Source organism: Osmerus eperlanus, chromosome 13 (genome assembly GCF_963692335.1).
Source record: "Osmerus eperlanus chromosome 13, fOsmEpe2.1, whole genome shotgun sequence".
NCBI lineage: Eukaryota > Metazoa > Chordata > Actinopteri > Osmeriformes > Osmeridae > Osmerus > Osmerus eperlanus.
Window position 1 is genome coordinate 7,122,635 of NC_085030.1, and position 144,179 is coordinate 7,266,813.

Here is a 144,179-nt window from a genome sequence, read left to right on the forward strand (position 1 = left end):
CTATTTATATAACTCTGACCTTTTCCCCAATGTCTGTTTGTCTTCAAGAGAGAACGGCTACTCTGTGCCAAAGTGGCATACAGTAGCCACAAATGCCTCAACGTGGAGAGTATCTGTGACAAAATCACTGTCTGTGACAAAAGGCCTGGTTTTAAAGCAGTCACTTCTCAGACTGCTTTTTGGTATTGTTGCACACCTTTGTGTATTGCAGATTTCTATGTTGTGATGAGCCTGTGATTGCTTGCTCTCAAATGAGAAATTCAATGAGAAATTCAATACAAATATTTGACAAAGCTTCTGAAGACTTGAAAGTACCTGTATTGATTGGGTCATTATCTGATAATGCATCAAGGGGACTTGTAATGTTAACCAAAAACAATTGTTCGCATTTTTTACCTTGTCTTAAGTTTGTTTTGTTTTGACAAAAATTTGATTATTTTGTGCTTAGTTCTTCAGAACTTTGGATGGCACTGTGTGTCAGACAAAGAATGAACAAACAATGGAAAACCAATAGTAAAGCACATTTTCTCTACATTCAGACCATCCTTTTCAAACTGAAAGAGGCATGGAGAAGGCCTGGAGAATCTGTATGCAAATATTCCAAACTATAGAAACAACATGTGACATAATTAGATCATGGGATGCCCAAGATCATGTGACGGCATGTACTGTACTGTACGTCCTGATAGTTCACACCTTTATGTATCATCACATAATCGTCTATTGATAGACTTCACTCTAAGTAAGTAAGTGTTAGTATGATAAATACTGGCATTCTTCCATATACCATCCCTTTACACAAGCATATGCTTGATGAAACCAATTGACGAAGCAATACCAGAGTATACTGTGTAAATTCATGCTTTCACATTGACAACATTAAGACGACATTAGGACATTTATACTTTCATATTTCATACACTGCGCTCTACCCAATTTACTCTTTTGACCCATTTGTATCTGTAACAATGTGAAGACAGTGACACTCTTATTTCTCTGCACCATATATAGTCTTTGCAACTTTTTAAAAAGTATACTAAACTAGAAGCTCAGGCATGACCTGGCTGTTGAAAAAGTAAAACTTTCACAACTCAGCTCAGACTGGCTGGAACATTTGAGCCATTCTTGCTGGGAGGTGTGTTGCATAACAGGCAAGGTGGTGTTGTGCGGGGGGAACAGTGATAATCAGCCAGTCCTGGGGGAGATTGTCAGTCAGACCAACACCCCCAATGGTCCCTGCCAGATATAGACTTTGTTAGGGTTCAACAGCCTGGACTTGCTAGAGGTTCTGGTTTATCCAGCTTGAACAACCATCCCAGACAGTCCGCATTAGTGGGCAGAGTTGAGTCTCAGGTTCACAGGGTGAATGAAAGCATAAAATATAAGTCCTATTACACATTTTATTAAAAAAGGTGCATGTGTCTTCAAGTATTTGTATACAGGTAGAAACGTAGTGGGAATTATTTGTGTACAGTATGTGAAATGACTATAATAATGTTTTTCGAATATGTTTCTCATATATTATTCATTCAGCCTCATGATGGTGATATTTTTGTAAAGAATTGAACCATGCACAGTACTATATTTACTTTGGTGTATTAATAGTGTAGGTGTGAAGAAGAGAGGAGGAGGTAGAAACAGGAGACCTTTTCTTTGCATCAAAAAGCAGGTACACCACAGAGAATAGTGTGAGCAGCAAGACACATGAGCCGGGTTGAAGAGGGTATGTTGGAACTGTGACTCTACGGGGAACTTGCTGTTTGCACATCCACTGACACATCGCTGAGAGGAGAGGTTAAGATGCCTAACCCTAGAAATATAATGAGACACCAAACCGCAAGTACATGGTGACAGAGAAGTGCACAGGGTTCAGCAAATGGGCATCACTTAGATTTCACAACATTGTAAATATTCAAATAAGACCCAGTTGGAGACTGGGTCTTATATTGACAAAGAAATCCATAAAACTTGTGTGCATTAGAAAGGGCTTTTATTCTTCTTCAATTGACCATTAAGTCAGCTCAAATCACATCTGTTTAGCAGCAAATTCTTTATTTATTCATACTATTATCACAATGGAGCAGCAACTAAGTTTGTCAACCAAGCACCATGCATACACATACTGAAAAAAAGTACAATTCCATGCCTAAAATACTTGATTAAACAAGTAATTAATAACATCACATCTCAACAACAATAAGGGTCTTCCCAATGAACATATATTGTGCTTATACACTGTAACATCACATGTAAGCTCAAGACTACTTCAAATAACATGACTTTCTACAATGACTACTCTTCAACTGAGTGCCTAAAGTTGAGCATTTAAATGTATTTTTCAACAGGAGAACTTAAATCAAACAGCATCTTTAATATGCCCTCCCCCTCTTTGTCTGTCCAAATAACTCTACATTTCATTCTGCTGGCCCAGCACATCGAAGCACATGATGATGGCCATGTCTTTGGAGGTCCCTCCAACACTGGCAGCCAGCTTCACCTGGGACACGCCGGCCCCGGTGAACACCTCCCCCTCCCACACCCTGCTCTTGTTGAGTTGCAGTTCCACCAGCTGCTCTGCCAGGACGCTCACCCTCCGGGCCCCGGGGACCCTCACCCTGAAGTGGACCCAGGACAGGGGCTCCAGCAGGCCCTGGCGGGGCTCCAGGAGAACGCTGCCCTTCCTCCAGGCTGCATAGGTGCAGGGGAACGGAGGCAAGGAGCTCTCACAGGAGTTCCTCAGCACAAAGTCACACAGAGGGCTGAAGTCCTGGTTGGTGGAGGTTTTAGAGTAGAGGCCCAGCTTGTAGACTCCTGACTCTGGCAGGGCGACGCTGACAGTGACCTTGCCGCTATTGTGAGTGAAGAAGACGTGCCTGGAGAGGGGATGGCCTGGTCTCCTACGCTGGTCTTTGAAGAGAACAGCGTGGAGCTCCAGGTCTGGTTGACTCTGGAAGGTGATGTTGCATTTGCCCTGCTGAGTACTTACTAAAGCTCCCGTGTGACTGAACTTGGACAGGCCGGCGCCCTGCGTCCGAATGCCAGGACCACAGGACGTGCTGAGGAAAGAGGGAAAGAGCTCATTGAGGTTGACAGCACCAGCCGCGCAGTGCAGGACGAAGTTGCCCACGTTCTGGAAGCCCTCTTGGATCCGCTCGTAGTCCCGAACGAACACAGACAGCCGATAGTAACCGAGGTACGGACAGAGCACGTGACAGGTCATCTTGTCTGGTTCTATCTGGGTTGCCAGACACCTCTTGGATGTGGACGGGTCAAGGCTTTTGTGGGTCAGTTCACACAGCATCATTAGTGGTCTGGAGGTCAGGAGATCCAGCTGGAGGGTTCCCGTTTCCAGGACCACTGGTTCAGCCCCGTGGCTGCATCTGCTCACTCCTAGGCTCTCTGTCGTTCTCTGCAGGCCCCAGGACACGAAAGGGTTCTCAGGGAGCTCCTCGGATGCCTTGGGCTCAGAACACTCCAGGAGGAAGGAGCAGACCCAGGTGAATGTCCCTGATGAGCTCCCAGGACGGGCAAAGATCATGACGTCATAGGTTCCGCTGGCAGGGGGCATGAGCCGTAAGCTCATGGTATCCCTGGTCACTGTGAGGAGGCCGGATGAGCTGCTGACCTCCACAGGCTCACTGGCACTCCGCTGAGAGATCTGGTAGGTGAAGTCTACAGATTTGGGGAACTTTATGGACACAGAAGCCTCCCCATTCTCTGTCAAAACGGTCAATATACAAAGTTAATTCATATATACTGTATTGAATGCTAAAAGCCAAGGTAATATCATTCCCTGCTCAGTGGGACTCAAAGGTGTGATTACAGGTATAATAAGTGCTAACAACATTATGTTACCTTTCCAAATGGGACACTTTCATCACGTTTTAAAGTTAAAACTGTTGAAAATGTTAACAATAGCATACCACATTAAAAGTGTGAATCTAAAAGTGTGCTGGGTGAGGGCAGACCTGTGAGAAGCAGGAAGTGTTTCGGGTGCTGGAGCATCAGTTCCATCCTGTAGAACTCTGAGGTCCTGAGGACCCTCTTCTCAAACTCCTGCAGGGGGACAGGCACGTCCAGTAGCTGCCACTCTGCTTCGTCTGGGCAGTGGGAGTTGATGAAGTCCTCAGGGTCTGTCAGGAAGTAGAAGTCATCGTACCTGGACCCAAAAAAGAAAATATTTATGAAGAGACAGAAATATTCTTGAATTTAATTCAGTTCACTTGATCAATTCTGAAGGAAATGATAGTGTTCAGATAACAGTATGTTCACAATTACAGAAAGGAAGGTAGGTAGAGTTGCACACTGAACAATATCAGAATACATTAATAAGAATGTTAAAAAGACTAAATGTATCTGTATATATGAGTAAAAACTCTATTGCAGTAGGATACAGCACAGTGGGAGAGATACTGTAGTTCCTTTCTCAAAGTATGTCAAAGGGAGACATTGTGTGTCATGTTCCTGTCTAATGCAGTCCTGGGTGTGTGTCTGTCAAGTCTGTGTTCCAGGTCACATACCCCAACACTCTGGTCCACGTCTTTCAGTTCACCTCCCAACCAGACACACCTGTTACCCATCCATCATTACCTGCACAGTTTATCTACCCTGGCTTCCCATAGACTCATCGCCAGTTCAACGTTGTTAACCTGACGGTCATTGTTCTTTGCCTTGTCTAAGTCCAGTCTTTCCATTTCCAGGCCTGACCAAGGTATGTGTTCCATTCAACATTATTAATCCGACTGTCTCTGCTTACTACAGACATCATCGACCACCTCGTACCAATACCGAGGCTCCCTCCTCACTCCTTCCTGTCTGGCATCCATGGACCTCACCTTCATCCTTACCCTCTGTGTCTGCAATAAACCTGGTTCATATCGCATCAGTGTCTGAGTCTTGCATTTGGGTTCACCTGTCATTCCCCAGGTAGGCAGGATCATAACATTGTTGGTCCATTAACACCAGTATAGCTTCCATAGATCAGTTTTGTACGTTTACCTCAGCAATCTTTACACATCTGTTTCAGGATACAAATACTTATATTTTGTGCACCTTAATACTATAAAGGTTATATGTCAAGTATGCCATGTATCACTGGACAGTGACAATTTCTTTATTTCACCAGACCCTTGTACTGACCTCTTGATGAAGACTTTGTTGTCCATGTCAACCCTTCCTGCACCCCAGCATGCGTCCAGGAGGTACCAGTGCCCCCCCAGCAGCACAGCGTTCCACATGTGGCTCGACTTGCTGTTCTGGTAACTAAGGCCTTGCCGGTAACCAATGCCTTTTCCATGGCCCGATACCTCTTTACACTGGATTCCTGCTTCCCTGCAGCATAAACAAAGGGAATGTTTGAAGGAACTGGCTGGAGAGAAGCAGGTGAGTCAAGACTTTTTCTCAAATAATTTGGTTTTGGCATAATCTTACTGGCACATCTGTAGGAAGACACTGGAGTATCCACAGCACACACCCCTGCCCATCTCAACGACCCTCTCTGGTTCGCACAGCTTGTCCGTCAGGCCCAGGTAACCACTCACGTCATACTCTGTCAAATGATCCACAAATCCCACAAAAACATGATCAGGAACAAAGATCAATGACTAATTTTTCAGGGTTTTACAAAGGTACAGTACCTAGTTCATTATGTATTCAATAACCTTGGAAAGACCCCATTGTTAATATTGAGACGGGGGGAAAAAAACAAAGCCACTATGTAATTGTGAATGTAGATTGAACTATAATTGCCTAATCCTACTTTGTGACCACTGGGAGTTCTTCCTCATTTAGAGAGATAACAAGGGAGAGCTTATCATATGACAGACCAAACTGGACCACTGAAGCCGCAGTAGGTTTTCCATTTCAATTTCCAACCGACCCCAGTCCCCAGAGTTGGGATTAATGAATGTCTGTCTTAATGAACGCCTGTCCCAGTATGCTTGCACTGCAAGATCTGATCCTCTGGCAGCTGATCCTCTTGGCAAAGCTATCATGAATATACACAGGGAAAGTCCTTTAAGAAGATTGTTAAGACAGCTGGGATGGAAGGGTTTCAGATGTGTTCCCAGTACGTGAATGGAATCGATGCCTTGACTTAAAGGGCTTCAGAGAAAAGCCTGCTAATGCATAGCTTTTTATTGCCACAATGTTGTCATGAGGAAGCTGTGTGTGTGTGTGTGTGTGTGTGTGTGTTATTATTCGTGGTTCATGTACTGACCGATGTTTTGGCATAACCAGATCCAGATGGTTCTCACTTTCTCCAGCTCGCTCGGTGCTCCTTCTGTGATGGCCCGGGTGATCATCCGAATGGAGAAAATGCCTTGACTACGCAGCTGCAATGATAAAAATAAATATATATATTATATATATATATTCCCTTTGTGCTGCAGACACCCACACACCTCCATACATCATTCTCAGAAACCATCTGCTCACCGTTTTTCCAGTACTGATAGTGCATGTGTCCATCTCGCCGAAGACCTCAGAACTCGAGAAGAGTTCTTTTCGAAGTTTCCTCTTAGAGACTCGTGCATTCTGCCATGTGCTTGCCTGGGTGGCGCTGGAATTCTCTCTGAGCTTTGGTTGCAGATGGGAGCTTGTGGCCTTCACTGGGCCTCCTCCATGCTCCCGCCTCAACGTACTCTTCTTCACTTCCATGCAGGAGCGTACGGAGCTCTCAGCTGACAGCTGCCGCTTGGCTAGGGGTCTGTGAGCTTCTAGTTCAATGGCCGCCCACTTCTGAAACACAGAGCTTTTGGTCTGGATCACTCTGGCGTCGGTGGTTGTGGAGATTGCGTGGCTTTTAACATTGTTGTTGTTCTTTTCAGTCAGCACCTCGAGTTTCCATTCCTGCTGGACCACTGAAGGCCTGTCGTTGTTTGACAGAGTTGATGTGCTGTTAGGTAGGATCTTTATAGGTTTGGAGGCCATCTTCACGCTGTTTTCTGATTGGATATTCTGAATGGAGGTGTCTGGCATGGCCACCAGGAAGGAATCTTCGTTGACTTTGACTTTTGTGTTATTGCTGTTGTTTCTATTGCACTGGAGAACATGGTTGACGGTAGAGGAACTGCATTGAGCAGGTGGGGGTTAGGCTGGATCTCTGTGGGTGAGAGACCTTGACTGATGCAATCTGAAGAACATCTCCCATTTCACTGTCTTGCTGTTTATGACAAGAAAACTGTGGAAAAGCAGGTGCAAACTTGTTAAGACTCCTTACTTAAAAGGTGAGAAGAAGCTGAAGAAGAGGTGAAAATGACACATGAACAAATATTGGTACTTGAATGAAGTTTCAATTAAGATGTGAGAGGTGGAATATTATCACCTCAGAAATTGGGAGAATATGCATGGCGCTAAAGAGTTTTCCCTCCATATGCACAGACTTGTAGACATTATGCCAGAGATGACTAAATGGATGACATGTTAAACATAAAAGTAGATGATTGATGTACATAACGGAGGCATAATGAAACAAATGTATAGCTGGTTCAGCTTATATTTCTGAATCCATCTACTGCACCTTCTGCTGCAAGGCACTATTGAAAAGGGTGAGCATGCGACTGGCAGCTTAGTGATTTATAATCACCCATGAACCTATGATGTGCTGTTATAATGTGCGAGGGTAGTTGCAATGATAGGTAATTACATTTAGTCATTTACATTTACATTTAGTCATTTAGCAGACGCTCTTATCCAGAGCGTCTGTTTAGTCCTCTCTGCCGAAAAAAAATGACTAAATGTAAATGTAATTAACTCAACTTTAGTTTTTGATTTTGTTAATCATTCCTACCTGATGTGGATGCTTGGTCAGCAATGATCAGTCTGGCTGTGTGTCTGGATGTCCGTCTGGCTGTGTCCTAGTACACCCAATGACTTGTCTCCATCTCTCTCAGGGAGGTTCTTACCTCTTGGAGCTCCTGCTTGTTTTATAGCCTCTTACCCCAGTGCTGGGACGTGTAGGGTTCACAGGATGAGGGGATGACAGACCTAAAAATACTACAAAGCAGCTGATAGAGACCAATGGCACAACTTTCCACGAGGGCTCTGAGAAGGGGTGGAGTATTGGTGAGGTGAGGCAGGGGTGAAGAAGGCAAATGTTGGGAACCCTGGTGTGTGTGTGTACAATATCTGTTTGTGTACAGTAGATCTGTATGTACGTGTAGGGGGCCAGATTTTATGGTTAGTGTAGTTGGATTAAGCATTAGACTTGCATAAGTGGCAATATTCAATTTTAGTTAGACTTCACGTTTGCAGGAAGCGATAACCACAATAGGCCTGCTACATTTCAATGTTTCAAAGGTAACAATGACACAATCACCTCGCCCCTCCCCGAACACACCGACATGACCAGCATGCAAGTTCAGAAACAACTGTGACTGGTTGAATTGACCCCACCCCCCCCTCCCACTGGTCTTTCTACCTGAAGGCCATGCCTGACTGAACATCTGATGTAACCCACAGCCTCTCAGACACATCTACCCACATGCGCTGCTCCCTCCACTCCATAACTTACAACTAGGGCTGTTTGAAAACTCTCATCATCATCAAGTTCCGATCAGGTTCAGCCTGAGATGAAGACTGAGAAGGCAGACAGAGAGCAGAATAAAGTCAAGGTGAATGGCTTTGCTGAAGGTAAGAGTTCTGACATGCATGATGTTTAGTCCTCTCTGCCAATATATATCTGTAAATGTTTGCTGTGAGTTGCATTTATGATGAGATTTCATAAGAGGCTGGTATGGAGTAGTCGCAATAACCTTCATCTTATCATTGGGTTAGCGTTCCCCTGAAGCAGGATAGTGTGCGTCAGGGGGCACAATAAGTTCAATACCCTGCACCTTTAAACCTTACCTCCAAGCTCTTTTAAAATATTGAATCAATTCAATATTAAAGCAAACAAATTAAAGTTTCATACATTTCTCTGCAACAGAAAAATAAGTACATACAAACATACATGACGATGGGTGAAATGATTGGTAGTCTCCTCTTTCCCAGTGCTCTGTGCTATAACCAAATGTTTTACTGTTTGGTTGGTACCACTTAGTTGAATTTTTCTGGTCTTTTACTTATGATGGGGGTAAGGTCATAGCGTTCTGCTTTATGTCTTAATATTCAATGGTTGACTGGAGGGCAGGAAGTAAGTTCAGACAGTGCTTTATTCTGCTTTCAGTTAACCATTCATAATCAAATCAAATCAAATTTATTTGTATAGCCCTTTTTACACGCAAGCATGTCACAGAGGGCTTCACATATGCCCATAGAACTGCCCCTCAACCAACCTAAACCCTCAAGGAAGACAAGGAAAAACTCCCCCAAAAAAATGGAAGAAACCTTGGGAGGAGCAATTCAGAGAGGGATCCCCTCCTCCAGAGACGGTTGGTGGGAGAGAGGAGCAGAACACAGGCTAAACATAGTCATACAGTGTCGATGGGTTTTTAAAACACCAAAATCCATTATTCAACTTTATAGATGTAGGACAGGACCGGGAGACTCGCGACCAGGTCCAGCGTTGGCTGACCGACGACCAGGCAGGTGCTGACAACTCAAACCCCCCACACCACAAGGGATGTGTGTGGGGGGAGACAGAGAGAGGAGAGCAGGGATTAGAGAATGCCAGGAGCAGCTAACAGTTACAGTCATAATAGAATGAGATCCCCACCGGTCAAGTGTGGACTGGTGCAGCAATTTAACAGAGCAAAAAAGGGGAATTTGATGCAACCCCACACACCAAGACAGCGACAGCCCCCCTCATTTGGAACATGAAATATGTTGCAGGGGAAGAGAACTCTAAAATAAGTTATACTTAAAGAATAAGGATGGAAACAACCCGTCCCCCGTTGCCTCCAACTAGTAACATACTTACCTTTAACAGTCGTAGAATTGACTAAACAATAACGTTTTTAACCTAATTTTAAACGTCGAAACAGTATCAGACTCCCTAATTGAGACGGGTAGTTTATTCCAGAGAAGAAGCGCTCTATATGAGAACGCCCTACCTCCAGCTGTTTTTTTCTTAATTTTGGGAACCACCAGATAGCCGGCATCTTGAGATCTAAGTGTCCTTGCGGGGCAATAGGGTGCAAGGAGACCGGAGAGGTACAGTGGTGCCAATCCATGCAGAGATTTGTAGGTTAGTAGTAGAACTTTGAAGTCAGCTCTGGCTTGGATAGGGAGCCAGTGTAGAGAGACAAGAGTAGATGTTATGTGATCAAACTTTCTTGTTCTGGTCAATAGTCTAGCAGCAGCATTTTGCACCCGCTGTAAATTTTTTAGGTGGGTAATTGGGAGGCCAGAGAACAACACATTGCAATAGTCCAATCGGGACGTAACAAATGCATGTATTAGTTTTTCGGCATCATCCTTTGAGAGAAATTTTCGTATTTTGGCAATATTACGTAGATGGAAAAATGCAGTTCTAGTAATTTGCTTAATATGGTACTCAAACGAAAGGTCTGGGTCCATTGTGACTCCTACATTTTTTACTAGCTGGCTTTGAGAGACTTTGACGCCGTCTAGGTCTAAGGTCAGATTGGAAAAATTATTTCGATATTTTTTAGGACCGAAAATTTGAACCTCGGTTTTATCCGAATTTAGAAGAAGGAAATTTGCAGTCATCCAAGCTCTCAACCTAGAAACACATTTTTCCATAGCATGTGGAAATTCTCCAGACTTTATAGACATATATAGCTGAGTATCATCTGCATAACAGTGAAAATTTACCCCCGAGCTTCTAATTAGGTTTCCTAAAGGCAGCATATAGAGAGAAAATAACAGAGGGCCTAGAACTGAACCCTGTGGTACTCCGTATTTTACAGTGGAGCTCCTGGATGAGCAGCCATCATAGTGGACATATTGTGATCTATCGGTTAGATACGATCTAAACCACTGAAGTGATGTACCAGAAATCCCAACATAGTTCTCCATACGTTCCAAGAGAATCTCATGATCCACCGTGTCAAAAGCTGCACTTAGGTAAGAACCAGGACAGAGAAAGAACCCGCGTCAGAGGCTAACAGTAGATCATTGACTACCTTGGCTAATGCAGTTTCAGTGCTGTGGTGGAGACGAAATCCAGACTGGAGAGGTTCATAAAGCTGATTTGAGGAGAGGTGCTCAGTGAGCTGTTGTGCCACAGCCTTCTCTAAAATTTTGGAGATAAATGGCAAATTTGAAATTGGCCTGTAGTTGCTAAGACAACCTGGATCCAGGTTTGGTTTTTTAAGAAGGGGCTTAATAATAGCTTGTTTGAAATCGTTGGGGACTTGGCCAATTACAATAGATTCATTAATAATACTAAGCATGGGTGGTCCAATAATAGGGAGAAGTTCCCTACAGAGTTTGGCAGGGAGAGGATCGAGAAGGCAGCTAGTGGGTTTCGAGGAGTCTATCAGCTCGATGAACGCTTCCATAGAAATAGGGTTAAAGTGAGTGAGAGCCTCAACATGCAGCATGCTTGGTATAGGGGAAAGTTCAGTGTTGATGGCCACTCCTCCAGGACTAGTCTGTAGTTTGTCCCTTATTGCATAAATTTTTTGGTCTAAGAAATCATTGGGAGAGAAATCTGAACTAACAGAGTGTACTTTTCTTAGTGAGATTTGCAACAGTGTCAAATAGGAACTTAGTGTTGTGTTTGTTCTTACTAATCAACCTAGAGAAATAATCTGATCTGGACCTAATGAGGACTTGCTTGTACTCCATTAGGCTGTCCTTCCAGGCCAGGCGGAAAACCTCCAATTTAGTGGTACGCCACTTATGTTCTAGTTTTCTAGTGAACCTCTTAAGAGTGCGGGTTTCCTCTGAATACCATGGAGCCAGTTTCTTGTCCTTTCTTTTCCTTGGTTTGAGAGGGGCAAAAGAGTCTAGGGATAGCTGAAGAACCAAATTCAGATCCCTCGTTTTAGTATTTAATGATTTATTTGGGACGTCAAGGACTTCTAGTACAGCGGGTAGAATATTAGCCAGTTCCAGAGCTGTGTTTGGGGTTATGCAGCGGCTAGTAGAAATATTCTTAGTGCCTCCAAGTCTCTGGCAGAGGTCCATTTTGAAGGTGATCAGACAATGGTCTGATAATATAGGATTGTGGGGGTGGACAATGACGTCACTAATCTTGATTCCCCGCGTGAGAACTAAATCTAATGTATGCGAGTGAAGATTGGTAGGTTTGGAAACCACCTGAGTGAGACCTGTGGAATTCATTAGAGCAGTAAGCAGTAAAGGCCTTACTTAAAGGATCTTTTTGGTCATCCACATGAATGTTAAAATCACCCATAATCAAGACGTTATCAGTATATGTCACAAGATCAGCACTAAAATCTGCAAATTCCTCCAGGAAGAGGGAATACGGGCCGGGGGGCCGGTATAGAGTAACTATACAAAATGAGGGAGGGGGGCCAGGAGTAGTAGCATTATTCCTTTTTAAAATAGTTGGTGGTTTCATGCAAATTATTTCAAATGATTTAAAGGTATTTACAGATTTAAGGCTGAGGTTGAAGCTAGCTTTATATATCATAACAACACCACCACCTTTCTTTGATACACGAGGGATGTGTGAGTACGCAAAATCCGGAGGCGATGCTTCATTCAGGGGGGAAGGAGGGGGATTCATAGCTACCAAGTCACGTATTTCTGCCTTCACAATTGTAAATTGAAAGAATGGTTCATGATGACATACTACATGATTGATTTGCAAAGAAGTGCTTTTCGCCTTTACATGTTTTACTTTATATCAGAATGGGATTTATTCGCCAAGAAAGTTTGCACAGACAAGGAATTTGCTTTGGCAGGAAGGTGCAAACATTAAACATATAGGAATCAAAAATTTAAATATGAGGACTAACTATACTAAGGTTACATAACTAGCAAACTAAGGGTACATAACTAGCAAAGGAATTTGATTAAAATAAACTATACAATAAAATATAAAATAAAATAAAAATAAAATATAAATAATATTATATAAAAATATAATAAAAAAATATATTATATGTTTTAAAAGATGCTTTGCAGACTATTCGAATGAGTTATTTTTTTTGTATTCATGTAATGCCTTTGTGTTTGATAAACATTCCTAGGATAAAAAATTGATATGACTATAGTATTAAAGGGAAAGGTACTGCATGGCTGAGTGTAAGGCCAAACAAACACAAAGCCTCAGTTCAAGGACAACCATTCTCTTCTCACATGGGTCCACTGCCAGTTGTTGACAAGCTGGTGTGGTAATAATCTATGTAAATTGCATTGTTTTCACGGTTTTGTCAAACACAATTTCATTTTCTTGGATTAAAGCGAACCTAGCAACAACTCTGGGCCATGTTACTAACGTTGGGTTAAATGAGGGTACCGTGTGCAGCCATGCAAGATATGAGCAGACAAGCTGTTTTAATTGGAGTCATGAATGGACCATTTGCCTGTTAAGCTTAAGGCAGATCAGTTTCACTGTATGGCCATTCTCTGTAAGCCCATCAGAGGGAGCTGTTTGAGAATAAATTCAGCCTCTTCTCCAGTTCATTTGACTAAACAGTAATCATGCAGCTCAATGTTACCCAGCCAGCCTAGGGTTGAATATCACTGTGTGTGTTGATGACACGTACTGGAAGGAGAAGTGTGCCACGCCTATATGGTCCTGTGTAGATACTTCATCATTGGTTCAACATCCTTTTGAAAAAGTCTGTTTTCTTCATGAGTGCATTACAAATGGGAATGCAAGGAGAGGAACAAGTTTTAAAGCTATGATTAACTTCCCTTTGCTTTTCAATTTGAGGATTTCTTTACAAACAACTCCTGTGACAGAAAGTTTAAGTTAATAAATTGCAAAGATCATTATTTATTGCTTAACTCCACTGGTGGTTTTAATATAAACTGTGGCCTTCTGCAGGTGCACTTGCCAGAGTACCTCTCAGCTTTTCCTTCTGGCTTTAGCCAGGAGCAAACTAGTCATGGGATGGACTAGAGGATACCCATGTGTAGCCCAGCTAGCACAAACAGCTTTACTGTCAAGGGATCTGTTTTGATTTTGTTCACATATACCGGAGAGCAGGCTGCTTTGTAAAGCCTGAAATAAAAATTTACTGAGAGCCCTTAAGGTTTTTTGTAGAACAGCCTTTGATGTCAATAAATAAAAGGCAATATAGTTTTACGAGGCTTGTAACCCCCACGTAAATAACAAGCAGGTACGCCAGGAGTAATTACACCAGGCTGAGGGGAATGCAGTGGAATGCATAAGTCTACATGGAGAGAACCTCCAGGTTTATAAAAAAAGAGGGACTTTCTGTGAATACAAGTTTCACAAACACATCAGTCAGCTAAGAATAAACTTTAGCAACACTTTCTCACAAAAGTTCAATAATTTGGTGCCAGTATCTGTCGTTTTCCGTCAAATTAAAATGATTGGTGGGATGTTAATGGTGCACTCAAGCGTGGATGAGGGATAGGTATTCCTAAACAAAACATAAAATGGCTCCATTCAAATGTCAGGATAAATAGTAAAAGGAACATAAGTGACTTCAATCAAACAGGCCATGGCATTCACTTTCCATAAAAAAATGTTTAATTAGATTTTTAAAAAGGGGATGCACATGATCTTTTAAGTGTTGAAAGGATACCGCATAATGCTCCAGTAGTAATCACAATTGTCCATGTTTGTACACCAAATAAAGTTTAGAGTTCAGAGCCTTTGGTATCCAAGACCTTTTAATCAGTTTAATGATCATGAACCAAATACCTGATGATGCACATACAGTTCATGAAACAATTGATTCACTTGTGTCCATTAAGATACACAAACAAAGTGTCACGGGACCCATACTGTTTCTAGTGCTATACAGTAGAATAGGAGAACACACCCAGCAGAGGCAGGCCCAGTCTGGCCTATCCCCTTCCTCTTTTCTCTGTACCTCCTCCCCCTTCCCCATGTGCCAGGAAGCTTCTGGGAGGTGATCCTACCTCACGGGGTAGACTGACTGGGAACTCCAGTGTAGACTGGGGGTAACAGTGAGTACACAGTAGGTCACCCCTGGAGAACTTGACCTTAATGATGGGTTGAAAAACAACACCTGAAAAGCCTTGAGATCATGGAAGCCAAGAGGGTCCTCCATTTTGTGCCATCCGGTAAGTTCCCCCCGGCAAGAGGGGTTTTCTCTCACATGCAACCTGACACACCTTGTGCCAAACATGCACATGCTGCAGCCATTTGTATGCTTTCTCTCTCGCTAGCTGTGGAAGATTAGGTTTAGGGTTACCCTAACCCCAGCATGGCCATCAAGTTATACAACAAGTTATGTAAATGTTTTTGACTAACTTGTTTTTCTTGTTTGATTTGTTTAAGAGTGCCTGTCATTTTTGTGTGAGCTGTTGGTACGGGTACAGCCCTGGCCAGGTTGTACAATCTGGGACATGGTATGATTTGATATTTCCCATTCTGTAGCTAGGTATTAAAACCATTCATTCTGAACAGATTGCTTTATTGCCAGGCAAGCTGAAAAGTTGGAAAGCAAAGGGTACAGGTCAATATTTGCAGTTCAGCAGTAAACGGAACGCTTGCCGGCCTGGTAAGATAGCGAGGCGGTAGCCTGTTATCCTTGTGGAGTGTTCTTTTTGTTTGCTTCTGTCACTCTGGCTGTCCATAGGAGAACATGAGATTGCACAGAAGCAAACCAAACAGCTAAAACTCCTTGGAGTTGTTATTTATTTGGTGCCAACTTGTTTTTTAACTACTTTTCTCTATACAGAGGTTAATGTAGTGTTGAATTTATGGATTTAAAATGTCACAGTTCATCACAACAGGGTTTAGTCACCTCACCAACTGCAAGTCTCAATCTGTTCCTTTCTGATCCATCAAAGTGTTCAAGCCCCAGCTCCCTGTCTCTACCAGCCAGATGGTTGTGTGGGCAGTATGTGTGTGGGGCAGACCGTACATACGGTGTGCAGGGACACCATGCTAAGAAAAAGTAATAGAGGTAGGGTACAGGCAGGCCCTGTTCTGATGCTCTTTGTATTGTGGGAGTCTGTTGGTTGTTCTGCTTGTTTCTGGGCCATGAACTGTTTGAGGGTTTAATGCTTGTAATGGGTTAACCTGCCCTTGCTGAATTTTCTCAGCAAGGGATTAAGTAGATTACCACATTTTTCATCTGGATAATCTTAAAAATGTTAAGGTTTTTCCCTCTAACCTCGGCCATTACATTCAATTGAGTATGAATGTGTATGATAATACAATTACCATGACATTGGTAGTTTAATTTACAACTGTCATACAAGGAGTGTGATACCACTAATTGGGGAATTTTATTTGTCACTGTCCACATCTCAATATCCCTGAATTAAAATAACATGTTCAGGCTTACAAAGTGTATTTCATCCACTTATAACTGAACATTAGCAGGGTTCTGTCTCCGCAAGACTGTCTTCAAGGGGATTATCTATCAATGCCGTGCAGGATCACAGGGTCAGAAATAGTTGGTGTATACTGCTAGTTAAGTGAAAAAAGACTACAGTCAGTACCACATCATTTCATTATACTCTGGGGTTAAGGGTGATGCATGATGCACATTTTGTATGTGTGAGTGAAGCTTCGCATTTCAATTGGCCCAGAGCAGTGGTCCAGAAATTGGTCAAAAGGTTATGTTCAATACGATGTGGTTGTGTTAATATGCTGCTTTTCTGAGTAATGGTGATGAATAGCTGATTATTACAGCAAATTATGTTTATTTTATGTTAGCCAAGGCTATGGCCTTGCAGAAATGAGGATAGTTTGGTAGAGAAAACAGACAAGAATTTAACTGTTGACGCCGTCAAGGAAATTCTCCCACAGATTTGATGATCAGGCATTGCATATCCCAAGCATACTATTTATTTTCTTCATTAGTGGAGTCTATTCAACTGCATTCACGACGCAAACCACAATAATTCACCACTACGCTGCCTTCAGAATCCTGAATTCCTGAATCAGAAATAAACAAGTTACTTAACATAAAAAGCCTGGCAAGGACTTAAAAAAATACTTTATACACCAACAGAGTTCAGTTATCGCATAAACACATTATTGTGAGGCACAACTTAAATAGATAAACAATCCAAAGTTCCAAAGTTCACAATAGTGACCTGCCAGACAGTGACTATTTCAAGGCGTTCATTGAGACTGAGTTGCCATGTCTCTTGAGGACAGCTTGGGCCTTTACTTGGAGCTGCATCCTTGTCATCACCACCACACAGCCTCATCAGCAAAAGGAAGTCAGGTAGCCCTTTAACAGGAAAGCCACAGGCACATGTTGAGGAGAGGGCTCCCTGGGAAGGGAGATGCATTGAGGTCACATACCAAAGTAATACGAATAAGTGAGGCATAGAATAGAGAGAAGCACTGCAACGAACAGCATAAAAGTTGCCTCAGCGTTGCTGACGTCCAGTGCATCTGATGCCATTTGTATGCTTTCTCTCTCGCTAGCAGTGGAAGATTAGGTTTAGGGTTACCCTAACCCCAGCATGGCCATCAAGTTATACAACAAGTTATGTAAATGTTTTTGACTAACTTGTTTTTCTTGTTTGATTTGTTTAAGAGTGCCTGTCATTTTTGTGTGAGCTGTTGGTACGGGTACAGCCCTGGCCAGGTTGTACAATCTGGGACATGGTATGATTTGATATTTCCCATTCTGTAGCTAGGTATTAAAACCATTCATTCTGAACAGATTGCTTTATTGCCAGGCAATAAAGCAATTTAGTTTTGAGATCAGACACTTTCAGTTGTCCAATGACAGACAATCGCTATGCAAAAAAAGAAAATCCTAAAGTTTGCAGGTCTGTCTTTCCCTCTCTTCACTCGTCTCAAAGAGCTGGTTGCCAGCTGTGAGACTCCCCATCACCGAGGTGAAAGGCTATATATTGGAGGCATGGGAATGTTCTCTTTAATCTGTTCTGAGATATAGCCCTGTTATAATCTGGGCCGTGAAGACTCGCTCTCTGCCAGGGAAGGAGAGATCCCCTGCTATGTTTCTGTCTCAGATACCTGACTACACAACCAAACACCAAGATTGATTACTGTAGTTTCCATTTCACTGAAAACTCAATCCATGCGTGTCTTTGAGCTTCAATTTTCCAATTAGTTTCAATGGGACATCCTAACAGTCATTGCAGATCTCCTCAAGGATGCCGTCTCCCTCACATGCCTTGTGGTTCCTCAACCTACTAAACTCAGCATCTGATTTAGCCCTGACACCAACACAATATTGAAGGCAGTTGGACTGCAATCACCATTCAGATGTTAGATGTTAATTTGATTTCCGCTTCACCTCAGGCTTAGAGTGGTTCTAGCCCCCTCTGTCCTATGAGCACTCTTTGAAATGATTCCCCACGCAGTTATTCATGTTTCCAAAACTGACTCTGGACCCACTCTTCTGTTTCCACAGAGGCCCCTGCCACCGGGAGGTCGAAGAATGGATATGTTTTCCAAGAGATGGGTGGGTATCCATGATCCATTTTCAATATTGCCTTTTATTCCCTCTGTTCAACATTGCTTCCTGTCATGACTGCCTCATAACAGCATGCTAAGACCCTAAACGTTCTTTTCTAAGGACATGTTAAGTAGATCAACATTTATTTACAAAGATAATGAATCCTGCTTTTACATACTATCTGTATATGATTTTGTTAAAAACCAGACTGGATATTCCGAGATGTACAGTTTAATACTGAGAAGCTAATAATTCTGTCCACTGAGGTTACTTAAGCTAATGCTTAATTTCATGTGACATTGAACCCGACCCTTTAACATGGTAATGGAGAGTAAATAATGAGGTTGTGATGGATTAGTCGATGGAGGGATGAGCGTATAGTCATATATCATGTTCGCAGCTGTAAATCAAGAAAGCTAATTACTGAATTGGACAACAATGTTGTTTATAGATGCATTCTCGATTTTCTTTCTCTTTTCCTTTTCCCCTCATAAAACATGCTATCAAGCGGCCATATTTCTCTTCTATACGATAAAATAATTTACGAGGAGCTGCTATTGTTATATTGCAGCGTGTCTGGTTTGAGTGGGATACTTTATTAAGGCCTCAGTGTTGTGTAGTCCTCAACAGATGGCGAGGTGCTTGTAGGGTGGGGCGATAAACTTGCACCGTAAATATTGTTGAACCTGGTCCAGTGTGTTAAGTTTGAGGCCAACATTTTATTTAATTCCTATAGAGTAACTGAGACCTTGTGGAAACATTATGACCCCTGACCCCTGCCTATGTCCACAGAACTGTCACCTGAGGAGCAGGAAGACTGCGCTGAGGAGAAAGACTCCCCAACTCATAAGGACCACAACGTTGACAGTCAGAATCAGACTGGACTCTCAGGTTAGTGTGTGTTTGTCTGCCTGTATGTCTGTGTGTTCCATTCAGTCAGTACAAACTCTAAATACATAACTCTTATAGTTTATGCAAGAACAGTCAATATAATTTCTCACATTTTGACTCATGCTAGTAAGTCTAATCAGATAGTTCTTGCCAAGTCACTTTCAAAGCCCAGAGTCAGAGATTGGTAGTTCAAGGACATGTACAGTCTCTTGTGTGTACTTCCATCATCCACACTGGCCTTCAGAACAACCTATTAATAGTGATCCCAAAGAGAAGTGGGCTGCAGGGATTTGGACGGAGATGAAAAGCTGAGCTCAGGAGAGTGAAGTGTATGAGTGAAGCTTCCATTCTGATCTCAAAACAATACTGACTCAAAACATTTCATCTGTAGATCCTGACAGCTCTGGGTTTGGGCTCCTGAACACAACAAGAAAAGTGAGCAACTCTCTTTTTGCTACTTTCCTTTCCTTCCTCATAAATCGCAGAAAAATTAAATGGACTTTACTTTTGCTACTTTGTCTGAAGTTCAGTCAAAGTTCATCCTATTATGTTTAAGAAAGTTATACTTTCAACTCAGTGAATAACAGGTGCACAGTAATAGTTTTATTCTCCCCACTGACTACAGCATCTCCTTTTCCCTCAGTATGTGAAGCCCATGAACTTCCAGGAGGAAGTACGTGCGCATAGAGACCTGGACGACTTCCTGGCCCAGGCCAGCATCCTATTGGACGAGAAGGCAGCCACACTGGACGAGGTTCTGAGGCGCATGCTGAGCCGTGTAACGGAGGAGGAGCACGTAAGCTGTGACATGGATGAGGTCATGAGATCTCTGTTCGCAGACGCCGGGGGGAACAAGGTCAATGGTGAGCAGTGAGGAGCTGCATGCTTTCTGCATAGATATTGATAGGATCTGTATGGATGTAAAGATTGGATCTGCATGTGGATAGAATCAGCATAGATATAGACAGGACCTGTATATAGATAGAATCTGTATAGATGTAGATAGGGTCTGTATATTTGGAGGGTTTGTGTATATATGTAAATATTCTCCTTATTCCATCTACCCTCCCCTACAGTCCACCTGTTGACAGAGACCATACAGGGAGTAAGCGCTACTGCTACGGGTGTCCGATACCAGCAGTCATGGCTCTGTATCCTGTAAGTAACTGGCTCAATGTGTCAATAGAGGGTCGCTTATAACTTATACAATAATGTAATTTCCTTGATTCTTAATACCCAAATAGTTTGACCCTGTCTGTCCATCTGTCTGTCCATCTGACTGTCTGTCTGCCTGCCCCACTACCTTCTTGGCTGGCTGTCTGCTTGCCTGAGAATCTTCTTGTCTGCCTGTCTGTCCAGCTCCAACGTGCGCAGCCTCCAGAGGCGTCAGGTGTGCATCGCCCGTCTAGAACGCCCGCAGAACTGGGGGGTGAACTGCCGTGAAGCTCGCTACGTCATCCTCATCCTCGCTCCACCCAGAACGGTGACCCCTAACGTCCTCCTCTGACCAACCAGATGTGTAACCATGGGTTACCAGTCCCAAAACCATTCAAACCAGAGTTAAACTTCTCAAAGATCTCACAGAAATACACCTAAACATCCATCAAACACTTTAAAATTACCTAATCATCTTACCTTTTTTGTTGTTGCAGAAAAGCACTAAAACAGCCATTGAGCTGGGCAGGACGTTCGCCACCATGTTCTCAGACATCTCCTTCAGACAGAAGCTTCTGCAAACCAAGACCCAGGAGGAGTTCAAACAGGAACTGGTGTACCAGAGGCAGCAACTTTCCATCGCCTGTGAGAAACCAGCCACCGAGGATGCAGACATGGGCAGCAACAAACCTCTTCAGGTATCAATATCAACAAGCAATGCTGGCTGACATGGCTAAATACTCATGTATATTAAAATTATTTGTTAATTGATTTAGAAATTGTGCTTTTGTTACAGTAAACTGAATCACAGGCTGTATTTTTGGGGGACTAAGTTTCTCTGAAGGTGTTTCTCCACATGTAAAGCCCACCCTCTTAGTTCCTGTTCCATCCAGGCATATAAAGAGAAGCTCCACTGAGAAACGTGACTTCAGCCAGATTCTATTACCCACTACAAGACAATGAGGAGCAGCTGGACTTCACATTTAAAATGTCGGCCAAGACTGTTGTAGTTGCCTGGCAGCCTAACAGCATGCGGGCTCTTAAGATGATACAAGTATTTCATTACAGGGAAACATCTCAGCTTAGTGAGTGGAAACACCAAAACAACACTAAAACACTTGCCCAGAAGAGGAAGGACAATGCTATTGGAAAAATCATATTACGTTGTAGTTACACAACAGAAACACGCCTTCATCTTGAACATTGTACAACCAGGCAGCCGTCCTGAACATAGGGATTTTTCTGAGAGTATTTGCTCATGTGTTGGGGCTCCCGGTTGAATCCACTGTGGTTCTTCAAAGCCTTTCTCCATCTGACCAGCATACATACCTGTCATTTAGACTAACGCCTGCCTGTAACTCTCCAGTGTCTAGACTTCTTTAAAGCTGGCAGGGGAATCTATGAGGATCTCCGTCGAAGACTCCCCCTCTACCCCTCAGACTTCACAGACGGTACGTTAAACCATTCTCAAATGATGTTTTCAAAAATAAATGTGCCCATTGGTGCAATACATACCTTTTCAATGTTCAGCTGCTACCTCAGTGATGTTAAAATATATGTCTGAGTAATATAAAGTGATAATCTGTTTGTTTCATACAGGTATTGTTGGGAAAGACTGCTCCCTGTTGAAGTACACCACCACCGCCATCTTTCTGTACGTTGCCATTCTACTTCCTGCCATAGCCTTTGGTTCTCTGAATGATGAGAGCACAAGGGGAGAGATAGGTACCAAACAATTCTATGAACATTTCTAGCGGGTCATTTTCCATCCGGTGGCAAGTAAAACTAACCAATTGCGTTTTCGGGACAGATGTCCAGAAGACCATCGTTGGCCAGAGCATTGGAGGAGTCATCTACTCTCTGTTTGCTGGCGCTCCTCTAGTCATCCCCCTGACCACTGCACCCCTGGCCATCTTCATTAGCGGTATGCAAAACAGGATAAGACATTTTAAAGAAAGGTTTCCACATTTCTGAGAATGTGTAATGTGTAATGTGCATGGGTTTATGAGGATGATGTGGTTTTTGCTAATGTGGTTTTTGTGTGTGTGTGTGGTGTGCTGCAGTGGTCAGAGGAATCTGCGATGAATATGATCTGGACTTCCCAGCGTTCTACGCCTGCATCGGCCTGTGGAACAGCCTCTTCCTCATCCTGGGTGGTCTCTTCAACGTCAGCCTGCTGATGAAGCTATTCAAACGGTCAGTGAAACACCATCCACTCACACTGAAACACACACTATTTCCAAAGATCACATACTGTGGTATTTACAATATGAGACATATATACCACATACTGTGGTACATGCAACATAAGCATGTCAACATGAACAAGTCCAGTTTTGGTGTGCCAGTATTGATATCCAGTAATGTTGGATATTCAATGTAATAATATAATATTATGCTTTTTAGGGATTCTATACTAGAAAATTTTAATATTTGTAAAGTCTTTGTCTTGTCTGTGCTCAATGTAACCCAACTATATGTTTAAAACTCTGTTTTCGTCTGTTTTCCACTCTCAGTGTGTATGTTTTAGTAATCATTGTATTCACCTCACCTTGAGTTTCCCTGTTTTGTCTTTGTCTGAGGCGGACAATGTGCTGATAAAGCAGGAATGATCACAACACGCTCACTGTGCTTCTCTTCCTGGTAGTTCCACAGAGGAAGTCATTGCGCTGTTCATATCCATAGCTTTCGTCGGGGATGCCGTGAAAGGAACCGTCAAAAGTGAGTTGAGCGGTGGATGTGGATTACATTTACACTACATTGTATTCCGAGCTTTGCTTCTTCCAGTGTACCATCTGAGCTTAATGCAGGGGAATGTTTAAACAAGCTGCCTGTCAAATGTCTTGGTAAGCTAGCGAATATCCATCATAGAGTCTTTACAGGTGTGCAACGGCTGCCATCAAACAGGCTCTCCTTGGGGCACTGAGGGACCTGACACCCTTATAATGTCCACACGCTGTCCCCATGTTCCTCAGCTCTGTTTACATCTGGAGGGTATTCCTTAAGTATGTCAAGGCTATGCGGGAAGGAGAGTGCGTCCTTCAACCTTGGTCTAATTACAAACGTATTTTTATCTAACTAACTCCACATTTGTTTGTTTTCCTTTTCCTTTCCATTTGTTTCCACATCCCTTCCTCCTCACTTCCAGTCTTTAAGCACTTCTACCACGATCCTACTCTGGCCACAGTCAACGGCACAGCAGTGCTTCAGCAGATCCAGGAGCTGCTCGAGAAGGCTGCTCACGCTGGTAATGGAACAGGGCCCTTGCTTGGTAATGGAACGGGGCCCCTGGTAGAGCATGTGTCTGTGTTCCTGCCCAAGACCCTGGTGCTGTGTACCAGAGAGAGGCCTGTTCTCTGTCTCCTGCTCATGCTGGGGACCCTGTGGCTGGGGTACACCCTCTACCTCATTAAAAGGAGGTAGGTTGCCCAACATTGTCTGCCACAATGTCCTGTATTCATTTAGCAGATACTTCAATATCTATCCAAAGACAATGTGGTTCGGAGCTCTACTGTAATTGTTTGGATATAGTATGAGCTTTGGTTGACATTTCTCTGGTGGTTTCCTGCACACAGCCCCTATCTGAATGGCAAAGTGAGAGAGGTGGTGTCGGACTGCGCCCTGCCCATCTCTGTGCTAGTTTGCTCCTTCATCGGCTCCTACCTGTTCCTCGACATAGAACGTAAGAACATATTTGTCAAAGCCTTAGACATGACTTAGATGGTGTGGAATAATCACGACTAAAATGAAGGCGTGCCGGTGGATACTGACGACCTCTACTACAGTTCCTGTGTTCAACGTCCACAACGGCCCCGTGTTCAACTTCGCCCCCTTCGACAAGCTGACAGGCTGGAACACGCTCAGCGCTGCAGGCCTGGGCTTCCTCCTGGCCCTGCTCATCTTCATCGACCAGAACATCGTCATCTCTCTCACCCACGTACCTGAACACAAGTAAGGCCCTCGCACACTCTCAGGCCCACTCACATTTCGGGGCGGAATTACTCATAGATATGCCAGTGGAATTTTAATGCTGAGTAGAAGTGTGGGAGCAATGTTTGAGGTTTCACCCAGTTTTCCCCAAGTTGAGATTATAACTTGTTGTAGTTCTGAGCGTGCTAGAGGCACAGCAAGGGATTATAACTGGTGTCTTTGTCTGTTTGTGTGCACAATTTTGTATGGGTGTGTATATTTGTGTACATGTTGGTTTGAATGTGTGTATGAATGTGTGCGCGTGCTCATGTGTGTGTGTGTGTGTCCTTGCCTCCAGGTTGCTGAAGGGAACAACGTTACACTGGGACCTGATGTTGACAGGCTTCATCAACATCCTCATGTCCTGCCTGGGGTTGCCATGGATGCATGCCGCCTTCCCACACTCCTCTCTCCACGCCCGACAGCTCGCCAAGGTAGAGCAGCATGTAGAGAACGGACACCTCTACGAATCGTGAGTAAACCACCAACAACCTTATTTCTTCACACACATAAATGCAGTTATTTGCTTCAGTCCATCTAAAAAGAAAAGTGACTGTCTCTGTGTCTGGGGCTGTAGCATTGTGAGCGTGAAGGAGACTCGCCTCACTTCTCTGATCGCCAACATCCTGATTGGCCTGTCAGTGTTCATGCTGCCCATTCCCCTGCAGTGGATCCCCAAACCAGTCCTCTACGGTCTGTTCCTCTACATCGCTGCCACCTCCTTAGACGGCAACCAGATGTGTGACCGTATGGCCCTGCTCCTAAAGGAACAGGTGAGACAATATGACAGCTAAAGACTACTCTAAGTATTTACGTACAGGAAAGCTACCTTGCTACCGGAAAGGTAACTGTAAAGTTGTTTTCAACTGAGTATATTGTAGAATACTTTTGCTTATGGTACCTCTCTCTCTTTCTCTCGCTATTTCCTCTTCTCATCCCCTCTTTCTCTCTCTCCCCCATCTCTGTCTGTGTCTCTTTCTCCATCTATCTCTTCATCGCTCCCTCTCTCCCTCAGACGTCCTACCCCCCTACCCACTACATCCGCCGGGTGCCCCAGAGGAAGGTGCACTACTTCACCGGGTTGCAGATGATTCAGCTGATTGTCCTGTGTGCCTTCGGGATGTACCCGCTGCCCTACATGAAGATGGTCTTCCCATTGCTCATGATCCTGCTCATCCCCATCAGGTAGGTCCTCCTCGCCACCAGGGGGCGGAGGAGGCACACACGGACACACAGACGGGATGGGCTCTTCTTTTTGGGATGTTCTGCTTGGTGTTGGTCGAAATAAATACATAGTGGAAACGTTGTCAGCACAAGGTCCAGCGCAATGCTGTATTGATCCTCTTTTGTTGAAACAGAACATTGTTTGTCCTCCACAGAAACAACCTGCTGCCAAAGATAATCGAGGCAAAGTATCTTGACATCATGGATGCTCAGCACATGTAGAGAAGGACAAACCTGCAAGGACAGATACACGAGGGCATTAACAACCAAATCTGTTTATTCTCTGATGACGTGTTAAAATGCACTAGAACTACATTAGTACAAGAGGGGGTCAGGGTGGGCGCTGAGATTTGTTGGAAGTGAGAATCTCGGGATGGACCACGTTATTATTCCTTATGTCTGCTCTGTTGATTTGATTCTGTACATTCACAATATATATGCAGGTGCTTGTATTTAACATTTAACATATTCACATATTATTTTGTTCCCTGTCATATTTAATACACACACAGATAGTGACTGTTCTTTTCCTTCCTACATCTGTGTCAAATATAAATATAATTTTTACACTTGACTTTTTAGCTAGAGACAGCAACTCCAAATTATGGAATTGTTTGGTTTATAATTTGTTTTATTACTTTGGTCAAATGTATTCGCCATGCATTAGGTCTGGTTTAGCATTTTTTTAATGTGTCTGTTCTGCACTCATTAGTCATGTAAACTGTCCTGGCTGTTCCATGTATTAAAACAGCAACAGAAACATTGCTTGAATAATCAATGTTCTTTTGTTAATGTCTAAGACTGTAAGATAAATACTAAACCCAAAGTAAACCTGAGTGTTAACTGCATTACAGAAACATGATGTGAGTTTTGACCATGGATAAAACCCTTTGATATGGAAGGGCCTCTTGGCTAACTTGTCCAATGTGAAGCTGTTTTGAGAAAAGTTCTCCACTGTTATTCCTCCAGTAGAGGGCAGCATAATCATTTACAAACACACTTTTAGATTCACCATAGCTGGGGAACCCATTCTTTCTCCACAAACCAATGCATGGGACGTTCTAGAAAAATAAGCCACCTTTATTCTCTTTCAAAGCCATGTATTTTGTGTTAACAATAAAAATGAAAACAGACACCCTCGACAGCCAGAAGCAGAACCAATGGATTCAAATGACATTTCATCAAATATGTCTGTTACTTAGGCCATCAGAATATCACAGCTAGCTCCATCTTTGGGTTACTTTTATTGCAGCAAACAATTCCAACCTGCGCTTGGTAAACTAATTGCGAGCAGGTGTGCCACAAACAAAGCTAGAATTCCATTTCCACTGCAACTTGCAGCCCCCATCTGTGTGTGTGATGCCTCAGTGCACCGCAATCACACCAGCGCCAGCACAACTCCCTGTGCTGGGATTACTGCAGTATGTTTAAAGTTATTTAATATTGAATAATGTTTGTTCAGTAGGTTGTTGCAACCTATTCAATCTGTAGCTCTCTGTGTAGGGCACTGGGAATCAGTGGATGTCTCTAAAAATGCCTCGCAAATTGTGGACAATGAATGGATGTCAACAAACTCACATACAGTAAATTCTTAGAGAATGACAGGAACCAACGACACACAGAATAAGAGCAGCAGTAGAAGTTGATGACACATAAAATAAATGATCTAGTATGGTATTTCAGATGTACAAAATGATCCATAAAAGACCAAAGAAATTATAAACAAGAGTAGTCCCCAGTAATGGACTAGATTAGGGAGGCACCATGTGAAAGCCTTGTGAAAAAAACATCCAAAAACTGATTTTAGAACATCTTTCTAGAAGTCCCTTCCTTCCTATCTCATAATGTGCCTGCTACTCACCCTGGAACATCATTCCTGTGATTGCCAGACAGTGTGTTCTCGGTAGTAATGAACCTCCAATAGAACAGATTATAATTGCCTTTCTGGGTCTGTATCTGCAAAGTTTGGCATGTTCTACTCCATTGAACACAGATAATGATGAGTCAATGTAGCACAGAATACTTACAGAACAGCTGAACCCTCATCTAGATGAGACCCTTATGATTGAGTTTCATTTACATGGGACCTGAAATCATAATGTGTCTGCCACAGCAAGCAACAACTTTGCCTTGTTATTTCACAACCTATACATACTGTATATATATATATATAAATATATTAACTTTGCATGTAGTACTTTACAAACAAGGGACCAAAAACAAGAATACTAAAAACAAGAGGTAAGAGAGGGGTTGGATATTTAAAGTGTTCCATTGACCCTGATAACCTCCTTATGTAAAAAAGAGTGATAGCAGACTTGGCCAATGAACGACTCAGAAAAGTGGAGCGTCCCGCCCTCGTAGCAGAGAAGCAGCCAATCCCAGGGCTCCTTCGGGATGGCGGCCGTCTTCAGGAACTCCGCCAGAGGGCTGAAGTCTCCCACGGGGCTCTGCATAGGCAGGCTCAGATCAGCGCTTCATGAGTTGGAGTTCTCTTGTCAGCAAAACAGAATCCCTGGCCTCTCTGCCCCTCCCTCCGTGTGTCCCGTATGTCCCCGCCCCGTCCTCCCCCACCCCCCGTCCTCCCCCGTCCTCTGAGGGTCCGCCCCGTCCCCCCCCACCCCCCGTCCTCTGAGGGTCCGCCCCGTCCCCCCCCACCCCCCGTCCTCTGAGGGTCCGCTCCATCCTCCGTCCTCCGTGTTCCTGAGACGTCCCCAGCAGCTCTATGTGCTCTTGATGCCCTGGAAGCCACAGAAGCTCCAGCGTTTCTCCAGGCTGGCCCCCACCCCCGTCAGCTCCTGTCTGAAGGTGCAGGGCAGCCGAGACAGCAGAGCCTCCACCTCTGGAGGGTGGATCTGCAACACACAGCAACAACAGGAAAGCTTTATGTGCATGTGTTTCTGTGCATGCATGCGTGTGCGTGAACCAGACAGGATTTGGCAAGAAAATAGAGGTCTCAATTGTCTGGAAAAAGTCCTCCTGGTTATGAGGGGGCCAGAGAGAGGGGTCTCATTCTGTCTCATCTATGGGCCTCAGTTTGTGAGGCAGTGAGATGGTACCGGATTATCTGAGGGAGCTGCCCTGGAAGCCTGCAGAAGGAAACTGGCAGAGGCCACTCAAGGGGCAGAAGAGATGGGTGTTTTAGCAAAGCTTCGCAATAAATGAAACCTATCTGGCAAGGCTGAAAAATCCAGCTCAAACACGTCTCAGAGTGCCAGGGGAAATCAGATTGACACCCTCCCTCAACTGTGGCGGTGGACTGTGAGAGATTCTGCAGTCATTAATATGGCAGGGAAACTGATGGAGCTGGGTGGCTGAGCTAGCTACAGATAGGTCCACGAGCAGGCCTGCTATGTGTCTGAATAAACAGTGATTCAATCTGCACCAAGGGACCATGCCGGTGCCAGCAGGCCCAGCTTGAGCAGGGAGCTCCACAGTGGGACTCTGGCATGCATCAGAGCCATATGTCAGCCCTGTGGGGGGCTACCTCCTAGCTTAATGTCTGGCCTGACAGGGTGTGGAATGTCAGTCTGTGCGTGTGTGTATTTATCCATGTGTGTGTGTGTGTGTGTGGTTGCGTGTGTGTGCCAGGTCTACCTTGGTGTCCAGACGCTGTAAGTAGGAGCAGATGTACTCGATGCTGGCTCCAAACGGGTGGACATGGAGGAACGTCGAGATGATCCCTGGAGAGAAAAAGAGAGAGAGAGAGGAACAATGGGTGAGAGAGATGGTGGGAGATGGAGAAAGACAGACAGAGAGACAGAGAGTTATAACCCTAAACGGTCTATGAGCGTGTCATGCAGCTCTTGAGAACGGGTCTCTCTGAATGTCAGTCCCCCTTCTCCACCTGGAAAGACAAACCCCGACAGGAGATCCAGGAGACCACCGCTCTGGAGGACTCCTCAGACTGATATGGAAACGGGTCTGAACGCTTCGAGTGTCGTCCCCCCAAAAGAAATCACCGTTGTGTGGATGACTCTTGTGTTTGAAGGCTCCAGATGAAGAGGGGTGTTTAATGACTGCTTTGATGCTGTTCTCTACATTCCATCTCTCTCTTCAGAGCACCATGGGCTTTCATCCAGCCCAACAATCCCATCTGCTAGCAGCTCATTGATATGATGGCCCAGCCGTTATAATCCTCCACCTCTGGACAACAACCACTCTCTGAGCCTCAGGAGGTGCCCATAACACACACACACACACACACACACACACACACGTATACAAACATATACACACTGCTAAATGAGACCTTAGAGGGTGAAATAAGCCAGGTGAGACTTCAGAAGAAGAACTCTTGAGCCTTTGATCTGACACATGATTGTGTGTCTGTGTGTGTGTGTGTGTGTGTGTGTGTGCGTGAATTGTGTGTCTTTGTGTGTGCGTGTGTAAGTTTGTGTACGTGTCTGTGTTTATGTATAATTGAGATCAAAAGGAAGAATCCTCCCATTGTATTTCCTTCAAAACACATTGTTATATCTTTTTGATTTTGTAACCTTACCTATTTTAGAAAGAGCCTAGAGATAAGTCATCTGTTTTCCCTGTTTTCTGTTCAATTCCAACCTTATCTGTATATGTTTTGCAGCATAGGGGACCAAAGGGAGACACAAAATTGACCCTTAGTTTCCTGGGTAAATTAGTTCCTTCTGGAAACAAAGTCCTTTTTTTTTTTTTACTTCTGTTGTGCTCACTTGAGCATAGCTTCAGACACCACATCACACCGAGTGGTTCTGACAGAACGAATTCCCAGAATCCTCTGGGCCAGACTCTTCTTCACTGAGCCACCAGACGTGGGCGGTCACAGGCTCAGCGGCCCATTGGTTACCTAACTATCTGTGGGCCAATCTCACGCTTACTCTGCTGAGAGAGACAGAAGACCCATCCAGTCCATTCTTTGCGATGGAGAGGCAGCAGACGTGAACAAAAACTGGCTAACAAACACACACATATGCTAGTCTGAATGCTGCCATTTGGCATCGCTTTTCATCAGAAAGTGTTCAACATTTGTGGATCCACAAGTTTTTTTTCTAAACTTTGTCTTTTCCTCTGTTTTATGTAATTTCTTTTTTTCTGCGGAGGTGTGTCCAAAAATTGAAAACAGGTCTACAAAAATAATATATATTATTGTACACTGAATCCAGGGCCTTCATTTTGGGGGTAGGTATAGCTCAGTGGTCGAGTGTTTGACTGCTTTGGATAAAAACATCTGCTAAATCAGCCGTTCTCAATCCTGCTCCTCAAGGACCTCCTGCCCTGCATGGTCTAGATGTTTCCCTGCTCCTCAGGGACCTCCTGCCCTGCATGTTCTACATGTTTCCCTGCTCCCATACACCTGATTCAAAGGAATGGGTTGTCATCAAGCTCAGCAGATGCCTGATAACGGCATATTCATTCATTTGGTGTATTGGAAGAGGGAAACATCTCAAACATGCAGGGCAGGGGGTCCTTTGCGGACCAGGGTTGAGAAAGGCTTCACTAAATGAACGCAATATTAATCTTGCTCTCTTCTGTACACAATGTCTTATACTAATCTGTGAGTGGAGTGGTGTGGATGTACCAACTAGCAGGGCCTCTCTCTCAGACTGGACAGGACTGGACAGGCTCTTCTCTGGTGCACCCTCCTTCTCCTGACTGCAGGACACCACCGACGGCACTGGGGAATCCTGCACACACACACACATCGCAGGTACATACATACATACATACATACATACATACATACATACATACATACATAACAAACACATGCAAACCCATCCACACACAAACAAAATATCACTTCAATGTCAAGCAACATGCACATAAATACATTATTACTGCTGACTTTGAGTTGAAGCTGTTTGATCCGAAACAAAGAACACGATCAGGGACATGAATGACTGGAATAACCGTTTGAATAATCACTTGAATATGAACTTTCACATCAGAGGTACAGATGACAAAGACAAGGGTGCACTGAAAATGCAAGAGAAAGAGAGAGAGAGAAGCAAGAGATAAAAAGAGAGATAATTCATAAATGGTAGTCCAGGGCTAGAATTCAAACAGAGGAGAGAAGAGAGAGAAGGAGGAGCGAGGGTGTTGGTAATGCTAATGATCAAGCTGTTGTTTACTGTAGACCGACAGAGAGGATGGAGGTGGGGTGGTCGACAGGGATGTGTGTGTTTCTGCTCACTCTCTCTCTGAGCGTGTGGGCGCTGCCCTGGTAAACCCCTCTCGCCTGTAGTGTTTCTCCCAAGATAACACTCCCAACTCATTACTGTGTCTGTGTGTGTCTGTGTGCGCGTGTGTGTATGTGTGTGTGTGTTGGGGGGGGGGTCCTTGATTTCTTAACCTCTTTGTGTCAGGGTGATTTATCCTGCGACAAATAAAGTCCCCTGTTCTGGGTTGGCCTGTAATGATCTGTCATGTCACTGGAAGAGGTTAGAGGAGAGGAGGAGGGGGTGAGAGGAGGAGGGGGTGAGAGGAGGAGGGGGTGAGAGGAGGAGGGGGTGAGAAAGGGGGACTGTGGAGAACAGGAAGGGAGGGTACAGAGACAATGGAAAGAGAGAGATGAGTGAAGAGAATGAGAGCGGGAAAGTGACGGAATCGGGTAAAGAGGAGAGTGAGCAATGCCAGAGAGCCACTCCGAACAGAAGGATGGGGAGTCCACAGACCATTTCCACTTACACTGGTTTGATTAGCACTCTCCTCGCTCCCTCTGTCATCTCTCGGTGACGTCTCCAGCTACAGTCAATTAGAAACATGAGAGGAGCCGTCAATAAGAAACATGTCACACCCTAATGCATCCAGACACACACACACAAACATACACACACCACTCTCCTGAGGGCAGTGGAGTTTCTTAGAAAAAAAAGGAGTTAAAAAAGACAAAAAGGTGACGGACACTTTAAAGGATGTTTTCGATGACAAGGCCCCTTAAGAAAGCCATCTCTCTCTCTTTCTCTCTCTCCCTTTCTCTCTTTCTTTGTACAAGACAAAAATAATTGGCTGTCAAAACAAGATGTCTACTTCCATCAAATATTCTTACCATTTTGACAGTGATTGTGCAACAAAACCTCTCCAGTGTAATGAATGATATGTATTTGTTAGCAAGTAAACCCCACACAGCAGACAGCTTGACACTGGATGTAGAGAGTCAGGGCCATGGACTGGCGTTGTGTCGACAGGCTGCTAGAGTGGTTGTAGAGGCAGAGGTGCAGGGGAGTATGGAGTGTGATGAATGTTGTTCTGCCTTAATGAGCTGAGCTGAGATAATGCCTAGTGAAGTTGTGGTGACATCCAGGACAATGGGGGGAGGGGAGGGGGTCAACATCCAACAGAACACATGCACACACACACACATGCACACAAACAAATTTACAGAGAAAAAGCAATCTAACAATCGATTTGACTTTGTTCTATCAATAAGACTGTCGACAGTGATTCTTCTACATGCCGATGTATGGCTTTAATTACCATATTTCCCATGAATCACTGATGAGGCGACACATTTCACAGCCAAGTGACATTCTAATCAACGGCATCACCCTTAAACCTGATATTGACAACTATGTCACTCTCTCTGAGGTGAATTAATAATCCAGTCAGCAGGTCTGGATGCACCGTCACCAAACTCTATCAACGCCGCTCCCCGCCCACGACCAGCCAAGCAGGTGTACCGCGGCACAGACCGGAAAACGAGCAAATGTGGAGCATGCTTCATTTGACTGCTTCATGTCAGTATTATCTTGATCCAATTAATTTGTTGACTGAACCAGAAGCTACTGTTCCTGTTAACCCTTTCTTGATTCATTATCAGACTTAGCCCAAGTAACCACAAGTAACACCAAACTCCTCTGCAACTTGCTGGTAAAATAAAATATTATTCCTGGGCTGTGTATGGCTCATTAAAATAACCGTATATTTAGCCTACTGCCTGTGAGAGTCAAAATGCTGGTCTAAAATGTGTGTTTACAGTTAACTTTGCTTCAGTGAGTCCTGTTAGTGCTGCTTTCTATAGCCAGTGGGTAAAGTAGAGCTCAAGGCTGGTGTAGAGAGTGTGAGAGGCTAACTGCATGGATGTAGCCTGGGGTGTAGCCTCCTAGCTAGCCTCTGAGCAGCTCCACTAGTCTTTATTAGAGTCCAGATCAGCAGCAGGGGGCATGGCTCACAGGGAGAATGGACCTCTAGACCTCAGTACCAGCTGAGGAGAAGAGGGAGGGAGGGGTGAGAGAGGGAGGGTGAGAGAGGGAGGGTGAGAGGTAGGACAAAACAGTGAGAGGGAGGGAAGGAGAGAGGGAGGGTGAGAGGTAAGAAGAGACAGTGAGGGTGAGAGAGGGATAGGCAGAGAGAGGGATAGGCAGAGAGAGGGATGGATGGAGAGTAAGAGGATGGGAGAGGGAGGGTGCGTGAGAGAGGGAGAGACAGAGAGAGAGGGAGATGGGAGTGGAGGGGGGGTAGTATAGTGGCAGGGTAGGGATACATTCTGACTGGTAAAGACTGGTACAGCATGATGAGCATTTAAATGACCCACTCTAATATTGCATCTCAACTCACCTTTTTCTTTCTGTGACATTTTTATTGACCTGTTATCTCTACCACAGAATGTGGGAGTGGGAGTGGAATCAGGAACAAATTATTTTAAATGATTTTCTAAAGAAACTGGATAGTATAATACAAGTCTGGCCCAGTCTGGGCTGCAGTTTCTGATAAATTATGTCCACAATGTTCTTGAAACTCATTTTAAACTAATTTCATTCTAATTACAGCACAAATCAGATAGGGTGATTCCAATTCAAACCCGGAGAGTCTCGCCAGTGATTTCCAGGACACACACAAGTTCTCTCTAGACTGGGAGCCTTCATCCTCACCTTCCTCAGTCTCAAATAGACTGTGTTAGTGTATGTATGTCTGTGTAAGAATGTGTGTATGTGAGTGAGTGTGTGTGTGTGTGTGTGCTACTGACCTGCAGAGTGTGTGTCGTCTGCAGGTTCTGCACTGCTTCCTTCAGACTCTGGACCTGAGTGTCCAGCAGCTGTTTGTCCTCCAGGCTCTTCTCCAGCTCCGCCTCCCTCTGCTTCAGCTCCTCCCTCATGTTCAGCAGTTGCTGCAGACAGACGCCAGACCAGCAGGTCAGCCACGAACGGCAGCTTCTGATGCTAACCCTGATGCTGCTGCCATAGAGGACCACTAGCCTCATGTGCTAACATCATCTCAGCTATGCTGTTGCTACAGACACTAAGTAGGGAAAGCCTTGTACACACACAGAATTCACAGAACACTTTTCTCTGTCTGTGACAGTTTTGTTGTGATCCACACGTGAGAGGGTGTGTGTGCTACCTTCTGCATGCCCTGCAGAGCCTGCTGTAGGAAGCTGAGCTGTTGGGAGTGTGTGCTGTCCTCTTCGCTCCTCATTGGCTGGTTCTTGCCCTGTTCCTGTTTCAGCAGCTCCACCTCGTTCCTGTAGGCGTCCAGCTGGCAGCGCAGAGAGTCGTTCTCCTCCTTCAGAGCCTCCACCTGGGACACTGCTCCTGAGAGAGGGGGGAGGGAGGGAGAGGAGAGAGGAGGCAGAAGAGGGAGGGAGGGAAGAGGAATGAGGAGAGAGGTAGAGAGGGAGGGAGAGAGAGAGGCAGGAAAAAAGAGGTGGAGGAGGGAGGAGAGGGACAAGGGAGAGAAAGAAGTGGTAGAAGAGAGAGATAGAAAGACAGAGAGACAACGAGAGAGAATATTAAATTGATCCCAACCATGGTGTCAATAGAGTAACGACAGCCGGACAAAAAGTGTGCTAATGATCAGAGGATGTACCATATCTTTCTGAGAGGTTTTTGGACCCGGACCTGTCCTCTTGAACACAGAGGAGAGCGTGAGTGTGTGATAGGAGACCTGCTCAGCACATCTCCTCTGGAACAATCTTTGTTCTTCAAAGCCGTCTGAGGGAACGTGTGTGTGTGATGTTGATGAAAGTGTGTTTGAGTGACTGAGCTGGGGAGATAAGGCTGTGTGTGTACTTTTGTATTTGTGTCTGTTTGAGCGTGTGTGATTGTGTGTGTGCACATGTTCATTCCGTGATAATTAGTATTTGAGCTGAGGGAAAGGGTCCCGAAAGAGTGTGAATATGTGTGTGTAGGTCAATTTCAATTTCACTTTATTTTATTTTATCAAGAGGGACAGTGTACATTAATGAACATTAACATTTAAATGCACCCAATTATAGCCAAAAGGTTAGTTTCCATTGGCAGTCCCCCTGCCAGAGTGAAATAGGCTATACAACCTTAAAAAAAGGCATCAAGTTAAAATATAACAAACATAAAATCCCAATACACAAACCCCACTTGGTCCTTAACCATGGGTGGAAAGGAAAGAACAATGTGTACAAACAAGTGATAAATATAATTCTTCTGTATGCCGGAGTGTGCATGCCTGTTTGTGTTCTCTGTGTGTGTGTGTGTGTGTGTGCGAGGACCGCCCGATTGATTCCTGCAGAGTATTGTGACTCAGTGTGCAGGGCCACTGTTGAGGATCATCTGAGCCTTAATGAACACTGTTTAATCCCCAAAAGTCTGACCTTTAACTTGGAAGACCATTTGTCTCAACACGTTGTTATACTGGTGTGTGTGCATGTAAGGGTTTGTGTGAGCCGGTGTTTTAGTGTGTGTGTCAATGTGAGCCTGTATGTGTGTGTCTTTGTGTCAGTGTCTGGTAGTGAAAGGCTTCAGGTGAAGTGAGTATTGATCAGGAAGTCTCATCAAGTCGCTGGCCAGGCAAGCAGACCTATTCCCCCTCTACAACATGACAGGCTGAGTATCGACCCACTAAAACACACACACACACACGCTCATGCACATTTGCTCACGCACACACCTGTTTGCACACACTTGCTTCAGCGTGCAGACACACACATACACACACACACACATGCACGCTTGCACACACACACACACACACACACACACACACACACACACACACACACACACACACAACACACACAGTCAACCAAAAAAACAAAACGCACAAAAACAAACACACACAGACATTCTCAGAGAACACCCTGTACTGTTTCACTGAGCAGGGGGGCACTTAGCCGTTAGCATTGATTAGCTTTTAAAGACAGAAACAGAGTGGTTGAAGACTGCAGTGGCAGTACAGGTGTTGCTCTTCAAACAATGACAAGTCTAATTGTTGCTAAATACACTGACATTGATTTGATACAATACCTAACGGCTTCTAAACAGTGATTGAAGAAGATGTGAGCACCACCCCTGAGGTTAACGTGTACCCTAGCAGGTGTAACATCGCCATGTTAGCAGAAATAGGAGTCAAATTAACAGCTGTCACCTCAACCTACCCTCGGCTCTTTTTCAGGTTGACATCAAATATTATGACAGGCCCTTGACAGTGATGCTTAGCCTTGTTTTCTAATAACCAAGGTCACACATGAGAGGAGGGAGAAACCACAAACCTGGCAGGAATAGAATTATATTTGCATATATATCTACATACTAATTAGGGAGGCCGTCTACAAATTGGAGACTGGAGAACGATTAAAAAAACATTGAAAATATAAAATAAACCAACTGATTAGATGGAGGAGAGGTGATGTTGCCAGCAGCATCTCTACCCGGGCTCTCTGCTGTAGAGAGAAGCAGTAAGACCCCTGAATGCCCAGGTGAATATTATGGGCTGTTTGAATATTATGGGCTGTTTGAATATTATGGGCTGTTTGAATATTATGGGCTGTTTGAAGGTGTTTAGCATCAGTATTTCTGTTGGTTCAGCAGACCTGAACAGGCACCTCTGAGCAAGCAAGGTCCTAATGGCCCTTCAGTGGTCCCCAGAACAGCCCTGAGGAAGCTGGAGGAGCAGCTGGCACACACACACACACACACACACACACACATACATACATACATAATGTATATGATGTGCATCTGTACTGCTTTTATCTACACATAAGGCATAATCAGCTGATGGGGGAGTGCATGTTCTGGCTGTGTGTGTGTGTGTACCTGAGTGGTCCGAGTCCTTGCTGTCGGGGGCGTGTGTGTCCTCCATGTCATCGTCAGACATCTCCATCTCCTCCTCTCGTCTGATCCCCATGAGCTCCTCGTTGTGCATGTTTCTGACCTCCTGGAACACACAGCACAGACGGCTCATTATCGCCCTAGGAACCCTGGGTAATGTACGCCTCTGGGAGATCCCCTCAGAAGACAGGCCACTGGTCAGTTAAACATTCTAAAATCCCTATAAGGTCACAACCATCCCTCCACTCCCTTCCAACTCTCCTTCATCCTTCATACTCCATAGAGTATGAAGCCAGAGTATACGTATGTATACGTAACACGAGCAGTGGACAGGGTGTGTTGTTTTGTTTTTGCCCAATAAAATCGGGGATAGTGTACCCAGTTGGAGGCCTCAGTGTGTGTTTCTAAACGAGGCGGCCAGATGGGCAGGGCCTCTCCATGGCTAATGGGCCAACAGGCTGCCAAGGATGACCAACCATGTTGTACCATCACACACTGGCATGCTCACACACAAACTGTTAAACAGAGAGATCCACGATGAAGCTGTGCTTGGCCAATGAACACATACACACAGACACACATACACACACACACACACACACTCAGAACGCCAGGGGAGACAATGACCCCACGGCAGCAAACACCAGTCTTGGAGTAAACATCACCATCTGGCTGGTGTCTTCATCACCAGGAGTTGCTGGCTAACCAGAGGTCAAACAAGTAGTCTGAACACACATGACACCCATCTGGCCTCTCTCACACACACACACACACACACACACACACACACACACACACACACACACACTAAAATTCACACACACAGGCACACACACTCCTCCTACACATGCATGTGCATGCAAATACACACACACAAACATGCATGTGCACACACATTTAAGCACACGTTCGCACACACTGCTCATTGTGAGAATGTAAATATCCAGTGGATGATGCTGGAGGGAGAAAGACAGCTGTAGTTAGATCCTGTCTCAAGTGTTTCACTCTCATCTCCAGCCCCAAGACACACGCTGCTCTCAAACCCCACTTCATGTTGAACAGAAACAACTGACGTCTTCCTGTCAGCTGACTTCCTCTCTACAGGCTGTAGCTGCTAGCCTACCGGTGCCATGGCGACCAGGCTTCAGTCATGGGCTATAAGTCAACAACTCAACTAAGCTGGAGGTGTGTGTGGAGACTTTTCCCTTCAGCTGTGTGGGACTCCCCAGCCTATCAGAGTCCAGCAGGCTGCAGGAGTCTGAGAGAGCTGAGGTAAAGACTCTGGATCAGCAGCTCTGGTTCACTCTGACTCGACCTGTCTGCCCTGCTGTCACCCTGCTGTCTGCCAGCACCCTGACTCTGCACATACACATGTACACATGCACATACACAGGCACAGGCACACACACATGCACAAAATACGCACACACAGCCCCACACACACAGAGACTAACCAAAGAGAGAATGCTCATCCATACTCGCTAGCTACAGTTAGGCAACGCTAAAGTAAAACATTGATAGAAGTGAGCATGAATGGATTACAACAGGATGTTGAAGCCTGGATGAAACAGATTACTAAGGGAGGTTTCTATTCCCTTGAGGAAATAACTTTTAGCTTTTATATGGAGGTAATATTCCTTTTTCAATCTATTTCCCCCACCAGCATGTGTGCGTCTGTCCAGGAGGCCTGTTTTCTTCCCTGCTGAGTCACAGTGGACTGGAGCCAGACTCCCTGGGGGGGGGGGGGGGGAATAGAGCCTGACTGACAACACACACAGAGAGGTAGAGGAGAGAGACTGCACTTCAGGGGTGGACGGATGGATGGATTGGTGGATGGAGGGGTGGATGAAGGGGTGGGTAGAGGAGTACATAATGTAGATTTAGAAGGATGGATAACATGACTAGATAAGTGAGCAGACAGATGGGGGATACGTGGAAAAAGGAGAGATGAATGGATGGAAGGAGTGATGGATGAATACATGAACGGATGGTTAACAGATGTGAGTGGTGAGATACAGAATGTTCCTGTGAAACTCTGGCAGACTTACGTGGCTGCTGTAAACATGAGAACACACAGACAAACACACACAGACATGAACACGGACAGACAGACACACACCAGCCAACAGCTAGTAATACAAGCAGAATAAAACCCAGCATGTCCTTGAGGGTCCTCATTAACACCTCCCTGAAGAGAGAATGAGGAGGAATGAAAGACGGACAGACAGAGGAGAGAAAGAAATCTATACTCTGCTCTGGTGTGTAGATCCTTTATACAGACTGAAACAGCAGGACAGCTCGGTCACATGATTGCACACACGTCACACAACAGAACATGTAGGAGACCAGAGGAACATGCGTCACCATCTCAGCACATCCTCAGACGCAGGATCTCCATGTGTACTGACACCTTACTTCCTGCTCTCAGTGCTTGCATGTCCGTGACAGTGTTATGACGATGCAGGGATGATCACAGCCTTCGGAGCCTGCTCATATACACCACACACTAGACCGTTCAGTTCTCCTCCCAGAGTGGCTTAGAATGCCAGAGCTCTCTATTCCTGGTGTCATTATGACGTTTGATAGTTCGATAGGGGACTGCCAGTTAGAAACACATATGAATATTCACAAAGATTGAGACTTCATTAAGATGCGGGATTAGAACTGGTTGAACTCCCTGCTGTGAGGAGCACAGGATGGGGAGAATGTGTAGGGTTAGGGTTTATAATGTACTGTGTCGTGTCACAGATCACCCATTACACAAACGCACACACACGCACACACACATATGTGCACACTCACATTAACTTAGCATCAGAGTCATTTGGATAACAGAAGTGAATCTCTTTGTTACAGTATTTTGTAAGCAGCATCTCTCCCTATGAGAAATTTACATTCACATTTACATTCAGTCATTTAGCAGACGCTCTTATCCAGAGCGACTTACAGTAAGTACAGGGACATTCCCCCGAGGCAAGTAGGGTGAAGTGCCTTGCCCAAGGACACAACGTCAGTTGGCATGGCCGGGAATCAAACTGGCAACCTTCAGATTACTAGCCCGATTCCCTAACCGCTCAGCCACCTGACATCACAGAAATGACAAATGTCCTCTTGTGATCCATGGCAAATGATTCTGTGTGGTTTAGCCTGATTAGCAGACTTTAGATTGCTCATTACACAGCTCATCTAGTGTTGACAAAATTACTCCCTCACACACATCAAACTTACCAATTTGGCCCTAAAATGATGGTGCCATCACACTTGAATGCCCTCTATTAAAGAGAAGTGTTTATGATAATGAATGTGACATTTGCTTTACAGATGATAACTCTTGTCAGGTTTACATGAAATTATAAAACATCCAAGCCGGGAGATGACCGACCTAATTTCACCAGCCAAAACACAACATTGAGATCAGTCATTAGCGAATGTATTAGTCCACACAGCCTGAGAGTGATGTACAGTTGGGTGTGTTTGTGTAAGGTGGTAAAAGGATGGTTCTGCAGTTACCTGTTCTGTTCCTGGCAGCCTTATGAGACTGAACACTCACCCAGCGGGTCTCCAGAGGAGAGAGAGGGGCGAGAGGCCGGGACCTGGGCCTGAGAGGAGCTCCCTCTCTGGGGTGAACTGAAAAGGGGAGCCTGGGTGTAGCCTAGCCTAGCTTTGTGCCTAACACTGAGGCTGTCTCTGTGCCTGACCTCACTAGCCTAGAGAGACAAGCTTACTTGTACCTTTGGTCATTGTTTTGTCTAAGTGATCTATGTACCTAAATTGAGACAATGACGATGAGCGAGGGTTTCCCACGTGAACAATGGTAGAAGAGTAGAAAAAGAGAAAGCACCAACCTCAGCTTGTTTGCGCCACACATCCAGGTTCTTGCGTTGAGCTTTGGAGAAATGGTCCCATGCCTTTTGTTTGGAAGCAGCGTGGAATACAGACACAATCTGCTCAACTGTGGAGGGACGCAGGGGCCAGTGACCGTCCAGAGAGAGAGAGAAAGTGGAATCAGGAAGTGAGTCAAATAACTGTGTGCCTGATTTTGATTCTCATGTTCTAATCATTGTCGGTGAAAGGCATGTTTGTCTATTAGCTCAAACACATGGACCCAAACATCCACACCACACACACACACACACACACAATCACAACCAAAACCACACACACACCCACCCAACAGTAAGAGGGGTCCGGGGGTGGCCTAGTCCCCCTCATTTACATGTCCGGCCCCCCCTGATTGCCTACAATGTTTGTTTGTTTTTAAAGGAAAATATATCAAAAATAAAACTCTGGCTATGTCCCTGACACACACAAACAGTAACAGTATATGTCTTCATAATTAAGTGTGTCACCTTGTCACCTCCACTGACTCTCAGATGGATGGAGTGTCATCATCAAAGACCACCTCTTGAGGCAGAGATCTGAGCAGCAGTCTGTCTCTATCTGAGCCCGGCACCTCTCATTACTGAGCTCCCAACTCAACACAGCGCCTATATCTTCTGTGGTCTTACTGTCTTTATGCTGCTTTGGCTGTCAGACATCTCTAATGACTCATTAACAGAAGCTTCAAGAACCAGAGAGATGTGATATGAGACAGGAGAGCGTCAGACGGAAGGGCTCCTGGAGGACTGATTAGGAGATGAGAGAGAGATGGTGGGTGGTCATGTCTTCGGGGGAAACAGGGACCAGACATAGAGTGAGGAGCTCTGCATGAAAGACAGACAACTGTTGGGCAACACTTGTTTATCACTCTCACTCTCTTGCTGGATCAGAATCAAGAATTTGGGGCATTTGATGAGTTCATTTGTTGACTTAGAATAGCTTATAGCTTTTTTACTCACCTTTATTTCTATGCCAAATCCTCAACTATATGGTCAGATAATGCTTCTAAGATTGTATATTACTTTAATGTTGTAATGTTACTGTAAAGTCTAGCTACATGAAGACCCATAGGGCAGCTTGAACCTTGATCAACTGAACCCTAACACTGAAGCAGAAGACAGTATGTTCTTACTGTAGTTCACAGAAAACTCTCCTGCTCAGTTTTAGGACCACATCTACCCCACAGTTGCCAGCACAGGACTGACAATAGCAGTAGTGGACAGTGGTGCAGAGTGTGTGAGACTGTGAGAGGGTTCTGTTGATTCTCCCTACTCAGCGGTCTATTTTTTTCTATGAGAGGATGTGTCTCCGTGGGGGTCTCTCTCTGGATGCCCCCGGTAGGGAGTAATAACAGCACCAGAGTTGTGGACTTGGCAGAGGGACTGAAGGTGGGTCTCTGGGAGGTTGGAGGGAGAGGACTGTGTCCAGATCAATAGTGGTTTTCAGAACTCTGTAATTTGATGGAGGGGAATCGATGAGGAAAGGCAGAGGAGAAAGGAGCGAGTGCAAGGTTGTGGCCGAGCGTTTACATGTGTGAGAGAAAACTATTAGATAAAAACTTCCAACCAGCTACCACAATCTGTATATAGAGCAGTATGCATGCAGAGTCTAGATATCTGGATGCTAGCAGAATCCATAGAGCTGGATGCTAGCGGAGTCTAGATAGCTGGATGCTAGCAGAGTCTATAGAGCTGGATGCTAGCAGAGACTGTTTATAAAGCTAAATGCTAGCAGTCTGTCTCCAGCTAGCATTGTTATCAGTGTGGCCTCAGGGTCTATATTCTCCCATCCTTTCAAAATGAGGTCATTAACTGAGAGTCATGACGGTTCATCTCCACGATGAGATATGCAGTCAGGCCCACCCGACATGATGTACACAGATCTACACCCACCTGTGGAATGATGTCATGTCCTGTAAAGATCATTTTGAAATATGAGCGAGGTGTCTCATTGGCTAATAAATCCTTCCAGGTTCTACCGGAGGAGATTTCTGCTGCCAGACATTCATCAATAGGGCTGATTCGAATAACCTGTTTCAGAGCAGGAACAATATTAGGGGTCTTATTCCAGGTGACAACCAGAGAATGCCAGCAGCAGGGCTTGGTGAGACTGCATGAGGAGACAGAGGGAGAGAGAGCATGGGGAGGCCTGCATGAGGAGACAGAGGGAGAGAGAGCATGGGGAGGCCTGCATGCAGCTGTGAGGAGCCGTGGAGAATATGGATGGATCTTTTGTTCACTGATGACATGTGCAAAGCTTCCTTTTGGGACACCTATTTCTGTGTCGACATTTGTATGGGAGGAACCGCAGAGACAGACATAAACTCATGAATATAAACATGTTTGTATGGAATATTGTGAGAGGAGAGGGAGAGAAGAAAGAAGAAATGTGAGATGTAGGAGACCTGAGGTGGGACACACCTCCCTGCCAATATTAGGTGCATCTATATGTCAATACCAGCCTACTTCTGAGTATTCAAATAAAAGTATGGGTTTTCTAAACCCGACCAGAAACACACAAACACGCTATGCAGTTGCTATAGTAATGCTAAGCCAGGTCAGTTATAGATTTTACCTTTGCACATTTTCAACCAATGTATTCCATTCTTCTCTCGTTCCTTCACCACCAGTCACGTGGGTAGGACCACTTACTACGATCCACTTTGTCTCAATGGATGTGTGTCACCTTCAGGTCAGCTCCATTCAAACTGGAAGTGTTACTGGAGACACTTTACACAGCACCTCCTAATGGTACATTTTGGACTGACCAGCTATCAATCTCCTACATAATCATTTGAATGAAGTAGCAGATTTGTGTTGGACCAAAAACCTACAGACCGTTAGCTAGGATTACAGGCTTTGGGCAGCGGTGCAGTATAAGCAGGGGCTACTGGACCAAATCACTTACCTTCTCTCCAGCCACAAGCCTTGTACAGAACCACTGAAATGAAGGTGTGAACCAATGCATGTGACTATGTGACTCACACCCTATGTGAGAGGGTGTGAGTGTGAAGGGTGAAGAGCATGGGACTTCATGTGACATATGTCAGCGCAGCTAGATGCTGAGATGTTGTTGCGGGACGCATCTGAGCAGAGCACCTCTCAGTGTATCAGTGGAACTAAGTATCTTTGATCCAGTTGCCTGACAACACAGGATTCATCTGTGGCAGCTCGACTTTGACAGACAGAGATGTAAGTATACGTAGGCATGCTTTCACCAGGTGTCAACATTTCTGCCAGTACAAGTGTCACCCTGAATGCACGAATGGATGTGACTGGCTAGACAGAGTCTGAGGAAGTGATGTCTAGAAGGCTTTCACAGCACTGTGTTTGTCCATGTATGTGTTTGAGTATGGTGCGTGAGAGTGTGTGTGTGTGTGAGTGTGTGTGTGAGTGTGTGTGTGTGTGAGTCTGTGCTGAGGGCTAACAGCTCGGGGAGGCACTCACATTGAGCCAGGATGCCGGCCAGGGCGGTCTTGAACTTGTCCTTGGCCTCCTCCATCTCCTTCTCGTGGGCAGCCTTCTCAGTCATCAGCCGGCGGATGTGGCTGTTGGACAGCTGGATCATGGAGTAGAAGTTGTTGGCGTTCCTCCGGTTCACCTCGCCTCGCTCCACCCAGGTGAGCAGCACGCGCACCGCCTCCGCAAACTTGCTGTCGTCTAGGAGGAGAAGGAAGAGGAAGGGGAGCAATACATAAATAAAATGTGTCCAGGGATACGTTGCAGTCAGTTAAAATAACAATAAAACATATTTTTTATGTATACAATTATTCAAAGGGCCATCGCAAGTCTTGTCTTGCTTGGCACAGCCCACAAGCCTTTATTAACACTGTAGATCAGAGGCTGCTTAGCATTATTCATGCTCTGGTTGGGGAATTCTAAGATGATGTCAGGAGACAAAAGCAGTATTGATTTCCATTGCAAAGAATCCAGTGAAAAATCAAGAGGTCCCCATATCGAGTACCTAAAGGAACACACAAACAAACATACCCTTTTATGCCTAAACAGGAAACACAAATACCCACCCACTCACCCCCCCCCCCCACACACACACACACACACACGCACACCCCAACACTTCCAGTATAAAGAAACCACAGTGTGCTCATTTGCATGAATGATCCATCACAGCCGAGAGATTGAATCAAGGTGTCATCACTGGAACTCCCCGGGGTTCTGTTCAGTCTTTCTAGAAGGATCCAGCTCCCCAGGCTCTCCCCAGCCCCCAGAGGAGCCCAGCCCCAACAGGTCCATTATTAACAGAGTACCTCCAGCTATATTAATGCTGCTCAGTCACTGACAAAGGCCTCGCTCCACACAGTTTCATATCTGTTCCAAATGAGCGTTGAGATGTGAACTAATAACCTCCACATGCATCTAGATAAATGTTACTGCAAGAGTGTCTGTGAGCCCCTATCAACCATCACCCACAGAGATGTGAAAATGAACAGTCATAAATAAACACTCTCCCGCTGTCTGGGCATTGGAGTAACCAACAGTCAGTGCAGACCCAAACAAGTGTCTGTCTCTGTCCGTCTCTGTCCGTGTCTGTCCGTGTCTGTCCGTGTCTGTCCGTGTCTGTCCGTCTCTGTCCGTGTCTGTCTCTCTGTCTCTCTCTCTCTCTCTCTCTCTCTCTCTCTCTCTCTCTCTCTCTCTCTCTCTCTCTCTCACACAGACAGAAGCAGCAGTCCATCCCAGGCAGACAGGTAGCAGATGGAGCTCTTCACTTGACAGCTACTTTAAATCCACAGAGGCACATTCACACTTACATTCTGAGTCATCAGATGTCTATAGACAACATCACCCTCCTCTGTGGCAGGAGAATACCTCACGCAAAACACAGGAGAGGAGAAGAGCTGTGTGTGTGAGTGTGCGTGTGCGTGCGTGTGTGATCACCCACCTTTGATCTTGTCCCCCAGCTGGCTGCACTCGTGCTCAGAGTAGTGAACGATGGGGGGAGGGGAGGGGGGTCGGAGGAGGTCCTCCTCCATCCTCCTTCGGTGTCTCTCCTCTCGGGCCAGCATGCGCTGGTGACACTCCCACTCATACAGGTCGTCTCTGGCCTGGGCAAAGTCCACATGGAGCCGGCCTGTGTCCTTCTTGTCGGTACTGGAGCCCAGACGGATACGGTAGCCTGGGGGGAGGAGAGGAAATGACATGGAGAAGGCAGGGGAGGAGGAGAGCAGGGGAAAGTGGGGGCGAGGAGAGGAGGGGATAAAAAAGGAGGGGAGAAGGATTAGGTGAACAGTAGTCAGGGAACAGAGACCCTCAGAAGAAAACAGAGCCAGAAGAGTCATCTAGTTATGGAACAACAGGCTGCTAAGAGGAAGTTAAGGATCACATTTAGGCCAGCGTTCTCTCTCTCCAGACGTACATCTCTCTCCAACTCTCTCTAAATCTCTCTCTCTCTCCAGACGTACATCTCTCTCCCCCCCTCCATCTTCTCTATGACATAAGTGTCAGACACCTGCATCATTTAGGCTAAACTAATCTGTCTATCTAGCTGTCTCTCCATCCATAAGTCTCTCCCTCTCTCTTTCTCTGTCTGTCTAAAGTAGCCTTGGGGCTTCAGAGTAGACACTTTGTCTCTCTGCATGCTGGTACACAGAGGACACTGAGGAAGCTGCCTGCTGCTCCAGTGACACAGCTGTCAAACCCTGCTAATGCTCTAAACACTGAACAGGAATGTACACTGGACTTGTTTGACACTAATACTGGATTGGCTTACATGATCACCGATTGAGTTTGTGTCTCTTCTGCCTTTTTCTCTCCCTCTCTCCATCTCTCCCTCAATCACCCCCACGACCCCCACCTCAAGCCTCTTGCCCTCTCTTTATTTCAACATTTCCTTCTTTCCCTCTATCTCTCATATATCTGTCATTCATCCTCTCTCTCTGCATCTCTCCGGAATAAGAGTGAGTCATGCATGTCTGCTCTGAAAAGGGAAAGAAATGAATGTGGGCTGGCAGTTTACTTCCATCTGCTCTGTGCTTTAGGCTCACAGTCTGGTTAAATATTTCATGGCTTGAATTGTGCTCTGCTCTGTGCTGTGTTTGTGACTGTGTGACAGTGGGGTTGTGTGGCTGCTAGACTGATGGGTGTGGGAAATGAATAACATTATTTATGGCCAAGCCGCACAGCTCTGGCTTCAGGACAAGATATATGGAGCAGAGTTCCAGGCTCACCAGAGGGAAGAACTGGACCAAGTCGCAGGGGACCAAAAACACACAGTCGCACGCACATTCAAGTGTGCACCCACACAGTAAATAATTCAGAGGGTATTATTGGAAGGGCCCGAGCTTTAAATGTATTTGGTGAGACAGGGATATATGTCCTCCAGTTTGCATACAGAGAGACGTTTAAGATGGCTGGGTCGACTGGCTGGGAAATCGAGATAAGATGCTGGTGTCACATGACTGGTCAAGAAGCTCTCTCCTCTTGGTGATTCATGCTCTCCCTTGTAAGGATCTCTAACTGGAGAGGACATTGTCCTCATTGTCTTCTAAAGAGAAGGTCTCAACCTGGAGAAGAAAATACCTTCTCTCTTCCAGAGTCTCTCTGAACATCAGAGACCGTAGCGCTGAACTACAAGTTCCAGTTCCAAAGTGTTGGGGAGGACAGTTGTCCAGACCGGAACTCACCAGACAGGAAGAGAGCCTTGTCCACCGTGAACTCCTCGGCGAATCGGATGTGGCAGAAGTTCTTCTTGCTCTTGCGGATGGCGATGATTTCACCACACTGGCCGAACACCTCCACGATGAGCTGCTCGGTGGAGTTCTCTGGCAGGCCGCCCACGAACACCGTCTTACAGCCAGGAGGGCGCTCCCTGGTGGCAGGAGGGGGAAGGTCTGGGCAGCATGAGGAGGGAAAGGAGCCACAAACGGATGTATTAACTTGTTGAATATATATGGACAGTAATTAGTTTTCAATAAAAATATATCTTTTTTTTGTAAATGTAAAGAATAACTATATATTCTAAACCAAACAATTCCTCTTGAATTGTAAGCAACATGTTGTGACAATGATCCACTCAGTCAGTGTAAAATAGGCTCAAACCACTGGAGTTTAAATAAAGAGAAAACCAAGGTAGCTAACGTGGATGGGATGAGGAGTGGATTTTGGATTGGACTGAAAGCTCACAATGCATCATATTTAATAATGTGATCTAAGAATTGATGACAAAGAACATATTCAGGAGCTTCATTCTGAATTCAGAAAATCAATTAAAGCACATTGACCATGACCTGAAGTAATGAGCAGCAATTTACAGCAGGAGTAATGATAACATGCGGCATTATGCTTGAACAGCTTCCATTCAATACTTTTTTCATGAAAATAGTTTCTTATTGGGCAGAAAACTAGCTCATTTAATGGGGATGGTTCTACGCTTGACAGATCCAACTAATCTAACACAGATGAGTATGGGCTGAACTAATCTGTGAAAGAGCAGGCCTCTAGTCTCTGATAAATGAGATTAGCTGAGTCTACATGGATAGAATAAGGTAATCGATAAACCACTGAGTGTGTTGTATGTCTGAAAATAGAGTCTATGAAATAGAGTCTGTCTCTATTTCTTTTTTTCTCTCTCTCTCTGTCTATTTCTTTCTCTCTTTTTGTGTCTCTCTGTCTCTCTCTGTCTCTCTGTCTGTCACACACAAATATACACACACAACCCTGTGCTTGAACGTGCTGTGCTCACTTCCATACATCCTGAAGACATCGGCAAGATGTCATATAGATCAGATAAGAATGACAATTGAAACCCAAACGTCACATCAAGGGCACTCCGTGGCCTGTAGATACTGCACAATTCATGTGCACACACACTCACACATTCACACACTTGACATTCCTCTTCCCCCCCCCCCCCCCCTGGGGCATTGGAGATCCGAAGGGCATCTCTCTCTCTCTCCCTCCCTCCCCAGGGTAATTATGGCCAGGCTGTCTCCCACATGGCCAGGCCTTCAACAGGCTGAGGGATGGAGGACGTGCCGCAGGGGGGAGAGCAGACTGATGGCCCCCTTGACCATCACAGAGGGCCGCTCGGCTTCTGGAGCAGCAGATAAATCTGGACCACGAAGAGGACCGGTGACACAGCATGGGGAGGGGTCAGAGGGAAGGATCTAAATAGCTCTTAGTGGGAGAGAGATGGAGAGAAATAGAGTGAGGGAGGGGGAGGGAGAAAGAGGGGAAAAGGGAGAGAGAGCGAGATGGGGAGAGAGAACGAGAGGAGAGAGAAAGATGAGAAAAACTGAGAGAGAGAGAGAGAGAGAGAGAGAGAGAGAGAGAGAGAGAGAGAGAGAGAGAGAGAGAGAGAGAGAGAGAGAGAGAGAAAGAGAGAGAGGGGGGGGGGGGGGGCGCTACAGGCTACTGTTCAGATAAAGGTCAACGGGGGGGGGCTACTGTTGTTTCTGGCGGTGAGTGTAGCTAGGATTGCTGCTCAATGTGATAGGTAACATATGCAGCCTAATGCCCTCCAACTCACACACACACACACACACTTGAGATGATGAGAGCACCTGAGACAACAGGCCACTGACTCATTGTTGTCCTCTAGCCTAACCCAGACACACACAGCATGCTTGGGCCCCGAGGGAGAGGGGAGTCAGAGGTGAGAATATTATTCAATTACCTATGCCCTTCTCTCACACACAATCTCTCATACTCTCTCTCCTTCTCTCTTTCTACCTGTCTCCCTCTCTCTGCCTGTTTCTTCCTCTCTTCACTCTCTCTCTCTCTCTCTCTCTCTCTCTCTCTCTGTCTCTCTGTTTCTCTGTCTCTCTCACACTCATATTCCCCTGCTAACATATTCAGTGCAATGAATTTTCCCCCTGAACAAAAACACCCATCTTGAGTACACACACACACACACACACACACACACACACACACACACACACACACACACACACACACACACACACACACACACACACACACACACACACACACACACACACGGTGGTTACACACCAAGCATGAGCAAACAGCCAACTTAAAATAATGTGTGTGTGTTTTGGTAGGCAGAAGGGGAACTTCACAGTGGGTTTTATGTTAGGTGAAGGAGTCTGTTTCGAAAGCCTGCAGAGACAAAAAACTTTAGTTTTTGCTTTAAGTTCAGTCTGATCTCTCGAACAATCTGACAACCGAGTCGGCTTTGAATGAAATCCCCAGGCAGAAAGTTTCCTCTGAAATAAAGCATTAAAGAAGAGGTCTCAGCATGTCCCCATCACTGAATACCATTTACAGCAGCTGACAAGCAAGTGTTTTACTCACACACAATGGAAAACAATGTACATTCTTATGCTCTCTATATTCCCTCAATGGCTCTGCATTTTTGCAGTTCTTCCTGGATGACTTAGTGAAGTAAACGATTTCCAGCTTGCCTAGAAGTGGAGGAAGCAAATGATTTAGTAAAGGGATGATGTGTAAAGGTGCTGGTCATGTGTAAGGTGTCAGGTTCAAGGGGGGGTGGCGGCGAGAGGAGTCGTATGGCCCTCAACCATGAACTAAACTGACAGGAGCTCGAGGGCAGAGAGGGTCAGGTAATCAGCAGCGTCCGAACCCTGTGAGAAAAGGCAAGTATGGAGGGGGCGGGGGGGGGGGGGGTGTGGTTGATGGGGCCATGCAGCCTGGCATTTTGTAGACGCTGCAGCGTCTTCTGAGAGGTCACTCTGCCAATTACAGGCAGAGCATTACCTCCCACACCTCACCTTACTCCCCTCTCCCTCTCCCTCTCCCTCTCCCTCTCTCCCTCTCTCCCCCTCTCTCTCTCTCTCTCTCTCTCTCTCTCTCTCTCTCTCTCTCTCTCTCTCTCTCTCTCTCTCTCTCTCTCTCTCTCTCTCTCTCTCTCTCTCTCTCTCTTTCCCCCTCTCCCTTTCTCACTCTCTCCTTCTCTCGATCCCACTTTATCCCACTCTCTCGTCGCCCCTGTCATTCCCTTTCTTCCCTACCCCCTCACTCTCCCTCCAGTCTACCCGCTCCTTCCCTCCATGCATGTGATGTGAATCACATGCATCCTTCTTCATGCATCCTTGGATAGAGATGTTCTGGAACACGTTAGAGGGATAGTGTAGCAAAGGGACATTTCAAGGTTATTAGACTTACTGGGGTTGGGGGGGAACAGGGTGCAGGTCTTGCAGTGGATGATCTCCTTGATAACGGGCACGTCTTGGGAGAGGGGCGGGGGCACCATGCCCAGGCCGGGCATCATGGGGTTCATGGGGGCGATGCCCGTCATCATGCCAAGGCTCGGGTCAAAATCTGACGGGCAAACAGGAACACACGGATGAGAATGCTGCAAGACACAACATCATGGCCACAAGTACACACTGGAGGAAACTCCTCCTGAGGCAAACCTTCTGCTAGACATCAGAGACAACACACTGGCTTCTTCAACCATGTTTCATTGTCTATTTCCTCCCTCACCACAATGTGATGTTTCTGTCAACAGCAGAGCCAAAAAACTGCCTGTAAATACCCGAGCACATGCTCTCATGAATAAAGGAACAAACAAACTTCTTGCATATTAAAAGGGGCAACAGAGGCGTCAGTTGGCCTGCCTCTCCTCTCTCCAGCTGCCTGGACGACCTCTGATCCGGAATATGTTGTTCTTAGTCGCAAAGACCGAGTTGGATCTCGCTAGAGGACAGAAAACAGACACGCTTTTGTTCTCTGGTACTGATTTAGACTGCACTCTCCCCCCTCTCTCTTTCTCTTTCTCTCTCTCTCTGTCTATTTATAGTTTATACATATACAGAATCAAGACTTTTTGAAATGGAAATGATATTGGCTTCTCCTGTGAGCCTCTTCTGCACCTGCCAACATGAAAGTATGTGTACATTGCAAGTGTGTGTGTGTGTGTGTGTGTGTGTTTGTGCAACTTTACTCTCTGTGGTCTGCAAAATGCCTATCTAACCAAAAGAAAGGAAATGCACTTTTCTTTACTACGAGACAATGAGGATAAAAGAAACTTAATTTTTAATTGACCTTTAAAAACCACTAACGTTAACATGAAACACAACGTTCACTTCGAGAAAATAGCTTGAAAAATCATAATTCATAAGACAGCATGAAACTGCCAAAATAGAGTAGCAGGGGGAATATTACTAGGGAAGAAAGAAGGCCAGGGCCCAGGAGACAGATGTGGAGGGAGCCACACCACACAGAGTAGAAGAATGAGTGAGCAGAAAAGAAGTGCCCTGCATCTCTCTGTCTCACGTTGATGACCTGATCATTAGTGTCTGATTGAGAGGAGCAGGTGATAAGAGACCCTTGTTGCCTAGGTGACGACTCATCCTCCCCAGGTAAGGCAGAGGAGAGATAAAGGGATGGCAGGAGAGGGAGAGATAAGGAGGGAGGGAGGTGGGGAGGGAGGGAGGGAGGGAGGGAGGGAGGGAGGGAGGGAGGAAGGAAGGAAGGAAGGAAGGAAGGAAGGAAGGAAGGAAGGAAGAAAGAAAGAAAGAAAGAAAGGAAGAAAGGAAGGAAGAAAGGAAGGAAGGAAGGAAAGAAGGAAGAAAGGAAGGAAGGAAGGAAAAAAGGAAGGAAAGAAGGAAAAAAGGAAGGAAGGGAGAGTGGACAGATGATAGAAACCAGGCCTCCAGGCCACACAGAGAAAGCTGGTTATATCAGACCAAGGTTGTTTCACTGCTGCTTCTCTTTTTACCACCAGTGTGTCTGTGCCCCTGTGTGTGTGTGTGTGTGTGTATGTATGTGTGTGTGTGAGTGGTTGTGTGTGTGTATGTATGTGTGTGTTGTACAGTATTCAGAGCCTGAGAGACCAGACATATGCAGCAGAGCTGTGTATGCTGTGTGTTTACTTTTTCTACTCTATAACAGGGTTTTCTCAACACAGGAAACCATTGAGCCTCAGACCCAGATCTGTTTCATCTGATTTCATCACCTAAACATACACACACACACAGACTTTCAACACACTGGTCACCTCACATACACACAGTCTCCAAGCCAATGCAAAACATCTCCAGATATTCAGAGAACCAACAATAAGATCTGCCACCTGCAAACACTTACTCTTTTGTGTAACCAAATTCATGCAATTTTATCTGCATCACTACACCGCCCATAAACCAACACACACACACTCACACACTCTCTGTCTCTTTCTCTTTGTCACTGTTTCCTGGAGGTATGTGGAAGGTAATTACATTTCAAGATGCCCATCAATCAAAAGTGCAGGGAGGAATGACAAATCTGGCATTTGAGTGTAGAAACCTGCTGGCTATCGCTGTCACATTGGCCCTCCCCCTTCTCCTCCTCTCTCTGATTTCCAGGGTAAACGTCCCCACCAGCAGTGGTGGTGGCAGGGCGACACAGGATGTGCTGCAAGGCACGCTGGGTAATATCGTCTAATGAGGCGAGCAGGGCCACATCCCCTGGACCAAGCTGGGAGGCTTGCCCATCTGTCTGAAGAAATAACTTATCTGACAGCAAATCTCCATCTAAATATAAACATCAGCATTTATCTCCCTTTTCATGTTTCTGTCAGACATGGGTCATTTGCTGGTCACCAGGGTGACTATAGTCGATGGTATCCGCCTGGCTCTGGACCAGAATTCTCCTACTCTGCGTCTGTAGCCTTAACATTCTCAACCACTACACACCTACACATATATCTTCTCCATTCTGTTGGTCTCTCTCCTTTTATCACATCTTTATTACTATAGACATTTCCACCACTCATCACCTCCCTCTCTAAGGCACACACACACAGGACCTGGAAAACACATCTCCTCAGCAATAAGACAGATCCATGAATGCAAAAATGCATAAAGGGCAACTAAACTTGTGGTGTTTTGGCTAAAACCTTTGTGTTTGTGTGTATGTGTGCAGTGTGTGTACAGTGTTGTGTGTACATGTGTGTGCAGTTGTGTGTTTGTGCAGTTTTGTGTGTGTGTGTGTGTGCAGTTTTGTGTGTGTGTTACGCCCCAACTTTAGTGGGCGTATGGGGCGAACAAACATTCCACCACTGACCCAAAACAACTACTAAAAACAGTTTTAAAAGTACCAAATCCATGGGACTTATTAATACAACATCATTTAATAACTACAAGACAACAAACTCCCAGGCTAAGAGGCAGCAAGACCAGCAGTCCCCAAGCTAGAAGCCTCTCTCCTGCAGCAGGAAACTGGAGTCTTTATCTGCTGCTTGATCATCTGGCCATGTGCATCTCATCTGGCAATCCTGGGGAACACAACCTGGGCGGAGCTACAGAAAAGGGAAGGGAAGTGACAAACAAAGAACACAACACATGTGGCCGTAACAGTGTGTGTGTGTGTGTGTGTGTGTGTGTGTGTGTGTGTGTGTGTGTGTGTGAGAGCTGAAGGAGAGGAGCCCACAGGGAAGCCGACAAAGCAGCAGGAGCGTTGTGAGGCACCAGTCCCTAGAGACAGTTTATGTATTCACAGAGGTGTGTGAGTGTGTGTGTCCCGGGGTAAATGACTCCTGAGAGGGGGGTGGTGTTTGTGTGTGTGACAAAGCTAAATGCCTTCCTAAGGGTGTTTATGTGTGTGTGTGGCTTGCCAATGAATTTGCTCCCTCCACAAATGCATCTTCCTTAGCCTCATAAGCAGCCAATTGTTCTGGAGGACTTCATCCAATGACAGCACTAAACACAATCCAAACCAACCAATCAATGACATGATGACTGTGAGGAGAACCATCTATCTGCATTAGTAAAGGACATTAATCATGACTCTCCAAGGCCCACTATCACACTCTCTGCAGCCCTACAGTCACTGTGGTATTGAAACTCCACAGCGTCTCCCTGTAGCTCCACAGGCACCATGGGGTTGCAGCTTGTTGTCTGACTCTGTCTGACTGTATGTGTCTCCTGCAGGCTGGCTCTGGTGAGGACGAGGCAGTCACTCTGCAGCAGCCAGAGCTACACAGCAGAGTCAGGCTAGCACACTCTGGAAGCACAGCCAGCTTCCTGGGTCAAGTGTCTGGGATCATAAATCTTTGTTTCTTGGGAGGTTTCCACACGGAGACAGGGACAGAGGAGGAGGCACTAGAAGATTCCACTTGGTCCTAATCACAGCCTGGATGTGTTAGTCTGGATTGAGGTTTCTAACAGGCTTGCCAGGCGCTACTGTGACGTGACGCTATGTCTCTCTGGGGGCCAGAGGGAGCAGGTCTGGACTCTGGTCCCCTGCAGAGAGACTCCACTAGGGAGAGCTCTGCCCGGAGGCCAGCTTCTTCAGTCCAGATCTCTCAGAGCTGCACAAAGCATGAGCTCTGGAGAACAAACTTACAGGGTATCAATACTGAACCACAGCCTCTATTCAATAACAATGTGTGGTCTGAGTCACAGTGTAAGTACTGTTTCTGTAACAAACTTCACAAACATAGCAGGGCAGTATATCACTGATAAATATACAACCTTTATTCAATAGTACTGCCTAACACCTGTCTGTGTATGTAAGTGATACAGTAATCACTTAAGGCATGCTGAAATAAGATGGCTTGGGAAGGAATCAAGGCCCCTGCCTAAACACACACACACACACACACACACACAGACACACACAATGCTTCTCTGGTTTCACACTGCAGTTCCAGATAGCTCAACTCTGACGTAAGGTCACACGATCCAGCTCCAAAAAAATAACAAACACACTGTGGAGTTCTACTCTTGTATTCGTTGGCAGGGGAATTTGTACTGCTGCAGGCAATACTCAAAGACAACCCCTTAAACCACCACAGACACACACACGTAGGTACACACACAAACACACACAGATACATAGATACAGTAAACACCCACATACATCGACACATACAGTAGATACTGTACACACACACACACAGACACACACACACACACACACACACACACACACACACACACACACACAGGTACACACACAGACACACTGGGAGGTTGTGAGGGGCAGAGAAGGAGCGTTCTAACTTTGGTCAGAGGAAAAGCAAACAAAGGATGAGACCATGAAGGACGTTCCCTCGTAACGGAGAATCAATAGAACATCCGGGTGGATTAGTTCAAAGGTAAAAAGCAGACCTGCCCAAGAACAAAGCCTCCAGTCTAGCATCTAGCAAATAACAGCGTTCAGATGCCTGTACTAACTACCACTGTTCTGCATTGTGCTTGAATCCAGACCCAGCATATGTGTGTACGAGTGTGAGTGAAGAGGAACACAGAGACTCAGGCAAACATCTATCAGTCCTAATCTGGTTGAGCATCCGGAGGGGCTGAGAGCTGACTCAGCAGAGAAGATGGTAATGAAGCGGCAGGATCCAGATCATCTGTGCCTGATGGAGAGAGAGACGGGGGGGGGGGGCTGAGGGAGAGAGAGACGGAGGGGGGGACTGGGCCTAAGGGAGAGAGAGACGGGGGGGGGGGCCTGAGGGAGGAGAGAGACGGGGGGGGGCCTGAGGGAAAGAGAGACGGGGGGGGGGCTGAGGAGGAGAGAGACGGGGGGGGGACTGGGCCTGAGGGAGAGAGAGACAGAGGGGGGGACTGGGCCTGAGGGAGAGAGAGACAGGGGGGGGGGACTGGGCCTGAGGGAGAGAGAGACGGAGGGGGGGACTGGGCCTGAGGGAGAGAGAGACAGGGGGGGGGGACTGGGCCTGAGGGAGAGAGAGACGGGGGGGGACTGGGCCTGAGGGAGAGAGAGACAGGGGGGGCCTGAGGGAGAGAGAGACGGGGGGGACTGGGCCTGAGGGAGAGAGAGACGGCTGGTGGAGGAGTAGGAGGAGTCCATCAGCTGTTCCCTCCAGGTGACGGAGGGGGAGAGCCCAGCTGTCTGTCTCACTCCACGCTCTCACAATGGCGGATGGTGGGGCGGGTTTCCATTCATGTATAGAGCTCAACTGTTCGGGGTCCGTGTGGAATTGTAACACCAATCAGAGGCCCGATGTTTCAAAACTCATGCAAAGAAGCTGTAAAAGTGATGAACTTGCACGGAGGTCTGTAAAAGTATGCCGCAGCGAGAATGTGGTGTTACTCACTCTCTCGTCCTCCTGTGCCCCTCCCTTCTCTCCCCCCCTCTCTACACCACCCTCTGGGATACAGTCCATCCCAACAACCTCCATGATAGGTGTCTCCATAGTGATCAACACACAGGATTCCAGGGCGCCTCCCATCACGCAAGTCTCTCCGTCTCTCCCTCAGGCTTCCTCTCTCCCATCAGAAGACAAAACTCTCCATCACGCCACGTCCACAGCAATCACTAGCTTGGCAGAGCCATCGTGTGAGCAGTTAGCTTGTAGAGAGCAGAGTGGGCTAAGCCTGCCAGCAGTAATTGGTGCAAATGAAATTGAATAGGAAAATCACAGTAGGTGGGACTATCGTTCTCCAAAGCTACTTTGGCTGAAATATGGACTGTGAGTGGAGCTCTCAGCATATTTCCGTAGCTTTGTTGAAACGAAGGAGCAGGATAAACAAAGATGGAGGAGGTGATTTAATAAAAGGCTTCAGGAGAGCTGTTGCCAAGAGACAGAGCCTGAGACCAGACCTGGTCAGGGTGAACCTCACACTACCCAGACATGTGATCGTGCTGAAACCATCACAAACAGCAGCTGAACGCGGCTCTCAGTGGAGCCTCATTGGGCTTCAATCATCTTCACCTTCTCTGGTCCAAACCGTGAAACCAACGCTGGTGGAGTCTCCTCAGTCTGGAGGGAGCTGGCGTTCCCCTCTCACTGTTTCCTCCCTTCCGCCGAGGACGGACCAACGACATGCATCCCTAAGTGACAGACGACACAGGGAAGGCGTACTCTCAATCCCACATGGCTGTCCTCCCCACGAGCTGCGTGTCACACTGGAGACTTGTCCCTAATCCTCCAACTCACTAAACACACTGACTGCGTCCAAATGACATTATTTCGAGGCCTGACGCGACTGTCTGGGCTCAACAGCCATCTAGAGGAACTAAGATTCTGCTGTAATCAACACACCCATAATCCATGGTGTCAATGAGCCAAACAAGTGGCCGAGGTGGTAAGGATCCATCTCTGTCACACTGTGACTGCGAACCGCAAGTCCTCCGCCTGTGAACAAAGTCCTCGACTCCTTTGCATTCATATCTCAGTGACTCAGCTCTGTCGGCTCACTGTGATAGCAGGACAGAGCGTGTCTGACGCCGGCCAACATGAGGCGTAGCTTCCGGAAAGGCTCCAGCGCTCGACTGAGAAGTTGGAGACGGCCAGGTCAGCGCAGGCACTGCACTACTCTCGTCGATACGGATCAATACGCTTCTCTGTGTTCCATCATTACTAACCTGAAAGTACAGTTCAGTGGTGGAGCATTTGACTGCAGATCTAGAGGTCTCAGGTTCAAATCCCTCTCAGCGCGTTGCTTTGGATAGAAGCGTCTGCTAAATGAAGGCATTCATCTCGAAAAGTTACAGTGTTGAGGTGTGGAGAAACAGTAATAAAGATGTGTACCTGGCATGAGGGGCTGTCCGGCCAGGCCCATGGGAGCCATGCCCAGGTTGTTCATGGCTGTGGCCCAGGCGTTGGGGTCTGTCATGGGCATCGTCATGGCACCGGAGTCCATGGCCATGTTACGAACTCCTTCTGTAAGAGAGAGAGAGAGAGATAGGGGGAAGAGAGAGAGAGAGTGAAGGAGGGAGAGAGAGAAGGAGAGAGATTGGGACAATTTATACGTTGTATACATACAGAAAAACAGAGTGAACTATACCAGTCAGTGTCCTTCTACTCCCTTGGTTTTAAAAATCTCCAGAGTTTAGGTGCTAGCTCTTTTATTTGATACATTTACATTTAGTCATTTAGCAGACGCTCTTATCCAGAGCGACTTACAGTAAGGACAGGGACACTTCCCCCGAGGCAAGTAGGGTGAAGTGCCTTGCCCAAGGACACTACGTCCACAGCCGGGAATCGAACCGGTAACCTTCAGATTACTAGCCCGACTCCCTAACCGCTTAGCCACCTGACTCCCTCTGACACACACTGGGTGCTAATATCAAGCAGTGCTGAAGACAACACTTCACACCTCAAAGGTCTGGGTCACCACCCACACTGGGGAGCTAGTGTGTGTTTGTGTGTGTGTATGTTTTGTGTGTGCAAATGTCCCTGACGGGAGCTTATGAAACGTGTTAACCAGGTCTGGACTGGGACTGAAAAACGGCCCGGGACTTTGAAACGCAGACCGGCCCACGACCGTGTTGTATTATTAAATATTTAAAAAAAAAAACATTATGCCACGCCGTTTGACTGGCCGTTCTGGAAATCTCCCAACTCTCCCGACGGCCAGTCCGACCCTGGTGTTAACCAATTACAGCCACATTAGCTGTTCCACTGGGTGTAGGGAGGCTTTAACAGTTATATGACCAGGGAAGAGAAGGGAGGAACTGCTTTACTGCAGTTTTACTGCAGTTTATTGTGGTTTTACAGCAATTGCCATGGTGGCAGCCTGGGGGGGTACATTAGGCTGAGAGGCTTGTTTAGATACTAACGCACGTTAACAGTTTCACTGAGAAAGCAACAGGAGCTGTTAGTAACGCCAGAGTGGTGTCAGGGACAGGGTTTACTGCCAGACAAACAGCCTTCATATGAACAGTCTGACTGACCAGTCGCAACAAACAGGACTGAGAAGCCAGCATGACGACTAAACAACATGAGGCCATTTAGAGCTTGAGACACACTCATTATCCACCCTCAATCTGCATGGTTGAGCTTTTCATTCTAAACAGCCAAACTTGGGAGCTGGCTGGAGGCCTCACAGAGAGATTTTTGCTGGGTCAAGGTTTTCTCTGCTTGCTTCAAGACCTGTATGATGATCTGGGCTCCTGGAGGGGAAAAACCTCCTGATGATGCATGCATTCCCTCCCTCTCATCCTCCTTTACTTTCTCCCTCCTTCTCTCGTCTCCTTTTTCTCCTCCTTCTTCCTCTATTTCACCTCCTTTCCCCCCTCCCTCCTCCTCTTCCTCTAAACCTTCTCTCTCAAATGCTGCTTCTGCCTCCCTCCTTCTCTCTCTCCAAACCCCGCCCATTGTTCTCTCCCTCCTCCCTTTCTCCTTCTCTCCCTCCCTCAGTGCAGGTCTCAGGGTTTCAGAGTGCACAGTGTGAACTTGAGGGCAGATCTCTGGCAATGCTCCTCTCAGCACCCGTCCATCCCATCAATAGAGCAGAGGCTGTGTTTGAATAGCAAACAGAGGAAAAAGTCGGTACATACTCTTACAACTACAGATAAAACAAAAGCCTCAGAGTGGTGCTGGGGACCCCAGTCCCAGGCCTCCCTGGTCTCTGCTGGGGACCCCAGTCCCAGGCCTCCCTGGTCTCTGCTGGGGACCCCAGTCCCAGGCCTCCCTGGTCTCTGCTGGGGACCCCAGTCCCAGGCCTCCCTGGTCTCTGCTGGGGACCCCAGTCCCAGGCCTCCCTGGTCTCTGTGCATCTGGTCTCTGATTGACCAGGAGCTGCAGGACAGTAAACTGAGTAGGCTGATGGGAAATTAAAGCTTTTTAACTTCTGTTGGCTGCAGGCCTCCCAGCAAGCTAAGAGGAGCTCAGCTCATTTAATGTATTAGGAGCAACAGCCAACAGGACAATTAGAGACCATTAAAAGAGAGAGATTGCATGTATACATTTCAAAGTGAAAAACAACTTTGACACTAAATTACCCAGATTTCCATGTGGACACAATATTGGAGATGGTTGACAGCTGTTCTAGAGTACATTCCACAGAGTAATCCATCTGTGTTTATGAAAAAACACAAAGCAAGCAAAATAAAATGTATGCACAGTGGAACAGCCTTCTTGTGTATGCAAGTGTGTGTGCGTGTGTGTGTGATTGGCTTTTGGCTTGTAGTTGTGTGTCAGCAGAGATTCTCCCCACCTAAAGACAACATCAGCACAACCACATCAACACGACTAGATCAGCACAACGTGCCAATCTAAGGATCATCCCAAGTAGAATATAAAATCGATCAGCATTTCAAAAATAAACACACACTCTTTCTAAAATGGATTAACTGTTTGTATACTTATGCAACGCAGCTTTTTGTAACACATACATACACACACACACACACACACACACACACACACACACACACGTGTGAACACATTCACAAACACACGCAAACACACATTTAATTACGTAAGTGCCCTTCACTTCACTCCTTTCATCTCTTAATTATAATAAAAATCGCAGAGCTCTTATCATTAGTGGTGGCGTCTGCAGAGCCCAGAGTGTGCTAGCTAACACACAGAGAGGGAGGTGTGTGACAGAGGAGCTGGAAGAAGGAGCCTGAAGACCCAGAAGATCCTCTGTACCAGGGAACCTCCATCCTTCAACACAGCACACACAGCAGATCCTCTGCACCAGGGAACCTCCATCCTTCAACACAGCACACACAGCAGATCCTCTGTACCAGGGAACCTCCATCCTTCAACACAGCACACACAGCAGATCCTCTGTACCAGGGAACCTCCATCCTTCAACACAGCAGATCCTCTGCACCAGGGAACCTCCATCCTTCAACACAGCACACACAGCAGATCCTCTGTACCAGGGAACCTCCATCCTTCAACACAGCACACACAGCAGATCCTCTGTACCAGGGAACCTCCATCCTTCAACACAGCAGATCCTCTGCACCAGGGAACCTCCATCCTTCAACACAGCACACACAGCAGATCCTCTGTACCAGGGAACCTCCATCCTTCAACACAGCACACACAGCAGATCCTCTGTACCAGGGAACCTCCATCCTTCAACACAGCACACACAGCAGATCCTCTGCACCAGGGAACCTCCATCCTTCAACACAGCACACACAGCAGATCCTCTGTACCAGGGAACCTCCATTCTTCAACACAGCACACACAGCAGATCCTCTGCACCAGGGAACCTCCATCCTTCAACACAGCACACACAGCAGATCCTCTGTACCAGGGAACCTCCATCCTTCAACACAGCACACACAGCAGATCCTCTGCACCAGGGAACCTCCATCCTTCAACACAGCACACACAGCAGATCCTCTGTACCAGGGAACCTCCATCCTTCAACACAGCAGATCCTCTGCACCAGGGAACCTCCATCCTTCAACACAGCACACACAGCAGATCCTCTGTACCAGGGAACCTCCATCCTTCAACACAGCACACACAGCAGTTACTATACACTCTCAAACTGGTACCGAATGGCCCGACCTTCGACATCAGCTCCATATCCAATAACATAAGGCATCACATCTTGTATTCCTGTTTGGATTCTGTACACACACATTTAGTTTAAGGTGAATATTCCTCCCAAGACTGTTAGGTTTACAAAATGATGGCCAAGCCACACTCTTTATAAGAGATAATGCATATCACTATAACACTGTTTCAGCCAGCTTTACACAAAACACTGTTTTGTGCTTTAAAGTATGTAAAAATGTTGCGCTCTGAATCATTCCTTTTGGCTTAATGTTCTGCCTCGTTCATATTGCACAAACAGAACCTCAAAGCCTGATATTGCAAATGTGTATTTCATCAACCTTCGTCATCCTTTCAAATTCATCTCTGCTTTTCCTCTAAAGAAAGAGATTCAATGGAGATGACTCGTTTTGTGCTGGGCTGAGTGGTCTGGCACAGTCTTGAGGAACACCATGTAACTGTACACGTACCCAGGTCTTAAGGATTATTCAAGACAACCTTGAAGAAGATGAGAGAAACAGCCATGTTGAAATATCTGGATGTGTCTTCCCTGTGTAGTAGGCTTTGAGCAAACAGCATTACATCTCTTATCCTTGTCCATTTAGACAATGCAGAAGCACTTGTGCAGCGTGTCAGTGGGAAGCAGAAGCTTTACTTCTGCTTATCAGAGAGGAATGTGAAGGACAGAGACACAGATTACACTGACAGATAGCAGAGAGATAGATGGAGAGATAGGGACAAAGAGAGACAGAGACAGAGACAGAAACGGATGCAAAGAGAGACAGAGAGATTGAGAGAGAGATAGAGACAGAGGGGGACCCCATATAGACTTTATTATATATATATATATATATATATATATATATATATATTTGTACTGAATGGGAACTACTTTCTGAATGAGGAAGCACTTCATCATCTAATCCAGGGGTTCTCAAACTTTTTGGAGCCAGGGACCCCTTACAGGAGAGAACATTTTCCAAGGACCCCCCCAAATCGTTACACCCATTCAGCATACCCTTTGTGCTCTTAACTGGACACAATATGTTTATTTTAATGGTGCAGATAGTCACCCATCTGTAGATTATAATACCTTGTTTTCACCTTTTTAATGATACAGCACAATTTAAAAATATATATTTTGCGGACCCCCTGGCTATGGTCCGGGGATCCCTAAGGGTCCGGGGACCACACTTTGAGAACCACTTGGCTAATCCCCATCTACCCTTGAGGGTCGACAACCCGCAAACGTGTCTTCAATAAATGCTATCACCATCGACAAAACAATCCATCACAGACAAATCATCGACAGTTAGAAACAGGATGGTTACTTGATGAGAGATTAGATTCTAGGGCACATTGATTGGTTCATTGATTATAATGATGCAGCATGGTCACTGGGCCCAAAGAAGAATTGCTTCACAAAGAACAATGTCTTAGACAATAGAACTGGGTTGTAAGATGAAAGGTGGATAGAGTTTTGCTATTATATGATGTTTGTTGTCTTATTGATCTGTGCCATGTTCACACCTCTCGGTAGTGTGTTTGTGTACAATCCTGCTAGTGAGAGTGAATCTCAAACAGATGTGCACCATCTATCTGCAGGTGGAATATTGATTTAGGATCTGAGGACACAGTCTGCATCAGATAGAGAGCGGTTATGAATACAAGAGTTGTGGGATGTGATAAAGATATTGGCTCTGATCAACAACTTAAAGAAATGACTATGCTTGATGTTTCAACATCTGCAGATACAAAAGGATAAGCTTCATAGGATCTCTTCAGAAGGATGCTGATCTGATCAAAGAGGGGTTTTATTATGAGCTCAACTCCACGTCACAGAGCCTTGGCCAGGACCCAACATGCCTGAATCCAGCAACAACAGCAGCAGCAGTCTGTTAGGACCTGTCAAGACCTCTCCCCATCCCCCCACCCCTCCTCTATAAGGAGTCACACCATCCCTACTGGATGCTGACACACAGTAATAGGATCTGCTCAGAGCACTGCTTCCTACCAGATCTAAGGGGGTTTCTGATTAACACCAGGCACAGGTCACAGAGCTCTGGCCAGGACCCAACCTGGGACCAATCACTTTTAGAGTTGTAGATCTGACAGTTATGACAACTAGTAGGAGTACTCTTGAGTTCTCTCCCGCCAACCCTCTACACCAGATAGTACATGAGAGTAATCTCAAAACTAAGACAAGTGATGGACATCCTACTTATCAGCCCTGACAAACATGTCTTACCTCAAGATGAGGGGATTTTGCAAAAGCAGTGATGAACATAAGGTAATTACTACAGAGAACAGTGGAAAGACCTCCCCCTGAAAAGTAATTGAAAAAGTTCCTGTTGAGTTTTCATCATCAAAGTGAATTATTCCAATGGAAAGTTAGTTGGGAGCTGAGCTCACATGTGGCTAATAAAAAAGACAAATTCAGTGGTTGCTTTCTTTCATGTGATCTAATCTATGAAGACTGTGACCCTCATAGCTGGAGCAGAAGTGACATGGAGAACGGCAAAGAGTTATGAATGAAAATAAATAAATAATAAATAAATATATTATTAATTAAATCAGGCAGTTTGTAAATTCTAATATTATACGGTATGTTCTAGTGATTCCATTGGTTCCTTGATTATAGAGCATGCCACAACAGTGCTTGATGGACTCATCAGTCATGTGACGGATGCAGTCAATCTAGAGGCTATTCAGATCCCCTACAGAACTGTCTTCCAGTCACAAGACAAGATCAGTCAAAACAAGCTTCTAACCACAGTCAAAATAAGGCTGCCAGTCAGAATACCCCAACAGAGACTCCAGCTTTACCTCAGAGAACAAACAGTGCTACTGAATCTTCCCCCTCTCAGCCAGAGGTGGTGTTTCTGAAGAGACAGAGCAAGGCCGATGTGTTCATTAATGAAGTTACCTTCATTCATTATACAGAGACAGATATGAGCAGTGTGGGAGATCAACTTCCAGCAGGCTCCTGAAGGTGACTGTTATTAGCACTGTTCTCATTACCTCCACATCTCTATAGATCTACATGTATATCAATAAAACCATCAGGCATTAACATCCATAAAAATGTCACTTCAGAGCAACTCAGGGCCCTCTGAAGGGAGGACGGGGTCATCTGGGATGTTCTGGCAGACCACACATCAAATCACACATGCCTGCATTAGGTAGCCAATCAACACCCTCCTCTTCATCCAGACCTGTGACCTTAACAGGATTTAGCTAGGGGACATACTTTTTGCTCAAAAAAGTATGGAGGTGAGTTCAGGTGGTCCTATTGGCAGAAACCAGGCACTGGAGATGGTAGCATCCTTGTAACGCAGCTTTCTCCCTCGTTGATTATATAAAGAGACATCTTCAAAGACAGACACAAGCTGATTGATGAGAAAGTGGCCAGTGATTTTACATCCTACATAATTCATGCAATTATCTCACACTTTGCCTTTATGTCTGTAATTCAAAGGGACTGAATCTGTGCAAAGGACACACAAAGATTTATGAGTGATCTTATCGGACAAATGTCATGATTGAATTATTCGTATCCATACTTTACTTGAGAATTGTGTTTACTACTGTATAATTTAACAATGTGAATGTACAGTGTATACAGGCTACATGCAAGAACTTATATTTGATCTAACAAACTGGTAGACTGGAGACTGACAAGGGCAAAAACCCGGACCATGTAATCTATCTATCCCAGGATTTAAACAAATCAATTAGAGTGTTACAAAAACAGTTCTACCTGAAACCTAACAAGTACAAATGGAACCTTTTTTTAGAATGTTCCTCTAATGTTACTAATGGTTCTATTTAAAGTGCTGGAATGATAACATGCTCTTGTCAAAATGATTGCAACAGAATCCACACTGACGGATGATCGTGTGAATAGTTCATTAATGTACAAATGAGAGGGTTGGGGGCTGAGCTGGAATTTCCTCCCAGATACTGAAGATGTTTGTTCTGCAGCCTCTGGTTCATTCTGCTCTCTCTCCTCCTCATTCCTTTCCATTAATCAAAACAGCTTCATTAACAGACATTAATTACAACACACTGACGAGGCCTTTGAAGAGGGAAGGCACGGCCATAAAATTTAGTCCTTGCAGAAATAAATGTAATTAAATAAATGATGTTGACTGGAAAGTCAGATTTGCATAATGTCGGCCTGACATCTCAATGAAGCGTATCTTTCAGCACTCCTTTTCATCTACTGCTGTTCAATATTGCAACATATTGCTTTTTCATCCCATTTCAATCCAGTATCATGGAGAGGAAATCTATATACTCTATATACAGTATCTAGAATTTAATCAATAAAGGTCTGGACTTTTTTTTTATCTTGAAGGGCTCTGTGGTTTCCTATTCCTAACATATATAATCTACCAAAAAATGGAAGCTGTACCTCAGTGTCAGACAAACAGGTTTCATTTGCTTGCTCACCACATGAAGGATTACCATAGCAAATTGAAGCAGATATCAGAACATTTCCCCATGCTATTGCTGAAAATCCCATTGAGAGCTTGCAATTAGCTTGTGAGAAGGATTTTAATGAAAAACTCCATCTTTTCAGGAGGCAGTCTTTCTTTAAGGTTATTTGAGCAAAAAGTATTCATCAAAACCATTCACCAATCAACTCAAACAAAAGCCTTACAGAGAGAGATAAAGATAGAGAGAAAGAGGGAGAAAAACAGAGGGGAGAGAAAGAGTCTTTCAAGGTGAAGCAGGAAGAATTGACTGTAAAACATACTTTTACAATATTCAAGTTTTTTCACTTTTAAGGTAACAGAAATTGGATGGTGAGAATGTTGGTTTAAATACTATCGCTATAACTGATGAATATAGTGACAGCAATAGTTTATCTGTGTACAGACACAAACAGATGAGAAAATACTTGATCTTTATAACAACATCAATATCTCTATAACTCCTGAAAGTGGCCAGGCCTGCAGCCCCGATTAAACATAGTTATTTACACTGCCAGTTTCCTTCTCCTTTGTCTCTCTCAGAGACAGGCTTACAGAAGGGATCCCCAAACTCAGAGCAGAACCCCTTTCTGAGGAGATACAAAGTCAATTCCAGCCCCAGGGATGCTACACTACAAAGAGGGTTATAAGACAATACCACAGAAGAGAACTCAGAAAAATCAGATTATCTATTTGGCTCACTTATCTGTTCACTCTGGTTTTCGGTGCAGAAAAGACTTCAGGGAGAACATTGCAAGTCCTTTGAATTGAGCTGGATTTTTGTACAACGACACACACAGACAGACAAGTCACCATGTCCAGGCCTGTGACACTAGCTCTGTTTAACATACAAACACTTAACAGGCAAAACCCTTGTTTACTGGAAGAAAAACACAAATAGACTTTTGGCACCTGGAGTAAAATTTGACACTCAACAAGAGTTCCTTAAATCAGTTTTTCTCTTTTGAAGTTGTATCTGTCACAACAAGATAGAGCTAAAGATGAGATCTAGTTTTGTTCTAGTTAGAATGACAGAACCAGGATATCAACCTCCTAATTACTTGTTATCTTATGTATGGGAGATAGCAGAGGGACATCTTTGATGGTGGCTGGTAATTCAATAAGAGTAACTAAACGGCCATGTAACAAAACAGATTATGCTGGGAAAAATTTAGAAGGGACTTTTGTGACCGAACATTTGCCTCAGCGTGGTGAGCAGAAGTGAAAGTCTTGTGCTCCAGAAAGGTGGCTCTGTAAGTGCCTGTCTCAGATGTCACAACAGGGCTTGGACTCCTGTGTTGTCATCAGTACATCTCACTGGCTAGAAGATAATAAGAGAGTGGAATTCCACATCAATGCCAAATCAAAACAGTTTGATCTTGTTTGATCAAAGCTCACCAACATATTTTGAAGCTATGGCCTCTACAGTTAGTATCACATGACTGCAGAAGAAAAAGCATGCATTTGACTTGAGAATATTGACTTCCTCACATGTAAAACAATATGTAAAAAAAGTAAAACATCTTCTGTGTTGGTTTGGAAGTGGATGAATTGTAAAGTCCCAACTTAACAGAGTGACATGACTCTCATGACTCTGAATGTAGACTGAGTGAGATTTGATCCATTCACCACAGATCAAGTGTCTGTCTCTCTGCCCTCATCCAACACCCTGGAGTTGGGAGAAGACGGACAAAAAACAGGCCTGAGAAATGTGATCCTGTTGGAGATATTGATCCACAGCAACTCCAGAGTCCACTTGAGACCCCGTCAGAGGCATGAAGAATCTAGACACGTGTGGAGGGGGGTGGGGTGTGTGTGTGTGTGTGTGTGTGGAGAGGGGGGGGGGTATGGGTGTTCATGTCTTTGTTTCCTGCTTCACGTGTGGAGAACGTACAAAACACAACTAGACACACAAACATTAGGTGGGCTCTGTGGAACGCTGGTGTGTGCAGGTTATAGAGATGAAGGTGCATTGTCTCATAGCTAATGGCTGTTCTCTGCTCCATTAGCCAATAACAGACAGACACACAGCTATCTGGAAACTAATGAACACAGTCAGTCACCTCATGCATGGAGATGCATACAATCTGATCTCATTGTACAGAGGACTTTCAAAAGAGAATACTGCAGATGAATGAAAGAAACTGACCTGAGAGTGGAGAGGTGCTATCACTTGTGAAACAGACTAAAATACATTATTTATATACAGTTTTAAAAAGACACAGGATTCTAAAGCCTTTTGTCAGTAAATTCCATTTAAAACACAGGTACTTACATTGTTCAGCTAATGACAACATCTCCCAAGACTACGTGCAGGGAACCCTGCCAAGACAAAGTGGGAAACCTAATAAACTTGAGTACTCAAATTTGTATTGAACAATTTACTCTTGTTGAACCCATTAGCTGAACAGAGCTTTACTAGCCAAACAATTGTGCAACTCAACAGACCAAAACCCAATTGTGCCAGTCTATCAGTAAGATGGTAAATAAAACAGAACTATTCCCATGTAATGCCTTTTGCTATTTTACCGTCTTGAACTAATTGCATGCATTCAACACAACGTGTTCACATGAGTGTCAGTGTAATTCTGGACTATGTCCTGGAAAAACGTGTCATCCTTTCATTGTCCCCTGACATCCGTGAGCAGGTTACCATCATCGCACTAAGTTGCTGGGCACGATGACAGCATCTTATCACTAGCAAACAATTACAGCACATGGGCGTTATCACGAGCAGCTAATTACAACCCAGGAAGAATCCAGGAAGCTGCCAAAAGCTCAGTGACCTCAAACTATTCTTATCTGCCCCCCCCCCCCCCCCTCACCCCAACACCCCCACCTAACTCTTCGCCAACCCCCCACCACCAGATAGCTCTCTATTGTCACAGTAACGGCCAGTGATGGAATGCATTCACAGGACAGAAGGTACAGGTTACTTTTAAAAGGGCAAATGTCCCATAAACCTTCACTCTGACTATCCGCATGATCAATTTCAGCTACACTCTTGAAGCTTGGCAGTTGTTCACCAGAACACAGCAATATTTATTCCCCCTACTGTAGACTTGCTGAAAAGGCAGCAGCTACTCAGTTTCTATGTGTGTGAGTGTGAGTGTGTGTGTGTGTGTGTGTGTGTGTGTGTGTGTGTGTGTGTGTGTGTGTGTGAGAGAGAGAGTCTGTGTATGTGTATATGTGCTTTTTGATTACGCCAGCTAAACACACAGCATAAAAACTAAATCACCAGAGGGTGGAAGAGATAAGCGTCACGTCATACCTCACGTTAGCTTCTTGATAGCACAGTCTTCCCAGATTGATTATGTGGGCGGAGATACAGAGATGACCTTCTCCTCAGCTTGCTCCCCTTGACATAGACGACATGAATGATGTATATCTTCCCCTGACAGCATCTGTCTATCAATCTCCATGTCTACAGGAGCCAATGTCAGGGCCAAAAGTCAACCAGCTACTGTATATGCTAGGGTGATTGCATCAAAGGTAAATAGCACACTTAGAACTTGAGATCGGCATCCATAAAAAATGCAGGGCAAAAAAAAAAAAATGCTTTAAGTTAATAAGATGTATTAGTACCTTACATTGACTTTCAAATGCCTTGCAAACATACATAAGCAGACACACAGATGTATTCACATTTTTCCTTTTCAATAATCCATTAGTCCAAGCACAAAATCTCTCCTTCACAGACCAACATCAAAGGGATCATTCAAAGTCAACTTGCTACAGCAAAGTCATCTAATAAGGGTCCTTGGCCATTGAACGCGACATTTAGGACCAAGGTTGTTCAGTGACAGCGAGTGACAACGTGACAGCCTGCCCGCTTTTAGTAGCACTTGGAGTGTGTAGTGACCGTGTCACTGTGCTGTGTGACATGGTCAGGAGACATAGTCAGGTGACATGGCTGACAGTCAAGTGACTGTTGGTGGAGATGTGCTCAGGCGTGTCATTGCCCCATCGCCAGTCATCAGAGCTGACGGGGAGACAAGGCAGACCCATCTGACATCTACTATAAGTCAAGCAGGTCAAATTCTTACTAGCCCTCACATAGCCCAACATCTACTGCTGTCTGTCAATTTAAAGTGACAGACTTTCCAGTAACCTCCACTCAACTGTCACCCATAATGGTCTACTGCTCTGGGCTCCATTGCGTTGGGCTCTACTCATCCAGAGAGACACAGCTATGAGTGACGGCCAGACACTATCTATTGTATCTCAGTTGTCATAATGATAGCGCACAGCGTAGATGTAATGGTTAGCCTGTCCTTTCATGGTCCATGGTTGACTGGTCTTCTCGGGTGAAGAGGTAGGGGGACAGCAGATGAAGGTTTGGGTGATCAGAGACAAAGCTCGGTGGAATAGACTTTTTCAGACAGAAGGTGTGCTTATTGAGCCTAAATGACCTATGGATACTCCCCTCTAACCATTTAATGCAAAGATTTTTTATCTGAACCACTACATGTTTGTGTTTGAACATCTCCGCAACACAAACGTACACAGCATAAGGGAAGAGCAAGGTTAGAAGTGCGTAATGTGAGTATGTCAACAAACTTGACAATGTCACTATGGTGTTGATAGATACTTGTCATGATAGTATACCCTTAGGCCTTCAGATATGTAGAAACCCAGATATGTAGAGACGGCTTGTTCTCACTCCAGAACTGTAAGAAATCTGAGTGTGAAACTACAGCTAGATGAAAAGTAGTCTGGCCGTTACAACTTTACAAGCTCGTTCACTTCATCTAATTACTGTACAATACCTAGAAGATGTTTTGATTTAAAATGCTGGCACACGTTCGTCCCACTTTATTTGGGGTAAATATAGGTTGCTGTGAAACTGCTGAGATTGTGCTTCTTTTATCTGAAATATTTTGCTCATAATCTGTGCGCTAATGCTAAATGTGGCTATTACAAGTGAATATAAACATCAATGTTTACATCTGTATTATTGTCTTTGATGTTGCAGAGTTTCATTTTTGTCACAGACAATTGGATGTGGCCGTCTCCAATGAATCTACAATGAGTTTTGACGTCTAAGTAGGACATCCAAATTTAATATCCATGCCAACATGGCCGCCCCTTGTCAAGAGAATGCTTGTTTGAGACACAGTGTACAGAATAGCAAACAGGTACAGGAGCTCTTATGAAATATGAAACGCTGTCAACTGAACTCAGTCACCCACGCAGAGGGGATGATATACTGCAAGAGAGAGAGAGAGAGGGGAAGAAGGAGAGAGGGGGCGGGAGGAGTAAGAAAGCAAAAAAGAGAAAAAAGAGAAGGAGAGCAAAAGAATAAGGAGTGGAGAAACTGAGAGAAGAGAAGGGAGAGCAACAACCCAAAACTCAAGGACTGTAATTCCTTGTTTGAAAAGAGGTTTTCCAGGCAGATGATTACATTCCCAAACCGAGATTGATATCTGTCCTTCCTATGTGTCAAGGAGACATGGCGAGAGCAAGAGTGAGGGAGACAGATGGAGAGGGAAGGAAAGGGGAGGATTCTTTGCATTTAAACCATTAGCCTCCCAAAACACCTTGTAAAAGATGTCCCTCTGTAGAGGAAACGTTCAGTTTATCTGAGTGGGTGTCCAAAGGAGGCTGCACATTCAATGTATTTTACAGACCAGAGGACAGTCGGTTCGATATGAATTCATGCTTTATAGGAGTACCAGCCATGAAAGAAGGGTGATGTAGAGGATAACACACCGTTCTGACTCAGGGACATTCAGCTGCATTAAGCATCTGCATCAGAGAGGCTTTACCAGAAGAGATGAAAGCAGAGGGGTCAAGGCAGCCGTCTCCATGGACCCAGACAGACGTACACACCCCCTTACTGAAGACACACACAGACACACATATCCCCTTACTGAAGACACACACAGACACACATATCCCCTTACTGAAGACACACACAGACACACATATCCCCTTACTGAAGACACACACAGACACACATATCCCCTTACTGAAGACACACACAGACACACATATCCCCTTACTGAAGACACACACAGAAAACAAACATACCCTTTCACTGCGCTACAGACCGTTTTACAGCAGGCAGACAGACAGACCACTTTACTACAGGCAGACACAATGCCTAAAAGCAGGAGCAGACACAAGCTGAAGTCATGGGTCTCCACTCTGCAGGCTTCACTGGACACACAGCAACCTGCTAAAACTACAGCAGACCAGTAAAGAGGGAGGGAGGGGGCAGAGGGAGAGGAAGGAGAGGAAGGAGGGATGCTCTGGAGGTAAGGTGTGAACTGGGTCTTTCTCACATTGATCAAGGTCGGTTAGACCGGTTAACCGGACCAGACACCAGGTTGTAGTGTAAAGATGATAGAATATTGTAGCAGGTACTGTTGAAGTGGATGTTGGTGGAATACAAGAACCCCATTAATGAGAACTGTGGAGTTGCAGTAAGTGTTTCATACTGGCACTCAAACACATACTACTCAGCCCACTCACCTTTCTCCACTGGAAAACTTCAAAGTCTTTTTTAACTCCCTCTGAAATCAATTATAAAACACAATTAGAAAAACGGGCTGAACGAGAGGACTGATGAGTGTTTAAAAATCTTGACTCTTTCTCAGGAAACCTATTTCTCTCGGTTTCTCCCTCCTCTCTCTATCTCTCTCTCTTTCTCTCACACACACTCTGTCGTTCTCTCCCACAGTGGATCAATACCCTTCTCATACCGTCTTTAATTGAAAAGCTGGGGGCCCGGGGTGATTTAGTTGACTCTATCCCTGTTACGTTATGAATAAAATCTGCCTCATAAGACCATGAGATCTGGTCATCCATCACTGTCTAGCCATTTAATTGAGCCACCAACTCTTCCCATCCTCTTTTCCTCCTATCTTCCCGTCTGTATTCATCAATCAGCACCCCACAGCCATCCTAGTGAATTGCAACTTGCCCTCTGTTCCCCTCTGGCAGTGATAAGGACACCCCATCTCTCTATAAACCAGGACGTTGGTAAAGAAGGGGTAACTAGTGTGTCTCTTCTCCTTCCTTGCCCTCTTCACATGCATGCCTCAATCGCTATGAAAGAAGGGAGAAGAGAAGGATGGCAGGATGATGATGAAGGTGATGGAGGAGGATGGGGGAGAGCAGCACCTTGTTAAAGCACCACTGTGACTACTGCTGTGAGGCAGCTGCTGCGGGTCAGTAGAGACAGTTGGAGGTGGAGAGAGGGAGGGAGGGAGGGAGGGTAGGTAGGTAGGTAAGAGAGAGAGAGAGAGAGAGAGAGAGAGAGAGAGAGAGAGAGAGAGAGAGAGAGAGAGAGAGAGAGAGAGAGAGAGAAATGTGTTGATAGAAAAGGAAAGGAGAGGAGCAATGGGGTGACTCTTTCATTTGTGTGCTGATGTGTGGCGCCGGCTAAAAAGATGGATTCCTGCAGTCTCTCAGTGAGATAGATAAAAAGCGTGCGCGAGAGAGAGAGAGAGAGAGAGAGAGTGAAGAGAGGAAGAAACAGGCAGAGAGAGGGAGAGAGAGAGAGAGAGAGAGAGAGAGAGAGAGAGAGAGAGAGAGAGAGAGAAAAATGGATGGAGGGAGAGAGGGAGAGAGAACAGAGGGAGAGAGAAACAGACACAGAGAGAGACAGATAGAGATCTGAAGGCGATTGGATGAGTCCAGTATAAAAAGTATTTTCTATCTCCTCAGTCAGACCTCTGCTATTCCAGCAACCTTCTCATACATATACAACATTAAAGGAAATACCAACAGTAAAAAAACTCTTAATATGCTAATAGAGACTTTTTTGACATAACCCCTGAGGCCTCCCTGTCTGTTTAAAGGCTGAGATAAGCTAGTGGCACAGTGCTGAATTACATCACTTGTATATGGTCCTTTACACTTGCTTTGTAAAGTCAGATCCAATTAGAGAAATGGTGGAGGTGACCGTGTGACCGTCGCTGGCCCTTAGAAAACGATTTTGCTTTGATTCAAACGCGGCCAGAAAGAGCCTGGGGTCACTCCTGCTGCTCTGAGACGAAAGCTACCGTTTGGTTCGCTTGGGCAGCGAGCTGTCAATGGGAGATGCATGATTCAACAGGCCGGCCTATCAGAAAGAGTGTTACTCTTCTGGTGTTTGGAGCCTGTCTGTAACAGAGGCGTAAATCCTCCAGTTGCTGCTCCCTTAATGAATAACACTGGGATAAAATGACTAAGCAGCCTTTGCATTTGAAATTGAACTGTGATTCCTGAAAGCTCAGGAATGCTTTCAGGTTACTGGCAAAGGCTTTGACCAGGACAAAGCGTCAGATTCTATTTCACCCAACCTAGGGGTGGGGGCTGGGGAGGAGGGATGTTGAATTACTGTTGCAGTTGAGGAGATCTGAGGAAACTGAGGGATGTGGTTAAAACGTTCTAAACATCTCCTTCAACTCTGACATACTCTACCATTCCCATGATTTTTGCCCCTGAAGCTCTCGGCTAGTTTCCATCTCAAACCTCCTCATTCCTTTCTGCTGAGCCTAGGCAGTGGACTGGTCCATGTCCAATGTTTGATGTGGAGGACATTTCTCATCAACATAAACCATGCTGAAGGTAACAGTAGAAATCAGGTCTCTCCACTTCATGCTGCAGACCAGGTCAAACCAGCTGAGGACGGATGGTTTAACGGAACGTTTCACACAGAAACACCTCTGCTCCCTTTACCTCCTCCCCAGTCTCATCCCCCCTCCATCTCTCAGCTCGAAATCTGTTCGTCCTCCAGGCTGCCAAATGACCAGATAACTACCATATGGCTGATCCGGGCTGGATTGAGAGAGATGGTAATGTTACAGTAAAAAACTGTAATGACATAAAGCGCCTCAAACAAGATCAAATTAGAATGGAATTAGAGCTTCTTTTGGTGGTTCACAATTTTTCTGTGCCACCTACAGATAATAGTCTCCTGTTCTTTTCTCCTAAAATCACACCATCGTACTTTGAATGTTAAGCTGGGAACAACAGTTTATAATGTTTCTATATCTACGGAAGAGAAACATTTGCAGGGTCTGCAGGCATGTAAACTGTAACAGCTTTGGCAATTGCGCTGTACAAACAATATTGTCAAGAAGTCAGGAAACAATGTTCAAGTTAAAAATTATTTCTGAAGTTTTCGAAGACAGAAACTGTTGATAAATACAAAAGAATTTGAAGCTGACCATTACACGGCAGAAATACAGAAGTGATTCAGCGTCTCCAGTCCTGCAGGGCGGCCATGTTCCCCAGGCTGATAGATGGAGGGAGAAACTCATCACAGCGCTAATTGTTTATCTCCCCTCCAGTGTTGTGTCTGGGTGGTTGAAACACCACAGCCATCTTTTCTGATCATGTAGAAAACAAACAGGGTTGTAAGAGCCCAGACAACCTCATTCTTTCTCTTCAGACCAACCCCTACAACTAGGGATGCACTGATAACAAAAGTCTTCTTTTCTTGAACTGCTGGCCGATTCATCGGTGCATCCCTACCTACAACTCCTGCAGCTTTAGAAGTAGCAGAGAGATGATACAAGGAAAAGCACTAGTGAAGGTAGCATTAGTTAGCATAAGTGTTAGCATGAGCAGGCGGAGGACTGGAGCCATTTGTTCAGTGAGAGTGAAGTCCGTGTCCTCTGGCCCTCTGAGCTTCTCAGATCCCATATTCATGTATTCAGGATGGAGAGAGCTGAGACACTGCAGCAGCCCAGGGCTCTGCAGTCCCGAGAGGAAGGATGGAGAGAACAGAGAGGATGGAGAGAACAGAGTAAACAAGACATGGAGGAAGAGAGAGGAGGGTGGTGAACCCTAGCTTCATCTCTGCATTGATGAATCCATCACCACTGAAAGGCTGGGGTGTGACAGCTCCATGCAAACTAGTGTCAAAGTTAAACTAGCGTCAAAGTTAAACTAGCGTCAAAGTTAAACTAGCGTGTGCTCATGACCAGAGTGGAACCACACAGTCCCTTTCACTGCATGAGTTCATATCTTAGTTACAGACATTGTTTCCGTGTAGTACAGAGTGGATCCAAACACAGAATCTAAGATCTGTAGTACTGTAAAGGTTAAATAAAGTGCCAGCTTTCTAGAACACAGCACACAAACACAGACCATCCATGTGTATATCCATCTATAATGTAAACAGAGTAGAAGTGAGACAAATTAAATATGTTCTGGTTAAACAAAATATGGACCTGGAATTACTGGCATGCTGCATGTATTAATAAATGAATCCATGCAGCATATGGATCTTCATCCATATGCATACAAATCACGTCAGTACAGACACACACATTCACATTCTCTGCATGTGCTCCATCACAGCAGCCATGAGAGAGAGAGAGAGAGAGAGAGAGAGAGAGAGAGAGAGAGAGAGAGAGAGAGAGAGAGAGAGAGAGAGAGAGAGAGAGAGAGAGAGAGAGAGAGAGAGAGAGAGAGAGAGAGAGAGAGAGATTCAGGTCTGACTGAAGCCTTGGACTCCCTGGGGAATACAGCAGGAAAGGGCTCTTCACAGCCTGTTATGCAGATTCAATCACCCAGCTCTGTCATCATGTCATACACATAACACACACACAGACACACACACACACACACAGAAGTACTCAGGACAGCACTGCAAACTCTCAATGTCACTGCATCAGCAAATCTAGCTATACAACACTATAACACACTGCAGCTCCATGAAGATAATGAGCAAATATTAAAATCGATGCATGTACAGGCAGCTGAAAGACTGATACTGCACTGAAGACTCATATCAATACATCCCAGTTGAGGGACAGACAAAGACACTGTGTGTGTGCGTGTGTGTGTGTTTGTGTGTGTGTAAGTGAATGTGTGTGTGCGTGCGTGCATTGGAACTTTGTCAAATCAGTCAGTGTCTGTGGTAACCCTGTCTGTCACCTCCTGCCTCCTCTGTCAAAGAGACAATCACATGCAGCCGTAGATCTGAGCCACTGAGAGATGAGCTTACAGCCTGGCTTTACAGAGAGCCGCGAGGACATTCTCCACACAGCCACAGTTCTCTGGGCAACACAGACACAGCCATATATCTCTGTGGATTTCAGACACAGCTTAGCTCTGACAGGTTGAGTAGCCCATTACTTTGCTTACTTTTAAACTGCGCTCCCCATGCCAACACCTGAGAAGAGTCCAGGACCCCCAAATCATGGAGACGTACAGTAAAGTACAGTACAGTAGGCTATCACATATGAAAGTCAAACCTTCTCCTGTGATCTATAAAGGGCATGGGTCACACATGCACTCTCCATGAGGGCATGTAGTCCCCAAAACGTAATCTTCGTCTTCAGCAGCACCACTGGTATCGGGGGAGATTATGTCTTTGAGGTCCACATATCTGCAGTGTTCTAACTAGCCCTCACCACACGCCAACCCTCCAGCCCTAACACACACCACACGCCAACCCTCCAGCCCTAACACACCCGACACGCCAACCCTCCAGCCCTAACACACACCACACGCCAACCCTCCAGCCCTAACACACACCACACGCCAACCCTCCAGCCCTAACACACACCACACGCCAACCCTCCAGCCCTAACACACACCACACGCCAACCCTCCAGCCCTAACACACCACACGCCAACCCTCCAGCCCTAACACACACGCCAACCCTCCAGCCCTAACACACACCACACGCCAACCCTCCAGCCCTAACACACACGCCAACCCTTCAGAGCTAACACACACCAACCCCCCGCCCCAATACACACCAACTGGGGACAACACCAACTCTCCAGTGCTAACACACAGGCAGGCAGCTGACAAATTAAGACAGCGGGAGAATGTGGGGCTCCACAATGAGGTTCATGGAGCAGGAGAAACCCCTTCTGGAGGAGAGAGTTTCCGCTCACAGTCTGATCCAGGATCAGACATCTAGGCTTAACCCCCCCACACTCGCACTGTTTGTCTGAAATGAACCAGAGTCAGAAATTAATCCGTGAACAAATATACACAACAACAAACACACATACGCAGCTAGACACCGACAGCACACTGTCTTTTCAATCTGGCAGCAGACGTGGCATGAATGTGCACATGAACGGTGGTGTAGAACCTCTACACTGTGCTGTCAGGGCAACGCCTACAGCCATCATATGTAAATAAACATAACTTGACCAACATGACTTCCCTGTCGACCTCTGCCAGTCCTCCACACAGGGGAGAGACATCACACAGGAGTTGTAAGCCTTTGCATTCTGCTACTCCCACCCACACGCAGGGTACGCACACATGTGCACATACAAACACACACATGTGCACATACACACACACATATGTGCACATACACACACTCAAATCCACTTGGAGAGAGCTTTCCTGTTCAGTCTTTCCAGAGATAACATCTACATTCCTCGTCATGGGAATCATTAGCATTGTACTCAGCATTCCTCCCCTATTGCTCACTAAAGCTTATTGCACACAAGATTAAATTGGAGAGAGAGCATAACAATTACGTCTGCCATGGCTAGAACTGTGTACCGATGTCTCTTCATACAATATAATTGTCTTTGGAACAGACGTGACAGTAAAGTGGTTTATTTCATTCAGAGTTTGAAAACTAGGCTCTGGAATGGAGTCCCAAAGTAAACAGTGGTTTTCAAATGAGAAATGTTTGCTTCAATCCAACACAGCTGCATGGAGTGGTCCCTGATACAGTTATTCATCCAAAGCTTTTCATCTATGTGTGTGAGTGTGTGTGAGTGTATGTGTGTGTGTATATGTTTCCGTTGTGCCATATAGTTGGATTGTGTGGGTTAGAAGTAGGAGAAGCCATACAGCATGGACCCTGAGGCTCTGCTTACTATTGGATATTTCACAGCCAGACGTCCTACAGAAACACTCAGATAGAGGATGGGGAGGAAGAGAAGACTTGACAAGGAACAGATATAAACAACCCTTAAGAATGTTTGCTAATGAAAGGATGGCATCGTGTTGAAAAATGTAGTGACTCCATTTTACCAAGCCCAAGGCAGAGGCATAATAAAACATTGAATTTACTCCCTGCATTTCCACTTAGGCCTGTCTAAATGGGTCACAGCCCATCAATGTACAGCTCAGTACTGGAGGGCTCTGTCATACAAAGTGTTGAGTGGGCAGGAATTCTATTAAACTTAACTCACTGTTATTTGTTAGCTGTTTAATAGTTGGCCTCATGTCAACCAATAAAACGTCAACTGAAGTTAAATATTTGCTTAATTATAAGAGTGCGAGGGGGTGAGTTTTATAGTTGATTTTAATAGTTATTCTTATTAGTTTGAAGTGTGAAAGTTAATCACCCTGTACTTCATAAACAGTTGCAGTGTCTCTTAGGTAGATAAAAACAGACACTCATTAGAGCTGGACTCTACGGCAGCAAGACACTGTGTTTGGGGATTTAGACGAAGGGTAGTTTAAAGTTTGAATGGAGTAAACATCCTGTCAGCAGTAATGTGTGGGTGTTGGAATCTTACAGCCTAAATAATTATGCCCAACACATGCACACAAAAGTACACATACACACGCATACATACAGTAAAGGAATTTGTGTCTCCTTGTGTGGGGCTTGTTCTCAGTCTCACTAACAGAGCGCCAAGCCCTAATGAGATGAATCTATCCATTAGGGTTGTTTAACGAGGGTAAATCCACGTGGCTGCTAATTAGTCCTGGCTCTGTCTGGCCTCCTCAGAGGGCGGGAAGACTTCACCAGAGACACCAGAGAACATTAAAGGAGCTAAACGTGCTCTGCTCCAGACGCAGCAGATTGTCATCATGTAGCCGTTGTTCCATCATGAGGCTGCTTCCTTCTGCAGCAGGGCAGCTGGAGGGCTGAGGGGAAGCGTGTCTGTCTCTCTGCTGCCCTCATCATGATCCTCCCCTCTGGTGAGGGGGGAACACACCACGGAGGCCCTCCGACGCACCACAATCCTCCCTGGAACCTCCTCTGGTGACCCAGAGCTGCACCCACACGTAACACTTTGTGACAAACTAACAGAAACCGAAACCCCACACATTGAACCACCTGCAGTGTCAACACGTGCGTACATTCCTGCACCCACCGACAGTCAAGGTAGCTTTTCTATGAAGTTTGTCTATACACCGAGTCAGAGTCACTGCTGCAGTCCGTGAAAAGATTGTGGAAACCAGTCCTCTCCCTCTCTTCTGCTAAGATGACTCATCCGGCACAGGAGAAATATGATAGGCTCCCGTAGAACTAGTCCTTACATGACCACAGACTCCATCATGAAAGGCATTGGAAATTAACTAAAAGACAAGCTTTCGCACTTAGGACAAAAACAACATTGAAACCTTTGAACGGTAGTTCAAACTCCTAGGTTGAACTACCGTTTTTTACTAAACAAAATGAAGGGCAATGAACTGCAGTGTATCGCCATTCTATAAAGCTTATGTCATGCACCCTATTCTCTATCTACTTGACATGTTGTTTTGAACCTTAATTTACATTCCCACTCATTAACTTAACATTTGATTGGTAATGATGCATAATTAGATTACATTTTCAGAACCGTAATTAAAATCAGCTAAATAAGGCTCACTGTAAAGAGGCCTATGCTTAATATGATCAACAAAGTTTCAGGTTATAAAGAGTAATCCATTAAGACAACCAAGTCATTTAGATTAATTGAAGTCACCGAGACAGCAGAGAACAGAGAGCAACACCTCTCTGCCTTGAGGGCCTCTTCACTCAGCTCCTCTTAATGCAATTCATTAGAGGCTCTTTCTTTAATTAGGCAAACTGTCACTGATTAAAACTGGACACACACAGACACACAATTCCATACACAAAGACATACAGAGTACAGAGATGCACACAAACAGACACAAAAAAGACACACACACACACCTGTCGAGCATGTCACACGTGAATCCCACAGGTCTTCGCCTAAAGGCAAGTAAGAGTTTTGATTGGCTAGCGATGCTGGCACGGTAACAACTGCACCCAGGTGTGAGAACTGCAATCCCAGCAGAACACAATCCCGAGGTTCACTCTCACCCTGCCGGATGTCGGAAGCTAATGAAAACACAAAAAAACACCTTCTTCCATACCACCCTAGCGGGCTTCAAATATAAAGGATTAGAGTCAACCACCACTCAGTCTGTGTTTTCACTGATAAGCAGCAGTGTAAGGACTTCAGAATTCCTGGCAGTACTTGAGAGTAGAGAGCGTTTCTGCGTACCTGGAGGCAGGCTGGGCCTCTTCCTCTTCTTGCTGTTCTCCGCTCCGTTCTCCAGAGGACAGTCGGACACCAGCGGGCCGTTGGAGCTGCTGAACTGCAGGGGCTCGTTGTTGATCGAGGGGTCGAAGGGCAGCGTGTTCAGCCCTGAGAGACACAACACAACAAACGTGCTGTTAGACACAGTGGAGCTCTTCTGTCAGCTGCAGCGTTTACATACGTCACTCCTGAGACTTCATATCTAACACTTGCTGTTGGGCGGTTGAAGGTCTGCCCAGTATAACCAGAAGAAGAAAATACATTTCATACAGAACTTCAACCAAATCATGTGGTACACTTCTATCCCTGTATGTTCCTGTCGAATATGAACAAAAATGGGATACTGTACACAAAAGACCGAAAAAGATCCCCCCCACACACACACATACACACATATACACACACACTTAATAAGATTCTGTCACCAAAATAGACAGAAGGTTCAGGTGCAGAAGTGGGCCAATCTGTCAAACAGCCTCAGGCTTAATAGTTTCTAAAAACATCTTATATCCCTCTTCCAGTCTTTGAGAGCATAAAGCTCTACAGAGATTAACTCCATTGAATTATGGAAACAATAATAAGGTGGATAGTGCCCCAAATCCCAGGAAAGAATAAACACATTAAATTGTGTTCTGAGTCTAATCTATTTGAGATTTTCTGGTCCAAAAATAAGAAAAGGACATTTATTATTCAAAACGAGGTCTGCAACTTTTCTCATCAAAAATGAATCTCATGTCTAGGTTTACACTTGTTTGTGTGAGTCTTTATGTGTTTTTTGTAGTTGTAGTGCAGTAAAGCGAAAGGGAACAAGAGAGAGAGAGAACTGCATATCAGTATTCTATTGTTGCAGCCACATTTCCATCACAATAGGAAGCATCTTGTCCTCAGTCATCAGGGCTTTCCACATGAAGAGAGGCGACGGGTAAACAACGTGGTCATGAACACCACAAACTGTCGCAGGAAAAGGGCAGAATCGTCTTTACTCAAACCCAGGGAACTCAACAGGGAAAGGGGGCCTGTAAATATAGATTTAAACAGTGTTTTGGGTTTGAGTCTCATAAAAAGAGAGTGCGGTCTGTAATGATGTTAAGTGTGATATTGCTGAGCTCTGTCTTGAAAACATCATAAACACACCTGGAGAGTGCTCACACACCTCCCCTGCTCCTGCTCGCTCCTGTCATCACCATCAGCATCCATCTGACAGGATACCAGTGTTTCCCCTACCATTATATTAGGGCGGCACCCCGCCCCCCCAACGGCACCCCCCGCCCCCCCTGGAAGGTCAAGTTAATAATAATTTTAATAACTTTTTTTTTAGTTTTTTATATATATTTTTTTAATATATATATATATCGCCCGATCACAAAATAAGTAATTTAAGGTTACCTTTCCTATAAAACAGGTCTATAGCTTGCTCTTTTATTAAACAAACTAAATGGCCTTATGTTATTTATCTTATTTACACGACGGCGTGTCATTTACATTTAGTCGTTTAGCAGACGCTCTTATCCAGAGTGACTTACAGTAGGTACAGGGACATTCCACCCGAGGCAAGTAGGGTGAAGTGCCTTGCCCAAGGACACAACGTCATTTGGCACGACCGGGAATCGAACTGGCAACCTTCAGATTACTAGCCCGATTCCCTAACCGCTCAGCCACCTGACTCCCATTTCTGTCTCTACATGGTCGCCGCCCCCCGCCCCACCCAAAGCTGTAAACCTAGGGGAAACACTGGATATTCCTTACTTTTCTCTCTCTTTCTCCCTTCATCTCATTTACACCTACAAACCCAGTCCGTCTCTTCACCTTTATCTGCCTCCTTCTTTCTCTCTCTACATGGTATATATACAGTATTTATATATTTAGATTAGATGATGTGCCTATGTGCTATTGGCGAGAATGTGTGTGTGTGCGTATGTGTGTGGTCCAGAGCCAGTGTGTCTTTGCTGCGTCACTGCCTCTGCCTCTCTCATCTCCCTGTGGTCCTCATGTGTCTGCAGCCTGATGGATGGTCTGTTTGAGCTTTCACATCTGGACCCAGCCACAGCTCACAGCCACCAGGAGGAGAGGGGGGAAACATCCCTCCCATGACCAACGGAGAGAGTGAGGAAGACAAGGGCGGAGGGCAACCGAAACAGCAGAAGGGGGGAGGAGAGCCGACCAAATGGGAAGAGAGCAGAAGGAAAGGAAAGGAAGGGGAGAAGGAGGAGAAAGAGAACCAGGAGAGGAGAGCAGAACCAATGGAGGGAATGACAGCACAGTAAAGAGAGTTAAAAGAGACCCAAAACATCAAATAGAAGTGTGACGGACATGTACGGAACAAAGCATCTATGAAACAGCCACTCCAAGGACGGAGCCTGTTGCACATTAGAGCAGTACGATCAGAGAACAGTAACAACAACACATGCACAGTAAAACCAGACCAGAGGTACACTGGTTCAAACACTTTAGAGAGAGGAGAGGCGTGTGGAGAAAAGCGCAGTCACCAACTGAACTATGAAGTCATTAAAAAGCAATCAGCTCCCTGGAAAACCAATGTATATACTTTATGCCTAAGTGCTGATGCTAGTGAAAGCAATAACGCTATCAGCTAACACCTTAACAATGACATCCAAACTACTGCTGAGGCTATAGGTAGGACAGTAATGCTGCAGTAATGCTGAGTGAGCATTTGAGTTTGGATTGTAAGCATTGGATCACGGCACACAGTAATATCAGAAGACTGTGAGAAAGATACATGGAACCTCAATGCTCTAAGTCCTTGAGGACATAAAGAACAGGACAAAGAGAAAGGGAGAGAAGGAGAGAAGGAGAGGGGGGGGAATAAATTCAATAGTCGATGGAGAGAGTAAAGGCATTCCGAGAACAGGGTGTGTGATCACAGTGATCTCATGAAACCACAGAACAGAATAATAACAGCTCCAACTTCACTCAATAACATTGATTCAGCCCTGTGTGTGTGTGTGTGGGAGGGGGGGAGGAGGGAGTGCAGGTGTGTGTGTAGGTGTGTGTGGGCAAGTGTGTGTATTGTTTTGAAGTATTCAGTGTTCAGATGCAGTGTCGGCTAGCCTGTCACAGCACCCCGAATGGTCCTTGTGCAAGACTGGGAGAACATACAGCTGTTAGAGAGACCGTGTCTGGCAGGAGGGTTAGAGCAAGGGTACACATCACAGTCAAGACCACAATGAACCCTTCACACAGGGTCTGGATCATGGTGGAGGAACTTCTCTCTTTTTCCTCCTCTCACTTATCTGTCTATCTCTGTCTCTAACTTTTGCTCTCCATCAGTTTTTTCTCTCTGTCCCTATCCCTTTCCTCTTCCTCTACAATTCCTAACAAGAGGTACTGTTTCTTCCCGCTTCCTAACTTACTATATCTGACTGAATATTTCTATCCGATCTTTATAAATAATGCAGGAAATGAGTGCCTGCATGTGAGTGCAAGTGAGTTTGTCAGTGTCTGTGAGTTTCGAGGTGGTATGACCGTGAGTCAACCATTAATCTTGCCAGAACAGGAAGAACAAGTGAAGGCGTCAATTAGAGTGTTCATGTGTCTGCGAGGGGAGGATGACACACAACCAGAACACATCACTGACCTCATGAATTGGATTTGCTTGTCTTTGACTTTTCCGCTCCATTACAAAGTAAAAACTGTCTGTCATCTCCATGGACTTGTCTTATTACCCAGCAGAGTGTCGACACAGCACTTCCACCTAGTGTGTGACTGGAGAAGATTCCTCCCTCAGATTCTGGAGGTCAGGTAGACAGCTGTCTCTAGACGCTGTCATTTATCCTGCCTACACAGCCCAATAGCACATCCATCATCTCCTGAATATTAAGCAAAGATGCAAAAAAATCTAATTTCCAATCAGTCCAGCTACCGAACAAAACAACTCGCAAAGCCAGACATTAAAGATTTCCTTTTTCCTAAAAAAAGTCCTCACTAGTATGTGTGTAGTAGAAGGAAAACCTTCCAAAGCCGTAAATAATCAGAGGAGGCCAGAGAGCAGACTGATCTGTAGTCTTATTAGGGGATGTAGAGCAGAGGCTCTTCACACACAGCATCACACTGGCTTTGGAGTGCTGTCCCCAGTCTAAACAACTCTGAATAATATCTGATTACCTGGCCTTGCTGAGACCCCAGTGTCATAGGTACTGCTCTGGTGCTTACTGATGCTGTGAAAAGGCTGGTTAATGTGTACTGTTATGATCCATTGGAGGACAGAAGGTGATCTCTTCTTTCTGCTGATTTTATTAGATTATTTGAAGTTGTTTGTCTGTGGAATTGCTCCACAGGGAGTCATGCCTTTGTGGTTATCAGCAGAATGAAGTTATGCAACCCTCTGACCTCTCTGATTGTGTGGTGTGACAATGCATCACCTGAATCGCCTGATTCCTGCCTTGACAACAACAGCTTCCTGCCAGAGATGGAAACTGTCAATAAGGGTCACATTCTCTACCCAGAAGTCATTAGTGACATGGCCCAGGGGTCATTCTAAACCTCAGAGACTCAAAGTACATTTGCTGAGAAATAAACAGCACAAGGTTGTCTGTGATTGGTCAAGGTCAGGAGACCTGACTCTGGTCGTGGCCTTTGTGTTGACAGTTGGCTCGTCAGGTGGCCTGGTCCTAAATTATCCTCCGCAGCTATGTTCTAGCTATGTTCCCTATAACACCAGCACTGCCAGCAGCTATGCTAATGCTTGGAGGGTGCTGATGAAACCCAGTCACAAGGCCTACAAGACTGAGCAGGAGATGAGAGCCAACAGAGATCAGGCAGACAATGGAGGGGGAAAGCTCTATTCATAGTCTGTCCAGCAGCCTGGGGAGATGTAGCACATTAGTGGGGCCATGGACATTAGAACACCATGCTGACTATGTGGAGTGATGGATGCTCTGGGCAGATGGGTAAACAAGGTGACTGACTGACTGCTCCAGCTTAGCACGGCAGCACAAGCATGCTAGTCTGCTGGAGAACTCTCGTAAGGACATTACCTGAGCTTTTCACTTGGTGTATTTATAGAAGGAGAGAGCAACATTGCATTCCTCTTCCTTACACAGCACTAATGGTCGAGCGCAGTGTAACAGCTATCTTCCACTGTTCACGTCAAAGTAGAAGTTAAGGCATATTTAAAGGCTTATTTCTGTTTTCTCAACTCTTGGCATTAAAAGCACAGCGACTCGGAGCACACAAACACAGTAGTCTTCACATCAACAAATCTTCAATCCATCAAAGATTTGTCCTAAAAAATACTCTGGTTATGAATCAGGATATTTGGCTCTAGATGCACAAACACACACGGTGTTTGGCCAATCCCAGCACAGCAGGTTCTTTATCGAGTGTGAGGACCAAAGTGGACCTGAAAGAGAACATGCATCAATAGCTCCTCAGTTTTCCTCTACAACACCTGCCAGTGTTGAGGATATGAAAGGCCCCATGTCCAGTCTGGGAACCAACATACCATTAAAAAGAGGAAGAGTGTTGCTAGAGGCAAAGACACGACTGACCAACCAGAAACTTACTTAACATGACCTGACTGTGGTCTGACTGATTTTATAAAGTTTCAGAGGAAAAGTTCCCTGCTCTCCACAGACTTACATGGAGTGGAGTCAGTTGGCTGAGCGGTGAGGAAATTGGGCTAGTAATCCGAAGGTTGCCAGTTCGATTCCCGGTCATGCCAACTGACGTTGTGTCCTTGGGCAAGGCACTTCACCCTACTTGCCTCGGGGGAATGTCCCTGTACTTACTGTAAGTCGCTCTGGATAAGAGCGTCTGCTAAATGACTAAATGTAAATGTAATGTAAATGTTACATGATTGATGCATATAAAATCCTACAATGAAATCAGTTAGACGTTAGGAGTTGGAGAAGAGACATTTAGGCTTCAATTTTGGCCTCAAGGTGATTTCTCTGGTTCTTCATTCCAGCTCACTACTGAACACAGACAGACACAGAATCACTGAGTGGAACAATGGGTTCAAAACTTATTTGGGCTGGTTTTTCTTTAGTCTTCAAGGCCTTCCTCCGTCTCCTCTTCTAACTCTCCCTGTCCTTCTCTTTCGCCCTCTCCCCCACCATCACAGGCCCTCCTACACATTTCAGACATCTAAAACGGCCCTCATCCTGCAGAATGCCGTGGTGACAAATATCAATGGAGGGAGTTAAGATGGCAGCCCAGTGATGAAAGGAAGGGATTGGCTAAACCCTCTGAATAACAGTACTAAGAGCTGTTAAAAGACTGTGACTGTGGCCAGCTGAGAGAGGAAAGGCCATGCAGAGTATTGGTGTACGGGGTCTCACTGTAACCAGTGGTGACAGGTATCCGTTGGTGACGGCGCTGGCTGCTGCAGTTGCTCAGTTTGACTGTTTCCATGGAATCCACTGAGGAGCAGGACAGAGTGAAGGTCTCTGTTGGACAAGCTGTCATCCATGCATTCTACAGCCCAGCAGGATGTGGGAAAGACACTCACACTCTCACACACACACTCACACACACACACACAAACACACACACACACACACACATGCTCTATGCACATGTGCACACATACACTCACATATGCGTTCACACACACAAGTGCCTATGAGCTTACATACGCACACACATACACGCACAAACACACACACAATCCATCTCTCATGTCCCTCCTCTGGATCTCTCCCAGACACATGCACACCTGCATGGCAGCAGACACCCCCCCATCTCCTAAGACAGCCATGTTGATGTATCAAGCTGACACCTTTTGTGTGAAAATAGGCTTAGAGCAAACACAAAAAACAACTGCAAAAACAATTGGGGAAGATGTCCGAGTTATATTCAGAGTTGCAGGGAAAATGTTAAAGATCATCACACCGTTATGTTCCAAAGTCAAGCCAAAAAACAATGAAAAATTGAGGGAATTCTAAATATCTTAGAATGATTTGATAGTTTTCCTTCTTACTGAAATGAAGTACAATATCACTAAGAGAAAAACTGATCGCTGACAGCTTCATTCTGAGCCACAAGTGGTTTCCAGTGAATTCCCCAAAAAGCCATTAATAAAGGTTAATAATATGAAGAGAGTGGTATAAAAAAAACTCACATTTTCACTGCTGGGATTTGTTAAAAGTTAATCAATTCCCTGCTGAAGATGTGACATTTGCGAATAGTGCTAATTTCTCCAATCTCCTTGTGTATTTCCAGTTTCACTTGGCTTGGCACTAAATATAGCTATATTTTGCTCTTCCATAATGAGGCAAACATCTCTCTTTTTCTCTCTCCCTCCCTTTCCCTCTCTCGTTCTCCTTCCCCCTTTTCTCTCCTTCTCTCTCTGCAACATGTGTTCTGGTTGGTGTCCGGGGTTATCTGACAACAGACTCGGCCACAATAATGTCATCAGTATCCATTATATCAGTGACAAGGGTAGAAATCCTCATCAGCCACTTCTGTCATTCCTACATGCCTCTGGGGATCCAGTGAAGGTTAATTTATTTAAATCTCTCATCCACTCATTTCAATTCCATTAAACAAACTAATGAATCTTTGGTCTGCAGTCTAATCAGCTGTCTACTGTCAAAAGCTGTCATCTCTTTAGGAACACCGTGGCTGTGTGTGGGAACATTCACGCTGATGGATAACAATGATTGTGCATGTGTGCGTGTGTGTCTTTGTGTGTGTCTGTCAACAAACAGAGAGCTCTGCATGTGTAACTCATGACCAACCTTTCAAATTACACTGTGTAGAGGACGATAAAGTCTGGAGGAAGAAAACATCTCGACTGCTGATTCTCCCCCTGGACCTCTAAACCACGGCCTGTCACCTCTCCCCTGAACACTAAACCCTGTCCAGATAGAATGTGGAAGCAGCTATCTCATCATGATATCAGTACATGTAGTCATTAAGTCCTGATGCAAGGAGACCTTGAGGACATGTTCTGCATCATTATACAGCATGGAATGTCAGGGTTATGCCAGCGACAGATGTTCCTATGGATATGACTGTGACAAGGCTACCACGTCCGGTTAATTGTCGGTGAAGCCATTTGGAGGCTGTTTCAGATGGTTTCCAGCTGATGTCAAAGTGCCTCTTTGGTTCCGGTGGTCAGGCTGATGGGAGAGGCTCCAGAAGAGGACAGAGGAGTCAGAACCTTCACAGCCAAGCTGGTTGTGATGGGTCTCAGCCACGACATGCACGACATGGGTGATGCACAGGTTCCATGTCCCACCGACGGCTCATTCTCTACTCAGGCCTGAAGCACTTCTCCGGCCCCACAGGTCTGCTCCGGTTCTGCTGGCTTCGGTTCAACCATCTAAAACAGCTCTGGACTCAGCTAATTTGAGAGGGGAAGGAGGGAAGGTGAGCAGAGAAGTGTGTGTCTTCAGGGGCTGACACACTCCCAGAGCCAGACGCTGCTGTAATTTACGATGAGCAGTCTGGAATAACAGCTGGGGGAATTGAGGCATGCAGCGCTCACCCTGTGACAGACAGCATGCAGCGCTCACCCTGTGACAGACAGCATGCAGCGCTCACCCTGTGACAGACAGCATGCAGCGCTCACCCTGTGACAGACAGCATGCAGCGCTGACCCTGTGACAGACAGCATGCGGCGCTCACCCTTTGACAAACAGCATGGAAGGGAAAGGTGGGTGCTGGGATTGTCAGGCGCAGTGTTGAGTCAGGAAATGCCTCCTGATTTAGACAGAGCTGCTGGACACTGCCTCAGACACACAGTGGACCTTTTAGGACGACAGACATACAACACCAACTCACACCATCTGCCATTCAAACACTCCATCTCTCTCTATCCCCCCTGCCGTCTTCCAGTCTCTCTATCTCTCTCTCTCCTGCTGTCTCCGCTGGTCAAGAACGTCCACTTTGGAGGAGGTCCAGAGGTAAACACTGCTGTCAGACTAATGCTCCTCTATTATTTGCATTGCTCCCATTCACTGTTAACACATTTTAGGGTTGACTGTAATGGAGAGAGCAAGAGGTCAGACAGAAACAGAAGCCATGTGAGCTTTCATGACAAGCTGTCATAAGATGCCAGTGTCATGGTGACAGAGGCTCAACATTGTCAACAAGTGCCCTGGCAGGAATTTCTGGCAATAAAAAAGTATTCTGACACAATAGCATCGCAATTATCACTGGAAACATGACTGAAAAGCAGCCTGGTATTTTATGATGCCAGATGTATTTCTATCAATAGTGACTGCTAGGACATTTTCAATACAGTTTTCATCCAATCACTTCATAAGTTACTGCTATTAATTGATATCAAATAAGGTCATTTAGCATAAATTAGACAATTGTCTTTCTAACAACCAAGTGAGCATGTTTATTTTACAGAGAAAAGACTTCTGGTCTGTTTGCACCGTTACGACTTGAAAAATTGATTGAAGCTTTGATTATGATCAACCTATATTTTGTGCTCTACTCTGATTGGTAGTCCATTGCTGGTTAAAAGTGATTCGTATTTATTCGAATGATGGTAATCTCCCCTCAATTGTCACCTGAGAATGGGATGGGATGCAGAGATAAAAGGATGTTATTTGGTCCCCAAGTATGTGCAGGTACATTATCGGAATATTGTCCGTAGAGAAGAGTTTCCCAATAATGAAAGGGACGGTAAAACATACCTCTGAACAAATCAGTGAGACTGAAGGTGATGGCTACACAGAGATGAGATGGGCAGGATCCGACAACAATAAACACAATCACATCAAATTGTAGTGGTTTTCATTGCAATGCCAACCCCTTCAACAGAAAAAAGCGCCATAAAACTTACAAAGCAACAATCTTTCATTGTACAAAATACAGCATACTGATTGTTTTTGTATTAATTACATAAATCTCCCCCTTTTCCCTTGTGAACTAATTAATGCCTCTTCTCAGTGAACCTGTTGGAGAGGTTGCCTGTTTACCATCATATCAGTCTCTGTGACATCCATTTCTCTCCAATCCTTCAATTGAAGAACTGTCTCTTGGTTCACTCTCCATGGTGAGGATGAGTCTGTGATTGAATCGGTCTCCAAATGAATCAGCTCTACAGAGCGATTGCGTAAGGGAAAGCCTTCTGGTTTATCTCCAAAAGCCTTCTTTCAAAAAGAGAAGCTTTCTGCTTTGAAGCTATTTCAGGATACAGTTACTGTATAAGCCATGGGAGACGAGTAGCCAGTTGCCTGCTTGTCATTCTCCATGAGTGCGAGTTCTCCAGTCTGGGAGTCAGGTCCTCACTGTGGGGGATGATGCTGACCCCTGTCTCATCTCATGCTGGAGATACTGTCCATCTGATTAGGCAAGACGCCATGTAACAGTCCCTGGTCCATAGCTCTGTCTGTGCATGGCGACTTGGCCATGTCTGTTCCTGCTCATTCTCTACACACAACGTAATCATCCGTCCCACCAGCTGCCAGAAGATCACATGAGACTACTCTACATGAGACAGTGCTAATGTATAAATCTTCGTGACAGCAAAGCTCAATGTCTATTGCCTTTGTTTTTGCAGTGGAGAGAACAAGGATTCATGTTTAGGGCAAAAATTATTCTGTTGAGTGCAGGAGGATTTCTTCTGAAAGGGCAGGGGAGGAATTTAAGTGTGTTCACTTCCGTGCCTGCCAAATGGATATCCAACGAATAAATTTAAAAAGCATACAAAGTAGGGCAAGAAAACTCAGTTTCTAAAAAAACAGTATCTACTCTCCACTTCAGGGGAGCTGGGAGATGGGAGTGATGGCAGTGAGGTCACTGTGGGTCAGATTTAAATGCACGCTCAGTGCACACAGCAGTAAATTGATCTGATTTCAGGAAAGTCTTGTGTTAGGATTAATACGTAGTGACACCAAGCTCATTCTGAGTCAATCTGATAGTCATCATCAAGTACAACTCTCATTCACTCCAAAATCTTTGACTGAAAAAAGACAAGAGACACTTGTTATATAATAAGTGAACTGAATTAGGCTTTGTCATCCTCTAGATTTCTATGCTCCCACCTAAGGCAATACGGCTTGAACAGCTCTTTCTGACAAAAGGTTGAAAGGCTGAAAAAATTTGAGAGCATGTTTGTTCTGATAGCTGATATAATCTTTTAAATCCTCCGTGGTCTAAATTAGGTGTATAAAGCACTCCTTGTAGCACTCCAGTGAAAACCTGTCACAAACACACAGCTCTCTGGGCTTGAGCAGTCCCAGTCCTCCTGCAGAGACTGGAGCTCTCTCTGCTCCCTCAGTCCACCTCTTCCTTCTCTGGTTCTGACCCAGTAGAGGACTGGTGTGCCACAAACTCAGCATGGAAGGATTGTGAGGTCTAATAACCATCTGTGGGGCTCCAGTGGAGTCAGTTATGCATTCCTAGCTGTTGGACTTTCCCATGTTCCTGCTTGGGCATCTGGGTAAGTTAAAATTAAAACATTTAACACAATGGAAACATTACATTTTCCCACCAACTTCAGTCCTCTGCTTAATGAGTTATGGCGATGGGAACTATTGAACCAAGACGGGAAACGACCTTTCCAGACAGGAAATGGCCACTTCACAGAGGCCATAACAGTAAAGGACAAGGACAATTATCTTGTTCATAGATCACAATTTAGAAGCTCTGGGAGAGGCAACCAGGCCTGCAGACTCTATTCTGCCACATAATAGAGATCCCTGCAAAACACATCCACTGCTCTCCTGACATCATAAAGTTTATAATTGGACAGCCCACCATTAAAAATGATGAAATGTATGGAGCTGATGAGAATGATATGATGCTTCTCTATAGTGCACATCCCGAAGAAACTGTTATGAAACTTGAGAAGACAGAAGATGTTCCTTCCACGGTCGCTGATTTGGATATACAGTACAGATACAGATACAATTGCAATCAATGATTTCACATGAATACAAAGTAAGACTCAGGCTCAAGAACAGGCTGCTGACATTGTACAAAACGTTTTTTGTGGGGGCTTGTAGAGTAGAGTAGCACTTTCTTGATGCTCAGGAACACAAGCTTGTTATTGTACCAAGGAGTGGCTTCTCTAAGGTTCAGTTATGTTATAGTCCCTCACAAGTATTCCCTCTGTACCCAAGAACAGCTGGCCTGGGTTATTTCTGTGCGCTGGACCAAAGGGGACCACTAATCCTGTTTGAATAATAGGCCAGCCACCCACAGTCCCTGTGCCCACCAAAGGATACCATCAAAGCTCAAATAGAGAGTCCACTGTCACTATCACAATTCAGTTTGGGTGACATCCACAGCAAATTCCCTTTTGGGCTCACTCCACAAAAATGGTTGCTTGGATGGAATGTCAGTTTAGTTTTTCTAGTCATATCGAATATTAAATACTAGATAATGTCTTTCCTTCTGTAAGCTTGAACATATTACTTTTTATTCACTTGAAACAAGAATGCCCAAGGAACCAAATCAGTGGGTGGTTTGAGGATGAATAATGACTGCACTGGTATTCTCTAAGGCTTTTCAGCTTGGCCAAAAAGCTGTCTGAGATTTCCTTACTAATTTATCGCAAATTCTCAGCAAATTCTCACTTATGAGGAATTCTACAGGGAGGTGGAGACACTCTAAAATGTAATTGAAGATGTCCTCCAGTTCATTCCCTGCCGCACGGTGTTAAAAGCACACCATAGGAGTTTAGGAGATTGTCGGTGCAAATGAATGCAGAGGCTGATTCATGTAAGAACCCTCGACTAGAGGCCTCTCTGCTTCTTTATGACTATTATAAAGCTTCCCATCTACCTTAGTGCTGGGCGCCGGCGAAGAAAGTGGGAGATTTAAAGCCAGCCGCTACCCCCAACAACTTGACAAGGCAAGGAGGAAACAGAAGGAGCAGTCTGTCCATCTGGGACTGAATTACCAAATTGGGGTGTCACCGCTTTAGGAGAGTATCCCCCTCTCACTCTGGCACACTGTCACACTACCAGAGAAGTCCCCAGCTTCATACAGACCCATCATGGGTCACAGAAGAACACTCTCAGTTATGGATATTGATATATGAAATGTATTCTGTATGAGGACTACTCAAGTTTATGAACTTTACATTCTGAACTTTACAACACTAACTGAAGAAGGTGGCGTAAACAAACCATAGGGGGTCAGAATCGAATGGACAAACAAACACATAGATTATAGCGCATTGTGTTCACAGTCTAGGCAATATATCCCAAATGTATAGCCAATACCAAGAAAGTGGACCAGAGAAGGGAGAAAAGGGGGAGAAGGGGTATATAACATGTTTTACTAGGGCCTATATAAATGCATTTAATGCACATAAGAGTGTGCCAACAGCAGTGGAAGAGTCAATTTGAAACCAACCCAGTCTACTGTAGTAAAGGAAAAATCTTTATACTATCACTGGGACAGAGTAGTTCAATCATTCAGGCAATGAAACTACAACACATACAAGTAATACATGATTTTATGTCTGTGAATGATAAGAATGAATAGATACATGTACTGCATTTGGGATGAGGAGATTGTAACATAACATCATCAAGGGAAGCCAAGTGATGTGACATGATTGCTGTAAAGATTACTAATTTTGAGGGTGAACCTAATGGACAATGAGGCCTTCGGCCCTTCAGCCTGTCATGAGAAAAGAAAGGAACAGAAGCAGTTGGCATCTAGCGCCGGCTCTTGTTTTTAGAAGGGGTGCTGAGGCAAAAGCTAAGATAATTAATAGTGACAAAAACACTTCTAAACTAGAGAGGGTACAATTTCTGGGGAAATTGTAGGGTGTGCTTGCTTGCGTCGGTTGCACAGGGGTCCGTTTTTGAATGACATTTTTACAACTGATATTTCTGTATATTTTATATAAAAATGCATACTTATTATTTATAAAGATGACATAGATTTAAAAGCATTTTTTTTTTGCTGCTCATTTACAACTGAAAATACGAGTGAAGTGTAGAATGAAATAGATGTCTTCTCATTTCCCCTGCAAGAGGCAGCCTCATCGTTGAAACAAAACGAATAAATTGGGCAGACCGGTGTAAAAATTGACCTAATCTCTATGATTTAAACGTCATTTTAAGTTTTTCCCTTCTCATGATATTTTCAGGCATTTAGCCTACTCATTGCATTCATTCATTAATAAAGAACCCCCTTTGAAGATTATTCTACGACGTTACCCGGCAGTAGAAGATGGAATCGCGATTCAAACAGTACCATCTGCTAACTGAAAATATGCCCCCCAAAACGTAAATAAGCTTCACATTTATTTAGTGGAAAATCGCTCATTCATAAAAAGCTCACTGGTAGCGATCATTGTCAGTAACAACGCAAAATGCGATATAGCCCTGTGTGGAGAAGCTGCCCCGGTAAATTGTACTACTACGGTAGAGTACTAGACTACTGCTGTGTTCGTCTTGGTAGCGGCATAGGCTACAGCGTTGCAGTGAGCAACACTGGTTTGAAACCACAGGTAATGATAATTTCACCCACAAATCGTTTACTTGTAATGTAATGTCATAATAAATCCTATAACGAAAATGTATTTGTGAGGAATGTTTATTTTAAAGATTGAAAACAGATGCATCATAGACCACTGTAGTATGTGTTGCCCGGGCAACAGAGGCTAATGTCATGATGCTAATGCTTCAGTGAAATAGTAGACTACCGTTTCAAAAGTAGATGTGGGCCTACTTCCTTAATAATATCAGCTAATATTGTACATTACATTTCATAATTGTGTTTCACATCACAAAGTAAAATGAGTAAATAGTTATCACCCTGGCCTCTTTGCTTGTGGCGTTCCTGCAGCTGCCTTGCAGTAAAGCTATAGTTAGCCTAGCTATCCCCCAAGTTAACAGATGTGAAACGAATGTTCTGCTACAGGTAGTCACGCGTGTTTTTGTGACGTTAGTGACGTAGTGACGTTAGTAACGTCAGTGACTGTGGCTAGCAAATTAGCCACCGTTAGCTTCACTTTTCACCACAAAAACGCAATTTCTACTTAAACCATGCAACGGAACGTAAATAAAAATACAACCAACGCAATCGCTACCAAGACAAACCTTTTGACACCGCCGTTGTGTATGTAGTCCAAATATTGACTGATCCTTAGGGGGGCGAAAATAAACAATAAATAAATAAATATATATGTGAGAGAACAAAGGTTGTGCTCTCGCCGAAGGCTTGAGCACACCCAATAATATATATGTGAGAGAACAAAGGTTGTGCTCTCGCCGAAGGCTTGAGCACACCCAATAATAATATATATGTGAGAGAACAAAGGTTGTGCTCTCGCCGAAGGCTTGAGCACACCCAATAAGGAGATGGCACGGACGCCTGTCAGGTCTGTGCCCTCTGTTTTTTCTCCCAGCCTGCTAACATCTTGATGAGTCACATCAAGCCAACACCAGAAGCACCAGAGAAACATGTTCCCTGACGAGAAGCAGTCCACCAATGTGATTGGCAAATGCAAGAGGCAAATGTCTGGGCCAATTAAAGAGAGAGCTGCCCAGAGCTGGTGCTCTGGCTAAGCTGCCAACATGGAGGTGGGGAACTCTCTCTGACTACCATCCAATCAAATGACTTTCTCTGCTTGTTAAACCTCTCGACTCTTATGTCAATGCCAGTTATAGAGCTGAAGACCATTCCATGACTCGGACCACTGAAATAGTGTCAGATCTATACACCTCTGATTCTTGATCTTCTGCTGCACTATTTGTACATCGCTTTGGATAAAAGTGTCTGTTAAATGAAAATGTATTGTAATGTAAAACCATCTGCCCCGGTAAAACAGGGACTAACCTGCCGTAGCACCTTAGTCAGACCCAGAAGTCTCTGCAGCCAATCACTGTGTGAGGGCTAATTTACCATCCAATCACATTACTTTCTCTGCTTGTTAAACCTCTCCAGTGCGAGTGAGAGTCAGAGAGACAGAAGACATAGGAGGACTAACTATGGGGAGTTTAGCCAGGGCCAAGATAGAGAATTGTTCAATTGACTTTGCACCTTCAAGCATCTCCTTCAAGTCCAGATTAGACAAGTATTGTGTTACGCATGCACTGACACTTGGTCTACCCAAATGCAGTGGAAATACCACATTCTAATGAATGAATGATCTCACTCAACCATTCAATAGCTCCTCTGCATCCCGCTGTCCTACTGTATGACCGGCAGAAGAACAAGCTCTCCTCCAAACCTGTTAGAGGTGCGGTACCTCCATACCTCTCTGTCTCTGCTCTGTTGTGGGCTAATGAGGGTCTGGCTGAGATCCTACCAGTGACAGCTCTGCTCTTCAAAGGCCTTTGTCAGGTTTGCTCCAGGGGGTATTTGAACAGCCAGCTCCCATTGGAACGAGTGCTGCCCTGAGAAGCCCTCACAACTCCACACTGGCCTGTTTACCTGCAGGCTACATGTCTATACGCTCACATCAATGCAGCTCCACATTCAGCCACGTCGTCTGCCCTCCACACTCCCTCAAAGGAGAGTACTGGAGACAGAACAGAACAGTTGAAGGGATGGGCAGAGGAATTAGTTGCTTTGTTATTCTGCAGAGGAATTTATAGTTCTACTAGGAATTCTACTTCATTTGTACAGTAATGGATGTGTAAAAAACTGTAGATGACAAACAATATCTATCAATAACAGTAATTTATGTATTTTGGAAGTGCAAACCATTTGAATGTCCCAGTTTTCAGCAACACACCAACCCTCCAAATTCTTGCATCTAACAAACAAAAGATGACAACCAAGCTGGATAATTATGCAGTTGCTCATCATTATCGCTCCAACACTTTAAGCTGTTCATCTCCAGACTGGACCAGAGCCTCATATTTCACTGAGAGGATGTCTGAACCAATGTCACGACCCCAAATCTTGGATCGCCATGACAGCACAACGACCTGGCCCAGATCCTAATAGGGAGAACAGCATGAGGAGGAAAGTTGGGTAAACAAGCTGAATCCGCTCTATTAACACAGCAACCAAGGGTTCCCCTGCCACTCTGACTTTAATTATCTGGTCCTACAGTAAGATTAGATCAGAGAAACACAAACAACAGGGGGAGGGAGAGAGAAAATAGCACACAGCCAGACTGGGTCTCCACTGTTAAAGTACCACAGCAGAAGACACTAAATAGAGGAGAACCACAGTCTTATGGATCATGCACAGGACAGCGCTGCAGTGTCTTTAACAGTATCTCTGTCTGTTTGTCTGGATCTTTCTCTCACCCTTTCTCTCGCTCTCTCCACCATCTGTCCCTCTGTCTCCATCACACTACCAGTTAGACAGGCAGGAGGCTGTGAGCCATCACAAGGCCAGAGATCTGGGCAGAGGGAGGACATGGAGGAGGAGGAGTGGGATGGGGAGGGGGGAGAGTGTCTGCGTAGGGAGGAGGGCTGGGGGGCGTCTGTGAGCACAGACACGGAGTGCGGCACCAGCTGTAGCCCCCCCCTCCTCCTCCTCTTCCTCCTCCAACTCCTCCGCCCCCCCCCTTCCCGCTGAGGGCTGCAGAGGAGGAGAGGCAGATCTTCAGGGGTCCAACGCTACCCGACTATTAAACTTTAATCCCTGAAAGCAGGCTAAAGCAAACATTTGATCACAGCGGAGGTGATTGATGTGGACCTGTCATACCCTCAGTGGAATGTGTCCACACAGATCCACAAAGAAAAAACAAACATGCAACGTCATCTACCAGCTGGCGGATGGCACTTGATTATGGCACAGAATGCAAGGGGTATGGTATGTAAATGCCAGCTAATTAAATTGTAAAAATCTGTATGAATACTGATGCAACCTGTTTAAATTTATATTGCAAGGTGAGATGAGTGTGTGTATGTGTATGTTATGACTACTGTAATGTCTCTTCTGAGGTAAGTAAGAAAGTAAGAAAAACTAAACATAGAACCCGGGTTTTTCTTACAAAAGCAAACAGCAGTGTGTTCTCAGGAGAAGGACTTTAGGTACCGCAGGATTAAGTCCTGGGCACCATGGTGCACCACTTGTACACTGGAAGATGCTGTGTTGGAAGCCCAGGGTCTCTGTAATGAAATCTCCAATCCATGCAGAGAACAGCATCATACTGAAGTCAAGGATTTATGAAAACCTATTGAAATTCTGCTACATTTGATCAATCCCGTCAGGGGAAATCCAAAACATTCAATAGTTTTGTCTTGTGATCTTTGCATCATATAGTTGTTATACATGAGCTGAACCCATGTACAGCTTTAATGCATTTCTGTTGAACTAGTATAGTTGTTTTGCACAGTACACAGTGTATATCCTACTGGAGGGTAGGAGAGTGGAGATTGTTTAGTTTCCCTCAGCACTGAGTATGTTCCTATCAGCATATGTTGTCACACCCCAATGGTGACACCACAAATCCCCTAAACCGGTGGGCAGCATCACAGTTTGAAACAAGTGTCCATCAGTCTAGCGATGTTCCCTCTGTCATCCCTCCATCATCCTAGGTCTTCCCTCCATCAGCCGGGGCACTCCTCCATCATCCCTTCTGGACTGATCCATCAGCCCAGTAACAGCCACAGGCTCCAGTGGCCTTCAGAGAGGAGATTTATCACTCAGCTGTTGGACAAATCTGGCCCAGCATAGACAGTAGGCCACACAGTACAAAGGGGTTACACATGCTCATAGCAAAATAAAATACATCACTTTGTTTTATAGGACTGGATCCATACATCTTTGGAAAGTCACAAGTTTATCTTCAGTCCAAGGACACAGCAAGGATAATATTGAATAATGTGTACAGTATGTGCGGCCTCAACCCCTATCTAATAAACTTATACCTTAACTTTGGTGACACAAACCTTTTCAATCATGATTTAAATATCTGGTCTCTAAATATGAACTCATCTCAAGTTCATTAGAAAGTCGTGGCTATTTCAGGGACGGTAACTCTATATTTCAGATGATCATTGCTGTTTCTCTTGGCATCTAGAATATGAGTACCCTCTTCACTGATCTGAAAACCTTGTTACTTGTTTTCCCACAAAACCTTAATAAAACCTGCATGTGACATAGGCCACACACATACACTTCAAATCCCTAGCTGAGCTTCAATAATCACCCCACAGACATCTAAATCAACAACAGCATTTTAGAGAGACGTCCTGAAGACAACAATATCAGTAAGCTTCAGATAGCAGACTACCGTCTCTTTACAGATGTCTATGAAATGTTTCCTTAGGCTGAAGGAATGGGGATGAACCTATTGGTAATCGGTTCTGCTGGGCTGGGCTGGGCTGAGCTGAACACCAACATAGTGCCCTTGGAGCCTGGCCCAGTTCTGTCTCTCGGAGGCTCTGGGCCAGCGAGCTAGCTAATACGCTAAAGCTAGCACTGCAGGAGAAACAGAACATATTTCAACCAGCATATGGGAGCTCACTGGTGCCCAGAATAAGCTGGCGGCTGATGGTGCCCTCTGTACCTGCAGAAAACAATTAATCCTAATTTCTTTGCCTCGTTGACTACTGTTTGGAACCGTGTCAGCAATGTGGAGAAGGGAACGGGAGGTTAGAGGGAGGTCTGAAAAACTGAAAGGCACAGCAATGTTCTTTGACATCTTACTCTTACCACACACCCGCTTGTCCAGTGACCTTTGAATGACCCTGGGGGATTCATATTTCTCCTGGCTGAGTAAAAGAATGTTACATAGAAGAAAAGACAACAACAATGAGGGAAGAAATGTGGAAATCTCCCAATGTTCTGGCCTGCACACTGACTCTTCTTCTAATCGTCAAGAGGGCTGAGAGGAAAACAACAGCAGGTGTTTTATTCTCTCAGTGAAGCCTCACAGAAAGATTCACATTAACTTTCAGACATCAACAAACATCCACAAATAAATCTGTCAAAAGAACCCTGGTAAGCATTGCACCTGACATTAATATCATGCCACATCCTTGCAATATGACTAAACTGAAGTGCAGACCTTTCACCAGGAGTGTCTCCTCAGCTGAACTACTCCTGTTGAGGTGTGAACACACACACACACACCTCTCTACCCACCCCCCAACCCATTGGCCCCCTGTTGCCTCAAAATACCCATGACAACCTCCCCAGCGGGGCCTGAGATATGGCCCATAAAGTTGAGCGCCACCATAAACCTGGAGCTGATTTGTGAATCCAATTACGCTTCTTCTGTAATGGCAGTGTTCAGAGCCATGATGTTAAGTCAGCTGTTGTCAGCACATGTCCCACAGGCTTTGACCTCCACAGAGAGAACGACTCAAGCGCCGGTGAGGAAAGGACAGCACTTTAGAAGCATGCTGAGGCTTTCACCACAGTGTGTCTACCCTCCTTCCAACCTGGAATGATTCATTGAAGGAGGCACCTGAACAGCACGGCCCCTCAGCTAATCTTCAATCAAGTGTGGAATCTAGTTTAGCTGGACCGCATCGGGTATTCATCCGCTGACAGACCGAGCCAAATGGATAATGACCGTGACAAACGGCAGACAGCCAAACTCTGAAGGGAGGTTAAGTGAACGCAGGGTGCGGGTTGAGATAGGAGGGTATGGATTGAGAATTGAGAAAACCAGGCAAAGCTAAGATGAGCCCAGATCAAATCTCAGATCCCACACAGGGAGCTTGGAGGGCTGAACTTTGACAGGAGCCATAGGATTCCATGACTTCTGCTGGTTTTTGGCCACTCAAGTTTTCATGTTCATGTTTTTTCAAAAGGCTGTTGCACCAATTAAAAAGTCCTATTGTCTAACAAAAACATGTCCACAATAGAAAGGACAGACAGAATTATGATCGATGTACCTTGTTCTTAAGCATTAGTACAACTGATGATGCATGCAGTGAAGCCATGCTCAGATCATTATTTCCTTATTATCATATTGCTCCAACTAACTCCAGATTAAATGTTCACTTTATTTCTGGGACTAAAGCCTTGGGCTGGCACAGAAGACCACACAGAAGCTCTTGTATGAGAGTGCTTAGTACAAGCATTCTAGACTTGGTGGGAAGGGGGTCTAATTCTAGCCAAGCTCAACCCGTAAACAAGGAGGTACAGGCCTTCCTTTCAGTCCTTATGCTTTCAGTCTAAACTGTGCCCTTCACACTATACCAGCTCCAAAGGACAAGTTGTATTTTCATCTTTAAGGGTTCATGAAAGAGCCTTCACAGTGGGGAGTGTGATTGAATGTTTTTATGGGGAAACATCTTGAAAACCCCAAATAAGGTTTTCCATGAAACTCATTTGAAGCCAACGGAAAATTACTGGGTTACTAGAGTTGTAAAAAGTTCTACAAAATCTAAAATGTTTCGAGGCAAAAGCAGCCCATAATTTCTAACAAGATTTCTGAAAAGGGAAATGCACTTTCAGAGGCAGAAACCCATCCTTAATTCAATGCCAGAGAGCCCTTCAACTTAGCATGCTTCTGCATTTGTATTAATAATGTATTACAGAATATGGTGTCCATCTTGTCCACTGGAATTCCATTTTCATTAAAAAAGAATCCTTGAGTGTTTTTTTTCTCCTTTTTTTCAAACGGACATCATGGCCCTTATGGGCTCTCCATCTCTATTACTGTACTAAGAGTGATGGCTACTTTGCAGACAGGCAATCTCAGTGGACGCCCAAGATCCCCAGGCCTAACCAATTAACCACAACTCTTGGTAGTTCCTCATTCTCATCATGGGGAACCATTCAACGTGACAACATGATGAAGAGTAAAACAGAAAGGTGGGCAATGGGTTAACTTTATAACTACTGACAGCACCATTAACAACAAATTCACTGCAAAACTATCTTCACAGGGATATACTGTTTGGTCATTGGCCATATGGCTGTTAGAAATGTATGTGATGAGATTATTACGTGATATTCTTTTAGATATAAAGGTAAAATGTGAATTTAATCACCCAATGACAAAAATCCATTATCAGTGCAATGCCAGCGGATATATTTTGGTGCATCCTTAGAGGCAGCGGTGGACACAGACACACTCAGAGATGTAGTGTCCTGCACCACTCTGGTAATCCATCATGGCCTGTGCTGTGCTACATCCAATTGTTTATCCTGGCAGTGTTGGGAAGAGGGAAAATGCCTGAGCAACAAAGAAAACTGTTTACTACTTCACTCTTGGTCAGTTATTCTCCCTAAGTCCATCTACAGCACAGGGATGAACACAATGAAGGACAAACTAGGGTCGGTTGCTAGAGTCAACCAGTAGCGTAGCCATAAGGGGTCCTGGTTTACATGTTTGCCCCCACCCTCACACCCATACACACACAGAGAGAGATTTTTAGTGGTCCCCCTCATTTAAAGATGGGAGCCCTAAAAATAAAATTCTGGCTACGCCCCTGGTGTAAACTCATACTCTAGAGTGACCAGGGTCTGATCCTTCTTCTGACTGAGCCTGGCACAACTTCACCCAGGGGGTCAAATGACCAGACTGAGGAAAACAGTGTGACTGATATGGAGGACAGAAGGCCTGGCTCTGACTGAGAATGGAGGTGCAGAGAGGTTCCATCACACGCAGCAGTCACAGCTCCCTGGTGAGGAGTCTAATCCAGCTTCCTTCATGCTCTCCACTTCTCATACAGATTGTCAGTAGGGTTTTACACTTCAGCTCTACACCCTCAATCCTGTCCAATTCACTGTTATTACAATCAGAGCTGGGAAAGAGGCTGTCTACTCCACCAACCCTCCTGCAGCTCCTGTATTTGCTGCAGACCTGAGCCCCAATCGCAAGGCTTCCTGGAAAGCTTCCGGATCTTCAAAGTTGCTCTGACAAAGAACTCCAGTCAATCAGCTTGGGTCCTACCAGGCCCACAGTTGATCCCGAGACGCCTCCACACTGCCATGCTTCCCCCTCTGATTTAGACTGGACGGTTGGCTGCTGCTGCTGCTCTCAGGGCTCTGTCACACAGTCCTACACATTCTTCAACAGCACCAATACAAGTCAGAGAAAACCCAGTCATCTCCTGAACCAGCCAGCTGGAATAGACTGGACCATCCAGCTCGCCTATCAGGCCAGCGCAGATGGGGTTTTCTACAAGGCACATTGTGAAGAAAAGATGTGAAACAACAACTATAGCACAAGCCGTGGAGATTAGGGGGGACTGGTGAGATTGTTATTAGAGCTAAATAAAACATTGGCTCAACAGATGTGAAACGGTTTGGCTGAGCCAATTTCATCACAATGCTATACGCTCTGACACTTCTCAGATAGAGTAGGAAATAACTTGACAATGTGTCTGGTAAAAATGAATCATTTAAACAGTCATACTTTTTTTAATAATTAAGGGTTCTGGGATTGTTCTGTGATCAGCTGCTGATTTGTAAAGATGGGTTCTTGAAGGCCTGTCAAATGCTCAGAGAAGCTTGTGTTTTGTGTTCAGAGGAGCATGAAAGTCAAAAGGGTTGCGTTATTAACGGATCCATGTGCATTTTCTTCCCAGTTAGAGGCTTCTCAAGCCAAGATGTTTATTAAGAAAAAAATGATTTGAAAGCACCTCCTGAGACAGGATGCAATGCCTCTATTTATTTTTATTGTTTCTATATTTACATCTCATTCCCACTTGGAGCCCAGACAGGCGGTGAGGATAAATATGTAACGTCTTTCATCGCGTTGTTAAAATGGCCTCTTCTGACAAGAAACACAATGGTGCAAAAACATAGTCCTCAGACTACTTCCCCAGCAGGACACAAAGCAGCGCATCTCTCATTATCAGGGACAGAGCAGAGTTTGGAGCAGTATCAATTATCAGTTACCCCACCACTGGATGCCACCACTCTAAATTAGATACAAAGAGCTGGAAAATGTGGATTTGCAGGTCCATCCACCATGAGGGAAAACATTTTTTTTTTTTTACAGAAAATCAGGACAGACACCCCCTTATTTCATGAGTTACAACATCAAACACATTTGCTCTCTAGTGAATGAGGGTGAATTCAAATTAGTATTTAGATAAGCTTTGGGGAAGAAGTGAAGGGAGGGAGAGTAAAATTGGCTTTCAATGTTATGCTTTTCCATCTTGAAAGAAGAGAAAATATGGAAATTAAGTTGGGGAAACGAAGCTGTTAAAGAATTCAAGGCACATCTGTACCTTATAGCTCCCTGAGAGAATAATCATTGCAACTCATTTAATCAAATAACAGATTTATTTTGTACATCAGATAGCCATCTAGTAATAAAACCCTTGGCCTTTTCATCACCTAGTTCCTTATTTTTGTACTGGTTCAATCAGGAGACTCCATAAGTATTTAGAATTATTTCATTAATTGTACAGACACATAATCTTGGCAGTATGGTTCTGCTCATCACAGCTCTCTGCCTGAAAAATCCAACTTGAGACTGTCTCGATTTCAGAGAGTTCAGATATTCATTGTGGAACACCACAAATTATGAGCATTTGTAATACACTTTACACAGCGGCAAAGTCAGAGGAGCATGAGATAATGATAGTTCCTGGTCTTAAATAGCCTGAAAAAAGATTAACGAAAGGATTGAGTTCTACAATGGTTTCTGTGAAGACTGGAGGCCAAGTGTACTGCACTAACAGAGACGTACAGTACATCACAAGAGACTCACATTATGGTAGTACAGTAATGCAGTTCAAGGTGAACTCCTTGAGGGGCAGTAACATTAATCCTATTACTCTCTCGGCCCCATGGCAGCCAAACTGGCACACATTTAGGCTGCAATATGGCATGAAAGTGGCTTGTAGCCATAGCAACTTATCCTGTGTTGTGACTTCTAGAACCCTGAAAGAGCACATCTTCTCTGTGGCCCCCAAGGCCTTCCTGAATGATTCCTAACCAGGTTACACTAACTTTGTATGTCACCTCCTTAGAATTGGTGTACACTGATGAATGTGTTCACCAACAGTCTGCTGTCAGAGGTATCCACAGACTTTTCTGCCTTTCTAACACACATTTCACATTTCATTATGCAGCCTCTGTTTTCCCCAGACCCTTTTACCCACAGCCCACAAGAGACCCACTTACTGTTGAATTGTTAGCAAAACTGTTCTCCAGGTTTCTTTATTAAAAAGGACGATTTTCTCAAGTGTTCAAATCTCCCCCTAAATTCTACAATACTCAGTATTTCCTGTATAATTACCATGCAGCACCATTATCTTGGGGCCATAGTGAACTTCAATCACCAAGATCTCCATCTCTTTCTCTCCTGACATAGCACTCTCTCTCTCTCTCTCTCTGCTTCTTATTCTTAAGTTCATAATATGCAGTCTTTCTCCTTCTCCCTCCATTAACTGGCAGTTTAACTATGACTTCCCCATTGATCACCCCAGGAATGTACAGGCCAGAGTGGCTGAATGGCTTTCAGAGTGCATGATGGACCTTCCCTCTTTCATGGTTCGCCTGGGTGAGCACTCAACCCTTATTCACTCAGAGTGATGCAAAGACTTTTATGCCCCTGGCTTGTTTGTTAAATGTGAAATAATTTTACAAGCCACAAGCCCGAGAGAATAGTTGGATGTCAAAGACAAAACAGCAATATAATTATCATATACAAACAGCACCTATGCATGTACAAAAAAACAAAAAGCTACACAATTTTGATTAGACATGTCATGATGTTTGCTATGTTTAATATCCCACAATGATCCATTTCACCTCTTGTTTGGGGAATGTTATTTCAGGTGTCATTGCATAAACTATGCATAAAAAATTATTCCCCAGTTTCTTATCCCACTTACCCTTCAACATGATGTTCTGAATAGTTATTTATGCAACAAAACGGCTCCATCTATGGACTGTTTTCAGTGCATAAACTTGAATGAGGCCTACCCACTCATCTCTGATTGTGGGTCATGGGAACTATGCAATTACAAGCACTTATCCACCAATAGAAAGCCTATAAGAGATTCGAAGTAAAATACCCATGACCATAAATATCAGAGGCTAAAAAGTAGGGAGCAGAGTTCAGGAGTAAATCAGAGTAAGCAGGTTAATTTGAGGGCTCAGTGTGCTGTTCCCCTAATTAGAAAAAATATCAGTTTAACAAGAGCTATTTTTTACATCACCGGTTAATTCTAGTACAGACAGACACGAATCTGCAAGATGTTAGAGAGCAACTCCTTCGCAAGGCAAACAATATTCAAGGACGACAAGGTCATCAAACAAGTCGTAAATCCCATATCTAACGAAAATAAATCACGTGACAGGTCAAGTTAAATTACATTTTAAACTTTTGAAAAAGGCTGAATTAAGGGTACAATTTATTATCATAATCAGTTGCTTAGCCTACATGTAGTATACGTCAACGTGACATCTTTCTCCACTATATCCGGAAGAGTAATACGCTATTATGAGTAAAAAAAAAAACGATTAACATTTTATGGAATTGTATTGTACCAACAAATGAAATAAAAATGCGTTTAATTAGGTGGTGTTCAAAGAAAGTTCCAGAAGTGATAAAATCAGTTCATAGGCAGCTTCAAACTTAGGACACGTTTAGTACGTTACATCAATAGCCTACATGTTAAAGTGTTGGTCGAAATGTTCATTGAATACTTATCTTGATCGATTCCATTGTGCAGGTAATCACAATGGTATCTCACCATGTTTCTCAATGTGCGGTTTAGCTTACCATTGTGAACTCGTTTAACTATCGCTTCCTTTTGTAGATAAAAATGTGTTAAAATTATTCTTGCAATTATACCTTTAATAATTTGCTTAAGTGTGACATCTTTTTTTCTAATGTGCTGTCATCGTCGTAGAGAATGTGTCCACATAGTGGACATCGAAGTATACGAGCAAAGGATCACAACACCACGGTCGATTTAGCCTGCATAAAGACCAGACAGGCTGACGATACAATGCTTTTAGTGGGAATTATGTGTTTAGTGTAAGGTTGTGACACATACCTGTGTACTGCAACAGAAACATGTTCCAAGGACGGAGACTGGCAGAAATGTTGCAGTTTTAACGCTGTTGAACGAGCAATGTGAATAGATCCTTTGAGAAGTATAGCCTATGTTCTTCAGTAAGACGGCAAACTGGGCTGCAGTGTTCCAGGTGAATGAAGGAAAGTCCTTTCTTACCACAGAAATATTGCTTAAAGTAACCACCCCATGCCCGAATACATACGCTCACTGAGCAAATTATGGTGTGCCCTGCAGATGCCTCGTGCAGACGAGCAGTGTTTGAGCGTCTGCAAAGGGCGCGCCTGTGATTTGTTCAGGGATGTGCCCGTCCTCGCCACTGAAGCTGTCAAAGTGCCAGTGTGTCGGGTTCTTCAAAGAGTTGGCGAGGAGAATACAGCATACTGGAGATATTCGACCATTAAATGTATTTGTTTAGGCTATTTTACCTCTGTTTTGTTATCAGATTGCGTTTCAACAGCCTATACCTACAGCCTCCCTTTAAGAAAAATGGTCTCAATGTGATTATTGAAATAATTAAGTTAACATGTTTCCTTAATTCAACATTGGTATAAAAGTATGCCCCTTGTTTGTATATATTTACATCCATTATTTCCATAATTATCCATAATGAATTTATCTACGTTTGTGGGGGCTTGCGTGTGAGATAGAACCCTGCTTGTTTTCCTGCTGGGAAACTTACAGTAGGATGCCAAGGTGACATTATAATGTTACTGTAAATATAGTTTACAAATAAAACAAAATAAAAAAGGTGCCACTACCATCATGCCATGTGGGGTGGAATCATTCCTACCAACACACATCATTACCGTCACACTGACCGAAAATCTTGCATGAATGCATGCCAAATTATGAAGAAAAACAACTTTCTTCAACGCAACTGCGCTAGTTCAGTGTCAAACCTCCACATAACCTCCTCAGGGACCACACTGACGATTTGACATTCCCACTATGTTTTGAGCTCTGAGTGTGTGTGAGGGGGCTGAGGTATGTGTCATGGCTGTAGACAGCTGTGCTGTTTATCCCTGCTCTCGTTAACACTCTTCAGCCTAGTGCAGTTAGTATCTGAAAGAAATTTAGACTTCAACCTTCTTCATGTCCCTCATGTCAGGTATACAGAAAACCTCAGAACGTGAAAGGTTGTATGTCAAAGAGTCTACAATGAAAATAGAATTCTGGGTGAAAAATATAAGACAGAATCTGGCCCCAATTTTATTTTGCCCAACTTTGCCCCTTTGCAAACCAATCTCAAAACTGCCTCCAACATACTGATACAATGGGGCATTCACCTTGCTGTAAAATTATCTAAGAGTTTAAGCAATAGAAAATTGAATGACTTGGTGGGACTATAGAATAATCTCTCTTTTGCACTTTGAGTGAGTGTTGATTTTTAAAATGAATTTACCAGGCAGCATCTGTGTCTCTTCAGCAAATGTTTTAAAATTGCCTTTCAAGCACCCAGACACTGTTAATATGAAAAAGGTCAAAGTCAAACTGTCAAGATGCCTGTCAGACTGACGCTGACGTGCAAACCTGTGGAACATAAAGTGTCTCCCATGATTGCAGAAATGTTCTCAGCATTGATTTTTAAACAACTTCAACGCAGTTAGAGAATTAGATGAGGCATCTGTAGTTGGTGGAGCTGTAATGTTAACTCAGTGTACAGACACATCTCCTGGATTTATAAATCTCATGCTTAGTTGTTTGCTGTTAATAAAAACATAAATGTATGTAAACATTAATACAAAATACTCAAGGTGTAAGGCATGTGATTAATTTTCCAGTTTAAGTTTCCACAATAATGAAGAATATAGCTGGTTATCAAGTGGAGGACATCCTGTTAAGCTATGTTAAGCAGTCCTATGACCTCTAGTGACATGAAATTACCCAGGACCTCATGGAGACTTAAATGGAGTGGCTCAGTCAGGAGGTTTAAAACAGAAAGGGTTTTATGACAGGTCATACTGAGCAGGTGAGCTCCAAACACATCCTTGCCATGTGGCAGCCTTCGTTTTCAATGTTTGTCATAAATGTGTTCATTGACAGCTGCTCTGTCCATGTTTGCCCATGCAGGGTTGTAAAGAAAGTAAATGCTGCAGCGCCTGAATTCAATTATGTCACTGAAAGGGAAATGAATAAAAGGGAGTCTGTGGTCTTATTTAATTTACATCACCCTTGGGAAAGATGTTTGCCTTTCCCTTCCTTTCAAACAATGGCCTGTCTACTGTTTGCAGGGTCGGCAAGTGCATTTATATCAGACCCTAATTTGACTCTATTCCTTAACAAATGAAAGAAGCCTTCATGGGTTTTTATAGTAAGCACTGTAAATTAACATCCCTTTTTAGCCAAACAAACTGTGTGGCTTGGAAGTGGATAGTAATAAGTCACATTTTATACTTTCATTACTTTAATAATGGGAACAGAAAAATAATCTGTGCTGTTGCAGGAAAGTTCACCCAGGTGCCAACTCTTCAATTTCTAAGTTATGGTTGTGTGAACATTATGTTAATACGAACACATGGTGGCTCTGGAGTTTAGTGTATTCCAGTTCAACATCTTAGAGACAAAATATAACTGTTTGGCAGAGTTGACAGTTTCCGACTCAAATCAAACACATATTAAGAGAGTCCTCATCCTATATCCAACCAACACTAACCCGAACCAAATATGGTCTTCAATCATGCCACAGTTGTCGTCTTCAGATATTACCGGTTTTATTGTGCTTTTTAACATGCCACACTGCATATGTCTGGATTAAGAGCTAAGCTTTTCTCTTGTTTGTCAAATCCTTCTGTGCCTAGTTTGTGGACTCACAGATTATTCATACAATCGCAGAGCCTTCATTGGGGAATCCAGAGCTGTCTTACTAAGATGAATACTCTAAATCTAAGACTGTGCCAGGACCCATCAGGGCAAAAACTCGTCCACTGATTTCCATGGACCCTGTTGCACAGACTGAGTTCTACCCAAATAATGTGCACAGTAGGAGAGAGGGGATGGTAAAAAAAAAAATTCAGAACGATACTGTGATGTTCAAGAAACTTCTGCTAAAATCATGTTTCCCATTGGCACGAGGAGAGCCTGAGCCTAGGCAATGACAACATGCCATAAATTGAATTCAATCCAAACACAGGCTAGCCAATCTCAAGAGGGAGCAACCCTCTCCCCCTTCCATCATGAATATTGATGGGAGCCAGTTTCATATGGAGAGCGAAATACCTCTCAACCCCTCTCTACAGCTGAAGCCCTGTAAACAGCAGGGGCACCCCATCATCAGTCACAGCCTGCAGGTCACTGGGCTCAAATTCACCATCCACATACACCATTATCCAAAAGATGAAGGACAGGGATGCCTAGTTGCCGCCACACAGCTGATGCCATTTGAAATAACTTAAGTACTCCATTAAAACACAAGTGGCCCATCAGGGCAAGTGGCCACTCTAATGCATTTTGGCAGCTGAAATGTGCAGCGAGTTTGCAATGATATCCAGAAACCATGTGTCCAGACGAGCATCTACTCTACAGTAAGATTCCTGGCAGTCGAGTTTCACAGACTTATATATTTTTTCTGAATTGACTTGAGAAAAACAATGTGTCCATGACCAGTACCACACCACTGAAGGGCTCTCGGGTTCTTTCAGAGCTCTGCTCACACCTGAGCCTGCTCATTTCACTGTTGTTCAGAAAAGCGCACTCCAGTTTCATTACCATCATCTCTCTCATTTCAGAGCATTCCAATGCCAGTCACAACTTGAAAAGAAACTATTGAGACTGTGCCCTGCCCTCCACACCCACACGCTCCCCAATTAAGAGGTTGTGGTTCGTCAGCTGAGAGCCTCACACCTTCACTTTCCCTCCGATAATTATGAGTCTGGCATCCGAGGCCACAGAGAGGACATGGACCTCAGTCGGGATCCAATTAGTCAGGGGAGATGTGTGACGTCTTCATAATGTCAGAAACAGACTCAAGTTGACAGTGGAGGATTGGCACGAAAATAATAGTCAAAGACAAGAAGTCTGCTTTTTGTGGAAGACACCAGAACACATTCATTATCACTTGGCCAACCTGTAAAGCACAATGGGTGAGAAAGGGGTAATACTCTAGGAAAGAACACTCATCCTCTAAATCTCAGGAAGGAAGGAGCCTCTTTCATTTTCTCGCTCCTGAGCTCCCCCTCTGTTTCCAATACCACTCCATTTTCAATTCCTCCTGTAATCCTTTCCAGGCTTTTTCCTGTCTCTCCTCCTGCACACAATTGTCTGGAAACCTCTACAGTAAAAGTGCAAGATTGTTCTATTGTTTGTCAGCGGTTTCCACATTCATAAAATGTTGGAAATTATATTTCCATTCAGCTTTGTAAAGCCGAAGTGTAAATAAGGATGTAGACCTTTGGCATACACACAGCTACTTTTGCTAAGCCAATTATCCTTTGTTGACGGTTGACACGAAGACAAAATAACATATTTAGCATATTTGCATATCTGCCATTTACAAGGGAAATAAGCCATATCTCTCCTGTGAGGTTTGAGTCACAGTGGAGGGGTATGCGTGTCACTGCTCTGTCTGAATCAGGCCTGTGAGCCTGGATGAGCTGAACGCTGCTCGGATCAGGAGCCCTGACGGACAGAAACAAACACAGAGAGAACAGCAGGTTCCGACGCCTGCGTGAAATCAAACGAAACGAAACCTAACCTAACCCTATGGAAAACAGCGGTGATCAAATGAAAGCAGTGAAGATGAAAGCCTGCGAGATCGTGCTGCATCTGTGTGTGAAGGAGACGGTGGAGGGCAGCTCCAGGGGGTTGGGCAGAGAAGAGGAGGCTCTTCTGGATGGAAGGAAACACCCCTTCTAGGGGACAGCGACAGTCTTATCAGGTGTGAAGCAGAATGTTGCCAGTAAATCCTCTTTGTGCTGTGAAATCTGGACACTCCACCTGTCGTGAGAGGACCCCTGAGGGGTTGCGGTGGTCACACATACACACACACGCATGCACGCACACACGTACGCACACACACCTGTGGTTCAGACCTGTAGTCTGTTACCATTGAGGAATTTTGGTACCACTTTACTGGATCTCTGCTCCTGCTACCTCTTAGTAAGTCTCCTGTATGATGACGTCAGAAAAAAACAATAACTTGTTGAGATTTTGTCCATTATATTTCAAATGATGAGTGTTAAGAGACCTTCCATTCTAATTCTGGGAACCCAGCTCATCAGCTCTATGGCCCATTCAACGCCAAGAGGACTGGGTTATAAGGGCCACAATAATGGTGTTTTGTGTTGAATGAAGAAAGCAGATGACTGAAACTGAATGTAATTCATCTGTTGCTCTGAGACGCACAGCCCTCCTGCATTGTGAAGCAACAGCTCATCTGAGCCAGGGAGAGATGGGAGGCTCAGGAGGGTACTATTGACTGTGTCATCTCAAACCTAGGGAATCACATGATGAAACACAAAGCTACAAGAGGCTGTGCACCGGGAACAGGCTACTGTAGTGTATTACATTAGACAGAAAGGCCTTGAGGGGCTTGTGATGACCAGAGTAATAGGCTTTTGCACTGAGGCCGCTGAAAAGGTCAGATCAGCTCATTTTTGTCTTCATGTCAACCCCAGAAATCCAAAAGGTATCTTGGAAACTAACTGCCTTCTTAATCAACATAACACAGCACTTGGCCTGACAGCAGGAATATCATCAGAGTCTTACAGTCTTTGTTTTAGACAAAAAATGCCCCCTGGTATTCAAGATGTTTTAGTTTAGACCAGTGATATCAGACCCAACTCCAGACTTTAGAATGTAATAATCAAATACCTTGATATAGTGCTTTTCAGTTCACACAGTATTAAAAAAATGGCACTTCACTAACGAACAAGTCATTAAATAACCCCATCCCCCTCTTAGTTCCTACTGGACATCCTAGCCTCCAAACAGGAGTGTACAGCAGAGAGGTTTGTGAGGTCTTTCTCAGTAAACCTACATGTCACAGGTAAAAATGACTTTCCAGCATGTCTAGTACACCAATCTGCATTATCTCATGAAGTGACATTAAAGAGCTTGAATAAAAGGTTGTTATTCACAGGGCTGTCGCCTTGTATTCACTGGAAGAAGGGGCACTGGAGAATTGTATTTGATGAACGTAATAGGATGCTTACGAGAGATGGACAGAAGATTGGACTGGAAGACCATCAATTTCTTCAAATGATAGAGGACACAGACATTATTGTGAACTGTCTCTCAGCAAGATGACACTTTTCAGAAGTTAGTTTCCAGGTAACCTGGGAGAAATCAATGAAAACATTGTCATCTCATATCAACAAAGATGTGTTGAAATCAAACAGTTTGGTCTGATATTTGGTACAACTCAGGGCCTCAACTATTATTTAATTTCACACATCAATGACCTTCCAAGGTCCGCCAACTCAAGACAAAACAACAACTGCAAACGTTTTTATAGGACCTCCTGGCCACTAAACTGAGCATTATTTTCAATTATTTGACTTTAATAAATGTTGAGGTCATGGATGAATTACAGCACTGCCCTTCACACTGTACACTAAGTGGGCCCCAACACCAAGCATTTTAACAGGACTCATAGCCTGTGTTGGCTGGCTGTAAATATAGTTTGCAGGGAACAGATGACAAAAAAATAATAATATATATATATATATATAAAAAAGAGTAGGATGGAGTGGTTTACTAAAGAGGCAGATGCAAAACTTGAAGCTTGAACAGGTAGCCATGCTAGAGTTGAGTGCTGGTTGCCAGATATCTCAGCGATGAATCAGCAAACTCTTAAGATGAAGGGTGAGAGGGGGGCAAAAGCTGTGGTATACAACCCAATTCTTCAATTTACTCTTCAGGCTAAGCCAAGATGGGAAAACCAATGACTACAGCAGTCTGTGTTACATTTGGCATAACACTCCAGAGGAAAACAAGGTTACAGCAAAACACACTCTGCCCACCATCACACCTGCTCACATTCTGATGCTGGTACATACTAGGGTGGAATTCTCCTAAAGTAGTCGTGATCCTACATTAGAAACATCTTTAGAAAATGTATGTTCTTTACATTGATCTGGCATATTGTGGAAAGTAATTCAGCAAAAATGCTGAATGAAACATCCCACACAACAACATCAACTTGCATTTGTTGATGTGCAAAACACACCCACCAATTTTATTACACATTCATTCTTACTGACATTTTCTATATTTTCCCTCCTGTATGTCTCTCCAACGATTAAAAGCCTGCTAACACTGCCTCTTCTGAAGTAGCAAGTAACTAATGATTACAAATGACAAGCTCCAGAAAAGCTACACCAGGTTTCTGTATCATATTTCACTGGGTATGTAGCCAGCAACAAGGATACACGTGAGCCCCATATAGGTGAGCATAGCACTATACAACTACTGTACAGTCTTGATAACAGCGTAAATGTCATAAAAATTTATAAAATATGCACGCATCCGAAGTCTTCGGAGAACAAAGGGTTTGAAAATCACAGCTTGATATGATTGTCCTGAAGATGTGAAAAGACTAGAAATAAGTGTGGGATTGAAAGTGCTGAAAAAACGCTGAAATACAAAATACGTACACATGTATTCATCACCACAACAACAGTCCAATCAGACTCAAGGTTTTACATTCTCATTCCGAAGCCTTTCATTTGTTTACATATACTTTCACGTAAAAGTTTAGTCCATCAGTCATCTAGATGAATGGTGACTGAAAGCACAGAGGCCAGAACCCGGTCTCTGTCAGAGACCAGAGGACCTCCTCGGTGAACAGTCTTATCAGAGAGAGTCAACAGGCCCACATTGTGATGGAGGAGACAGATTACACCCCAGCTCATCTCACTCCATCCATCTGTCCCTGTCGGCACCACAGGGAAACTGCAGTACGAGCCGCCAGAGAGAAACACCGGCGTAGGTCCAGCGCCAGTGTGTTACCAAGCACCGAATTAATCATACAAACTTTAACAGAGCTGATCTGTACTTCACAAGCAGCTCTCCTCCCCTTCCTGTGCTGTGTCTCTGCCTCAGCCCGCCAGGTTATCTGTGCGATGAAGTACCTCATCTCCTACACAGGGGCAACAATATGAAGCAAGATTTTCCCCACTATTGAGTACAGAGGAAGTTAGGATAAAGGAGGGAGGAACATGTGGGAACGTTCAGTTGAGTGCTGTGTTTCCTCTATGGAGATCCACTCCCAAGCTGGTCATTAGACAAAGTAGGCCCTGTATTGTATTCTGCTGTAGATTATACTGTGTGTTGATTATATTTATACAGTCTATTGAGACAGAGATAAGAGCCATTGTTAATTGCATCCCTGAAAAAGAGCAGTCGGAGAAGGTATTTTGTCAAATTGCTTAATATTCCACTCCATTCCTGAGATGTGATTTTACTGGGCAGCGGGTTTGTGGCACAGATTTGTTAATCTAATGAGTCCCTCCAGACACATTTAAGACATTTCAGTCTCTCTCAGGCTTCCACAAAGGCAGCAGATACAACAGTACTGACTGCCAATGACAGACGTGTTTGAAATCTGGCACCATGTTGCAAGCGAGCTAGATTCCTAGACATAATAAATGTCTCCCATCAAAATAGAATACAAATAGAATTCAGTTTAAACTTAAGTTAACATTTTCAGAGGTTAGAAATTGTATCTAAATTCCTGTATTTGCCAAATTGGGTACAACACAAATTGTAAGGTCTAAAGATAGCTCCAGTTGAGTGGCTTTCATTGTTACTTGTAAACACTGCTGTGTATTTCTGAGCAAACATTTCAGTAAACAGGCAGTGTTTCAGTCCTGGTTACAGCCTTGTAGTGGGGGAAGCTTCAGCTCTCACAGAATAGCAGCTCCTATAAGGAGCAGCTCCAAGTGAAGGTGGGCCTGTGAGAGCGCTTCCTCTCTTGTTATTTACGAGTGGGCCTGGAGCCAGTAGGCCTTGTTTAACAGCCTTTAGCCACGTGTTTTCATTGCATCCACCGCAAATCAGTACACTGGATGGGAAACCATTCCCAGCCCTCCCTCCCTCCATCTCTCTCTTTCTCTCACACACACAAAGCACCAACCCAGGAGCAGATTTGGCAGGTGAGGATCCTGGCAGTGCTTGGGGATGTTGAATTTAACCCACAAAAAGAGAGAGATAAATAAACATTATGAAACCAGATGGAGAAGAAAGGCAACCTGGTGAGATGGTAAAATAGCCCTGTGTGGAATTCTTTCCCTCAACAAATCACACAAAACATCTGCCATTAATTTACGGTATTAATTAGCCATAGAAAAGATGACATTGAATAAGGATACATCCTCGAAAGCACAATTAATAGCTACCGGGTGTTTAAAACAGTTAAATTGATTTATTATTAGAGCCCTGAGAGAAAATGTAACTTAGTGAAACCGTTTTTAAAAGAAAAAAGCACATCTTTCTTTTCTGGTTTTGTCCCCAGAAACAGAAGTTGCTTGCCTGTGAAGTGGTAGATCAACTCCCCTCTTCCTGTCACTTATTTTTACATCAGGATGACAGGTTCTCAGTGTGTAGTAGGACATGGATGAGTATGGAGGGAGGAGATGGATGAACATACTGTAGGTGTCACCATAGGTAAAGAGGCTGAGCCTTCTGACTGTCTCAACTATCAACCTAAACATAAAAATGTAAACTGTATGAACGTTAGGGAGGTAAAAAAAACCTGACGAAATGACCGAACTTGAACTGAAAGGTAATAAGGGTAGAAAACAATGTCAAAGTGAATCAGACACACCACCAAGGTAAAACACTTCAGCAAAGACAAACATGTCGTTATTCATGGCTATGGGCATAAGCCAGTGACCCAGTGTTCTCCAGGTTAATGATTTCATCCAGATATAAGTCCTGGGGAATGGACATTCTGAATTCCCTCTCTGCCTGCACCCTGGGTGTCCTCTCCACACTGGGGCCTGAAAGCTGCCTTTGATTTGGGAGCTAATAAGCCTGTTCTGGTGTTCATTGTCAGCCTCAGCTCTGATCTTAATGGTTAATTACCTTGTTTCAATATGCACTGAGGCCTGCTCTCTCTACCTCTCTAAGGAGAGGGGTATATCCTTACTGAAATCCATCATAGAGCGCTGGAATCTCACTGTGGTGGTGTGTGAGATAAAGGACTCACCACTTGTATGGGCGGCAGCCTGTAAGTGATACAATCCAGAAAAACATGGTGTCTTGAGAAAGTTTAATTCAACTTAAGCCTTTACCACCCACTTACAGTTCAGATTGTACAAATTGTTATCTTACGCTGGCAATGAATGTAAGTCTCTGAAGGGTTCCATCCCTATTTAATCTCTGAACTCCGAGATGATCCGGCAGCACAGTTCACTGAGACAGAGCAGTTGTGAAGATGACCCATAGCCATTCATTTGTTAATGCTTGAATTGTTTCAAAATTTTCTCAACATTGCTGATGTGAATGTGAGACTAGATTTGTTCTTTTTTTTTAACCCAAACTTGTATCCTCTCCCCACTTACCCTGTAACAGTCCTTCCCCTCTTCACAGAGCCCAGCAGTAGCTTTAAGCAAAGCATAAATAATTCATTGTTCGAAGCGGATACAATGAATACCAATTCCCCCATATTGCCAAGCTCTATCATCAAGGCTGATTGCAGAACCTGAGGTCATTAACTTCATCTGTGGCAATGTGCCTGAAATTCCAAACGGACAGTTCAGACTGCTGACACCAAGGTTAGCCAGCGAGCTGTTAAAGGCTCTCTCTGGCTGTCTGCTGGCCGGCCCATCAGAGGGAGCAGCAGAGAAAGAGGGAGGAAATTACATTCTGAGGTTCAAATTGTTTTTACATTAGACTTGCTCACTGCCCACCACCGCTAGAGTAGGGTGACTGTGCATTAAAGATGTGTCGGCACTGAGTTATGCATTGGGAAAAAAGAACAACATGCTTTGGGTCAACAATTTATTCCCCATACACTGTTTCATAATGTACAATTTTAAATGATCTTCATTCATTTGGATTTTCTCCATTTATGATACACACAGGTCCTTTCAAAGTTACTATGTTTGAAACAACCACACCACTAACATAGCTTGACTGGCTTTACTTTCAACTGACTATTGGAGAAGAGATGTCCAGGCAGAGATGACAACCAATAAAAACCATGCTTCTAAAACAACAATATGTAGGACATATTTTAATAGCTTGAGTTTTAAACAGGAGGAGATTCTCTGCCTCTGTCATCCTCTGTACTCAATGGCTGATATATAGCGTGGCAGCTGGGTTTCTAAGTGCAATATGACTTTCTGGCTCAAACGAACACACACGCACACACACACACACACACGCACACACACACACACACACACACGCACACGCACACACACACACACACACACACACACACACACACACGCACACACGCACACACACACACACACGCACACACACACATACCATCAGCCGTAGCAGAAACAGGTGCCCTAACATTGAGACAGCTCAGGTTTAATCACAGGGTCAAAAGGACAGAAGGATATTTTACGACAAGCTAAAAACAAAACACTCCATTGCAATACTATCTAGGCCTACAGCCCTACATCCCCATGAGTAAATTGTCTAGGTTGTTTAGGTCCAGCAATCCATAGCCACCATGGCCATCCCTGATATCTCATCTAGAGAGAGGCTTCTTCATCAGACGAACCCATGATGAGAGCAGTTCCATCACCCTGTCCCAGGTCTCCTCACACATTGGTCATGGCACGAGACAGACTGCCCCTCTCTGTCCGGCCGGTTGACTGATGGATTTCTGTCCTCTGCATTGGCCCAAGCTATTAAGAGGTCTGCTGGAGCGGAATGGCTTTACTGTTCCTGGGGAGACGCAATTGGCACAGCAATTCCTGGCTCCTATTGTCTCAGAACACTGTGACCAAGTTAATTCCTTACCAGACAAGTACAGACCCATTGCTAACACACACAATACATGACAGACGGCATTTAATACGGTTGCAATGTGAAGCTACACATGTGGACCACTTATTAATCCTATTTTATTAGCTCTAATGTATGTCAAAGGAGTTGACTCAACCCAAACAAATGACAGAACAGTGACGATAACTGTAGCTAACCAGCACATCTGATATCTTTGAGTTTTTGTCCACTGCTCATGCTCTTCCACTTTGATGATAAACTGAAAATGTTCCACTTTCACAGTGTTAAGATGCTGCGTGTAATAATGTACAACTAGATAACTAAGCGCATCTGTATCCTGATTCATGTTTGTGTGATTTAGCATGATAGTGATTCTGGGGTTTCACGGTGTACAATTCATTTTTTCAAGCTCTAAACAGCTGAAAAATGTTTCCTTCTTATATCTCAGCATTATGATAAATAATTGATTGCTATTCATAGACACATGCTGGGTAGTTTCTTCTTCTTATCTGTGGTTTAAGTCTGTCAGTCATGGTTGGGAATGCGCAAAAGTGATTTCCAGACAGTCCAGAAGTGAATGACTGAGGCCTTGTCCCTTCAGCCTTGAAGAAGCCCCAGGGGAGCGTTGCCAGCACAGCAGGGAGAGGAAAAGGCCAGAACCAGACCAGAACCAGGAACACCAATTACTGGCTTTACGTTGCATAACAACTAAATAATCAGGTGATACAGCTTAATGCTTAAAATTATCATTATAATGCAGTTAGCATGTACTTTAATGGGTTTACATGTCTCTATCTATCCACTGTATCTATTTTCAAACTCAATTGGGATACAGGGTTTAAAACGAATTAATGGTTTGTACCTGAGAATTGTAACTGAGTCATGTGCTACATCCCTGTTTTATCCATTGTAGAGTGAGGCCTGTTAGGGAGGGTCGGTCTTGGGTCTTATCTTGCTGTGGTGTCTGTCAGGCTCTGTGCTCCATGTCTCTATTGGCCAGTTGATGGAGGGAAGGCCTGCGTCCCCAGATAAACAGTCCCTCTGTTCTTACAGCAGCAGACAGAGAAGGCCTCCTGTTTGCTCACAGTGCTGTACACACTGCCCTGCTCCCATAGACTCCAGCTACAGCATCTGGCTCTGGTGACGAGCTGGCTCCCCTAACTGGAACACAACATTGAGAAGGGAGGTGGAAGAAGAGGGTAAGGCTCAGAAAGGTAGCAGCCATGGTTGGGTTAAGAGACTGGGGAAGAGTTATGGAAGGTTGAAAGGAAAGGTTGGAAAGCAAGGTAAGCAGTGATGGGGGACAGAGTTGCTGATGTGGCTCCTGACTGATGACCGAGCTGTTTACTCCTGAAAATGTCACCATTCCAGAACTCAGGGGAAAATCTTTGTCATGCTGAATGTTTATCTACTATATTGCATTCAGGCAGTGGGAGTCTGGAGTCCCTATCAAGTTTTTTCATGACTCTAAAAAAAAGTCTCTTTAGCACTGGCATGTTATTTTTATTGACTGTTGGACAATACTTTGCACAAACCTTTAAGACTGAGCAATTATCCCTTGGCTACAGTATATGACATTGACAAAGCTTCAAATAAACTAATTCAAGGAGGTAGATGAGTGATAGTGATACTGTGAGAACTTCATTCAGAATATATTTCTTTTGGCTGCCTATGAAAAGCAGGTCAACTTTATTATCATTTGGCAGACAAGATTACAGATAAAGATACATTGTAATTTGCATCCACTGTGATTTGACTTGTTTACATCTAGTGTAAGCCAGTTGACTCTCCAGGGTCAGTTTGGGAAACCTCACTCGGGCATAACTAGGAGGTGTGAGGACACATACACACACATACACACACACACAAACCCCTCGGTGCACGGCCAGGGGCAAAGGGACGCTGAGCAGGCAGATCAGACCACCTGCCCCTTAGTTCCTGCCAGCCTATTAATACACACAATAAATTACTACTCTCCAGTCAGACCAGACCAGCCAATAACCAGACACCCAAAGGTGGGCAGCTCCCCTCCTGAAGGAAGGATTGAGCTAACAGATACTCTGATAACATTCCCTCTGCTTTACTCCCAGCATATCCCAGAGGACTGAACAAATCACAGGGTCCTGGCCCTCTCCATAATAGCACTGCTGAGCCAAGCTTCCAGAGGTTCTGCTGCCTAAATAGCTTAACATGGCTGCTGAGATTGAACCAAAGTGTACAACTCCCTTAAGAAAGGACATTAAGATTAAAACAGAAAATACTGAAATTGTGGGCTGAAAACTTTTGGGGGGTTTCATAAAGTGTAAAGAATAAAGAATTCTACAACTTTCTGTATATATTTGTGTAACTTTAAGGGGATATTGTCATTGAGATTTGACATGCATAGTACGAATATTCTCTGTCATTTTTTCATCTCGACCTATGGAGATGTTTGACCGATTCTAACCAAACCTTAGTTTTGACATTTCCTGTCATGCTGTCAGAGATTATGTCAGATATCTTGATGTGGGTAGGCAAACATCCAGTAATTTGACTCCATACACAAGAAGAAAACATTTAACTCACAAAATAGCTGATTGAGATAGACAAAAGATTTCACTTAACATTGTTCAGCTTCTGTCTAAATGTGTGAATGATTATAAACTTCCTTCATGCTCTTTGACCTCCACTCCACCACTGTCAAATAGGTTGTGGATGTTGTCATGGCGTCAATAGTTGTGCAACATGCAGCCCCTGAAGACAAAAAGCTAAGTAAATTGGCTGCATCTCTCATCCGGGAGAAAGGGCAGATACTTAAAATGTCCCAATTTCATGGACATCCCATCCGTCAATTTCCCTTGGAAAATACAAAATGTCTGTAGAGAAATGGAGCTAAATACATTGTAATGAGTTATTGAGTGGAGCAATAGAGGCAACAACAGTAAACAGTGCTGCAATGTCAGTTCTGCAGCATGAGAGATTCTCAAGGTGACAGGCTACACTATTTGGTTTCTGTCACCTCCCTGTATAGCTCTGTCACTTGTAAGAGCATCAGGCTGTCTGCTCAGTTCACTTATCCTCATCATTCTGCAGGAGATATAATCCAAAGTGACACAGCAGAGATCTGCATCGGGAACACACTTCCCTTTGGCCATCATGATTAAATCACTTTGCTCAATGACCAGAAAATGTATTTCACAGAGGGAATCAGAGAGCAAGAAAGAGAGAGAAAGAAGGAAACAGCCAAGACAGGGTGAGCAGAATACAATCACAAACTTTCATAGCAAGTCATTTTAGAACAGTGGATTAGGCAAACCGTAGTCACATACAGTATATGATAAAGCAATGAGACATGCAGCATTTGTTGATAGAAACAAATCTATTTAGCATGCATAGACAGCAAGTCCTGGGTAAGTAGCAGTACAACGGCCTTATTTGCTATACTGTGGGTATGCATAGTACCGTATGTGTGTGAGTGAGTGTGTGTGTGCGTGTGTGTGTGTGTGTGTGTGTGTGTGTGCAGGTGTGCGAGGAAGTGTGGGGGCGGGGGGGAAGGGGGGGTGGTGTTGATCTGATGGAATTTAAACGTCATGGCTAGAGGCTGGCAACCCTGGGAAATCCTGTGAGGGTGTCTGGGTCTCCTGCAGAGCGGGATACATTTACAGCATAGCACAGAGCATGGCTCCGGCTCATCTCAGTAAACAAACCCACTCACCCTGAGAGTGACATGTTTATTTGGACAGGTAGAGGGATGGCAGAGGAAAACGTTGGGCAATCAGAAGAACTCTAATTGAAATAGACACTGAGATCTGACTGGGAGAGAAGGAGGGGCAGGAGGGGGTTAAACCATTACTGCCTCAAGACACCAAACTACCTGATCCACTACTTCCAGTCCTACGAAATACCACTCTTTCAGCTCTAAGTTATACCATACCATAATTAAACATTTCAGACTTGAAAGACAAGGTTCTCATCATCAATTCAGTATAATTACTATAAATACTGAGGTCCATTGGGATACTGTAATATCCTATCCACTGCAGAGAGGAGTAAGTCTGTTTAAAAATCATCTGTCTGTTTTCGGTGTGAAAACACAGCCAGAGGTTGATGAATATTTCACAACAGTCTATGTCTGCTCTGATGGTTTGGGGTCTCATAGGGAGTCTGTGAGAGAGCACCCCAGAGACCCCACATCAGACAGCTGAGAGGGACAAAGATTCTCTAGGAACGGCTACAGCTCTGAGGTAGAACTTCTGACTGCATATCAAGAGGTCTCAGGTTCAGATCCCCCTCGTATGCTGTTTTGGAAGAGTCTGCTGAATGAGTACACTATGCTCTTCTGAGCTGGGCTCGCTGGTCTCTGGCCAATAATCTGGATTTAGCCTTCAGGAGACAGAAGGACACTGAGGTCCATCTAGATATTTTCTCCTTTTACTGACAGTTTAGTAGCATCTTTACTGTTTACAGGGACTCCAAATGTCCAAATCCATTCTTTATGCATTCATTACAGTCTCAATTAATGTAGCATGCGAGGTGGTCATGTGTAATAGAAAATGCACTGAAAGTTGTTGATGACATAAATATGTTGACCTCTTAACGATCCTGTCAAATTAAAAGGTTCATAGATTTGTGCATGAAGTAAGCAATTAGCCAACATATTTACATTCTAATGCATTGTATAAAACCACATGAACAGGCATTGCGTCAAGCTCTGCAGGTGTTGTTTACTTAGTTGTGTAACATTCTATAGCAATAAACCAGGTTTTAAAGGTTGACTTAATCTCTCAGATATTTCAGTCCTAATCCTATTTCCTCGTTTTGCTATTTTGTGAAAGGAAATTTTATTGAGGTTCTGAAAGTGCCTGAAGAACATTAATGCAGCTCTTCATACAGGTTAGCCAAATACACATTCCACCGTACATATTGATTGGATCTGCTCTGTATCAACTGTCCTGTGGTGTCAATGTGAAAAGACAAATGAATCATGGGTCCTCTTCTTAGAAGCTCTACCGTAAAAGAGGCTTATCCTTTACACCATTATCCTCTTTCTAAAACATACAGTACTATACTGGCTGTATCGGGCTGCACCAATTCAGCAGCACAAACTGACCTGACTATCTTTTTCATTCTAACAGGTCACTCTACACCAGTAAACTGCCTGGAGCCAAGTTATATGTGAAGGTTTTCTGAATTAAAACCTCCATGTTGTTAAGCGCCAGCATGACTCCCACTCACTGGCGTGTATGGACAGAAAGAGAGAGTGGGGGGGAAGAAAGAGACAGAGAAAACGTGTGAACATACGTTCTCACAGAAATAGCTCTGATAACAGCAGGGTTGTTACAGTAGGGTTAGACGGTTATACCAGCTCAAATACTCGCCAATATTTGGACTCCTTTAAGCAAGCACACAAAGTTTGTTCAACAAAACTGCAGATGAAAAGGGATTATTTACAGTACCATACTAGTGGAAAATGTATGCTTTGATTGTTCCATGATCTACCTTGAGAATACTGAAATTCCCCAAAGACCATACATGATGGCTTTTGCACACAGTGAGTGGTGCTTATTGACATATGCTTTGTGACAGGGAAAGTCATCATGGTGGAGGAACCTTGCCTCTTATGATATATTGCATTGAGTTCACAAATAACATTCAGCAAGTAGGACATCTTATTCCCAAGATTCTTCTTTCTTGTTCTTTTACAGTCAACATATGGGTCATGTTATTTAAACAATTACCTTTCAGAGAAGGTAATCAGACAAAGCAAACTGTTTTTCCAATTACATACTGTTGGTGTACCACATGCAGTTTTACATTTACATTTAATCTGAATGTGTGGTTCAGCAACATGCGGCATTCCAGTGTCAAGAAAGAAAGAAGAGAGATAGATCTTTTAAACTAACCCTAGGCCTAACCCTATCTCCAACCATTACCCTTACTCAGAATTAGGTCTGAACCTAATTAAAACCTAACCCCTGACCTATTTTACACACATTCTAATTGGCATTGATTACAGTACGTTCAAAGTTCCAACCCGAAGCAATGTATTGCTTACTGTTACAAGGGGGCTTTCTCAGCAGAGTTAACAAACCTCATCGTGTTAACTTCATGGATCAATCAATGGCAACAGAAAAGGATATACATGATGCTTTTTTTTTCTCGTTTCGTCTCACACCTAGGCAACATTTGAATTGAACTGGTCTTATTGCATTTATGTGTGTATGTACAGAGCACTGTAATCATGGGAAGGAAGACTCAAGCATGTGTACAAAGAGTTAAATGTCCCTTGAATGGCAGTACTTACATAGCTTTTTTTAACAAGCACTGCAACAATAAAACCTGTCAAACAAACAGGAAACATGTTGATTTATAGAGACTTTTATATGACTGTTTGGACTATGAGACATTTAGCCAGAAGAGCTTTCATGTGAGCCATATTTCTGCAGTGACCTTGAGTTTTTCTGTGACTATGGCCTGATATTTTTGCATTTCTGGTCTTACTCTTTCTAATAAATGGTGATAAAGGGAAACTTTATGTTTACATTTCATTATAAATATTTAATGAATACTGTTTCAATTAAAGTTTAAATATTTTGACCAACAGCCTTTCCACATCAAATATGTATGAGAGGGGAAAAGGCAGCATTTTTGTAGTTGATATTAAATAAACAAATTAAATTGGGCTTTGTGAAAATTACATTTCCACAAACACTAAATGTAATGAATATATTACTGTTTCCGATACTTTGTTCAATCAGAAAACAGAGTTTAAATTACTTGTTTATTGATGTGATCCTTAAATAATGAATTCAGTGCTGACGGACATACCTTTGAAAGACTGGACAGAAACAATAACTGTAATCTAAGATAAATTATATATAAACTTGTTGGTCTTTGGTCTCTGGCATTTCTAAGATTTCTTAAGGAGACTACAATACTGCAATGCTTCGAAAGACAAGCCAAGGTCTGTCAGGAAAGGAGGCGTACAGCAGTGTGGGAGGAAACTGTTTGACATGCAAGCAGCACCAGTTTTCAGCCACTAGCCAATTAGAGAAGATAGTGCTGCTTCCTTCAGCTGAATCTGGGGGGAGCATCATCCAATATCACTAACCTTTGAGGTGGCAACACCTGGGCCACTGGGGCAGCGTATTAGAGATGATATCCTGGAAGCCAGAGATTAGCTTTTAGCATGGCAACCCCCAATAGAGGATATTGTTGCTACGCTAATCCTGCAACAAACATCAAAGACAGTGCAGCACTTGGAAAGAGCAGACGAGATCAGGGTAGACAGACAGAGTGCCATAGCTGTTGGGACTGTATCAGCCAAAAATGTATTTCTCCTTTAGGTTGCTGTCCTGGGTTAGGACAGCAAGAATGGAGGGGGGTTTCCAGAGATTGTAGTAAAGCCCAAAAGAAGGTCTGCATTTACCTTTGTGTGGAGCTATTGGACAACACAAGAGACACTTCTCTCCAAGGAGCCAGCCTTCCTCCCATGTGCTTAGTAATTAGAACCAAAGGGTAGAATGTAACACATGCTTCAAGGTCCACTAGAATATGCAAAGCTATTTATTATTGTGAAGGAGAGGCAGTACAGTGAATTGCAAATCACTGTCTCCAGTGGGAGACTTGTTTTAGACGATTAAATAGTGGGTGCTACTCATTAAAAAAATTCCTGTTAGTTAGCAAATCACATTGGCAACATCTCCAAGGGGGCAGCATGGAGGGATTTGTTTGGATAATCCCACAAAATGCAAATTAAGGCTGATTCTTATAAAGGGGCGTTTTTTTTTGTTGCATTGGCCTAAACACTGGAGAGTGTTGAGAGGTGAGCAGCAGCCATGGACAGCCTTGTCCATCTCCAGATTATTTGCAGGTTCCATGTTAAAGCGTGGCAGCCCCCTGCAGGGCAGAGAGAGTGGCTCTGCTAGACTAGAGGCCCAGACTGTCACCTCTGGCCCCTAATCCCAGCAGACCAGCACCCCTGACAACATGGTCAGAGCCCTCGCACTATAGCAACGAAATTCAAGGTAACGAGAATCGATGGCGGTGTTAAAAGTATTGGCGTTGTTGCCCAGAAGGTTCTTCCCTGAGCTCTCTTTATTAGACTCAACAGAGCACTGGTCAGCCAGCTCCAAATAGAGACCATTGATCAGCAGGTCAGACAAGTTGGCCTGAGTTCCTTAATTACTTGTGTCACTCCTCATTCTCACCTCAACAGCTGTCAATTATCTCCCAGGTAAGCCACGGCCAGCAGCAGCAGCTCTCAACCCAGCTCAAAGCCAAGCTGAGCATGAGGCATGACCAGAATAGAGGACAACCACGGTGAACAGACAAATACTGATGCTGTTCCCAAAAGTAGAAGGATTTTTGGTGAGCAGTCTAATCTATCAATTACAGTGGAATTGGAGGATGTTCTCAGCGGTATGCTGGCAGAAGCACCAGTAAAGTCAGCGTCCCAGACTCTCTGGGCTGCAGAAAGCCCTCCTTGTTGTGAGGGATTGCCACCCTGACCTTTCTGTATCCTATTCCCTCCTGTGCTCCTGTCTCATTGGCCTCCCTGTGTGAAGGGATCCCACTGGCATGCAGGTATAAGGGGGCCATACATCTGTGTCTCATCTGCTCCCCTGGCTCATCAGGACCTGCAGTTGCACGGCCATAGTGTTTATTCACAGGTGAGAGGAGGAGTTTATACAGTATGTTACAGTAACCACACATGTTCCTTGTATTCATAGAAGATGACAGGTTTTTATTTGTCAGTGTCTGGTTCTGGAGGTTACATTCCCTCTGAGGGAAAAGATCGGCCCAATTCTTTTGCACGTTAATCCAGACGTTAATCCTGTACCTTGTGAGGTACAGGATCTTGAAGGACCATCTTTTGCAGTCGTAGTTGGTGTTCTTGATTTTTTTAAAATTGTTTGTGTGTCAAGTGTCTGACAGGGGTAAAGGGGATGTACTGTGTATATTCATATTGTATACATCTTTTTCAAAGAATAAAAGCAGTTTCTCCTACAGAAAAGGGGCACAATGAAACACAATACTGGCTCAAAACAGCTGAGGTTTTACATCAACTCAGGGATCCGGTTGTTGTTGCTTTACATGGGCAAACCCTGTAGGGATGGTAAAACTGTAGGGATGGTAAAACTGATTATTTCATTCAAAAAAAATATATAAAACATAAAATATCCTGTTCTCATTGGCTGCTTTGAAGCTAGGATGCTCATGATTCAAAACTCTTTCATCTTAAATGTATCTGCACTGAACTACAGAAACAGGTGACGGAAACCTGAGGAAAGTCTTACCCAATGAAAGCGCTCTCAGAATTGTAATCAAAGAACAGGGAGTGTAAACCAGCTGTGGGGGATGACAGTCACCATCTGTAGCTTATAGCCTCACCACCAGGAGACCTGACTGTTTTGGTATGACAGAATCACACAGTATTTCCCAATACACTGCTTGAATCCAATGGACAAAAGTACTTGTAATGGTTATTTGGTTATGGTTCTGAAGATCGGCATTCTAACTTTAAAGATAAGTCATGTGAATTACAATCCACTCCACCATAAAAGAACAATGCCAACTCCCATTACAATGAACTATGAAGATGTCTTCTGTGTTATTTATATGATAGACCAGGGTGGAGGCAGCAATGATCTTGTCATTTTGGCTAGTCTATACCACAGCACTCATAGTTCATCACCAGTACTGATGGTTCAATTCCACCCACACAAATACAATCAGTTCTACCATTGACCAACTGTCTAGGTGAAAAATATGTTGTTTAGAAGTGTGAGGTCATTCACATCCATTGTTATGGCCAAGAGTACCTTGGTTGAGATGCCCTCAGCACGTATAGGTACATTTCTCAGATAACTAATATTACCTGCCTGTTCTCATTTGAGCACTGCTGCTGAATGTTGCATTAGCGTGTTAAAAACGTCTATACAGTAGGCTATATGTACAAGTGATGTGGTAGACACTGCAGTATTCCCTGTGCAGAATGGCTGAGGTAAAAATGCACCTGTCAACCTCAGTGAGAGAAGCTGCTTAGCCTGGGCAGAGTTTTCAGGCTTACTGGGGTATGAAATTCATTTACTTCACACCTCACCCAGACTTCATGTGAAATCAGGAACCATTCAGCTCTGATGGGAGGACTTACAGCCGGGGTCTGGTGGCTTTTACCTTTTAACGCCTCTTAACACCAGGACAGAAACAAACCTACGTTACCGGAGACTGAGAATGGGGATTCTAATGTTACGACACCACCAGGTCTAGATGTCTGAACATCAAGAACGTATCCTGGATCTGTTGATGGTGATGGTCCCAAAAGGAAAATAGACCAAATGCTGAAAATAGTAGCATGTATTTCTATCCATCATTCGCTCCCTGTGACTCTCCAAAGACTCCTCCAGAACGGTAGTGGAAACACTGATGAATTTACTCCTCTGAAAAGGCAACTCCATCTTTTCCTGTCCAGGGAAATCAGGAGCTGGTTAAACTCCATGACTATGATTTTTTTTAAATCACATATAGAAACCAGTCTAGAATAAGCTGTGTATCTTAAAACTTTCACTGAACAGGTGGGAATGGTTAGGTTGCCATGTTTTCTAAAAATCTAAACTAATCTAAACTAAACCAAACAAATCTAACCCTGAATATAGATAAATTCACTTGTGTTTTCTTGGTGATTAAAAGTCGCACTTACATACATTGCACAAGCACCTGCAAATAATCTTATATTGTAGTCTGCTGAAGACAAAAAATGCACACAATTCCACTAGCACTTCTAACAGTGTTGCTGATAAATGACAGGGAAGGTTTTTAATGAAGTGCAGAAATTAAAGTTTTCTCAGACTTCAAAATAAGGAAGAACACAATGGGAAAATGTCTATTGGCTACAACATTATTGAAACTTGATGGGTCCCACCTGTGTCCTCCATCTCTCTCTGGTTCATAATTAGACCAGAATCTTCTACCATTAGTGAAGATGACGCTCCATTGCTCAATCAGGGCCCTCCTGTAATAGCCAGTGGGAGGCCAATTAGAGTGAGGAGCTCATGGCTTTTTTGACAGTTCTCAACAACCCTCAATGACAGAAGACATGTCGCACATTATTACAGTTGTTCCCCTGTTGGAGACTATGAGGCTTCATGACTTCGGGTAACTGACACAACTCGACAAAAGAGCAGCCTATTATTCGAAACATTGATTCAGCGTTCAGAGTTATGTTCCTGTTGATAAAGCAAATAGCCTGCAGCAATGCTTATACTCAGTATCTGCAGCCATCATCTCAGTGATTCAGTTTGTGTCAGTGTTGTTTTGCACTAGGCAGAGATAGAGCGGCTCTGCTGACAGACAGGGATGGACTATAAAAAGCATATTGATTGCTTAGGATGGCACCTTCTCACATCTAAATGTTTTCTCATCTCAGTCAATGCCCCTGAGGGTCAACAAAATGTGTTTGGTAATAAGAAATGCCACCCTTCCTCAATGTGAAGGACAAAACAATTTTGTCACAAACGAGTAATAAATAGGGGTAATGTTTTCAACATAGCGATAGCGTCTGCTGGAGAAGTATTGCATTGTGGCTCTTGTAAGTAGAAATGTTCTTCTATAAGAGGTCAGGTCTAAAGAATCCCACAGATGAAGAGGGGAATGTAACTTGGACAGAAATAAAAACAGAGATAAAGTGAAACAAGATTGGCAGGGAATGTAACAGAAAGTAAAAAAAAAAAACACTTACATAGGTAAATGTAAAGGTTTACAATTTGTGTAAATCACATCTGTACACATCTGTAATCTGTAGCAAGATCAATTCCCAGTTCAAATTAAATGTGATTTATGCCTGGATTGAAGGAAAATATTTGGGAAACTAGTATTTACCAACTAGCATTCTAATAAGGATTACTCACTATATTTCTCTTCTTTTAAACACAATGCTAGTCCAATGATAGCCAAAGTAAATACAAATTTGAAGTTTGTTTCTTCATGGAAACAAACTTCAGTGGGTCCACTGAATTGAGCCAGAGCTCTTTCACCATCACACATGACTTTCAAGCATTGATGACTGAGTCCCAGTCATCTGTAGTTAGAGGGTACAGCAAACAGCAACATTCAACACTCTGCTGACCACCATTATACTATGCTAAAGGAAACCAATTAAATCGTGTTCTACAATATCCTCTACTGCTTGTTTTTTGTTTGGCTGTGGAATAAATTAGGTATTTCAGTTGGTTATTGGTTGACAGTAGACACACAAACTATGTGGCAAAAGGACATGCAGTACAATAATGCATTCACCCAAAACAGTTAAAATGCTTAAAGTAGAATGACAAAATAATCATCCAGTTAAAATGAAATGTTCATATCTCACTATTCATGCCAGCATATTGTAGGAAATGATCGTATTTCTTATGGTGAATAGATTTATTCATTGTTAAAATATTAGATATATCTCTCTTTCTCATCTTAAACTTGAAAATAATTACTTGTTGAGACTACTTGACTTCCTGTAGTAAATTATGTTATGTGATGAATCAACAGACACACCTCAGCAGTGGACCTACAAATGGAGCGATGGTCAGCCTTAAACACACAACTCATCCCTTTAGCTGCAGAGTGCTTAAAATACAAGAAATACATGAGCAGGTAATCATTAGCAGTGTCAGCATCAAAAGGTGTCATAAACACCTCCATCCGCTTTTCTCTGTATTATATAATAAGCATCTGCTACAGCACAGAGTCGTTACTGACCATGTCTTGTCCATGTTCGTGTCCTGTACCGTCAATAAATCTGCCCCCACGCATCAACAAGGCAGTATATCAAATGACACTCTGCCATGGATCCATGGCTGATTTGTGCAGAGCAAGGTCATGAAGTCACCTGCATCTAGGATCAATCAGACAGATGAATGAATCAGAACCTGCTGACATCGCTGATACCTGAGACTTTCATTGCATTCAGGTCCAGCAGTAACCAACCACTGCCCAGATCCAATGACAGTTCTGCAGTATTGAACAGCCAGGCTGGACTGCGTCCAAGTCCTTCCCGCACATGCAAGCAGATAAGGCAGGACATCCCACAGCATGGAAAGAGATTGAGATCTCTGTAAAAATAGAATTTTACTAAAAGCCACATTTCTAATCTCAGTCTTATTTACATGCCTGGCAACCATCAAATGTGGAAAATCGAATCAATTCAGACTTTAATCTGTGTTTCAAAGCTCTGTAAAAATTGAAGCCAGCTCATGAAATAAAAGAACAGCAAATCTTTTCTGGAGCTCATCTGTAAACTGATAGGCAAGAGTGTGAAAAAATAGGCTTTATTGGTTTATATATAGATGGGCATCTAATTTACATAAAATAACCTCAGACTAGCCATTCCTGCTCTGTGCAATTAGTTCAGAACCACTATTAGATAGACTATTCACTATTCACTAACCACTATTCACATGGAACTGGAACATGTTTGGGAGAACACATAACACATTATCATACATTATTAATATAGAGTATTATTTATTAAGGATTCAGAGTGTATATTGAGTATTTATTTATAGTCCACACACTGTAATGTTGCTACTTTGACAGTGCCTTGTTCAGGAAAAGTGTCTTCCGCACACCCCAATATATTAAACTGCAAATTCCTTTTGATTGATTTAAAGTTCAGGGATCAGATAACAGATCTAATAAACAAGCTATTTTTAAAACATTTCCACAGTGACATTTTCAACATATGGAGAGAAATATTGCCTACTGACTACATCACTGCCATTTATCTGTGTCTCTGGATTACAGCAACTAATTTCTCTCTGACAATTGGGGCTCAGAGCAGTCAAGAATAATAGCCATCCAGAGTTTTTAATCAGTTGGAGGATTAACCTCTAAATCACAGAGGTGCTGCTGATAGCCCAACCCTGAGTCAGGGTTGAGGATTAGACCAGAGAGGACAAACAGATCATTACTGAACTCAGGTTTACAGACCTGTATGAGACCCCATATTTCACTGACATTGCCAGTAATAACCCAGTAATCCCTTGAACCTCTCCAATGACAGAAGATTTCAAGAGAAATGCACCTTATCATGAGGCCGGCTGTAGATGAATGTCTTTGCAGAAGCAGCATGGGTAATGACCCAGGATTTTTTACTCTGGAGGCAAGCTCTCCACATTGGTGTCCTCATCAAAAGCACGTCTTCAAGCCATTTATAAGTGTTGCCTAATACATCCTTGCTTTCAAGTCTTTCTATTCTCACACCGTCTGTCTCCACATTTTTACATCCACATTTTGTCACACCATGGGACCCATTCATTATGAGGCATCAACATTTCATCCTTTTGGGTGTTTAGACAACCTTCTCTCAGTACTAGTAATGTATGCTAATGCCTGCTTAACTCAACCTGTTTCTGTTTCCATCACCACTTCTCTGCTTTGTTGAGAAGGAAGCCAAAGATTTGATATCTATAACAAATAGTGTGGATGATAGTTATTTCCCAACAGGCATATTGTTTTACATATTTTCATGACAAATAGAGCTGTTCCAAAAGTCACTTTCATCTAAAAGAGTGTTACAACATGCTGTGCAAGTGTTTGTCATTGATAAAGAGCATATAGTACATACTTTGTCCTTATAAACAGACAACCAGCAGTGCAAGACATTGATTACCATACATCCCAAAATTTCAGAGAGAAGGAAAATATTATTTCTCTCTGTGGGATGAAAATGAGCTGTCTTTCCACTGTTGCTTGGAAGAAAACTTTCATTCTTCAAGCTTTTCACTGAAAATACAATTTACCCTAATTTAGGGTTAGGGTCACCCTTTACGGTTGAACACAGGTTGACCTCAAATGGTGAGATATCCTTTTGACACAGAGCTGCAGTAATTGAAATTGTAATCTTTTATCAAAATCTTGGCGTAGTCGGCAGGATATTTGTTAATCTGTGAGGTGTTGTTGGTTGGTCACAGTGAGCAGCATTGTGTGTGTGTGTGTGTTAGAGTGTAGAGAACAGCAACTGGCAACATGAGTGACCTGGAGGAAGACGATGGAGGTTCCGAGGCACAGCAGCAGCAGCAGCTACGGCAACGAGTGGCACAGCTACAAGCTGACAACAATAGACTGTCAGGTGCACAAGGAGATGATGTTGTTGGGAGGGGTGGTTCCCTGCCAGTGCGAAGAGAACAGGCACTCTAGAGAGTGCAGAGAGAGACGGTGCCCTAAGATCTCTGGCTCCCGAACAGCTGGGACCCTTTCTATTGAGGAGTGGACTGAAGAAGCACAGAGCTGCATTAGGTCAAGGTACATGTCCGATCTGGAGAAGGCAATGTTTTTGTATGATCACTTAGAGGGCGAAGCCCGAAGCGAGATCAAATATAGACCCGTTACTGTTAGAGAAAACCCTACAGAAATGATTTCAGTCTTAAAAGAGGTGTATGGATGTTCTAAATCATATGTATATTGGCAGCAGCGCTTCTTTGACCGAAAGCAAAACGAAACTGAGTCATTGTTTGAGTTTTCCCACGCATTAATGGACCTTATGGCAAGGGTGAAACAGTCCAAACCGGATTCAATTGCTAATGCAGACATGGTGCTAAGAGATCAATTTTGTGAGAATGTGCGGGATCCGATGTTAAGAAGGGAACTTAAGAGAAGGGTACGGGCTAATGAGGGTTCTTCTCTGCTAGATGTAAGATGGGAAGCCACTAGGTGGGTGGAGGAGGGACAGGCAAGTCGCGACCGGACTCATAGCGCCCCGGGGCATAGAAGTGAAGCACATTATACGTCTCAGTGTGAAGCCACTGCTGCTCAACCCTCTGAGATGGCAGAGTTAAAAGAAATAGTTTTGAAACAACAAGCCCAACTAGATATGCTGGTCCAACATCTAGGGCAACCCACCGGTAAATCTCGCGCCCCGCAGCCATATAGGGAGGGCCGCTTTAAGCGTGCCCCCGACTGTCGGCCTATCTGTATTCAATGTGAGCAACCTGGACATATAGCCCGGTACTGTCAGTCTGCCCCCCCTTCTAGCAACCGTAGACCAGCCCCTCATACATTTCCAGATTCCATCGAGCAGTCAGTGCCTTTTGCCCGTAGTTCAAGTAGCCAGTCGGGAAACTAGAAGTTCCCAGTGTGCAGAGCCACACACTGGGAGGGGAGGGTTTCGGCTCTGTATGTTCTTCTTCTTTTGGACAATTAGTGGGAAAATGCCCTGTTTTACATGTGGGCATGGGAGGGTTGATAGTCCCCTGTCTAATTGACACTGGATCAATGGTTACGACTGTAACTGAGAGTTTTTTTAATAAAAATTTCAGTCATCTGCAGAAGAGAGACTGCAAATGGCTAGGCCTCAAGGCAGCTAATGGGCTATACATACCTTACACTGGTTATATCGAGCTGGATATTTTTGTTTTGGGACAGCGTATTCCGGGAAGGGGAATATTGATTGTCAGGGACCCACCCAATGCGACCCTTCAGGACCGCAAGGTAGCTACCCCTGGTATACTGGGTATGAACGTACTGTCAGAGTGCTATAGAGTTCTCTTTGAGCAACATGGTGCACAGCTCTGCCCCAGCAGCCCTACGGGCTTTGCGACATTGTGAGAAAATCCAGGCCATCTTCAATGCCTCCAAGCCATTCAGGGTCAAAGTCCAGGGGAAGTCTCCGGTCTGCCTTGGGGCTGGTGCCCTGACTATGGTCCCAGTTACATGCCCCCAGTTAGAGACTGCTGAGTTCTTGTTCGAGCCATTAGGCGTTGAAGATGGGCAATTGCCTGAAGGTCTCCTGGTGTCCCCCACCCTCGTCTCTGCCAAAAGGGTAGTGTTGTGTGCTCCTGTAGTTAATGTCGGGTCTACTGACGTGTGGCTTTCCTCCCGATGCGCCATTGGAACTGTGCAGGCAGTGATGGTGACCTCTGCTGGAACCAACCTTGTTGATGTTGAGCCTTCATGGGAGGAATGTTACGCCTACGTCTCCACTCAGGAGGCAACTACATGCTCCAGCATCCCTGAATCTCCCCTCCCTGACTTTGAGGGCCTGACTCCTCAGCAAGCTTCCAAAGCCAAGGCCCTCTTTGCCCAGTATGACGATATCTTTTCTAAGGGTGATGGAGATCTGGGATGTACATCTTTGATTACTCATGAGATTCCATTAGTTGATGATGCCCCCGTCCGTCAACCTTACCATCGAATCCCGCCCACCCAGTATGAGATGGTGAAGGCCCATATCAAACAGCTCTTGGATAGTCAAGTTATCAGAGAGAGCAGCAGCCCGTACTCTTCCCCAATAGTTCTCGTCACAAAGAAAGACGGGAGTCTTCGTCTCTGCGTAGACTACCGGCAGTTGAACTCAAAGACCCGACGTGATGCCTATCCCCTCCCCAGGATAGAAGAGTCCTTAGATGCTCTGTCCGGGGCAAGATGGTTTTCCACCCTCGACCTTGCGAGTGGGTATAACCAAGTCCCGATGGCAGAGAAAGACAAGTCAAAGACTGCCTTTTGCACCCCATTTGGCCTTTTCGAATTCAATCGGATGCCATTCGGGCTGTGCAATGCTCCCGGCACCTTTCAGCGCCTCATGGAGCGCATGTTTGGAGATTGCCGTAACCAATCGGTCCTTTTGTACCTAGATGATGTGATCGTATATTCAGCGACAATGGAACAACACCTTGAGCGGCTGGGAGAAGTGTTCACACGGCTGAAGAAACAGAATCTCAAGGTGAAGTTGGCCAAGTGTCAGTTCTTCAAACACCAGGTGAGCTACTTGGGGCATGTGGTCTCATCAGAGGGGGTAGCCACTGACCCTGCGAAGATTGAGGCGGTTAAAGAGTGGCAGCACCCAGGTCACCTGGCTGAATTGAGATCCTTTCTTGGCTTTGCAAGTTACTATCGGCGGTTCGTTGAAGGCTTCTCCAAGATCTCAGCCCCGCTACATCATCTTGTGGGGAGGCTCCGTGGACCACGGCGGAAGGGGAAGACTCCTCCAGTTCCCCTGACCACAGCATGGGATGAGGCATGTGAAAGGGCATTTGAGTCGTTGAAGGAGAGACTTTCCTCTGCCCCAGTCTTGGCCTATGCTGACTTCAAGAAACCCTTCATTCTGGAAACCGACGCTAGCCATGGAGGCCTGGGGGCTATCCTCTCTCAAGAGCATGACGGGAAAGTTCGCCCTATCGCCTTTGCCAGCCGAGGCCTGAAACCTACAGAGAGGAATATGGAGAATTATAGCTCCATGAAGCTCGAACTCGCATTAAAATGGGCCGTGACAGAAAAGTACAGGGAATACTTGCTAGGGAATCACTTCACTATACTGACCGATAACAATCCTCTCAGCCATCTGCAGACGGCCAAGCTGGGAGAAATCGAGCAGCGGTGGGCCGCTCAACTTGCATCCTTTAACTTCACTATCAAATACCGCCCCGGGAAGAACAACCAGAACGCGGATGCATTATCCCGGCAGTACCTGGACCGGTTTGCGTTTGGGACAGAAGTCCCCTTGCTGGGAGCTCTCGCCGATGTGGGCCAGCCGCCCGCAGCTGAGGGTCATTGTGGAGAGGTGATGGCGCTGCCTGGCCGTACGCTTCAAGACCTGCGCCTATTGCAAGAGGCCGACCCAGTCATGGGGCCGGTGCGCAAATATCATCAAGCAGGCAGACTGCCGAGAGCTGAGGAGCGGGCGTCTCTGTCCAGCTCCTGCAAGACCCTGCTGCGGCAATGGAGCCGTCTGGTTGCCCAGGAAGGGGTATTGTACCGCTTTGTCCATGCCCCAGGTGGAGGCCCAGAGACGTTCCAGCTGCTCCTTCCCCAGTGCTTGCAGGAAGAAGTCCTCCGTAGTGTCCATGACAACCAGGGGCACCAGGGCACCGAGAGGACCCTTCAGCTGTTACGGGATCGATGTTTCTGGCCGAACATGACCAGAGATGTTGAGCAGTGGTGCCAACAATGTCAAAGGTGCGTACTGGGGAAGGCTGTCCAGCCAAAGGTGCGTACGTATTGGGGGACATTGCAGGCTACCCAGCCAAATGAGATTCTAGCTATTGACTTCACTTTGTTGGAAACGGCAAGTGATGGTCGGGAGAATGTTTTGGTCTTGACTGACATCTTCACAAAATACTCTCAAGCATTCCCCACCAAAGATCAAAGAGCCTCCACAGTGGCCAAAGTCTTGGTCCAGCAGTGGTTCCATCGTTTTGGGCCCCCAAGCCGTATCCATTCAGACCAGGGGCGGAACTTTGAAAGCATGCTTATTCAACAACTCTGCCAGATGTACGGTGTACAGAAGAGTAGAACCACACCTTACCATCCCCAAGGTAATGGACAGTGTGAAAGATTCAACCGTACCCTGCATGACCTGTTGCGCACCCTGCAGGCAGCTGAGAAACCACACTGGCCCCGCCACTTGCTGCAGCTGACCTTTGCTTACAACACCACACCTCACCAGACTACGGGCCACACCCCATATTATCTCATGTTCGGGCACCATCCGAGATTACCAGTGGATTTCCTGCTTGGGGCTGGGGTGGTAGGACAGGACACTGGCACCATAGAGGACTGGATCCAGGAACACCAACAGAGTGTGCGGATAACCCCACTGTGTTCCAAGTGCTGCGGAGGCCCTCTGGGACTGGACCAGTGTACACCGTGGCCCCTAGAGATGGGGAAGGGCCAACCAGGCAGGTCCACCGGTCCGAGCTGAGGGCTGTTCCAGAGGGGTTGCAGTCAGAGGCAGAGGCGGCTACTTCTACAAGCCACGCTGGCCGGCCCGTTGACCCCCAATTCGGCGAAGATGAAGGACAAGAAGATGTGGTCATTTTACAACCGGACGAGACTCAGGAGGCCCTGGATTCCCCCCACCCCCTTGCTCCCGCTGAGGTGGAGACCATACCTGGAGAGGAGGTCGAAGCCCTGCGGCGCTCAGCCAGATCGACAGCAGGTCAGCATTCCAACCCCTACCGGCTCCCTCAATCCGTTTCCACCAGGAATGAAGAAGGGTCACTGTCAGAGGGCGGAGACCCAGATCGGAGAGTGTGAATTGCCATCGTCGGGTCGCCGATTCATTTGGAGGGGGTGGACCAGGTGTGCACCAGGCTAGGACTGGGTTCCTTTAGTCTCTCTCTTTCTCTCTCTCCTCTGTGCGCTCTTTTCCAGTGCAAATGACGTCACTAATTGGGAGTGGAGTGGGCGTCTAGTGGGCCATTTAATTGCCGTAGAGGTAGGCGTATATAAATAGACACCTGGGGTCCTTACACCGGTAGGGTGTCACTATGCTGCTGGCACTGGTGTGATGTAAGCCATGATCTGGGTGCTGTCTTAAAGTATGAAGTGTGTGTGTGGAGGTGCAGACGCTGACCAAACCGTGGTGTACCAGTGGTTGCGTGACTTTCCGTAGACAAGCACCCGCTGGGTATTGTGGCTGCCAAACGCTACAAACGTAGCGCTCCTCGCAAATTGTGACGTGGGCGGCAGACTTGTTGACTGCCGGCATTGTTGGTTGCTGTTCTCTACACGCATGATTGTGGTGCTGCTCATAGCCTAACTAGTGTATTGATTTGCTTTATTTGTTTTACCTGTTGATCAACCAAAACAACACCTCTATACTAATAAAGACTGTATTTTTATACTTTTCTAAGAACCTGTGTCTGTACAGATTATTAGTTCAGAGTTCCCCTTGCTCTGGCATTAGCACAGACAAGTTTAGCTCAAGGGGTGGCGTAGTCTGCTGTACACTAGGGGGTGCTACAAAAAAGTCACAATACATTTATGGAGAGGCATAAATGCAGTTTCTGACTGTTGTCTTTTAGTTACAATAGTTACAATATTTTAGTGGTGTATGATTAATCAAACTAGGTGGAAAAAGATTCTCCAAGATGTGAATATTAAGGGTATAAGCAATCGCATAATAAACACAAACTGTCACACACACAATGGACAACAATCATATAATGTGATATTCAAGTGTTAAAGACAGCAAGATTGTTTAATTTCAGCAATCTTCCAACTGCCATCACCTGATTGGGTCCATTTATCCAAGGTTGTGATATGCACAGTACCAGGAGATAGTGAGCAGTATGACACCCACTCCAGCCTTCATCTTAGACAATAAAAGCCATTACCTCTATGATGCACCGTGGGCTTGTGTGAATCATTAGAAAAACAACCTTTGATTGCATGTAAACAGTTACTCATCAGTTCACAGAAAGGGATTCCTCTTGACTGCCTCGCACTGATGGCTGCAGGCTAGAAAGCTTTTCTTGGGCGTTGCTAGGATACAAAACTTTCCATGTGAATCACTGCGGAAAAAGATGAGACTTGTGCAGTCCTGACACTCAAATGCTTTACACCATTCCACACACTATGTACTCAGAAAATACTTGGGATGCATGAGTGTGTGGAATCTAATGAGAAAGCAGAGTGTCTCCGAATGGTAAAGCAGGCAGATGCTTGGAGAGGAAATTGAGTGCCTGCAGGAGGGAAGATAGTACATGTTCTCACACATGCTGCTGATGAGAAAATACATGGTTTTTGTTGTTAACATGAAGTTCTTTCCGTGTAGGTAATTTCATTTTCAAGCTCCTGCAGGACTGTTTTACTGGTAAAGGCTGGACAGTAGATGGTAAAACCAATGAAGAAATTGTATTGCTTTCCTCCACCATCTCTGCGCTGACAGCAATGATAATCCATAATGTAGGTCTTGATGGTTCGTTGACCATGTTCAAGTACTCTTAACCCTTTTAGAGGGTGACTTCTCTTCTCTCACCAGACTTGACAAGGGTTGATCTTACCTGAAAAAAGAAGCAAAGTGTATGGAAATCCAAGGACATTCTTCTTTATTTAGAAAATGTCTGTATTTTTCTGTTTGCTTTTTACTATTCAGCAGCAAATTACACCCTCAAGTCTTTTAAATAGTTTGACTGGTTTGTTTTTAGTTCAATTCGTTATCCCTTTCAGACCCTGCTAATTTAAAATATTGTATTGGGTCATTGGGTATTATATACATATTATAAGTTATGAATATAGTGTTCCGATCAGAACAAAAGCAAAGTTCTAACCCTGTTGAAACATTCTGTTTCTCACAAAAACTTTCTTTCTCAACGTTTTTTAAAAGGAAAGAAAAACGTCCAGTGTTCTTTAACTTTTTTCCAGAACTGTAAAATCAAAAGAATGGTGTCCAGAATGCTGACATTTTGTCCAGATGCAGTATTAAATGAATGGCTGTGTCCAGAAGGCTGACATTTTGTCCAGATATACAATTTGGAAAAAAGTTGGACCACTGCACATTTTTCTTTCCTTTCCAATAACATTGAGAAGGAACATTTTGAGTGAGGAACAGAAGGGTTCAACTTGCAGTGGCCTCTTAACAAGCAGTGCTAACATTGTGCAACAAAACAAAATCTGCAAGAAGCACATGAAATGCTATGAGTGGTAATTGAAGCAACCTGCTGTGAAGCAGGTAAATAAACACATACCCTGCTGTGGCAAAGACATTACTGGGATATTTAACCCATTGGTGGATATTAACAGATCATTATATGGTGTTAAGCCTAATTAGAACTGTATTTGTGCAAGTTTGTTTTGCCCAGTTTGAACATATGAGCAACGTGGGAAGAGACAATTGATGCTGTTGTAGCCATTTTGTCAATGCAGACAACATAAATATTCATTAATACATCATATAAAGATTGCTAGGTGGTCTAACCTAATACAAACATGTCAAGAAAGATACTACATCCTCACTGAAATGTCAAAACATGTCAAATATCATTTTGTACCTTGGGGGGTAAAAAGAGCATTATCCATGGTATAATTGATTGTAAATGGTCCAAATGATTAATGATGTGGGATTGCAAAGCAAGCTGGCACATAAAATAATCCCCCTGTAATGAGAATACCCTGGATATTACTTGCTTTGTTCCTACCCAGCGTCACTCAGCCAGCTCAACGATCAGAACAGCACTAACCAGGGAGCCGAAAGGCAGGACACGACAAGGCATGCAAATCAGATGTTAAATATGAACAAATATGATTCCAAACATAGCCGTGCCAAATATGCTTACAAATATTGAAATGACTTTCAATATTAAATGTAACTGAATTGTTTTGGAACAATGTTATTTC

At 44.5% G+C, this 144,179-nt stretch overlaps 3 protein-coding genes and 1 long non-coding RNA gene across 10 annotated transcripts; 2 read left to right on the plus strand and 2 right to left on the minus strand.

Moving 5' to 3' along the window:
- Positions 1-1,990: 1,990 nt before the first annotated feature.
- On the minus strand, positions 1,991-7,947 carry LOC134033053 (lim and transglutaminase domain protein ltd-1-like). Its single transcript, XM_062477169.1, has 7 exons — positions 7,790-7,947; positions 6,436-7,180; positions 6,218-6,332; positions 5,431-5,548; positions 5,140-5,331; positions 3,969-4,159; positions 1,991-3,717 (listed from the first exon to the last, which is right to left on the minus strand). The coding sequence occupies exons 2-7, from the start codon at positions 6,976-6,978 to the stop codon at positions 2,408-2,410; spliced, it is 2,469 nt and encodes an 822-aa protein (XP_062333153.1). The 5' UTR covers positions 6,979-7,180; positions 7,790-7,947; the 3' UTR covers positions 1,991-2,407.
- LOC134033056 (uncharacterized) lies at positions 4,452-6,356 on the plus strand. Its single transcript, XR_009932070.1, has 6 exons — positions 4,452-4,655; positions 4,762-4,946; positions 5,126-5,258; positions 5,338-5,382; positions 5,445-5,528; positions 6,238-6,356. It is a non-coding gene; the product is annotated as an uncharacterized LOC134033056 (long non-coding RNA).
- Positions 7,948-8,532: 585 nt separating the features above from the next.
- Positions 8,533-26,576, plus strand: LOC134033051 (solute carrier family 4 member 11-like). 2 transcript variants are annotated; one of them, XM_062477167.1, is made up of 20 exons: positions 8,533-8,631; positions 18,390-18,440; positions 19,227-19,325; positions 19,717-19,760; positions 19,969-20,188; positions 20,402-20,483; positions 20,685-20,808; positions 20,978-21,178; positions 21,847-21,931; positions 22,080-22,205; positions 22,291-22,404; positions 22,544-22,676; positions 23,128-23,201; positions 23,629-23,899; positions 24,056-24,162; positions 24,266-24,431; positions 24,748-24,921; positions 25,027-25,222; positions 25,465-25,634; positions 25,829-26,576. In XM_062477167.1, the coding sequence occupies exons 1-20, from the start codon at positions 8,571-8,573 to the stop codon at positions 25,893-25,895; spliced, it is 2,565 nt and encodes an 854-aa protein (XP_062333151.1). In that variant the 5' UTR covers positions 8,533-8,570; the 3' UTR covers positions 25,896-26,576. The 2 variants fall into 2 exon arrangements, with proteins under 2 accessions (XP_062333151.1, XP_062333152.1); XM_062477168.1 differs by lacking the exon at positions 8,533-8,631 and adding an exon at positions 14,916-15,102.
- Positions 26,577-28,330: 1,754 nt separating this feature from the next.
- Positions 28,331-109,471, minus strand: LOC134033054 (ecto-NOX disulfide-thiol exchanger 2-like). Of its 6 annotated transcripts, none has more exons than XM_062477171.1 (15): positions 109,167-109,467; positions 82,354-82,497; positions 58,982-59,113; positions 51,660-51,816; positions 48,195-48,409; positions 46,454-46,687; positions 45,001-45,213; positions 41,521-41,627; positions 37,661-37,781; positions 34,992-35,176; positions 34,618-34,758; positions 32,340-32,396; positions 31,231-31,336; positions 29,271-29,356; positions 28,331-28,528 (listed from the first exon to the last, which is right to left on the minus strand). In XM_062477171.1, the coding sequence occupies exons 1-15, from the start codon at positions 109,186-109,188 to the stop codon at positions 28,397-28,399; spliced, it is 2,052 nt and encodes a 683-aa protein (XP_062333155.1). In that variant the 5' UTR covers positions 109,189-109,467; the 3' UTR covers positions 28,331-28,396. The 6 variants fall into 6 exon arrangements, with proteins under 6 accessions (XP_062333155.1, XP_062333154.1, XP_062333157.1 ...); XM_062477170.1 differs by having other exon boundaries at positions 34,992-35,182; positions 109,167-109,465; XM_062477173.1 differs by having other exon boundaries at positions 48,195-48,401; positions 51,661-51,816; positions 109,167-109,464.
- Between the last annotated feature and the right edge of the window lie 34,708 nt (positions 109,472-144,179).

Bases quoted from the DNA above. Each gene is read 5' to 3' on its own strand.
- LOC134033053 (XM_062477169.1), bottom strand. From the start codon at position 6,978: ATGCCAGACACCTCCATTCAGAATATCCAATCAGAAAACAGCGTGAAG. The intron at 6,333-6,435 runs GTGAGCAGATGG...TTATCATTGCAG, and splicing joins CTATCAGTACTGGAAAAACG to CTGCGTAGTCAAGGCATTTT. The intron at 3,718-3,968 runs GTCTGCCCTCAC...CCGTTTTGACAG, and splicing joins ACACTTCCTGCTTCTCACAG to AGAATGGGGAGGCTTCTGTG.
- LOC134033051 (XM_062477167.1), top strand. From the start codon at position 8,571: ATGAAGACTGAGAAGGCAGACAGAGAGCAGAATAAAGTCAAGGTGAAT. The intron at 8,632-18,389 runs GTAAGAGTTCTG...CTGTTTCCACAG, and splicing joins GGTGAATGGCTTTGCTGAAG to AGGCCCCTGCCACCGGGAGG. The intron at 22,677-23,127 runs GTCAGTGAAACA...TCTTCCTGGTAG, and splicing joins CTGATGAAGCTATTCAAACG to TTCCACAGAGGAAGTCATTG.
- LOC134033054 (XM_062477170.1), bottom strand. From the start codon at position 109,188: ATGTTTCTGTTGCAGTACACAG. The intron at 48,410-51,659 runs TAAGTCTAATAA...TCCCTCCTCATG, and splicing joins CTGTTCCCCCCCAACCCCAG to CTGCCCAGACCTTCCCCCTC. The intron at 32,397-34,617 runs GTCAGTAGCACA...AATTGACTGTAG, and splicing joins AGACGACACACACTCTGCAG to CTGGAGACGTCACCGAGAGA.